The sequence below is a fragment of the Talpa europaea genome (assembly GCF_964194135.1).
Source record: "Talpa europaea genome assembly, chromosome: 12".
NCBI lineage: Eukaryota > Metazoa > Chordata > Mammalia > Eulipotyphla > Talpidae > Talpa > Talpa europaea.
In genome coordinates this window covers 71,779,864-71,901,759 of record NC_140079.1, presented here as the reverse complement: position 1 = coordinate 71,901,759, position 121,896 = coordinate 71,779,864, and the positions used below count along the sequence as shown (strand labels likewise).

At 47.1% G+C, this 121,896-nt stretch overlaps 3 protein-coding genes across 3 annotated transcripts; all 3 read left to right on the top strand.

The window, feature by feature from the left end:
- Nucleotides 1–10,389: 10,389 nt before the first annotated feature.
- EIF3B (eukaryotic translation initiation factor 3 subunit B) lies at nucleotides 10,390–34,873 on the top strand (the record flags this gene model as incomplete). Its single annotated transcript, XM_084250481.1, is given in 18 exon segments — nucleotides 10,390–10,807; nucleotides 14,507–14,699; nucleotides 17,651–17,770; nucleotides 18,095–18,152; nucleotides 18,342–18,470; nucleotides 19,208–19,365; nucleotides 22,073–22,204; nucleotides 22,295–22,361; nucleotides 23,317–23,363; nucleotides 24,448–24,658; nucleotides 26,240–26,323; nucleotides 27,394–27,514; nucleotides 29,796–29,874; nucleotides 30,682–30,820; nucleotides 33,064–33,189; nucleotides 33,832–33,909; nucleotides 34,306–34,414; nucleotides 34,676–34,873. Coding segments are annotated over 18 exon segments (2,373 nt in total). The 3' UTR covers nucleotides 34,780–34,873.
- Nucleotides 34,874–38,324: 3,451 nt separating this feature from the next.
- LOC311181685 (kinesin-like protein KIF19) lies at nucleotides 38,325–75,410 on the top strand (the record flags this gene model as incomplete). Its single annotated transcript, XM_084250127.1, has 20 exons — nucleotides 38,325–38,411; nucleotides 39,298–39,378; nucleotides 43,536–43,646; nucleotides 45,168–45,255; nucleotides 46,196–46,332; nucleotides 46,526–46,651; nucleotides 47,692–47,886; nucleotides 49,927–50,079; nucleotides 50,591–50,713; nucleotides 52,871–53,021; nucleotides 54,278–54,455; nucleotides 55,796–55,970; nucleotides 57,445–57,715; nucleotides 59,508–59,629; nucleotides 64,328–64,452; nucleotides 65,765–65,873; nucleotides 66,559–66,942; nucleotides 68,816–68,969; nucleotides 74,549–74,656; nucleotides 75,310–75,410. The coding sequence occupies 20 exons, from the start codon at nucleotides 38,325–38,327 to the stop codon at nucleotides 75,408–75,410; spliced, it is 2,979 nt and encodes a 992-aa protein (XP_084106253.1).
- Nucleotides 75,411–106,937: 31,527 nt separating this feature from the next.
- On the top strand, nucleotides 106,938–108,658 carry CHST12 (carbohydrate sulfotransferase 12; the record flags this gene model as incomplete). The annotated part of the gene is made up of 1 exon (XM_084248881.1): nucleotides 106,938–108,658. One exon carries the CDS (start codon nucleotides 106,938–106,940, stop codon nucleotides 108,195–108,197), a length of 1,260 nt encoding a protein of 419 aa, XP_084105007.1. The 3' UTR covers nucleotides 108,198–108,658.
- Between the last annotated feature and the right edge of the window lie 13,238 nt (nucleotides 108,659–121,896).

Here is a 121,896-nt window from a genome sequence, read left to right as displayed (position 1 = left end):
CACTCATCCCTCATCCACACCCACTCACTGGAAATCCTGGTCTTGAGCAGAGTGGCCTCCATGACAGTGGTAACTGGTGACGGCTGTAGTGCCTACATCCGCATCTGGGGGCAGTAGGCGTGGGCCTCCACCAGTGTCCAGGGCTGCTATCAGTGGTGCCAAGCAGGGGCTTGACCTCTGAACTCAGCAACAGGGCAGTGTTGGCTTTCCCAACAGCCCTCAGCAAGATCTGTACATTTCTGTCTTCACAACTTTGAACCTGATTCCCAGCGTCCTGGAGATCTCAGGTGCTTTTAATAATCTCATGTTCTGTTTAAATAAAAAACCTGCTTACATCAGGGAAATGCAAATTCAAATGAGATAGATACCCTTTCATATCATTGAGATGAGGAGAAACAAATGTTCCTGCACTGCAGGATGGCGTGTCAATTGTAAGGATGCTTTGGAGGACAATTTGTTAATGTCTACTAAATTAGAATGCAGATGTCTAATAAATTAGAATGCAGATACCTATGACCCAGAAATCCCACTCTAAGTCATATTCTCTAAACGACAGCTCCTGAAGACAAATAAAAGATTCTTCATTGGAGCACTATTTATAACACCAAAAAAAAAAAAAAACCCACCCCAAAACGACCTACTTTGATGTCAATGTGGAATGAATAATAAATTGCAGTATATTCATATAGCATATGAATTAGAACAGCATGCACCAAAAATGGAGAGATGTTGAAAACATCATCTTGGGGTAAAAAATGACATTGCGGAAGGATGCTATTTGTGTTACTTATGTACTTTAAAAGACATAACACAGGGCCTCCCCGGTGACTCAGTCGTTGAGCGCTGGGTTGTGAAGCTGCCCGTGGCCTCTGTGGTGCCGGTTCGATCCCCGGCTGCTCCCCGGCCACCGGAGAAGGGTCCCACATGGCGTGCTTCTGACTATACCCAGTGCATGTATAAACAAACAAACAAATAAATATATAAAACATGCCTCTATAAAAAAAATAAAAATAAAAGACATAACACATAAGCACAAGTGAGGACAGGTAAAACTGAGGCATATCTGTATCAGATAGGTGCGATGTATCAACGCCATCCTCCCCACTGTGACTAAATATGGTTTCACATCATAGAAGACAACTAGTGTGAACCTACAATTAAATCAATGGCAATGTCATTAAAAATGCCAAACATTGTTTCTATTATAACTATATGAAAGCTTCTTCTTAGAGGGGTGAAAATGGAATTAGGAGAGATAGAAAGGGACTTAGCATCTTTTCTTCCCTTTGAAAGAAAATCTGAGGCAAATATGGCAAAATGTTAAAAAGTTAAAATGTGGGGCCTCCCTGGTGGCACAAGGGGTTAAACACCGCACTATGAAGCAATCTAAAGCCTCTGAAACACAAGTTCGATCCCCAGCCGGCCAGGGAGCAACCCACATGGTGAAGGAGATCTCTCCTGTCTCACCTGCTGCTCCCCTCAGCAGTGTATTTCAGTCAGTCTGCCTGTTCTTTTCTCCACTCTCTCTGGTGAATCCTCTCATCCGCCGCATCTCTGGCCTGTGCCCCAGCTCTTGTATGCATAAATAATCTTTAAAAAATAATAATAAATAAAAATTTTAAATGTGGATATAGGTGAATGGATGTTTATACACTGCTCTGTGCTTTTCATTGCAATTTTAAAATGCCACAGGATGAAAGGAGATATATCTATAAAATGTTTAAGGCAGAGCCTGGCTTATAGAAATGGCTCAATGAACCTTAACATTGAAGGTGCGTGCTATTAGCCAACAAGGGTGAGTCTTGCAGCATGCACAGAAATAGATTTACCTACAACTCGTTCCCACATTCTCTCCTGAAGAATACACACATCACAAAATTCACTTCTAATTCTTTTTTTTGAAAAGATTTATTTATTTATGCTTACAAGAACTGGAGTACAGGCCAGAGGTGTGGGGGGTGGGGGTGAGAGGATTCACCAGAGAGAGAGAGTGGGGAGCAGAACAGGCAGATTGACTGAAACACACTGCTGAGAGGAGCAGCGGGCGAGACAGGAGAGGTCTGCTGCACTTGTGGATCAGCTCCCTGGCCAGGGATCGAACTCATGCTGCAGTGGCTATGGATAACCTCATAGTGCTGCGACTTAACCCCTTGCACCACCAGGGAGGCCCCCACTTTCTAATTCTTATCACCCCCTTCACAAAGGATTGCAGTGAAGTCATTAGCCTCTAAATCATGGAAATAGCTGAACATGGTGGAGTGAGTCTAGTCTGAGGCCTTGCCACTGGCAGGAAGGCCCTACAACAGAAGGGATACAGCAGTCCCTTCCTTATAGGGCTGTCCCAAGGACTGAGTGGGTTAAGACCTGTGCAGGCTTAAAATAGCACAACAGCGAGGGTCCAGTCACTGCTGGGCACAGCCAGAACCACAAAGAAACACTCCCCATTGTTGGCTAGAAAAAATAATCACTGCTGTGTGGTGGGAAGGAAAAATTTATTTTCAGGGGGTTAACCTGGAAGAAAGTAAGTACCTCAGTAGGAAGACTATCCTCGCCAGGTGCTTTCCTTGACCCCCTAAAGTAAAATCCAGCTTATTTATATACTATCGGGACAGGAAGGATATTCTCAGCAGAAAAAAACTTATATTAAAGCAGGTATATTAGAGTAACAAAGCATTCATTTGCCTAGGCATAGGATAATTTTCTAGCACCCAGCAGAATAGAATATGTGACCTAAACAAATGGGATCATTATCTCTATGGCAGATGCAATCAGTGTGTGAGGAGGACAAGAACTCAAGATAAATTTTTATGAGGAAATGTCTTTGTTTCAGATATGTGGGCCAGCCTCTTCAGAGGGTCCAGGCTCATACCTCAAGTTTGTGCTGCCTGCTGGCAGGCTAACATTGTAAGGTGCTTTCACAATGATCTCCTTGATATTCTGACTCAAACTTCTATAGTTTTTTTTCCCTCTGTCACCAAATGAAGATGATTTTCTTCCACAAAACCTTCAAGGACCCCGTGATCTTGTTTCAAAGTCATTATTACTGACTCACATTAAAGTTAGGCAGCGGGTTCAGAGGAGGTAATACCTTACCTAAGGTGCTCCAGAGTTGAACAAGGACTGTCTCACTCCTGAGCCTTCATGTGAGGTACGTGAACACCCAAGGACAGACAATCAAATTCACCCTTGGTCAAAGGAGGAAGGTGAATTTGGTTAAGAGAGAAGAAAAGGTTTGGATGATTGGGGGTTATATTTCATCCTTTGAGTCTATCCATCCCTCCTTCTCACTCCTGTCCCTGCTTCTGTGATACCCTGAGAAACTCACCTGAGGGAAAAATTGCTTCCCCAACCTATGACTACATTAGAAAATAAGAACGGAAGGAGTAAGGAAGGCAACACACTTCGTTACCTGGAATGGGTGGGTTGAGACTGCCACCTGTAGGTGAGCTGTTTCTTAATTCCTTCTACAATTCCTAACATCCAGAGGGGAGCCCTGAAAACCACCTCCACTACCTGGCACTGCCCACACATAAGACCAAGCCTTTGTCAAGATTAGTTTCCAGCTCAAGGTCACCCAGGAATCTTCTGCTGGCAACAAGATGACTATCAGAACTGACAGTTTAATATTTTTTCCTTTTAAAACAATTTTACTGTGGTGAAGTACATCAACATAAAATTTACCATTTTTAAAAAGATTTATTTATTTATTTATACATTCACTGGGTCCAGTCAGAAGCGCAGGAGGGTGAGAGAATTCACCAGAGCCGAGCGGAGAGCAGGACAGGCAGATGGGCCGAAATACACTGCTGAGGGGAGCAGCGGGCATGGCAGGAGAGGTCTGTGTGCCATGTGGGACCCTCACCGGGGATCGAACCGGTGCTGCAGAGGCTGCAGGCAGCTTTGCAGCCCAGCGCCCAACCGCTGCACCACCAGGGGAGGCCCAAATTTACCATTTTAACTACTTTCAAGTATGCAGTTCAGTGGCGTTAAGCACATTCACATTGGTATGTGACTATGCAATCATCACCACCATCCATCCACAGAACTTTCTTATCTTCCCAAACTGAAAGTCTGCCACTACTAAACACTTACTCCCCATCTTTTCCCCCAGACCCTGGCACCCTCCATCTGCTCTACTCTCTATGATTTTGACACCACCAGGAACCTCATATAAATGGACTCATCCATATTTTTTCTTCTGAGTCTGGCTTATTTCACTAAGCATAATGTCCTTTAGGTTCATCTATATTATAGCATGTGCCAGAATTTCCTTCCTATTTAAGCCTGAACAATAGGAATAATATTCCATCCCAGTCCTCTAGTCCTTATTTTGTGAGTGGTTTTTTTTTTTTTTGCATGAACCAATAAGGGATCTTGTTAAATGCTTTTTCTGCATCTATTGATTATATGATTTTTCTTCTGCTGATTTTAGTCTGTTGATTTGATGGATTATCATTGCTTTTCAAAATTTTTTTTAAAGATTTATTTATTATTTACTTATTTATACAAGCACTGGGTAAGTCAGAAGCGCGGGAGGGTGAGAGAATTCACCAGAGCCAGAGCGGGGAGCAGAGCAGGCAGAAGGACCGAAGTACACTGCTGAGGGGAGCAGCCGGGGATCAAACTGGCACTGCAGAGGTTGCTGGCAGCTTTGCAACCCAGCGCTCAACCGCTGCGCCACCGGGGAGGCCCGCTTTTCAAATTTTGACACAGTTTGCATACCTGGGGAAAAAAATCTCACTTGGTCATAACATAATCCTTTTATGTATTACTAGATTTGTTAATATTTTTGTAGAGGATTTTTGCACCTATGGTCATGAAATACTGATCTGTAGTTTTCTTGTAAAGTTTATCTGGCATTGATGTTAGGAAAGTGTTGGTCTCATAGAATGAATTAGGAAGTATTTTCTCTGCTATTTTTTTCAAGATTTATTTATTTATGCATACAAGAAATGGGGTACAGGTCAGAGGTGTGTGTGTGTGGGTGAGAGGATTCACCAGAGACAGAGTGGAGAACAGAACAGGCAGATTGACTGAAATATACTGTCGAGAGGAGCAGCAGGTGAGTCAGGGGAGGTCTGCTGCGCCATGTGGGTTGCTCCCTGGCCAGCCGGGGATTGAATTTGTGCTTCAGTGGCTGCGGATAGCTTCATAGGCTGCGTCTTAACCCCTTGTACCACTAAAGAGGCACATTTACTCCGCTATTTATGGGAGAAATTATAGCAAATTGATATCATTTCTTTCTTAAATGTTTGGTAGAATTCACCAGTGAAACCATCCCAGTGCTTTCACTTTTTGAAGATTACTTATTATTGATTTAATTAGTTTAATAGCTAATGACCATTCAGATTATTTTTTCTTATGTTAATGTTTTTTAATTGGCTCAACTTAGTCATCAAATTGTGGGCATAGAGTTGTTTGTAATATTCCTTTATGAATATTTTATTGTCCATAGTATCAGTGTTGATGTCCTTTATTTCATTTCTAATATTAGTAATTTGTGCTGTCTCTTTTATTCTTAGGTAGCATGGCTAAGGTTTATCAATTCTGTCGCTCTTTATAAAGAACCATATTTTATTTTCATTGACTTTCTCTATTGGTTTACCTTAATTTTGATCTCTATTCTACTTTTATTGTTTCTTTTCTTTGCAGATGGTAGGCTTATATTGTTCTTCTTTCCTGAGGTGGAAATTTAGGTTATTGATTTCAAGTTTATCTTCTTTTCCAACACATTTAATTCTATAAATGCTCTTTGAAATGCTGCTTTTACCACAGGCTACAAATTTTGATAAGTTGTATTTTTCATTTAATTCAAAATACTTAAAAATTTCTTTTGTGTTTTTGACTTGTGTTATCTAAAGTGTGCTGCTTGTTCTCCAAGTACTTCGGGATTTTCCTGCTATCTTTCTGTCATATCTCTGTGGTCTGACGGTGGGTTTTATGTATGATTTTTATTATTTTTGTATTTGTTAACAACATTTTTATTAATTCAGCACATAGTCTGTTTTGATAAATGTTCCTTGTGAGCCAGAGACCAATGTATATTTTGTCATTGTTTTGTACCAATTAGATCCAGTTGACTGATGGTGCTATTTAGTAACTACAATCCTTACTGATTTTCTACCTCCAGGTCTGTCAATCACTGATGGATGGATGTTAACATTTCCAGCTCCACTAGTGAATTTGTCTATTTCTTCTTGTAGTTTTGTCAGTTTCTGTCTCACCTATTTTTGATATACTGCTATTGGGTGCCTACATATTAAGGATTGTTATGTACTTTTAAAAACTATTTTCTCATATGCAATATCCATTTTTATCCTTGATTTCCCTTGTTCTGAAATCTAATTTGTCTGAGTTACTGAGCTACCCCAGTTTTGAAAAAAATATTTTTATAAGACTTTATTTTTAGAGCAGCTTTAGTTTTACAGCAAAGCTAAGTGGGAAGTATGGGGATTTCCTATATATTTTGTCTTCAAGTTATTTTACTTGTGTTAACCTAGCACATCTTTCTCCATCCCTTCACTTTTAACTTAACTATTTTTAAATTTACTATTTTATTTAAGTATACAGTTCAGAGGCATTGAAACATTCATGTTGTTTTTTAAAAAAAATTTTCTCCATAATTTATAATAAGATAATCACTGTCAAACATAAATTTTGATAATTTGCTTCAAGTCTTCTTGATTAATTCCTTTTCCTTCCAAAATGTTGTCTGCAATATGTAAAGCAATGGAGAATTTTTGGTGGAAAGCCCTCAAATATTTGGAAATTAGCAACATACTTGAAAGTAATTCATGGGTCCAAGAAGAAATCATAATGCCAAGTAGTAAATACTTTCAACAGAAAATACAACATAATGTGTGGGTTGTACTTAATGTGGTGCTTAGAGGGAAAATTACAGTCTTCAGTTCAGATTGTGTCATCTTGACCCTCCCATTACCAGTCCCTATCAGTCTCTCACCACTGGTCTCAGGACTATTGCTTAGATGATTATTTCCTAAGAACTAAAACATTGCTTTTTTTTTTTTTTTTTTTAATTATTATATATATATATTTTTTTTTTTTTTAGAGACGGGGTCTCGCTATGTTGCCCAGGCTGGAGTGCAGTGGCTATTCACAGGCGCGATCCCACTACTGATCAGCACGGGAGTTTTGACCTGCTCCGTTTCCGACCTGGGCCGGTTCACCCCTCCTTAGGCAATCTGGTGGTCCCCCGCTCCCGGGAGGTCACCATATTGATGCCGAACTTAGTGCGGACACCCGATCGGCATAGCGCACTGCAGCCCAGAACTCCTGGGCTCAAGCGATCCTCCAGCCTCAGCCTCCCGAGTAGCTGGGACTACAGGCGCGCGCCACCACGCCCGGCTAAAACATTGCTTTTTTATGTTTACTAGTTAGAATTCTTCCAGAAGGAAGAACTCCCACTCATCAACTATTCTGTTACTCTGACACGTAAGTAAAATAAGGAAGGTAAGATTAATTACTTGAACTGTCAACTTGTTTTCAGAAAAATGAGGCAATGCTCCAGCAAAGTTCAGCAGGGCTGGGTTTTTTATTTTTTAGATTTATTTATCTATACAAGAACCGGGAGGGTGAGAGGTTTCACCAGAGACAGAGCAGGGAACAGAACAGGCAGACTGACCGAGGTACACTGCCGAGGGGAGCAGCGGGCGAGACAGGAGAGGTCTGCTGCGCCATGTGGGACCCTCTCAGGCCGGCCGGGATTGAACCAGGCTGCGGACAGCTTCACAGTGGGGCACTCAACCACCTGAGCCACCAGGGAGGCCCCATTTGAAGTCTTGTCTGGGACTGAGGGATCTGTTTCTGTCCATGAGTTTGGCAACTGCCACTGAGGCTGACTGGGTACTAAGTCCCTCCACAGTGGGGCCCCTCCACAGACTGTTTGAAAGTCCTCATGACATGACAGCTTCTTTCAGTGTTGGTGATGTGGGGAAAGGAGAGAGTGAGTGAGAAATAGAGGGAAAGCAAAGATGGGAAAGAAAAGGTGCGGGTAGCTAGAACAAGGTGGAAACTTAACATTTTTAGGACCTAGACTTGGAAGTCACATAATGTCATTTCTGCACACTTAAAGGGAAAAAGGGTTGGCTTCTTTTAAAAGGAGTGTCAAAAAATTTATGACCCTATCAAAAAAGGCACTTTTTTACCCTTGCTTCTGTGATGCTATGATCCATGAACTTTTCCCTGTTGCACTGTAATCCCAAAATAGCACGTATCATATCCTTGATTCAGGCTATATCCCCGACACAGAACTTCTCCCAGTTTAAACATCAATTTAGGGCTTCTTAGATTTCTGAGAGTGACTGAACTACTGATGGTCTTGGTGCCTCTGTAGAACAGAGATATAGTTTTAGAATATATATATATATATATTTTTTGCATCATCAGCATAATCAAACTATGTTAAAGGATATAAGTCCTTCCCTGTGCGACAGGAATGGGTGGCCACTCTGTAACACAAGCATGCCACAGGACTGGTCCCTGTCTAAGAAGCATCTGGCTGCCAAATTAAGGTCAGCTGTTTTCGAGCTTTCCTGTGAATATTTCCTTCTAGTTCAGTGATTTGTCACCCTTAGCACTTTCTAGAAGAAAAAGGCTGGCAGAGCCCAATGGTCTATGAAACTAGAAATTAGAAGGATAATTTTGTTTTTGTTTTTTTTCAATATTTACTTTTTATTTATTTATGCATAAAAGACTGGGATATAGGCCAGAGGTGCTGGAGGGTGAGAGGATTCACCAGAGACAGAGTGGGGAGCAGAATAGGCGGATTGACTGAAATACACTGCTGAGGGGAGCAGTGGGTGAGACAGGAGAGGTCTGCTGTGCCATGTGAGTAGCTCCCTGGTTGGGGAGTAGTGAACTCATGCCACAGTGACTGGTGATAGCTAGATCGCGCTGAGACTTTAATCCCTGCACCACCAGGGAGGTTGCTAGAACTCTAGTTTAAATTAGTTTGCCTTTATGGAGATGGTCCACAGCCCACCCATATAAAATGCGTTTTCCTTTATTTTTAGATGGGGAAAGCGAGGCAGACAGGTTAAATAACCTGCAGAAAATAACACAGCGGAAAGAAAGACAGGGAAGATTGAAATTTATTAGGCAACTGAAGAACTGTGGATTTTCTTCCCATTCATCTGGGGTATAATACACATAACATTAAATTTACTATTTTAGCCATTTTTTAGTGTGCAGCTCAGTGGTATTAAGCACATTCACACTGCCGTCCACCTCCAGAACATTCTCTTATTTCCCAAACCGAAACTCTGTTCCCATTAAACCTCAACTCCCTAAATCGCCCTACCCCGGGCCTCATCCTTGTCCAGCAGCCACTCGGCTCTTTTTAGGGTATTTCCACAATTCAAATTAATTCGCATTTTAGCAGCTGCCCTGGAGCCTGGCAGAAACCAAAACACAAGATACACATACAGAACAGCCTTCACCACCTGAGCCAAGCCCAGCCAGCCCGGCTCAACCTCACCGGGCCCTACGGCCCCGCCCAGCACCGGCCCCGCCCCTGCCCCGCCCCTTCCACGTGACCCACACGAGCCCGCCTCCAGCCCACGTGACCCGCGCTGGCTCCCGCTCGGAGGGCGGTGGCTTCTACGGGCCGAACCACGATAACCATCAGAATGGGGGGAGGTGGAATGACGTCCGCTGCGGTGGGCTAGGGCGTAAGTGCTTTAAGCAACACACTAAGTTTTGTATGACGCAGGCAGTTGCGTGTCTAGTAGTGGCGGTCATCTCTGGCTCTCCAGGAATTCCTTTTCTATTTTGGAATCGTCCATTCTTTTGCCCAGTCAGTAGACGAGTCTAAAAACCGAGAAGTGAAAGGGGGAGTTTAGTCATGCCAGATAAACGTTGGAAAAAGGCTAAGCTATCACAACCACACCAGTTTGTTGGACTCCAATTTTTCCCCCAATATGAAATTTTCAGTTAAATTAGGTTTTCATGCAATGCGGCAGCCAGGAGTGATGTCTGCTCCCCCCCTGTCGCGTCACTAATAGTTTGGTCCTTTCCCGCAGCGCCCGACGGGAGAAGGAAGGGAGTGGCTGCCATGTTGGGCGAGACCACTCGCCAGCACAAGTAGGGGGCCCGGAACCCCCAATCAGTTTATAGCTTGACCCAGGCCGCCGTGGTGACTGCAGTGGAGCACGTGCTTGTTTGGGGGCGATCGCGGTAATCTGGGTAGACCCTTTCCGTCCCCTGAGCTCGCGGGCCCGCGCTGGGAGGCGTCAGGGCGTGGGCGTCCCCCCCTCCCCCAGCCCTAGCGGCGCCGGGTCTGCGCGCACGTGGCCCGGCGGCAGGCGCCGCGCGGTGCGGCCTGGGAGAGTCGGAAGCGCGGCAGTGCGGCGAGGCGGCAGCGGCGGGCCCATGCAGGACGCGGAGAACGTGGCGGGGCCCGAGGCGGCCGAGGATCCGGCCGAGCCCGAGCAGCAGCCGGCTGCCGAGCCGCCGCTAGGGGAGGAGCCCCTGCGGCCGCCGGGGCCCGGCGCGGAGGAGGCGGTGGGCGGCGAGGACGCGGCGGAGGCCGATCCCCGGCCCGACGTCCCGGTGGACGGGCCGACGGCCGAGGGCGAGGAGAGCGCGGCGGGTGCGGACGACCGTCCCGCGTCCCCTCCGTCTGAGGAACCCACCGCCGTCGCCTCGGCCGCGGAGGACGCCCCGGGGGAGCAGGCCCGGGACGCGGCGGCCGAGGCCCGTTCCGAGGGGGCAGGCGGGGAAGACGGCGACGCGGAGGAGCCTTCCTTCAGCGACCCCGAGGACTTCGTGGACGACGTGAGCGAGGAAGGTGAGGCGCGGGCCGTCGGCGCGAGGGCCCCGGGCTCTGCCAGTCAGCGGCCCCCTGCCCCGTCGGGGCTCCCGCGCGCAGGGGAGGGCTTCGTGGGAGCTTGGCGCCTCCGCTTTTCTTTGCTGTTTGCAAAAGTGGGGGCTGGGAGGAACTAGCTTGGGGAGCCGGCTGTCAGCTCCCGAACCTGTGCCTTGCAGGCTGGTGACGCAGCCGGCGCGCTGGGGGCCGCGGTGGTGTGCGCGGCGGCGAGGCTGCCGGGGCAGAGCCCCGCGGGCACCGCACGTGCCGGGGGACAGGCTGCCGTCCTCAGGGTTGGGTCAGCCCCCAGGCCAGGGAAGGAGTCGGTGCCCGCTCGGTAGGGGCGGTGAGGACGCTGGCTTTTTAGAGTGGGAACGGCCTGTCGTGCAGAGCTGGGTGCTTGGGCCCCACAGAAGCTTCTGCCTGCAGAATTCTTCAGTAGGACAGTGTCAAGCCGGCCCCCAAATCCGTGTTTGGTTCTCTCTTCAGCCGACCAGACCTTCGTTCTGTTGGCAAGTTGCTCAGGTTTTGGTATTGTTGATTCTACCTTGACTTGCCTTCTTTTCCTTCTGTATTAACAGGCATGTCTGAGAAATTCTGTATCCAAAAGTGACCTCCGGTGAGGGCTGTCTGAAGTGTTTCCGTTGGTTTCTGTTTCGTGTTTATCTGTTCTGAGTCTGCCAGCTGGGAGCACACGAGCGGCTTTCTCTGTGTGTTGACTGTTACAGTAAGATGGGAAAATAGAATGTTATTAAAATAGCAAGGGCTACATCAAAAAATAAGAAATTGTCATATTAAGTAAGGTTGTTTTTAGATGTGTGATTTCATTGAGATTGAGTCAGCATGAAGATTCTTCTTCAGGTGAAAAAGTTTAGAGAATCAGTAGGGTTGTCAACTTGTAATTTGAGTGCAATTTTAAAGTACTTATTGTCATTGTGTCATTTTTATTACATAAAAGACATTTTAGTGTGTAAGGGTGGAAAGAGTCTACAAGCTAGTGAAGACTTGGAAGTTGCTGATTAGTCAAAGCCTCTTTCTGTGAGAAAATGTGTTCCTTCTGGTGTAGGTAGACTCCTTCACAGGGAGGCAGTGTTCACTGGACCCCACCAGACACTGTTCTTTTTATCACATAAACCAATAAAGCCCTTGAATTTTAACTCTGCTATCGAATTTTTTTTTTTTTAAAAAAGCATCATTTGAGCCCACCTAATTCACACCATATTTTCAGATTGTGAATTATATGCAGAATTGAGTGTGTGCGTGTCAGAGGGTGCTAAAGCGAGCACAGGGCAGCCAGGTTGAGTGCCTTGGGGAGCCTTGTGGTCCTGATATATTTCCAGAGTAACCAGTTAGGCTCCTGGTCTTAAGGAACTACCACCAAACAGGCTGTCAGTGTTCGTGGATCAGGTCACTTGGTTGTGGTCAGTACCTCAAGCGTGTTCTGTTCATGAAAAGAACTGTTTGTAGTAAATCAGAGAAGATGCAGATGGTACCGGTTCTTTTGAAAATGGACTGAGGCTCAGGAAGAACCCTCTTCTAGGGGCCAATTCTTGGATGCAAATTATTAATGTGTCTTAATCTTTATCCTTTCTCTGCCTACAGTGCTTAGCTAAACAATCAGTGATAAAAGTTATAACTCTAAATGATTTTTTTTTAGGTCATTAAATATTTATCTTTTAATTTGCTGTCTAGTTTTGAGAATTGCCTTTTCTTCTGGAGCCAGATGGGGAGTCTGGGAGTGGCACACATGCTGTGGTAGTGATGAATGAAATGTGTTGTGTGTTTACTATAGTTACTCCTTCATTGCATATGGGCAGATTTTTACAAAGTAGACACTTACAAGATTGTGGGAAGAGGCTGAACTTTTTATTATAAATCTTGTAAATTCAGAGCTGGCTTAACAGGCCATTTAATTGTATGGGTAGTGATCTTTAAAAAGAACTCAGGCATTTATGCCTCCAGTCTTTATAGGGAAAGCATCTCACATTTGCTTGCTCTCATCTTTCCCTTTTTTTCTCTTTGTATGGTCTCAATTTAAGCTTCTTTAACACTTAAGTGATCATTCTCTTTTCAAGGAAGCATCTTTAATATTCATAAATGCGTTGATAGCAGTTCGTGACACAACTGTCTCTTGAAATTAAAGGAGTTTGCTTTTTTCAAAGACCTTTTTGCCTTCCAAACTTCCTATTATGGAAAATTTCAAACACTGAAGTGGAGAATTCACCTTAACTTTTTTTTTTTTTTAAAGATTTATTTATTTATTTATACAAGCACTGGGTACAGTCAGAAGCGCGGGAGGGTGAGGGAATTCACCAGAGCCAGAGCGGGGAGCAGAGCAGGCAGAGGACCGAAGTACACTGCTGAGGGGAGCAGCGGGCGGCAGGAGAGGTCTGCGTGCCACATGGGACCCTCCTTCGGTGGCCGGGGAGCAGCTGGGAATCGAACCAGCATTGCAGAGGCTGCGGGCAGCTTTGCAACCCAGTGCTCAACCGCTTCACCACCAGGGAGGCCCCACCATAACTTTTGAGAATGAACCATAGCTAAGAATATTTTCTGATGTGTTCCTGCTTTGCATATTGATATTCTTACGAATACAATACAAGGAGTGATAATTAGATTTTTGAACAAGTAGATAGAAGAGTAACATGCCATTCTTTAGTTACCTGTTTGGAAATAACTTTGTGTTCTCATTTTGTCTGTATGGGTTCAGTTTCATATAACCAGTGTGCTTTGATGACAGTTTTAAAGATCTGTTTGTTATAGCTTGTAATCCAGTGCCTGTAATTTATAGAATCTGTACAAACCTAACTAATTGGGTTTGTACAGAGTTTAGATTGAAAAGGTAAGACCTTTCATTTGGTATGCCATTTGACCCCCAAGTGCTTATCTCCCGCAGCTGATCAGGCATTTCTCTTGGTGATTTTTTCTTATTTTAGCTGACCATTTGCTGGACATGAAGGAATTCTAAGAAATTTAAGTACTTAAAATTTAGGGTCTATGGTCTTGATTTAAAAGCAGGTGACATCACATTTTGAATTTTGTAGTTTGAAAGTAAAAGTTAACCCATACTGCTGTTTCAAGCACTGTCCTAAGCATTTACGAATTTAACATCTAAATGATGTCTCCAACAACTCTGTGAGGCGTTTCATTGACTTGGCGCCATCAGTTATAAGAGACGTTATATTTGCATGTTCATGAACTTGTATATTCTCTGAACTCATTTAAATGCCAGTCTTAGCCCCAGGTTCTCTTCACGTGGTGGATATTTGTTACGAGGTGGATATTTGAATAATGGGCTTGTTTTGTTTCAGAAGAAGAAGGTGTCTGGTGGTGGGTTGGGGAGGCATACCCCCAACCCAAGTTGTTTTTTTCCTGATTCTTGGTGATAGGCAATCTTTTTTTTTTTTCATCATTATTAAAGTCTTTTTAAAAAATTCACTTAAGATCTTTCATTTTTAGATATCAGTTCACATATCTTGACTGTCAAAAGCAGTATGAAGAGATAAAATCTTCTTTTATTCTATCATGTTTACATTTTGAGTCAAGCTAGGACTGATTTGTTCACAGTGAAAGCATTTAGATTATTCTTTTTGTTTCTTGGAAATTCGTTCAATGTGTTAAGGTAATGTCTTAATGTTTTGCTTGGTCAGAAGTCATTTGACACATCTTTCATTCATACAGAATTATTGGGAGATGTACTGAAAGATCGGCCACAGGAAGCAGATGGAATCGATTCAGTGATCGTGGTGGACAATGTTCCTCAAGTGGGACCTGATCGGTTGGAGAAACTAAAAAATGTCATTCATAAAATATTTTCCAAGTTTGGGAAAATCATTAATGATTTTTATCCAGAGGAAGACGGGAAGACAAAAGGGTAAGTAATGCCCTCTCATTGAAGTGTTGTTGGCCTTTTTCCTTGGTGTATGTGACACCCCTGGTAATCTGGTTGCCAGAGTTCACAGGGACACAGCACATGCCTTGATGTAGCCACTCGCCTCAGGCATTATGCGGGCCATCCTTAGCTACCATCCCTGTGGAGCAATGATACGGTCTTGGGGTTATCATATTGAGAGAAGGAAATCTAAGTTTGGTTGTTATATTAAGATACTACCAGTTGGCTACTAAATTGTTAAGAAATCAGAGTTAGATATTTAAGTCTTTTGCTATCAGAACAGTAATTGACACAAGATAAATCCTGAGTAGAGGGACCTACTTATTTGAAAACTGGCAGAATTTAGGAAAATTTTACATACGGCTTTTTATTGATTCTAAGATACATTTACCTTTTTTTTAGATTTATTTTTTATACAAGAGCTGGGGTACATTCCAGAGGCACGGGAGGGTGAGAGGATTCACCAGAGACAGAGCGGGGAGTAGAACAGGCAGATGACCGTAATACACTGTTGAGGGGAGCAGCTAGCCCAACCGAGAGGTCTGCCATGCCATGTGGGAATCTCCCTAGCCAGCTGGGAATCAAACCCACTCTACACATGCTGCGGACAGCTTCACAGTGCTGTGTCACTGGGGAGGCCCTACATTTACTTTTTTATGCTTTAACATGTGAAATGGTTTAGGTGAAAGCAACTTTTTTAGTATTACCTAACTTAATGCGTCTTTTTAAAATAGTGGCAAAAAGTATGTATCCTGAAATCTGCTTTTTCAATTCAGTATTCTTTGTTGATTGATAAAATTCTAATTCCTTTATTTTAAATGCTGTGGTAGTCTATTACATACAGCAGTTTATCTGTTTTTCATCTATTAACATTCAGTATTTTGGAATTAAAAACAATATAGTACCTACTCACTTGCAAGCTAGTGGGAGAGACTCGTTATTGTACATACCTGGGAATGGAATTCTGGAGCTCTGTGAAATGCCTGTCATTGTATTGCCACTCAGCAATGTCAGGTTGTGCTCTCCAGGGTGCTTGTGGGTTTATACTCTAGCTGGAAGTTTGGGAGCCTGTTGTTGCTCCACGTCTTGTCAAACTTCATCTATTGAAGTTTCTCGTATGTAGCATCCATTAAGAGTATAAGCAAGGGCCTCCCTCCCAGGTGGCGCAGGGGTTAAAGTCTCAGCACTATCAAGCTATTGCCAGCCACTGTGGTATTAGATTGATATCCGGCCAGGGAGCTAACCCACATGGCGCAGCAGACCTCTCCTGTCTCACCCACTGCTCCCCTCAACAGTGTATTTCAGTAGGTCTGCCTGTTCTCCCCACTCTGTTTCTGGTGAATCCTCTTACCCCCTGCATCTCTGGCCTACACCCCAGCATTTGTGTGCATAAATAAATAAAAATAAATCTTAAAAAAAAAAAGTACAAGCAAAATTGTCTTTTTATAGACAGGAGTAGGATGATTTTTTAAAGCAGATTTTGGGAACTACCTATAATAGTTCAGTTTCTGAAACGATTATGAAATCCATGTAATGTTTCTGATGCATTCTGTTTCTAGAACTAAGTGGAAAGATGGCCTCCTTTGACCAGCAATTGCTTATATTGTGTTTTTTATTATAATGAAACATCCTCTGAGAATCTTTGCAGTTTTGCCTGTAATGGGTAATGTTAGACTACACATTTTAGAACAGTTCTGTTGAGATTACTGACTGCCGCAGACCAGCTTTCGGCAAAATGTCGTGTCTGGAGTCCCTGAAAGGATGAGATGGACTAGGAGAAACGTTAAGGGCTGAGGGGAAGGGGATGAGGTAGTGAGGAGACACCGACACTCGATGAGGTGCTAGTATCTTCTACTGAGGGACTCAGCAGGTCTGTCTATTCATTTTTTGCAAGCAGTGAGATGACATCATCATATGCATAGACGCAAAGCAGAAACAATCAGTGTATTCTTTCCCATAGACTTTTGGCTACTACGTGCTCTCAGCAAGAAGGCAACCTTCAAGGTTAATAGATAAGAAACTAAGCCTTACGCTAAAACTCATTATTTCAGCTAGACAATTACCTAAGACAGTTGATAGCCGCCAGTACACCCCTATCAGCTAAAGCCTAAGCATCCAAAGACTCTTCTATTCATATGGCCTTCAGCCAGAGACCAGCTGCTTCTCAGCTATCAGAACTTTTTCTGCCTAGAAACTCCTTAACACAATTAACTTCATTTAAAAACGTTCTTAAGAAATGTCAAAAAAAAAAAGCAAAAGAAGGACTTAACGATAATCGTCTTGGATTGCTTGTCAGGCATGTTCATGTTTAACAAACTCTTTCCCATTGTCAGGCAGGCCAAATTTACAGTGTTTAATTTTTAAGCAGGTAATTCTCCGTGCCATGTGCTTATAATATTCTTATACTTTATTGCCCAATGTGTTTTCTGAGTTTTTTCTTATATGGCCAAGAACAAAAAACAAAGGGATGTTAAATCTTCAGCCCCACGGTGTGAGGCTCTTTGGATATCTTCAGCCCCATGGTGTGAAGCCCTTTTCTTAGCTGCTTGCAAGTGTCTTACCTGGCTGGGGCAGCAAGGCTCCCTGCAGCAACTGACGTATAATAGACTTGTATAATTTAAAAAAATACAATTTTGTAAATTTTGATAGATATGTCCTTAAAACTGTTAAACAGTGAAGATGAGCATTTTGAATGATCAGCTTTTCTGTAGTTTATGATTCTGAAGTTCAGAGATTTTGGCTCTTTCATTAGGATTTCATTTTTGTGTAGGGAACTACTTTGCTGGTAATTGAGTAATTGAGATATACATGGCAGTATGGTGGGTTTCAGAAGCTTCCAGTGTTTACAGCTTGTGTAGAGAGGACTGGGTGTTTTGAGCATGACCAGCTTAATCCTAAAGTCTGCATTTGTGCAAATCATTCTCCCATTTCAGGTACATCTTCCTGGAATATGCGTCTCCCGCGCATGCCTTGGATGCAGTGAAGAATGCTGATGGTTACAAGCTTGACAAGCAGCACACATTCCGGGTCAACCTTTTCACTGACTTTGACAAGTGAGTTCAGACTTGTGCTTTGATAACCTGGAGACTCCTATGATTGGAAAGGCTCAGTATTTGTGGGGTAAGATGTGATGAGTGGCTTTCCAGGTAGTCTTTTTTGGTCAGACCACTGTAGGACCATTCTATGTCCCTGTCCCCTCATATTCCCAACTGTGGCACACCTCTCTTAACAACGTCCCCTCCCATTTATCCTGTGTCTTTTGCCCCCTCTGGGGGAGGGCACAGCACTGCCTGTAGTTGAGGACTGCAGGGTAGTAAGCACCTGTTCACTAACCATTACAACAGTGTGCCACTAAACCCATTTGTTCTCTCTTCCAGGTATATGACGATCAGTGATGAGTGGGATATTCCTGAGAAACAGCCTTTCAAAGATTTGGTATGTTGTGTGAAGTCTATACAAATAATTAGAAACGCTGGGTAATCTCTTGGCTGGAGGTGAACAATCCTCCAGGAGTTAGAGGTGCCAATTGAATTCGTTACAACTGTAAGCAGTAAATTAGGAGTCAGTTTTCTCTAGTTAAAATTAATGAAATGTCTTCTCTCTTGCCTTTGGTTCTTTTTCCAGGGAAACTTGCGTTACTGGCTTGAAGAGGCAGAATGCAGAGATCAGTACAGTGTGATCTTTGAGAGCGGGGACCGCACGTCCATATTCTGGAATGATGTGAAAGACCCTGTTTCAATTGAAGAGAGAGCGGTGGGTGTCTACTGCTTGTGGAGGTTCACTTCTCTGTCCTTGACCAAAGGGATTTGGGGTGCAGGAGCAGGTGAAGTGACATGTTCTTGATTACATCTGAGAACTTCTTTTATTCTTCCAGTTTTGAAATTAGTTCTATGAGTAGATTTTTTGTGTTTCTCAACTAAGAGCATAAAGATGATCTCACTCGTAGTAGGAATTTAGAAAACCTAAATAAGGGACCAGGAAAAAACCTAGTTCTAGTAAAGTGAAAATCAAAATCAACAAGCAGTTATAAACCAGAGACACACTGCGGGACGAGGGAATAGGTGGGAATTGTATGGGAACTATAACCAAGATGAAAATGCATACATTGTGCAAAAATGAAAAATGATGTAAAAATGTATAAAATAAAATATATATTTAAAAATATATATAAATATATATATTTTTTAAAATATATATTTAAAATATATTTAAAAATATATATAATATATATAACATATATATAACATATATATTTAAAATATATTTTTAAAAAATATATATTTAAAAAATATATATTTAAAATGTATAAATAAAAATATATTTTATATATATATTTAAAAAATAAAATATATATTTAAAAATATATTTAAAAAATACATAAATTAAGAAAAAAAGCATAAGAAGCAAATTTCTTATTTGCTTTTAAAGGACTCTTTGCCTTGGTTTTCTTGTGGTGTGTTAGTGTTGGCACTGACTTTTTTCCCCCACAGAGATGGACAGAGACATATGTGCGTTGGTCGCCTAAGGGTACCTACCTGGCTACTTTTCATCAACGAGGCATTGCTCTTTGGGGAGGAGAGAAATTCAAACAAATTCAGAGATTCAGCCACCAAGGGGTTCAGCTTATTGACTTCTCACCTTGTGAAAGGTAAGCTGTTAGAAAAATGCACATGAGCTCTGTTCTTTCTACCTCCTGCTAACCTTCTACAGATAATTTTAAAACCTTTTTATTTTGAAGTCATTGCAAATTTAATGGAATAGTCACAGGAAGAGTACAAAACACTTCTAGTTAACATTTTGTTGCTTTATCAGTGTCTTTCTCCAGATACACAAACTTGATTTTCCTCCTGAGCCATTAAGTAGTAAGTGAAATATGATGACCCTTCAGCTCACATGTGTATTTCTGAGAAACAGGAAATTGTCTTCTATAACCATAGTGTAGTTATTAATTTCTGAGCATTTAATGTTTACTTATTTAATGTATTTCCACATTCCAGTTAGTTATTTGCTTCTGTAATGTTATTTTAAAAACTTTTTCCCTTCAGTTCAAGGGTCTGGCCTCAAGTCATGTATTTTGCAGATGTAATTTTCCTGTGAGTGAATTTTTCTCATTTGTTAGATTTCCATGGAGCAAAGGTTTTATCTGAGGAGCCTGGGGGAGCACTGCTCTGGCCACACGGGGTCCTTCCTGTCTCCTGTCAGTGCCCATGTCAGTGTAGGACTTGACGCTCCTGCTTTCCGCATTGCTAGTGCTTTCTGACTTTCTGTGGATGCGGTCTGCAGCAGCTCAGCATCTTGCCTTGTGACCTGGGTTCCTTGTGAGACTAGATGAAGCCCTTGTGCCACACGGCTCTTGGTACTGCACCTTTTCTTTCAAATTTGTAGTATAAAATTTTTCTAGCACATGAAAAACTAAAGAGAATTGTAGGTAGTAACATCCATATGCCAGTCACTGTTTAGCTTGCTATAGTGGCTTCAGAAGTTTTTGAGTAAGTTGAAGTCGGTGGTACAAAAGTAAAGTATGCATGGCTACAGAAAAGCCGTGCCTTGGCAGTCATATTCCCACATGTAACAGGGATAGCAGTTTAATACTACCTAATACCGATAGGTATGTCCCCCTTTCATCCCTGAATAGCCTTTATTTATAGGCAGTTCTGATCTGGATCCAGTAGGGTGTTCATGTTGTGTTTGATCCTGGTGCCTGTTAAATCTTTTTTTATCTTAGTGAACACATCCTTCCCTGTTCATTTATTTCGATGTTGACTTGTTCAGAATACCAGACTGGGTGGCTTGGTCTGCTTCAGGATTGGTCTGCTTACTTAAACTTCAGGGTTGGTCTGCTTGCTTAAAAATAAAACACATTTCTATGATCTTGTACTCTAGCTGATGAGTATTTAATTTTGATAAAGTGACTCTTAAGTTTTCTTTAATGCACAACCACTTTTTGTGCTTGGTGCAAAATAATTGATACTGCTCATTCCAGCAGTATCTGCACTAGATTCCTGATCTCTGTGCCAGTGACTTGCAGGCTTCAGAGGTTGCTTCTTCATTTCCTAGGAGCCTTTCTCAGTCCTTCAGGAAGTTAGTTCCACATGCATGCTCACAGATATTGTTTATGTTGTAAAACATGACTATGTTAAGTTGTAGTGTATCAGCTTACACATTGCTCACTCAGGAGCAGAGACTGGACTGTCTCTTACTCACTGTTGTATCCCTGGCATGTTGCAAAGCACCTAATGTGTGACATGCTTGAATGAATGTATGAGTGAATGAACACTTTGTATAACAGTGTGAAAAAACTTTTTTTCATACACACACACACACACACACACGATTTATTTTTATATATGCACACAAGAACTGCAGTTTAGGCCAGAGGAGGGGTGAGGAGGAGGATTCATCAGAGGCAGAATGGGGAGCAGTACAGGTGACTCTACTGAAATACACTGCTGAGGGGAGCAGTGGGTGAGACAGGAGAGGTCTGCTGCACCATATGGGTTAGCTCCCTGGCTGGGGATCGAACTCATGGAGCAATGGCTGGCAATAGCTTGATAGCCCTGAGACTTTAACCCCTGTGCCACAGGGAGGCCTGAAAAAACTTTTTCAATTAAGTGCTGTAGTTCAAGGGTAGTTTCATTGTGTCCTTTCCAGGTGTATAGCATAGGTCCAAATAGGGAATTTTATGTTGTGGGGGGAGATGATGCCTCATTTTTAATCTAGCAAATCAGTATGGTAACCTCATGAGAAAAAGATGTACTCAAGGAAGCCCTGTCAAGAAGCTGCTTGTGTTGTGCTTGCTTCTGCATTTTCTACATCCACTGTTACAAGAGAGCAGTCTGGTTTGGATAGTTGTCCTTTATATACCCAAGTGTAGACAAGCTAACAGTTAGAGTGGTTGCTGGGGGAAACTGGCATAGAAGTGCCTTGTCAGTCAGCGTTGTTTTTGAATTGCATGTGGCCATCGGTTCTGTTTATCTGCCATCTGAATTAAACATCATAGAGCTGATGTAAGAGAATTCCTCACCGCTGCTTCCACTAGAGCCCATGAGCAGACTTGTTTGCAATCTGTTGGATTTGTTCTTGTCCTGATTTTAGTGGTGAGGCTTTGGAGTGCCCTGGTACTATGGAAGTGGTTCCTTTCCATTTTGGTGGGATCTCTGGAATGGAACTGTGCTGATGGGAGAGTGTGCCAGGGAAGCCTGGGAATTTGGTTGTATGAGTCTTCGCTGCTTGTTCTGGCCTCACTTGTGATTGCAGGAACCTTTGTACAACATGGGTTCAAGTACTCGTTATAGCCACATAGTAGATAGATGGAGGTGGGAAGGAAATCCTAACTATTGTTCCTATTGTTCCAGATATCTGGTGACTTTTAGCCCTCTGATGGACACACAGGATGACCCGCAGGCCATCATCATCTGGGACATTCTGACCGGACAGAAGAAGAGAGGTTTTCACTGTGAAAGCTCAGCCCATTGGCCTATTTTTAAGTAAGTGGACAGGTGATAGCTAGTGATGACCTCTTTGTAGTTGCTGCCGCCCCCCCCCCATAGCCTTGCACTTCTTTTTTTCTGTCCTAGGTGGAGTCATGATGGCAAATTCTTCGCCAGAATGACAATGGACACACTCAGTATCTATGAAACTCCGGTAAGTCATTTAATTACCTGAACTTTTTTATTTAAGATTCATTTATTTATGCATGCAAGAACTGGGGTAAGCCAGAGGTGTGGGGGCTGAGAGGATTCACCAGAGAGAGTGGGGAGCAGAACAGGTAGATCTAGTGAAATACACTGCTGAGGGGAGCAGTGGGTGAGGCAGGAGAGATCTGCTGTGCCTTGTGAGTTGCTCCCTGACCAGCTGGGGATCAAACTCAACTCATATTGCAGTGGCTGGCGATAGCTTGATAGTGCTATCTTTTAACCCCTGCACCACCAGGGAGGCCCTTTCTTGAATATTTTCTGATTGGAACTACTTGAAGATGGAGTGCTTTCCTTAATTTGTAGTATTTTTAAGGAAGAAGGGCTTTATACATGCCAAGTGAAGGCATAGGATATTGGATTTTGATCTTTTTCAGTCCCCTTCGCTGCTGCTGTGAATCAAGGATGGGAGAAAATGAAATGATCTCAGTAGTGTATTCTTTTTTTTTTTTTTTTTTTTAAGATTTATTTATTTATTTATACAAGCACTGGGTACAGTCAGAAGCGCGGGAGGGTGAGAGAATTTACCAGAGCCAGAGCGGGGAGCAGAGCAGTCAGAAGGACCGAAGTATGCTGCTGAGGGGAGCAGTGGGCAGCAGGAGAGGTCTGCGCGCCATGTGGGACCCTCCTCCGGTGGCCGGGGAGCAGCCGGGGATCGAACTGGCACTGCAGAGGCTGCGGGCAGCTTCGCAACCCAGCGCTCAGCCGCTGCGCCACCTGGGAGGTCCAGTAGTGTATTCTTAACTGCTATAGGTATATTGTTACATTGTTCATCTCAGCAGCTTTGCTTATGCTGCTCTCTGGCAAGCTCACATCAGAATCTCTCTCTTTTTTTTTTTTGTCAAAAGTGTATGCATTATGGAGACTTTGCCCTGATTTAACTTGACTTTTTTCCTACCCTACAGTCTATGGGTCTTTTGGACAAGAAGAGCTTGAAGATATCTGGCATAAAGTAAGTGACCATTCCCATCAAGTCAGTGAGTAAGCAGTTGTTAAAGTCAGGAAACACTTGTCCTTATAGAACTTGTCCTTCTAGAAACACAGGACTGTGCATAGACCTGCGTCCACCTCTCACTTGGCAGTTTGTTAGCAGGTTTCCACTCCCAGCCCTCACCCTCATGTTTCCCCTTCTTGCACATAAGACATCTTGATGGCTGTGGAGTGTTGGGCTTCTTTCCTCTCATAATCTCTGTCTTGGAACCAGAGACTTGGGGTGCAGTCTTTGAGGAAGAGGGGGCTCTACTTGGTTGAGAGGTCATCTGTGAGATAGGGTGCAGATCGCCATTAGTGAATTGCAGCTCATCTTCACTGGCAAGGAGTAGACATTTTGTTTGACATCTCAGAGTTAGTTATTCTTTTCCCAGGAAAGTGTCAGTAGAGCAGGGACATTCACGTTTCTTATTCCTGTTTAGTTTTATATTCTTGGAGAAAATTGGCTTATAATTAAAATTAAGGTCAGGGATTGATTCTTTATAAACTCAGGTAAAGATGGTGTTTATATATCTGAGCAGGTGAATTTTTCACTCAGCATCGACCTTTTAGGGTAATTTACAGTAGAGGAAATTGCCCTAACTCTTATTAATTCTCTTCCTTCTTAATCTTTTTGTTTGGGGCTTTTACCCTTCTTGTATCTTAATGAGTTCATCAATCATATAACTGGGTTATCAGCCTAAAAAATACTTTATTTGGCTTATAGCATCAGGATGTGGTGGTCAGGATGTGGAGTATCAGAACCTGGTGTGAGTCCTGACTGGTCTGCTGGGTGACTGGGTGGCATCGTGAGCCCCTCTCACAGAGTAAATATTTTATCATGATGGGTGTAATTTTAATCATATCAAATACTCCTATGTCTTTACCAGCACTGCGTTTCAGGTCTAGGAAAGGGCCCCTGTGGCGAGAGCTCAGTACTCTGCTACTGCTGTTTTTGGTATAAATACACCAGAGTGGACCTCTGATTTAGCTCTTGGGCCTAACTACAATCCTTTTATCATCACTTTGCCATTCCTGTATAACATTTGATTTTCTTTGTTCTACAGAGACTTCTCTTGGTCTCCTGGTGGAAACATAATAGCCTTTTGGGTGCCTGAAGACAAAGATATTCCAGCCAGGGTAACCCTGATGCAGCTTCCCACGAGACAAGAGATCAGAGTTAGGAATCTTTTTAATGTTGTGGATTGCAAACTACATTGGCAAAAAAATGGAGATTACTTGTGTGTTAAAGTAGATAGGACGCCAAAAGGTACCCAGGTGAGTGGATGCCAGTGGGCACAGGCCATTCTTTCTACGTTGTTCCTACTCAGTCTGCATTTGGAACCTGGTGTAATGAGTTTTGTGGTTCCAATTTATGGGTTATTTTCAGATTCACCTGATACCAAAAGTAGTTAGCTGGCATGTCATAACTGAGAGCTCTTGTCACATTCTAACTGAGGAGTATAGTTTTTGAATGAAATTTTTGGAGTGAGTAATACTTTGGCATAGTTGGAGTTAACAAGGGATATAGTAGAATCTCCTCCAGACACTAGCTTTTCTTTTGGCAGTTAAAATGAATGTTTTCTTTTTAATCTTTTTTCTAAACATAATAAATAACATGTTTAACAGCTCTGTACTCATATTTTTTGTTATCATTTAATATTTATTGCTCCCTCCCAAAAATGCCCGATTTTTCCTTCTAATAAAAATAAGTATTCCTTTTCCCTTTACAAAAGGACATTCTAGAGACATAATTTATGTGCCATAAAATTCACCCCTTTACAATTTACAGTTCGGTGACATTTTAGCACATTTACAAGTTTGGGCAACCATCATCATTATCTTTTTTTTTTTTTTTAAAGATTTATTTATTTATGCATACAAGAGCTGGGATACAGTCCAGAGATGGGTGGGGGGGTGAGAGGATTCATCAGAGACAGAGAGGGGAACAGAACAGGCAGACAGACTGAAACCACTGCTGAGGGGAGCAGTGGCCGAGACAGGAGAGGTCTGCTTCGCCATGTGGGTTTCTCTCTGGCCGGCTGGGGATCAAACTTGTGCTGCAGAGGCTGTGGACTGCTTCATAGTGCAGTGCTTAACCCCTTGCACCACCAGGGAGGCCCCATCATCACTATCTTAATTCCAGAACATTTTACCACTCCATAAAGGGTCCCATACCCATTATTCCCCATGCTCCACAGTCCCCTAAAACCCTTGTTCCCAACATCCACTAATGCGTTTTGTCTCTGCATTTCCTATTCTGGATATGTTGTATGAATGGAGTCATATAGTATGCGACTTCGTACCTGCTTCCTTCACTGAGGATCGTTTTTAAGGTGTATCTAGGATGTGGCTAGTGTCAGTGCCTCATTCTCTATGGCTGAGTAAATTCCATTGTGTGATAGTATGACTGTGCTGATCCATTCATCTTAATGTTTTCATCCAGTACTGAGTCCTGCTTTTACACAGTGTATCTACATGTTCATACTTTTCCTTGACAATCAGTCCCTGGTGCTGGACCTTTAGAGCACACTGCAGAAGTTTTGCAGAAAAGCTGTAGTGTGGATCCTTGAAACTATTTGTACTTATGAGTATTAACTGTAGGGCTGTTCTTTGAAAAAGATTCTGGACCAGAGAGAGTATCCAGTTCCTTCCCACAGAGCCTGCAGATTTCTACCTTTGTCAGCATAAGGGATTCTTGTTTTATCATGATGGGTTTATTTTAATCACAGCAAATACTCCTAAGTCTTTACCAAGTGTATAAATGTAATCTTTTATCAAATCCTTGGGTGTCCTTTATGACTTTGTGTTTTCAGTTTCCAGAATGTCACTCTTCCCCCCCCTTTTTTTTTTTAACAGGGTGTTGTCACAAATTTTGAAATTTTCCGAATGAGGGAAAAACAGGTACCTGTCGATGTTGTCGAAATGAAAGGCAAGTTCTGTTGTAGTCTTGGGAGTGCAGATGCTTGTTATGTGCCGAGTGCTATGTTTGAGCTTTAGAACGTTAGTGTGAATTGATTGCTTAGAGACTGAACTCTCCCACTGAATAGTTAGCTGCTTCACATTGCAAACGTGACTCAGTTCAGAATTTTCTTCTGTCCTCTACAACTTGTCTGAAGCTTGCCAACAACTAAGTGAAGACACCCCATTCTTTTTCACACCACTGTGACCAACTTGTATAGCAGAGGGGAAAAGGTGCAAAGAACAGGTTTTCATTAGGCAGTCAATGTCAGGCAGCAGCAGAGCTTTTCATTTTTATCTACTAAAGCTTCAATTTCATAGATCCTTTTTTGTTTTGGATCATTAAACTCTTCAGATGCTGTGTTTCTGTTTTTAGATGGGAAATTTCACTTTTATTTATTTTTTTTAAAGATTTATGCATATAAAAACAGGGTGTAGGCCAGACGTGGGGGGTGGTGGTGAGAGGATTCACCAGAGGCAGAGTGGGGAACAGAACAGGCAGATTTACTGAAATACACTGCTGGGGGGGAGTAGTGGGCGAGACAGGAGAGGTCTGCTGCACTATTCCCTGGCCGGGGATCGAATGCAGGTTGCAGTGGCTGACGATAGCTTCATAGTGCTGACACTTAACTCCTTGCGCCACCAGGGAGGCCCTTATCTTTTATTTTAGTGTGACTTTATTTTTCTGGGAGGAGGCAGGTACAGAGATGGGAAAATGCAAACATGGCCACCTTCCTAGTGGCAATAAAATTCTATTGTAGGTACAGTGGTGAATGTTAGAAAGGGTTATCTGGGGCCATGCCTCATTAGTATCACCTCATGACCACTAAGGCACATAACTCATTTCATCTCTCAGGCATGACTTAACTGCGCCACTTTGGTACTCTGTGTAGTGTGCATCTTTGTTCCTGTACCTGCTTTATGACATTTAAATGAATTTCAGAATTTGGGACATTTCTCCGGTAGAATAATGACAGTTATACCTAGTCAGGGATGTTGTTTCTTTAAGTGACAAAAGAGAGAGGCTCATCCTTTTTTTCTTGATCATAGAAACCATCATAGCTTTTGCTTGGGAACCAAATGGGAGTAAGTTTGCTGTTCTGCACGGGGAGGCCCCTCGGATATCAGTTTCTTTCTACCACGTGAAAAACAACGGGAAGATTGAGCTCATCAGTAAGTAACCGCACCCCACCTTGGGTAGATGGACGCACATGATAGAATCTAGCCATGGGCAGCTGCTTGGGCCTGAGCATGCATCTGGCTATGTCCATGTGAATGGTATGTTTCCAGTGAATGACAGTGATGATAACGCTGGAAGGCGCGCTTTATAGCCACAGGAACATTCACATTTCTGGACCTGTGCTCTCTACCCCTCCTTTGGGATGATGAAGTCTTGTCTCTTCTTCTTACGACTATTGCTGTTCTTTCTCTCTGGTCTCGGGGGGCCACGTGCCTGTCTCTTGGTCCGGATTCTTTGGTTCCCACCCTCGTTCTGCTCTGCTTGCAAGGGCCCTGTCCTTTGCAGTGTTGGCAGCACTAAACTGCTCCTAGTCCAGATGGGCCTGCTCCTTTCCCCAATGTATACTGTGCTTACTTATCCTGTGTGGTCAGTGCTTATCAGCACATGGATGTCCTCAGTGAACATGGTGCTGGATGCCGTTGCTGATTGCTTCATAGCATCTCTTCCATGTGGTGGCAGAAGTGGTAGGGACCGCTTGTGTCCCCCAGAGACGTGGCTGCACTCTAGCCAGACGTATCCTGGCTGCTTTGCATTGCCTTTTTACCGTGATGATAGTGTGCTAATCCCTGTGTCTTAGAGCAGCTTGTGCCCCAGGAATGGCTTGTACAGAAAGAGTTCTGTAAACAGTGTAAGTTGCCACTTCTTGACATGTGTAGTAATTTAGTGATAGAATCAGTTGACTGTCACAGAACTGATTGCATCTTTTTTTTTTTAAAGATTTATTTATTTATTTATCTATTTATTTATCTATCTATTTATTTATTTATTTATGCAAGCACTGGGTACAGTCAGAGGCACGGGAGGGCGAGAGAATTCACCAGAGCCAGAGCAGGGAGCAGAGCAGGCAGAAGGACTGAAGTACACCGCTGAGGGGAGCAGCGGGCGCAGCAGGAGAGGTCTGCGCGCCATGTGGGACCCTCCTCTGGTGGCCGGGGAGCAGCCGGGGATCGAACCGGCACCACAGAGGCTGCGGGCAGCTTCGCAACCCAGCGCTCAACCGCTGCGCCACCGGAGAGGCCCTGATTGTATCATGTTTTTGATATAAAAGTGACAGAGACATCTGTAGACTCTCAGAAGACTTTAAGTCACATCTTGTTATAAAATAGATTTTGAAACAGCAAGTAAAAATGCCTTTCACCTCCTGAGTGGTTTGCATTGGACACCTTTCTTGAGGAGTCAGTGTAATTCCCTTGTGCCCACGTCGCAGCGGTTAGTGTTTCAGGAAACTTGGTCAAATAAGTTTTCTTTTGTTTGCTCTAAGAATCCTACTCCCACAAGGTGGTAAGGCCTTTATCATGTCCTCTTTCTTTCTGCGCCACTCACATTTCTTTAAATCAATTATGGATAGAAGGAATGTGCCCCAGATGTTACTTCGGTGCATTCTCTTGAGTGAAGAGACCCTGAGTCGCTGCACAGGGGCCTGTCAGGGAGTAAGCAATTAAGAGTATTTGCAGAGATGATGGGTTTAAGTTTCTATGGACATACAGTTTAGGGAGATGCTTAGCTCAACTAAAAGAATGGATTTTAGGGTTTGTTTTTTGTTATACCTTTGAGAATCTTATGGAGGCTGGGTTTCTTCCCTGGTTGAAATTGCATGTTTATTTTAAGTGGATCTTTTTTCTTTTTTAAGATTTATTTTTGTTTATTTATGCAAAGAAGAACTGGGGTGTAGGACAGGTGTGGGGGTGGGGTGAGCGGATTCATCAGAGACAGAATGGGCAGCAAAACAGGCAGATCTACTGAAATACACTGCTGAGGGGAGCAGCCAGCAAGACAGGAGAGGTCTGCTGCGCCATGTGGGTCAACTCCAGACCAGGGATCAAACTCATGCTGGATTGCTTCATAGTGCTGAAACTTAACCCCTTGGACCACTAGGGAGGCCCCTGTAAGTATTCTTTTATCCAATTAATTCGTGATGTGTAGATGGTTTCATATATGAAACATTAAAATCAGTATTGTAGCTTTAGACTTCCTTGGCCCCCTCATTTTTAAGTGTAGGCTATTACTGAAGGTGTATTTAAATGATAGATGTCCTGAAACAGTGGTCACAGGTACAGATAGGTCTGGAATATAGAGTTCTGGCTGTAGGTTTATTGTTACCAGAGATACACAATGAGGGCAGGGTGAGCCCATAGCCATGTCCTTCAGTCTGGTCTGCACCTTGACTGTTGAAGCTTTACAAAGATTTTTAATAGGTCCTTTCTTTCCTTTCAGAAATGTTTGATAAACAGCAGGCAAACACCATCTTTTGGAGTCCCCAGGGGCAGTTTGTGGTGTTGGCTGGTCTAAGGAGGTAGGTGCCTGCCTTCTACTCAGTGTGAGAGGCCCTAACCTTTGAGCCTTGTGTCTCCTGTCTGGGTTCTGAATGTTGACTGTAGTGCTCCAGTCCTTGAGTACTTGGGAGAGGGCCTTTACTGTGGAAGTGTCTTAACCAGTTTCCAGATATGGCACATATCAACCTGTGGTGTCTCCATCCTGCTCCCCAGACTTGACCAAGGCCAAGCAGGTTAAAACAGGCAACATATAGATGCTTTCAGTGCTGTCTTGAAGACACAACTATGTGTTGTAATTCCTTTCTAAGCAAGTGCTCTTGCTGGCCATCAATTAGCCTAATGTGGGAAGACTAATAGGCCTGCCCTGTCCGTCCTCAGGTGGCTGGTATAATCCAGAGAACATACAAACTCACCTTTCCCATATTCCCTGCTTAGTTGCTGTTCCAACAAAATGTATAGAAATCTTGAAAATTTTGCTGCAGTATCTTGGTTCTGCATTAGAGCACCCTCAGTTGCTTATTTCTCCTTCACGAAGGCCCCACTTATTGAAATTTTGGGGGCTTAGCCTCAGATAATCTTTCCTCTGAACATAGCAATAGCAGACAGCTATGCTCGCCACGTGCACTTCATGGATTTTAATTCACAACATCCTTGGGAGATGGGTGATATTTATGTGTTATAACCACAGTAACAAAGCTGTGGTTAGGGGACACTTGAGGCTCCTGATCCATGTGCTGAGCCCTACCCCTTAATGAGTGGGAATGCCAGAAAAGCTTCTGCAGAAATTGAGTTTCTTACTTAGATTGACTCTGCCTGTTTCTCCTCAGCATGAACGGTGCCTTGGCATTTGTGGACACGTCAGACTGTACAGTCATGAACATTGCAGAACACTACATGGCCTCTGATGTTGAATGGGATCCTACTGGGCGCTATGTTGTCACCTCTGTGTCCTGGTGGAGCCATAAGGTATGCAGACCCATGTAAACTAAAACCTCTGTGCAGTGTGAAACCAGGCCGTACCAGGCAGGCAGATGACGTTTTACTTCAGGAAGAGTGCCAAGCATGGTATTAACCTCTTCCCTCCCAATCCTTAAGGAGTGGGCATTGCTGTTAACTTGTTAGTTGGTTGATATTTTCTGCCCAGCCAGCCGATCACCTGAGACTGCCAGCCTTTTCTATAAATAGGTTGCATTCCTTGATTTCTCTCTCATCATTTGTCAGCTGCCCCACCTGCCACCTGTTCTAGTTAGACCAGCCTGCCATCCTCTGGTGCAGTAGCCAGAAAAATTTTTAAAGTGAAAATCAATCTGCGTTCCCAGTCTGCAAAGTGCTACTGCGGTTTAAAATGAACCGAATTGCTTACTGTGGCCTGGAAATAGAATGAGGATACATCCTGGTTTCTACATGTTTTTCCAGTGTCATCATTTTCCTTTTAAAAGCTTCACGGTGTGGATAATAATTACCTGGTTGCCAGCCTGTATAGCTCTTTGTGGTACAGCCTTTGCTGGCTCTGATTGTATCTCCTGCTTGTCTGTTCCCTGGGTGGAGGCCACACTGACCTTGAGTTCCCATGCTTGCCCCTGCCTCTTGGCTTCTGTGTTCTTCCGCCACCTGAAATATAGTTCCCATGTGTTTGGGGTCTCCTGTCTCAGGTGTCCCTAAGCTCATATCTATAGCGGCTCCCCACCAGGGCAGCCGCTGTATCATCTCTAATTTTTCATGGAGCTCAGGATGATATGAATTCATTTTAGGTAATTGAGTGCATTGTCTCCTTTTCCTGCTGGAATAGAACACTGTGAGGGCGAACACCTTTTTTCTTGCTCTGATTTGAGCGCTGCCTGGCATTGTCATGGTACAGTCAGGTTTTGCTGATTGAATGAATTGGCATGCAAGACTCTGTTTGCTATTCATGTATTTACTTTGAAATGATCATCACCGCTCTCTTGCGCAGTAGACTTCAGAGTGTGTCAGTGGACCACAGAGGATTCTGGAATTGCAGAGGGAGGTTTGGGCAGGCACATGTCTGGTACCCAGTAGTGAGGGAGCTTCTTTTTCTGTGACCTGTGAACTCACAGGAAGTGCACGAAAAATGTATTTGTGCAAGTTTTTTTCTCAGGCCAGAATCCATTTTTCTCTTTAGCATCTGAAAAAAGAACTTGAAAAAATTCAGAAATTCTGTCCTCTGTGGGGATGTACATAGTGTCTGCAGGCCACTGTTTTTTTCCAGCATTATTTGTAAACCTCACTACTCCCAGAGTGATGGAGAAGTTTGCTCTGGGGATTTCTTTCTATATTGAATTACATTAATTGATTGAGGTATTGACAGGTGAACCTGCTCATGCATGTAAAGCGCCAGTGAGGTCAAATTAAGGTAATTCTCTTTTACAAAATAATGAACTTGGGCCTCCCTGGTGGTGCAACAGGTGAAGACACAGCCTATGAAGCTGTCTGCACATGAATTCGATCCCCGGCCAGGGAGCTACCCACATGGTGCAGCAGACCTCTCCTGTCTCGCCCACTACTCCCCTCAGCAGTGTATTTCAGTCAGTCTGCCTGTTCTGTTTCCTACTCTGTCTGTGGTGAATCCTCTCACCCCCCCACCTCTGGCTTACACCCCAGTTCTTGTATGCATAAATAAATAAATATTAAAAAAAAAAGAACTTGCAGAAACACGGTCTTAAAAATAGCACTGGAAATGTCAGTATTTAATCTTGATTGTGTCTGTATCCTAATTTGTTCAAATATTGCCTCAGTGAAACTCACCTTGGAACTCTCTTTTGGACTGACCACTCTGTTAAATTGCTGCTCTGCACAGCCTTCACTGGAGAGTGAAACCAGGCCTCTCTTTCTTTATTGAGAAAGTCTCAAACAGTTGAGCGACAGTGTGTGCTGATGTAATTCTTTATCACAGACCAGTAGTGAAAAGGCCTGTGTTTTGTTTGCAATTTCTGTGTGCTGCGCTTTACTATGTAACTCTCCACAATCTCCTATTTGCTGTCTTCTCTGCTGAGTGGGAGTTTAACAAAGGCAGAAACTTGTTTTTGCTCACCCACGTCTTCCAAATGCCCATGACTTTGTCTGACTCTCAAGCATTTGTTAATAAATCAAGTAGTTTTGTTGATTCTGTTGACATTAGAGACTCTTAGATTCTCTGCATCTCTTGTGAAACTTGCCGGGGTGAGCAGCTCAGTGTGACCTGGCTCTTTTAGGTGGACAATGCTTACTGGTTGTGGACTTTCCAAGGACGCCTTCTGCAAAAGAATAACAAGGATCGCTTTTGCCAGCTGCTGTGGAGACCTCGGCCCCCAACACTCCTGAGCCAGGATCAGATAAAGGTCTGGTGACCCAACCAGGTTAAGTAAGGGTGTGGAGTGATTGAGGAACTTAGAGGAAAGTTGTTCTTTTTCCCTGTTATTTTTAAGGTAATAATAAGTGAGTAATCAAAACATTGCATGTACAGAGGACCCTGTGAAGAGAGATGCAAAAATAATAAGAACATCTGTCAGTGCCTTGACTCATTTCAAATCCTTTTTTATAGTCAAGTGTTATTTGACAGTATTACCTTTTGGTTGTAGTATCTGACTCATTGTTAGACTCTGCTAGCTAGTAGGTACAATTTTCCCTCACGTAGGCAGACAGGGAAATTCAAGTATAACTCTGTAAGAGTGACAGTAGGATTAAAAAAGAGAACAGTAAGGAAGTTTGTGTGAACTGGAGGTACTATGAAAAAGTCCTGGTGGCATTAGAAGAGATAGCGTGGGATTTATATAACTGGTGAAATACGCAGGTGGTATTAAGGCAAAGCTGAGAGGAGAGTAAATCTGAGGAAGGCAAGCCGGTCTTACTGAGTGAAGTGCAGGCAGCACTGGTGCTAGAGAGCTCCTGGAGGCCGTCGTCTCACATTAGCAACTTTGAAGATTGTGTTTGTGGTTCTTGCTTTGGATGTTTAAATCCTGAGTGACTTGTCTTTGTTTCAGCAAATTAAAAAAGATCTGAAGAAATACTCCAAGATCTTTGAGCAGAAGGATCGTTTGAGCCAATCCAAAGCCTCAAAGGTCAGCCTCTGAGATAGCCCAAGATGGCCCCCATCCCTTGATGGACAGAGAGGAGCCAGTGCTGGCTGTGGGAAGGCAGGGCCGGGCGGGAACTGTCCCTTAGGGACAACTGCTTGGGGCAGCATTATGCCAGACCTGACTGTAAACTTGGTGGCTGGCTTTTTAGATATCCGGGTGGGCGTGGGATAGTACAGTAATCCAGAAAGGTTGGTGGGTGGAGTAGGGCTATGTGTGATATTGGAAGAAAAGTGAAAACCAACATATTCCACCATTCCTGTTTTCATTCTCTAAATAGTAGTTCTCACCTCGCCTAGTGATTGGCGTTCCTTTGGTTAAGCAAAAACATCATGGAAAGTTAAGTAATGGCTCTGCAACTTCCCCCAACTCTCTACATAGGAATTGGTTGAGAGAAGACGAACCATGATGGAAGATTTCCGAAAATACCGGAAAATGGCCCAAGAACTCTATATGGAGCAGAAAAACGAACGTCTGGAGTTGCGAGGAGGTAACTTGATCAGCTGCAGATAGATTATTTTAATATTTGCTGAAATATTTCTCTTTTTGCATCTGTGTTAATTTCCTAGGTTTCTTAGTAAACAACAGGTGTTTGTTGAAAGATTCTTACAAAGAACTGAGTCTCCCCCTGCCTGCAGGTTCAAGTCCACATTCCTTGTGTTTGCACACAGCCTCTTGGCTGGTTTGGTGTGTGATCTCCTGAAGCTCCCTCATCTGCACCCTGCATAGCCCTTCCCCTCTGTCTTCTCAGGTGTGGACACGGATGAGCTGGACAGCAACGTCGATGACTGGGAGGAGGAGACCATTGAGTTTTTTGTCACTGAAGAAATCATTCCTCTTGGGAATCAGGAGTGATCCGAGAGCACTGTGGTAAGACCCCAGATAGGAATAGCTAGTAGTCTGTTGGTTATTTTTTCTTTTTTGTTCTGTTACATTCGCAAGTTAGAAAATATCTTAAGGTATCTTAAATGAACATCCTGTTTCATGTAGTCACAGTTAAAAGCTTTGCTCTTGAATTGTGGTCAGGTGCTGTTCTCTTGAGTGTTGGGGGCGAACTCTTTATCTGAAGGCTTTGCAGGGAGTGCTCCTTCAGAGCAGGGTTTGGCTGTGGCTGGACAGGCCAGGGCAGATTCTGGTGGTTGACATGTCTGGGGGAGAGTGAGGCTGTACTGCAGCATCTGCAGGTGTCCTTGCTAGAAGACCTCGGTATGTCCCACAGAAAGGTGGGCATTGCTAAATAACAACGGTGCCCAGATCTAGCAGGTCCAGTCTAGATCTGCTAGGTTACATGACAGGTGAACAGTTGTTCTTTTGTTGCAGCGTTGCTGAATCGTGTGCCAGAACCAAGGTCATCCTTTTGCAGAAAGCCTGCACGACTCTGAATTTACCTGTGCGCTCTTGCTCTGGACTGTGACCACTCCTGAGATTCTCCATCTCCACACACTGCTGTGCCTTTTGACCCCTGGTATCTACAGTGGGGGTGGTGTTAAGGCACTGCTTTAAAACTTTTCTTGTTTGAGTTTTTTAATTCAGCACCACCAGTATTAGACTTCTTTGTGCAGTGCTGCGGTGGGCACCTTTCCCTGCTGCTATTGGTGGGATTCTGAGGTGCACCATCAGGGGGAGTGGCTTCCCTTTGCGGACTCACTGTTCCTTGGGCAGGGGCGAGTGTAGGAGTGTCCCAAACACCAGAGGGGAGCAGGCGCCACTCAGAGGGCTGTGTGCCCCACCATTCAGGTTGTGGCAGGTTCTCTCAACAGGCTGAACGTGGAAATAAAGCAAACCTGTATGAAAAAGCTGTCTTTCTCCTCTCTTTAAACATAGATAGTGGCCTTGAATTTGGTGCCTCTTGCCTCCTCCCCTGGCAGCACTCCTGGGCACCCAACATTCACCTGCCTTAGGCACACATAACAAGGAGGGAACATACAGCCTCCTGGTTTTCTGCGTTTTCAGCTGAGCTTTCTAAAGTGACGTGTTCGTCCAGGAGGCCCAGGAAACAACTGAGCAGTCTTTCTGTTTGTTTTCTGTGCTTGTCATTTTTCTGGATGAGAAAAAAATCCTTTAGACTTTTCCTTGGAGTTCTGCAAGTGTGAAGACTTACACTGAGATTTGTTTTAGCCAGTTGGTCCTCTTTCCATATTTACTACTTTTCCCCCACTGAGAAGGGAGTGAAATCCATGTGATACCAATCCAATTTTGTCTGCCAGGTCTAGATGACCGTTGGTGCCTTGTGAAGTTGGAGTTTCTTTCTCCTCTTTTACCTGCTGGGACCTGAAGCTTAGTTTAAAAAAACAGCAAAGCGCAGAACAACCACACTTTGAAATCAGACATCCACAAACCTAGAGACATCTCAGAATCGGAGGCTGACTGCCCTTGCTACGAGGCAGCGGTGCTGTGTGATCCTCGGCTGTGTGGTCGCGTGGCCAGCCTGGGAGTTGGCCTCAAGGTGGTCCCCTGGGTGAGAGGGCGGTGTTCAGCCTTGGCCCGTCCTGTCTGCTTTCTCTGCAGTTCCATCATTGTTGCATCTTGTCACGTAAGTGTCTTCATGCCTTCTGTGCACGTATTTACAGTAATTCGTTTCTGTTTTTTAAACCTCAGCGTGCCACAATCTAGGATTTTTTTTTTTCCATTTCATGCCAGTAAGAAGAAATAAGGTGCACCATTCTAAATATTTAACAGCTTTCAGAAAATTAACTTTTCACTGTTTTAAACTTGCTAGTTGTAATTGTTTTACACAATTTGTAAATAAAAGAATTTCTGAAACATTGGTGTTTGCTTTAACTTTTCTGCTGTAGAAATGAAATTTCCCAGGCCTGCCTTTTGTAGGGAACTTTTCTAACCTGTCCTAGGGGTGGGGTGAGGGGGCTTGAGGGAGGAGGTGGGCAGAGGATCCTCATGTTCTGGCTTGGGGCCATTGGATGGTGCTGGCTGCCCATGTGGGCCAGGTCTTCATGGAGTCTCCAGAGGCAGTGGAGATGTGAGAAGGCTTGCTGTACATAGGAACTTTTTGACCTGGGCTCTCCAGAAGGTTCCCAATGATCATGCTGAGCCAGAAGGGGACACAGGTAGCAGGGGATACTCTCCCTGTCCTTTCTTGAGTCATGCGTGAGGGCATCCTGGAACCCAGCACTGACTCCTAAAGACGACCACGGGCATGTCAAATGTGACCAAACTTACCTAGTGGGGTCACTGCTTTTAGGCCTCACCAAGTTGGGGAAACTTGGGGAACTGAACAGGTCATTTAACCTCCAGTCTTTCAACCTCGCTGGTGGGGATGGGGCTCTGGTCTTTCTAGTTGGGTTTTCAGACCTGAACATAGGTCTGATCTCAGGTTTGTATAAAAACAAGCCGTGTGCTGTGTTGGCACCAACCCTGGCTCCCAACAGGAAAGGTGCCGCCATCTGGGTCGCTCTGCGACCTAGAGGTTCAGCTTGCCTTAGTTGTGAGGTTCACGATGCAGTGACTTCCCTGGAGACCACAGTGGAAAAGTGGGTGCGGCATTTAATCAGTAAATAGGGCTGGTTTATCCTGTGGCCTTGAGTGCCATGTGCAGGCTGACAGCGTGGGAAAGGGACTAAAATCCAGCTTCCTTTAGCAGAAAATCTAAGGTGGTTTCAAGGTTGCTTTTTTTTTTTAAAAAAAAGATTTATCTATCTATACATACATACAAGCACCGGGTACAGTCAGAAGCGCGGAAGGGTGAGAGAATTCACCAGAGCCAGAGCGGGGAGCAGAGCAGGCAGCAGGACCGAGTACACTGCTGAGGGGAGCAGCGGGCAGCAGGAGAGGTCTGCGCGCCATGTGGGACCCTCCTCCGGTGGCCGGGGAGCAGCCAGGGATCAAACCGGCGATGCAGAGGCTGCGGGCAGCTTCGCAACCCAGCGCTCAACTGCTGCGCCACGGGGGAGGCCCCTCAAGGTTGCTTTTGAGATTACTCTGAGTAAGCATTCACAGCTGACTTAGTTTCAATGTTGGAAAAGCACCAAGACCACCCCTGACCTGCCCCGAGGACCTTTGGAGGGGCCGCAGGGGTATCTCAGGCCTTTCTGTGACTCCCAGAAAACCTGAAAGAGGACCCCATTCTGCAAAAAAGATGTAGCTCATCTGTTCCAGCATCTGCACAGAGACCAGGTAGTGGGGTGGAAACGCTGGATTGCCATGACAGTAGATTTGCAAGCCTGGGTCAGCATGTGGGTGGTTTCTGTCCCCACTAGGCCCTGGCCTCCCAGCTGCTTGGGGCCCACCGAACAACAAAGCACTCAGGTAGTCCCTGCGTCCTGAGACAACTGGCTGGGCTCCTGGGAACCTGCTGATGTCACCTGGGTAGGGCGGGGCGGGACTGACGCAGGAACAGGTCTCACTTCTGCCAGGAGAGCAGGGAGTGTCCTCTGGCCAGCCGCATGCCCTCCTGCCCCACCATCGGCCCCTCCCCGGCCCGGGGCAGCCCGGCCATGAGGGAGATGGAGCCCAAGGACCAGCAGCTCATGGTGAGCACCCTCCTTGTGTCCCCTGACAGCCTAGGGCTGCTCCTCAGAGTCTGCCCCTCCCTCTTCCTTGCTCCTTCAGAGCCCGCCTGTCAGCTCAGTCAGCTCTGACTTCCAGGACTGCGCCTGTGCTCCTAAGCTAGGGGTTCCTCCTACCTGCTTTCCCAAGGACCAGGCTCCTGCCCACACATCCCTTCACCGCTGCTCTGAACCCTGGCTCAGGAGCAGGCCACAACCCCAAATCGGGTGAGGTAGTCACCTTTCTGCCTGGCCTAATCCATCTGCTGGGTGACTGGGAACCTCAGCCCCTCAACTATTGGTTAGTGGCGTTCAGGGGCCTCAAGCCTGCAGGCAGGTTATCCAGGGGCTGGTTGAGGCTGCCCCCAGGGAGCATCACAGCCGTGAGGAGGACCTTCCCCATATCACAGATGGAAAGTAGAGACCTAGCAAGCTTATGCTGGCTTATTGGGGGGTTGAAGTAAATTCAAGACTTAGGGGTCAATGTGATTCCAGAGGTCCAGCTGGAGAACCCCCTTAGGAAGGGTTGCCAGGGCTGCGGAGAATGTGAAGAAAATGCAGTAGTAACTGGTGAGGTGGTAAGACCTCTTAGCAACTATGAGACCTTGGGCAGCTTGTTCTGTGCCTCAGTCTCTCCATCTGAGACGAATGGGGTCACTGTCATCGCAGCACTCTTCTCCAAGGGTTACTGTGTGGCATGAGCAAGCTCATGCTGCATGTCAGCTCCTGGTGGGGGGCTGGGGCTCAGTAACCGTAACTACTTCACTGAGAAGTATGATGTCCACAGGCCAGTGAGGGCAAGGAGGGAGAGTTTGGGGGTTCCTGATGTACTGGAGGAACTGTGAGCAGTTACCAGGTGTCCTGCCCACAGGTAGCCCTTCGGATCCGCCCACTCAATGACACAGAACTGGAGGAAGGCGCCACTGTCATTGCCCACAAAATGGGGGACCAGGTAAGACTGAGCACAGAGGGTGTGTCCACAGGGTTGCAGTGCTAACCCTTCCAGACTCCACCTGCTTCTCTCATTCCTTCACTCATTCTTTCATTCAAATGTCAATGTCAGTTGGTACTGTGACCAGGCACTGTTCCAGGCACTGTTCCAGCTGTGAGTGAGACAAGCACCCATCTCACCAAACTAACTTTCTAGTCAGGTATTAGGGGGGTGGGGTGTCAGACAATAAGTAGAGAAATGTATCATGCGGGGGAGAAATGTATCATGTATCATCTCTCAATGTTATGAGAGAGAAAGCAGAGCAGAGGTGCTCTGGAAAGTCTGGGGAGAGAGCAGAGTAGCCCTAGAGGAAGCGGGAGGGCAGAGGTCTCAGGGGTAGGTGATCTGGTCAGAGGGTTAGCCAGATCTAAGGCAGGAGTGGCCTTGGTGCCTCATGGACCAGCCAGTGGGAGCCTAGTGAGCAGGTGGAGGCAGGAGGGACCCAGAGCAGATTTAGGTCTGGGTCTAGAGCAGTAGTTTTGTAAAGGGCTCCAGGGGATTGTAGGCATGGCAGGGCAGGGCTGGGGATGGGCACGCTGCCACATTGCCAGGGATTACTACTCCTTAGAAACAGACTTAGTTTAAAAATGTGGGTGTCCATGGTAGTCACAGAACAAATGCCAAATTTGGGGTGAAACCAGACTGTCAAGTGAGTTGGGTTTTCCCACTTGTCGATAGCAAGGCAACTTTCCTGAGGAGCTGAGGGGCAGGCAGCTCAAGGAGAGTGTTTGCTCGTCCAGGGAAAGGGTCCAAGCTGGCAGGGAGCCCCGATTACCCTGTGGTGGTGGTAGGGAGAGGGGTGGGAGGCCCCGTCCTGATCTGGCAGGGGAAGAGCTGGGGTCGAAGCTTCAGGAAGATGAATGAGCAGAAAGAGTAAGGTGTGTGCTTTGCAGGAGGGGAGCTGGGAGAGAGGCCCGCAGCGTTAATGCTGAGCTAAGAGGTGACTACAACCAAGTAAGACAAGACGGTGTTAAAAAAAGAAACAAAACCCAAAAACAAAAACCCCAACTCTTTAAAAAAATAAGATGATTATAATAGTGATCTGGAAATTCTTAGACCCGAGTGATCATGAAATCACAAGCTATGGTAATGTACAAAATGGGGTTAACGTAGTTTCTGACTTACAGTAATATTTTTAAACATTAGATTTTTATAAAATGATGTCTTTCAGATATGTATCTTCTTTTCTGAAAGGTTTTATTTCTCCTGTTTCATTTGATTCCAAGGCACTGATCTAATTACATTTATGGTGTAACTGCACTGGCAGGCTGGGGCCTGGGAGCTAAATCCTCAAGAAATTGCAGAAAACTGACAAAGATTCAGGACACTTAAGTGCCCGTGGTATTCAGAGATAGAGTGAAGCTAAAGGGATTGGGGTGGGCAAGGCAGGGCGATGACAACTGCTTCATAATTACTGATCCAAATAACAGCAGAGGGAGAAGGAAGCAGCCCTTTAATGACTTTTAGGGCAATAATAGTAATTTTGTGGAGTTAATTGCAGCTCTCAAAATAGTATCTTGAGTCCCCAGATCTTGGCTCCTGTGCATTGTAGGGACTAGAGGACCTTCCCCAGGGAGCTCCTCAGCCACCCTGGGTGACCTCTGGATTTCAGCCACCCCCATGTATGACTTGGAACTCCCCTCTTTGTCTTACCTCCTGCCATTTGCTGACCACACACCTGGAAGTGGCCAACTCACCTCTGAAAACAGTCACCTTGGTGGGTAATATGCTGGCACCAGTCTTGGGCAGCTTGTGGGCCTCTGAGGCTGTGCAGAGCCTCCTTACATTCAGGATGCCTTTCTCAGAGTGAGAATTTCTCCCAAATTCATAACTAGGACATTTCTGATTTCATGGGGCAAAGATTTGGATTGGTTGGCGGGGAGGGGGGCACTAAAATGAAACAAGTGTGTCATGAAGATGGAAAACATTTTAGCAACTTAGAACTTTAATGAGTTGGCCCACTTTTTAAAATTTGAGATGAAATTCACGTAACATAAAACCAACCATTTTAAGAATGAATTTGATGGCATTTAAGCACATTCACCACCTCTCCCTAGTCCCCAAACACTTCCAGCAGCCCGAGAAGAAACCCTGCACGCCCTGGCAGTACCTCCCCCTTCCCTCACGCCCTTCTCCCCACACCCACCAATCAGCATCCTGTGTCTGGATTACCTATTCTGGACATTTCTCATAAATGGAATCATACAGGATGTGGTCTTTTGCATCTGATTTCTTGCACCCAGCAAGGGGTTTTGAGGTTCATCCATGTTGTAGCCTGCTCACTCTTTTAACTTTTTCTCTTGATGGAACTTCAAACTAATCAAAACCGTACAAGAACCCTCTGAACAGTCCCCCTAATCTCTGCACGCAGGTTCCCAAATGTCAACATTTTGCCACCTTTGTCTTATTCTTCTCTCTTTCTGTACCTCATCCTTTCTCCTCTGGAGCATTTGAGAGTAAATGGTGGACATAGTACCCCTCCACACCCAAATATGTCAGTGTGCATGTCTTAAAAACAAGAACATTCTATGACCACAGTATAGTAACCCAAGCCAATAGATAAATATTGATAAAGTATCACTTAATCGACAAGATGCATTCATGTTTTTCTCAGTAGCGAACAAACAAACAAACAAAAAAGATATTTTTCTGGTCCAAGACCCAAAGCAGCTGATATTTTTTGAATGTGTGTTCAAGGCTGTGCATGCTACCCATCTACCCTCCCCACCCTGGGTTCCGTCACCACGTCCACTGGACAGATGAGAACACTCAGGTGCACAGGGATGAGGGAGCTGGTTTTGAAGTCTTCCTCCAACTAGTGATGGTTGATGCCCGGGACTGGAAACCAGGTGGTGGCCTTCTGGAGCCTGAGTTCTTGCCTGTCAGACCCACTGCCCAGCTCAAGCTGGGCTTGAGCTCAGGCCTGGCCCACTGGGAGCACTCGTTGTGGAAACTGCGTGAAGGGGCTGCCTCCCCTACCCCGGGCCCCCCTTTCTTGAGATCCTCTCCATCATAATAAGAGAAGGGAAGGATCAAGGAAAGGAGAGTTAGTTAATGACATGGAAAAAGTGCTGTTCAGAGCCAGGACAGCTGGAGCTGCTTCCAGTCCTCCTGATCCCCCAAGAAACTCTGGGGAGCCCTCTTTTCTGGCACCTCAGTTTCCAAATCTATAGACCAAGAGTGGGCTCAGATGCAGAGATCTGAGATCCATCCAGTCCTGCCCCCTAAGACTCTGTGGCTCTTGCCCAGTACCTGGCCCTGAAGGCCTGGTGGCGCAGCCCAGCACCCCAAGTCCCCACCAGCCCAAGTGCGTCTTGCCAGAGTAAACAGAGCCTGATCGGTCTCTAATTGCCCTACCCCCTCTAATTCCCTGGGAAAGACTTTTTTGAACCTCTGGTCCCCAGAGGCCCTAATATACCTTGCTTCATAATTATGTATTTCTGTGAGATAGGAGCTGGCCTCCAGGGAGGGGGCGCCCAAGCTCAGAGAAACAAAGAGCAGGGAGGAGAGCCTGGGCAGATTTTTGCCTCCTCCAGCACCTGCAGTGCCCCATCCCTCCTCTCCTGGCCTCTGAGTGGTACAGCCCTCTGGGTAAAAGAGGTAAAAGAGGTGAGAATGGTTGTACTCAAGGTTGTGATGAGCACAACAGTGAGAGCAGTCTCAGGACTCTACAGTTTGTACGGCTTCCCTCCCTCCTTCCATTAGTTCATCACGGGCATCCCTGCAGAACATGGGAGGTGCTCTTCTCAGAGCCCTCTGTGCCCAGAGCCTCTGTGCCCTTTAGTGGCTCTGCCTGTGCCAGGCTGGCTTGGTCTGTTCCACATTGACTGGGTACTAGTGTGTAAGTGCTGGGACGTAGAGCCCAGAAGTCCTGGGGGACTTAGAGTAGTGGTTTTGGGGCTGCAGTAGCTGGGAGACTCTGTCCCCTTAGAAAGCAGAGAGGGTGCCTGGGGCAGAGTCCCTCAAGTTTCCCTCTGGCTCCCCATCCTGGACTCAGAGCAAGCTCCTGGAATTTGTTGAGGGGGGGGGTACCAGTCCTGGGGTTCTTCTGGGGTCATAGGGCCTGTCCTGATTCTGTGGACAGAATCTCCCCCCACCATGCTTCTCATTGCTCCTAGATGGTGGTTCTCATGGACCCTGAAGAGGACCCTGAGGACACGCTGCGCACACACCGGTCCCGGGAAAAGACCTTCATCTTTGACACTGTTTTTGACCAGCATGCGTCACAGGTGCCCCCACTCTCCAGTGCCTCACTGGGTCAGGCTGGTCGTGTCCTCATGAAACTCTGGAGCCCCTTGGGAGGACTTGGTAGTTGGTTGGTCTCATCCATGACTTCTTATAGGGGTTGAAACTTGGGTCATGCCAGGAACAAGTAGCAGGGGGCCCCTTCCATGGTTGTGGTGGGTCCAGACTTTACACATATTTTTATCCATCCATCCATCCATCCATCCATCCATCCATCCATCCATCCATCCATCTATCCATCCAGTCATTTGTCCATCCATCCATCCATCCAAACACACATACATACATACATATATACGTACATACAAACATACATCATTCCATCCTCTCATCCATCCAACTATTTATCTATCCCTCATCCATCAATTCACTCATCCATGCAGCTACTCATCCATTCACCCACCCACCCACGCACATATCCATTTATCTATCTGCCACGTTCTGTCTGCCTTGTGACTATAACACACTCCTTCCCACAGGGTTCATGTTCCAGTGAGGGAGACAGCAATAGCAAGTAGAAACGATGGGTAGTAAGTTTGTTGTGGAGACCAGGGAGGCATATACAGGAGTGAGTGAAGGCTGTTTTGAGGAGACCTGAAGGATTAGAGCAAGGAAGAAGGTCCTGGAGGAGGCTTTAGCATGCCCATTTCACAGACATAGAGCCTCAGGTCCATGAGGTCACATGGTGAGGCCAGAGCTAGGTGTCTGGATTCAGGATCAGGCCATATTCCCACCAGGACCTTTCTCAAGCTGTCCAATGTTACCTGATCCTCACCTGTGAGGGGATGTTATAGAGCAACCCCGATATCGAATGGGTTGCCTGGCTGTGGGTCCTCACCTGCGCGCTTAAAAGGGACTTATTAATACTCCACTACAGGCACACACAAAAGGTTAATAAGAGGTTTATTTACAAGGGAAAAGGAAATAAGGAAAATGTACAACTCAGGGAGAAAATAGGGAAATAAAGTCTTTAATGCGTCCTACCCGATCCACTGACCTGGAAACCCAAAAAGCACTCTCAGAGCTGGCAGGACGGACGCTGCGAGCTGGCGGAGAGCCAAAATGGGGGACCCCCTCCAAAGCCCACGTGTCTGGCTTTATACCAACCTGGCTGCTTAACCCCACCCTCAGGTCCCAGCCACCTTCCCTTTGGTGGTGATGGGATTTGGAGTTCCCAGTGTCTTTGGCTTTGGCCTAGGGTGGGGGTGGAGTCCACAAAGGCTTTATGGAACTAGCTTTAGGACATCCTTTTCCCCCCTAACAGGGAGCCTTATCACCCCACATTACCCAGGGGAGTCTAGGACTCAGGGTGACATGACACATAGTGTGAGGTGCTCACTCCTGAGTCCAGCAAGCAGAATTTGAACCCAGGCCTCCTGATGCCCCTGTTCTGGCCCAGAGGGAATAGGTCATTTGCAGAAGCCACACAATTGTCTCTCGAAACAGCCACGTGCCCGTCTCAACTGGGTGTCCACTTGACTCTCTGTCCTTCTGTCTGTTCATAGGAAGAAGTGTATTGTGCTACCACCCAACACTTAGTGGAAGGCGTCGTTTCTGGATATAATGCTACAGTGTTTGCCTATGGCCCCTCAGGTAGGCCAAGGGCAATGTTCCAAGTGAACTGGGATTGTGGCAGCTTAACTCTTGCTAACAGCACAAAACACCGACACTCTGCTGGCTTTGTGCTGGTCTCGCTGCATCCATGGGCTTCTTTTGTTCTTGTAGCAACCCTGAAAGAGAGACAGAGGGATCCCTTTTCCACAGACCTGCCCCAGAGAGGTACAGTGACTTCTCCTAGGTTACACAGCTTGTAGGAGTGGATCTGGAATTCAATCCAAGACTACACTTTGCTGCCTATGAGAACTCATAGATTTCTTCTGCAATTACTAGCTGGACTCAACAAACATTCCCAAAGCTAAGCTCCCTCTCTCATCCCGAAGGCCAAAATCACAGAGGGTCAGAGCTAGACAACCCCCACACATCCTATCACCACATAAAGGGAGAATCTGAGGCCCTGGGATGCACATTGCCCAACTTTACAGCTTGTTTATTCCATCCACCATTCATCCATTCAACAAGTGCTAGCAAGCCACCTGCTGGTGCCAAGCTCCAGAGAAGGAAGGCAGCAACCTGATTCTGTCTACCTGGGGCCAATAGGTAGGGAACAGTGAATGTCCCTGACAAAGAGACACTCCTCAAGAAATTCAAATGTTAATTCTCTGGAACCGCCCCCCCCCCCAAACATCTTGAGAATTTGGAGGAAAGAACAGACACCTCTCTGTCTCCCTACTCTAATATGCATCTGCATTGTCGCCTCCATTTCCTCTGTGTCCAGGTTTTCTTCCAGAGCCACCATCACACTATTTAGACACTTTTCTCCCTTATTTCCAAAATGGAAAGTGAGCATGTCGAATGGCCAGGGTTGGTTTGCACAATAAAGGCAGCAGGTGTGAATAAGCCCTCTGTGGTGATGCATCCAGGTGGGTTCTGGACCCCCTGAGTCCCTGTCTGGGTGGGTGTCCTCCCTTCTCAGGTGCAGGGAAGACCTACACCATGCTGGGCATGGATGCGGAGCCTGGCATCTACCTTCAGACACTCACTGACCTCTTCCGGGCCATCGAGGAGACCCGGGACAACATAGACTACAGCGTTTCCATGTCCTACCTCGAGGTGAGCCTGCCCACCCACCTCAGTTGCCTTGTCTGTAAAATGGGCATGAGTGTGTGTGTGAAACCCTCTGTGTTTCCATAAAATGCCCACTGGCTTTGCGGAAATCCTCAGTTCTCAGGCTTCTGCTGTATAGGTCCTTGTGCTGTTTTTGCACCAAAGCCACTCTGTTTCCAGCTTCTCTGTCTCATCCCAGATTTATAACGAAGTGATCCGGGATCTCCTGAACCCGTCCTCGGGGTTCCTGGAACTAAGGGAAGATTCTAAGGGCAGCATCCAGATTGCAGGCATCACGGAAGTCTCCACCTCAAATGCCCAGGAGGTGAGAGTCATGGGGGCCTATGGAGGAACATGGGGCTCAGCCAGGCTGGCCACACTCACCAGTGCATAAGGTGTGCCTTGTTTAAGTTTGCAGAGTAGAGCTGGACACACAGCTTCAAAGTTGTTTCTAAGCAGCTGGGCTTGAGCTAAGGGAACTGCAGACATTGGTAACATAGCTTCACACTCCTCGCCTGTGTTCAGGGCAGACATCACTAATAGATCACAGGCTCTTCCCTCTCAGTACAGATGCAGGCTGGAAATCCTTTCTACACATGCTCCTGCAGTCGCAACCAACCAGAGCCGACTTTGAGCTTGAAATCCAATTGCCATTCCTGATTCTTAGTATTGAAGTATTGTTTTTGTAATGAAAGCAAGTTGTAAACATTTTTACAGCTCTCTATCTTTCAGTCTACCTGAGTCTCTTTCTACACCAATCCAGCCTCCACATTGTCCTGGGGGTGAGCCTCTCACCTCTCAGAAACCTTCAATGGCTCCTTATTGTCTCAGAATCAGCACAGATTCTTTGGCCCCCAGGGCCAAGATGACTGTATACTCCAGCCCCATTTTCTCCTAATATGAGCCCAGCACCCAGTAGATGCTCAGCAGAGGCTTGTTGGCCTGGTTCCACAATTGTTTGAAGGAGCACGGGCTTCAGATCACTAGCCAACCCTAGCCAAATCACATGACTGCCTGGACTTCTGTATCGAAAAGCATTTCTGAGGCTGCTCCCACCTCTGTGGGGAAGAGACAAGCAATTCAGTGGTAATGCCTGCCACAGTAGGGAAGGGGCAGTGTGGTACAAGTGCCAGCCTCCTGCCCCTCCTGCTGGATTAGTTGGCTCAATTCATCACTTTATGTCACAAACCAGAAATCACTTCTACTGGATGCGGGTCTGCCTGCTGCACCCCAACCATAGGAACCAGTGAACAGTTGCCCAAAGGAGTTTAGGGGGCCCTTCCTCATGCCTAGGTCATTCTGCGGGGGAGCAGAAGGCCACTTGGGGTCCCTTCATTGCGTTTGTGCTTTCACATCTGTCTGCAGATCATGCAGCTCCTTACCAAAGGAAATCGGCAGCGCACACAGGAGCCGACGGCCACCAACAAGACATCATCACGCTCGCATGCTGTGCTGCAGGTCACCGTGCGCCAGCGAAGCCGAGGCACAGATTTGGCGGAGGAAGTGCACGTCGGGAGGCTCTTCATGGTGGACCTGGCAGGCTCAGAGCGGGCATCCCAGGTTCCTCCTTGCACCCTCCCTGTCCCTCTCATGGGCATCACAATTACTCACCTGAGCCCATCTGCCCTCTGGTCTGTGAGCAGGACCCTGTGTGCCCTTGCTCAAATGTCTTCAGCACCCAAAACAGCGCCAGGCCCAATGTGTGTTGAGTGAATCATTCTCAATAGACATTGAGTGGCAAAGCCCACTGAGCCTAGACGGCCTCTTGGGTAACTGCTCTTCTGGGCATTGCAGACACAAAGCCCCAGGGTTGGTAGGAGGTGGCGTGTGGGGATATATGGGGCTAAGTCTTTATTTTGGTTTTCTATGGGAGAGTAGGCTTAGGATAGCTGGTCTGGTACTTAGCCCTGGGACTTCAGGGCAAGGGGACAGGGGCCCTGTGTGTGAGAGTCCGAGAAAGGAGTAGATGGAGATGTGGGTTCTGAGCTGGCTGGTTTCCATTTGAAAGGTGTGCTCACAAGTGAGTTGTTTGCTATTTTTAGGACTTGACTAACGCTGGGAGAGATAGTCTCTCCAAGGTCATTAGGGCTGCAGATGTCAAAGTATCAGAACTCAGAAAATAAAAGTCATGGCTGACACACACCAACAGAGTTGGGCAGGTCGCTTCATAGTGATGAAGCGAGTGTGATGGAAGGAATAGCTCTGGGGCCCTGAGCAAGACCTGGAATTCTGGCCTGTGGTAGCTGGACTGGGTTGGGCTCAACAGGTAGGTGGAGTCCGGCCTCCCCCAGGACTCAGCTCTGGAGGGGACACCAGGCAGGGGTCCCCACAACCCTGTGAGTTTGGAAGATACTGGAAGTGGCGATTTAGGCTGGGAGACAAGTTCAAGATAAGTAGAATATTCTCGAACCAAGCTCCCTGTTGCCTTCAAAACCCACACTTCTTTTTTTAAGATTTATTTATTTATACTAGAACTGGGGTACAGGCCAGAGATGTTGGGGGTGAGAGGACTCACCAGAGACAGAGCAGGGAACAGAACAGGCAGACTGATGAAATACATTGCTGAGGGGAGCAGCGGGCGAGATAGGAGAGGTCTGCTGCGCCATGTGGGACCCTTGCCGGCCGGCCAGGATCAAACCTGCACTGCAGAGGCTGCAGAGAGCTTCACAGCGCAGCACTCAACCGCCTGTGCCACCAGGGAGGCCTCCAAAACCCACACTTTTAAAGAGAAAAATGTTAGTTTCCTTTCTGGTTTCAAATGTAATAGAGCTGCACTGCAGAAATAGAGGGGACTGTGGAAAAGCACAGGAAGATGGTTACACTTAGAAGTCACCTTCCCCCTGGGAGTGTGGAGCTTGTCCTCCCAGGCTCCTTGTCCATCTGTGTATCCAACCTGCACACAGCCACTGAGCCTGATATGGGTCAGGTGCCTGCCAGTGTCCTGGGCCCTTTGTCAACCAGAGTGACGGGTCCCACATGGAGTTATGTTCTGGGGGGAGGGGAACAGGTGGAAAAGCATTGAATGTATATAGGAGCAAGATAATTGCCAAGAGAGTGAAATGATTGGAAGGAATTTAATAGGGTAATGTGGGAAGAGCAATAGGCGGTGGGGTAGGGGGCGCTGCAGTCTGCCTTTTGGAGAGTGAGATTGGGGCCTGCTCTCTGAGGAGGGGTGCTGAGTTGAGACTGAAAGTGAGAGAGTTTCAATGTGGAGGGACTTTCTGGATAAAACACACACTTTCCTATTACTAAAAATGTAATTTATTTATTTAGAGGTTGTCCAAACAGACATCCCTCTAGCCTATGTCTATTTCATGTAATCATAAACATCTTTTCAACATCCATAGATAGTGCTACCTCATTCCTTTTCATGGCTGTGTAGTGCTCCACTGTAGCACTATGTCCTATGTCACTGACATGAGTCCAGAGGTTCCAAGAATCTAACAGAGCTTGCAGAGCCTCAGTTCCTAAGCCCTAGCCGTATGTGTGTGAGGTTATTGCATCCCTCTAGCCCACAGTTCCCTCCCCTGGGTTCTGGAGTTGGGGAGATGGTGGGTGGAAAAGGATCATCTCCCAGTAGCTTAACCTCTCCCTGCTCAGACCCAGAACCGAGGCAAAAGGATGAAGGAGGGTGCTCACATCAACCGCTCCCTGCTGGCGCTGGGCAACTGTATCAATGCTCTCAGTGAGAAGGGTGGCAGCCGTGCGCAGTATGTGAACTTCCGGGACAGCAAACTCACTCGCCTGCTGAAGGTAAGAGCTGCAGATCTTGGGGGAAGTAGGTTGCAGCAGCTGCCAGCATCTTTCATGGCTAAGGGCCCTTTTGGGAACCCCTAAAGGCAGGGGACACCATAGAAACCATCTCTAATCACTGCCTGACTCCCCCCTCCACCCCTCTGTTCCAACTTGTGCTTGCATACTCCAAGGGTCAGGGGGCTTACCACCTTACTGATGCTGTCCTATCACAGATGGTTTTACTGTACATAAATTACTCTTTATAATGAGCTGAATGTGGTTACCTCTATTCCATAACAAGGATATAAGTAAATAAGAGGCAAAGCAATAAATAAATGTCACTGTAAATTCAGCCCCATTGTCTAATCTGGTGGGCCTGGAAGGGATCTGATCACTGGCACCTTGGTCTCAGCATCAATTGGGGTTTGGAGCAGGAAACTCAGAAGGGCCTGGGACAGGTGGGTCAGAGCCACTGGACAGGTTGGGGCCCCATTTCCATGACCCCTAGCTTATGTCTTCCACTGAGCAGGATGCTCTGGGAGGGAACAGCCGGACAGTGATGATCGCCCACATCAGCCCAGCCAGCACGTACTTCGAGGAGTCACGGACCACTCTGCTATATGCCTACAGGGCCAAGAACATCAAGACAAGGGTAAGCCCTTGCTCTCTGCCTCCACCTGCTCCTTGGACTCTCACACAGCACTCTCTGCTGGGGCACTTGGGCAGGAGCCTTCCTGTCTTCCAGCTCTGGTGGCTCCTGCCATTCCTTGGCTCGTGGCCGCCTGGATCTCTCTTTGTCACAGTCTTCACAGGGCTTCTCCCTTCTCTTCTCTTCTAAGGGCAATACGGACAATAGGGAGGTTTTGTTATTCAATTTGATAGCCTGAGGTCCTGAAGCATAAAGATACAAAGCAACTTCTCAAATCTTCCACAACTAGAACAGAACCAACTGGGGCCCAGAGAGCCTGGCTCCAGATTCCATACCTTAAACCACTGTGCTCTTCTGTCTCCTTGGCTGTTCTCAGTTTGAAGCATCCATCTCTTAAGGATGCATGAGACTTCAGTGAGATAATGCATGGAGGTCACTTAGTACATGCAGGGCTGGAGGTCAGCCTGTGATGGGTGTTATTTTATTATACTCATCATTTTTCGACAAGCATGTGATGAGATCACCCCAATGCCAAGGTGAACTAGATGTTGTGATAAGAGCAAACCAGAGAGATTTTATTCTCAATGACCCTGACCTTAGTGATGGGTGGAGAGAGACAGATATTAAACTCACATAGATATCCTTTCAAATCATAAAAGTGGGCCTCCCTAGTGGCGCAAGGGGTTAAGCACCACATTATGAAGCAATCCGAAGCATCTGCAGCACGAGTTCAGTCCCCGGCTGGCCAGGGAGCAACCCACATGGCGCACCCCCCTGCACCTCTGGCCTGCACCCCAGCTCTTATATGAATAAATAAATAAATCTTTAGAAAACAAAAACAAACAAACAAAAATCATAAAAAGTGCTCTAACTCAGAGCCACAGGGTGTTACAAGAAAGAGTGACAGAGCAGGCTGAATTGAGAGGGGACTTTCCTAAGGGGGCATGGGTTAGTCCAGGTGGAGCCCTGAATGATGAAGAACATGTGATATACAGATGAAGAGCAATTGAAGTCACCTCTGCTTGTGCCCTGCAGCCAGCCATTTTACCCTCCAAATCCACCAGAGGGAAATGTGGGCCCACACACCCAAGGAAGTTGTATCAGTGGGAGGCTCCAAAGAGCCCATCAAAGAGGATGGGACAAGCAGACGGCTGTCCCTCTCATGGGCTGCCCTGCAGCTGTTTGAACAGGCTCCCCTGTCCAGCTGACAACTGCCCTCTAAGACGCAGTGGATGAGAAAAGCTAGTTAGAGAATAGCAGTTACCATTCAACATCATTTATATAAATTCAAAACCTACACCCAAAGTGCTGTCCCTATCTGTCTAGATACTACATATAGACATATAGAACTGTACAGAGAAAGATCTGGAAGCACACACCAGGATGGTTGCCTGTTGGTTTATTTTTAAATCTTGATGGATTGTTTGAATTTTTTTTATTATGGTGAGATGTACATAAGATGAAAGTTACCATCTCAGCTCTGTTAAGTATGCAGGTCACTGGCATTAAGAACATTCACTTTGCTGTGCAAACATTACCTTCCTCCACCTCCAGGAATTTCTCATCTTCCCAACCTGAAACTCTGGACCCATTCAACTCTGACTTCTCATTGCCCTCTCCAGCCCCTGTAATAGGCTTCTGCTCCCTGCAAGGATGTGGTGGAATCCCTTTCCAACCGACTTACTTTGCTCAGCACAGTGTCCTTAGTCATGTTTTATGTGACAGGACAGGACCTGCTTTTAAGACTGAATTGTACTGATTTGAATTTTTTTTTTAAGATTTATTTATTTATTATTTATACAAGCACTGGGTACAGTCAGAAGCGCGGGAGGGTGAGAGAATTCACCAGAGCCAGAGCGGGGAGCAGAGCAGGCAGAAGGACCGAAGTACACTGCTGAGGGGAGCAGCGGGCGGCAGGAGAGGTCTGAGCGCCATGCGGGACCCTCCTCCGGTGGCCGCGGAGCAGCCGGGGATTGAACTGGCGCTGCAGAGGCTGCGGGGCAGCTTCGCAGCCCAGCGCTCAACCACTGCGCACCGGGGAGGCCCTGATTTGAATTTTTATGACAGAAATGTGTTTGTAGTTTTGGGGTAAGTGCATTGCCACTTCCTGGGGTGCCCTGACCAGCTCTGACTTTGGCCCCTGTGGTCCTACCCCACCAGGTCAAGCGCAACCTGCTGAGCGTGTCCTACCACATTGCGCAGTACACGGACGTCATCTCGGACCTGCGCAGGGAGATCGAGCACCTCAAATCCAAGATTGAGAAGCAGGAAAAGGAGAAGAAAAGTAGTCCCGGTGCCCAGAATACACAAGGTAGAGCTGAGGCAGGCCGGGGCCTCTTTCCACTTTGCTGCCCCCTCTCCCCACCAGGGCTTGGAGGCTCTCCATCGTGACCAGCCCCAGACCTGCCCTGTCCTCACTCCTGGGCCCTCCAGGAGTTTGGTGACCCTGCCCCTTTCTTACTGTGGGGTAAGCACCTGAGCTCAGCTTTCATTTCCTCACTGTACAGTATGTGTGTATGTGTGAACTATGTCCTCTGCTTTCTTTAAATTTCTTTCTTTTTTACTTTTCTTCTTACTATCCTACTTTTTTTGGTTTGTTTTTCCTTCCTCCCAAACCAGATATATTAAAAAAAAAACAACAACTTTATTTTAGAATAATTTTAGATCTACAAAATGATACAAAGAGTGCAGACTTTGCATTTTCTGCTAACATTTGCATCTAGTTCTTTAAAAACTTTTGATTGAGGTAAAACTCACATAGCATAAAACTTACCACCTTGAAGCAAATAATTCAGTGGCATCTTGCATATTGTGATGTGTAGCCACCTCTACCCAGAACCAAAACATTTCATCACTCCCAAGTCAAGCCCTATACCCATCAGGCAATTTCTCTCCACTCCTCCCTTCCCCCGACTCAGTTTTTTTTTTAAAGATTTATTTATTTATGCATACAAGAGCTGGGGTTCAGGCCAGAGGTGTGGGGGTTAAGAGGATTTACCAGAGACAGAGTGGGGAACAGAACAGGCAGACTGACTGAAATATACTGCTGAGGGGAACAGTGGGCGAGACAGGAGAGATCTGCTGCGCCATGTGGGTTGCTCCCTGGCCAGCTGGGGATTGAACTCATACTGCAAAGGCTGCAGACATCTTCACAGGCTGTGACTTAACCCCTTGCGCCACCAGGGAGGTCCCTATCAGTTTTATTCAGGCTCCTTTTGGGATTAGACCACATTGTAACTTTACATAAAATTAACCACTAATTTATACCCACCTTCCCATACATTCATTCATCCATACCTTGACCCACCTACCTATCCGCCTACTATGTATTCATGCCTCAAGCCATCACCTACCATTCATCCATCATCCATCCATCTATCATCCATCCATCCATCCTTCATCCATCCATCCGTCCATCCATCCATCCATCCATCCATCCATCCATCCATCCACACTTGTTCATTAGATGCCCCCTTGGGCCAGACTCTCTTTGATGGGCAATATGAAGTTCAGCCATGGCTTAGGTGGCACTGCTCCTGATACAGCTGGCTCTCTTTGTGCTCCTAGTTACTATTCCCCCACACAACGCAGAGGAGGACAGCCACCTGCAGATGAACAAGATCCGGGCACAGCTCATTGGAGCCTTCAAGGAGCAGCTGGAGATGCGGCGCAGCCTGGTGGAGCTGGAGAACACTAACATTGAGCTGCACATCGACACATCCCGTCACCTGCTGACCATTGCGGAGTGAGTGTCTCTGCCTCTGGGCATCACCAAAGGCCCCGGCACTCTCCATCCAACAGGGCAGAGAAGCCAGCAAGGATAAGAGAGGGCCACTGATGAGAGCTCTTTTTTCTTTTTTCTTTGCTATCTCTACTGCCTGCAGGTTCCCAGGGGGCACCCTTTCTTCATAAGCAGGACTCGTGATCTGATCTTTCTCTTGTTCTCCTGCCCTTATAGCTAAACTGGGCTGGGAGGAGAAGGCTTACAGGCTCCAATGAGCTTTCTCTCAGAGGGGGGTATCCTTCGCCAGGTCTGAATCAATGCTACTTGAGAGAAGGTGATACTGAGGCTCAGAGGGGCCATAGGCTTGCTCAAGGTTGTGCATTCCCTGGGCATTCTCTCTGCGCCTGCTGTGAGTAGACTGCCCATATACGTGGGCATTGCTCATGCAAGTTCTCATTTGGACCTAATGCACTTGAAAGTGAGAGGAGGTGCCATTAGCAGTCACACAGGGACAACAGTGCTGCCTGGGAAGGCCCTGGACAAATTAGGACAGGTGGACTCCCTCCTATGGGTAGCTTAAACTTAGTGCTATAATTCCAGTTTGTTTTTCTCCAACCCTAGCCACGTTCCTCTTCTACCTTTTTTTCTTTCTGCCTTTTTGTTTATTTCTTAAAGTTATACAAAAAGCACGATACTTACATTGGAGGAATTCCCAGTAAGAGGAGGTGCTCTTACCACCATTCACCTCCCAGACTGGTTTTGGCCCAATCTGAAACCGGGATGTTTTGGTTCATCCTCTCAGAGTCCCTGGAGTGTGCACTGTTACCATCCAGGTTTCACAGTCCAGGAGAGTAGTTGGGGTGGGCACGTTTACATAGGAGGGTGCCCAAGGTCACTGGAAGATCTTAGGAGGTCCTGTGCTTGGAGGGGCGTGGGCTAGTTGCAAAGTCCTGCACCTAATCCCTCAGCGATCCTACCACAAAATGTTTATTGCTTCTTTCTTTCCTTTCAGCTTTTGCTCATGCTCTTTTTCATAAATATAGAAGAGCTCACACATCTGACCCAATTCTGCCCCATTTTTTTAAAATTGCATTACTTTTTATTGAGGTAATGTTGGTTTACAAACTGTCTATGATTTAGGGGTATAGGATCACACCTCTTCAGGTGTAAGTTGTGACCACACAATAGCACCACCAAAACACCCATAATCCCCCACCCTAGTCCATTGTCTGCCCCATATTCCATGCCCAGGCAAGCCAATAGGTCAGCCAGAACCCGCTGAGTCTCCAGGACAAGAGGTGCCAGGACTGCAGCCCTGTAAGAGGCTTGTATGACCCCTGACCCCTCTATTGTGGCTACAGCTGGGAGCGGGAGAAGACCCACCAGGTACACAGGATGCCCGAGAAGGATGAGGAGACGGCAGAGGCTGACGTGGATGGGGAGGAGGGAGAGTCCACAGAGCCACACGAGGTGGTGCTGGCCAGAGAGGAGGTCAACATGCTTCTGGCTGAGCAGCGGAAGACCCTGGCCCTCAAGGTGGGAGAGAAAACCACATGCCCACTGCTGAGGCAGTCACAACGAGGCCCTAGCATCTGTCAGGACTCTCAGGGCCCTTACAACCCTCCCATGGACAGGCCAGTCATGACTTTTCATGGATGGATAAAATGGAGAGGGATGAGATAAATGGTCCAAATTTTAGAGAGCAGGAGCAGCAGAGCTGGGATCGGACCCGGGTCTGACACCAAAGTTCATGTCCCTTGGTATAGAGGTTATAGCCACTCGGGGTGTATGTGTGTGTGAGCCACACAGGGCAGGAGGCCCCTGGGGACAGAGAGGCCCGTGGCCATGAAGTGGGGCACGGATGGTCTCCCTGCCACTTGGGGTAGCCAAGCTTCTAACAAGTCCCTTGGCACAGACAAGCACTTTACACTTTATGAAGTGCTTTCTCTCCGTTGATATCTCGCAAGCCTTCCCCTGAGTATGGGCTGGTCACGTCACAGGAGGTCCAGGGACATGGTCAGAGGAAGCCAGGATCTGAGGTTCCTCCCTAGAGAATGACGTCTTCTCTCCTTTTTGCTTTCTGAGAAGAGCTAGATATTTATATGAACTCTTTCTATCATAGCTAGTCATCTAATAGCCTCACTTCAGGAAAATTTCAGAACTGGCGCTTGATGAAGGATTTGGGGAAAATGCCAGTGACGTTGGTTTCTATTCTACCCATTAGTCAAATGTCTGCGGGTATATTTTCAGGCCTCTAGAGAAAACGACTAGTGAAGTCATGTTGCTGAAAGCAGGAGGCATTTATTTCACTTAAAAGCTCTCCAGCCAAACCAAGAGCCTCTTAATATTACTACATCTGCCTGTAGCAATTTGCAGATTACTCCATCTCACTTTAAAAGTCCTCCACTCTTTAAAAGTAAGAGAAATAAATGCCTTTGTCTTGAACTGATAATGTATATTGGCAACGAGCATGACCTTGGGGGGACAAATGTAGATGCTGAGATGCAAAGTAGCCCATACATTATGACTCCATTAATTAAACAAGTAATTAATCAATTACTTAATAAAAAATAAATCAATGTTTTAAGTGTCCAGCTCAATGCTAGACTGGAGGAACATAAAGATGAGCCAGGTGCTCTCTGTGGCTGAAGCTCACCATCTTCTAGGGAGAGGCACAAACGCAGTTCTCTAGCCCAGTATAGAGGCTGGGTAACAGCCAGAGATGGGATGTTGGGGAGCCAGCAGAGGGAGCTGTTGGCCCAGCTGGGGAATCAGGAGGACTTCAGAGAGGAGGTGAAGAGCAGAATCTTTCTGGGCCAGCAGGCCCCAAACGTCAAAACATCAGAACGTGACAGATAAAAGACATGATTAATGTGAGGGGGCAGCCACAGTCCTCAGTTGACCCCTGGTGGGCTTTCCAGAGTGTGGCTTGTAACCCTGAGCCCATTAGAACGAATATCATGACCACTGGCGCCCTGGCCCATGCCCTGAACTCCTGTTCTTTCTCCAGGCTGGGCTGGAGCAGCGCCTGGCCAACGCCAAGAGGAAGGCGTCGCAGATGGAGAAACTGCTCCCCAAGCAGGCCATTAATGAGGACCAGAGGGAGGTGCTCCGGCTGCTGTGCAGGGCCCATGAACTGGAGGTGGAGAGCACGGAGCTTCAGGCCCACAACCTGCGCAGGAAGAACCTGCTGTGCCAGAAGGACTTCGTGATTCAGCGCTATCACCAGCACAGGTTGCTCTGTGAGCAGATCATCCAAGACCAGCAGCAGCTGATCCAGGGTGAGGCAGCCCCAGCACCCAGCTCGGGGGAGCTGATTTTTTATTTTTTATTTTATTTTATTTTATTTTTTATCTTTTTTTTTTTTTTATAGAGGCATGCTTTATTTATTTGTTTGCTGGTTTGTTTGTTTGTTTGTTTTTACATGCACTGGGTACAGTCAGAAGCGCGGGAGGGTGAGAGAATTCACCAGAGCCAGAGCGGGGAGCAGAGCAGGCAGAAGGACCGAAGTACACTGCTGAGGGGAGCAGCGGGCGGCAGGAGAGGTCTGCGCGCCATGTGGGACCCTCCTCTGGTGGCCGGGGAGCAGCCAGGGATCGAACCGGCGCCGCAGAGGCCGCGCGCAGTTTCGCAACCCAGCGCTCAACCGCTGCGCCACCGGGGAGGCCCAAGGGAGCTGATTTTTTATTATTGTCATTTTCTGGAAAGAGTAGACCACGCCCAGGTTAAAAAACCCCATTGTTATCCAAATAGGGTCCTAGGAAACTCAGTCTCCCTCCCACTCCAACCCTGTCTCGGTCCACTGTCTTTGTGACCTGTGCATTCCCCCCAGTGGAGCTGTGCAATGTATATTCATGTAAACACACTTTTACACAAACAGGAGTGCCCTGCAGCATGCTTTACTTTGCCATCTCTAGGGCCTCCCCGGTGGCGCAGCGGTTGAGCGCTGGGTTGCGAAGCTGCCCGCGGCCTCTGCGGCGCCGGTTCGATCCCTGGCTGCTCCCCGGCCACCAGAGGAGGGTCCCACATGGCGCGCAGACCTCTCCTGCCGCCCGCTGCTCCCCTCAGCAGTGTACTTCGGTCCTTCTGCCTGCTCTGCTCCCCGCTCTGGCTCTGGTGAATTCTCTCACCCTCCCGCGCTTCTGACTGTACCCAGTGCATGTATAAACAAAACAAACAAACAAGCCAGCAAACAAATAAATAAAGCATGCCTCTATTAAAAAAAATAAATAAATAAATAAATAAAAAATACTTTGCCATCTCTATTGGTGAGTGTTTGGATATCGGTAGCCTGATTCTACAACCAACCCTCCTGGCTTCTTCTTTAGGGTTCTGGCTGTTTTAAAATTTCTTACTTGAACATTTTTTTTTGATGTGAAATTTATATAAAATTTATGTAAAATCCACCTTTGTAGCACATACAACTCAGTAGTGCTTAGCCCAGTTCAGCGTGGTGCAGCCGTCACCTCTATTCAGCTCCCATGTCCACTAGTCCATGAGACGCCCCTGCGTCTGTTTTCTATTTCCATGGACTGGCCTGCTCTGGACACTTTGTGTAAATGCAATTAGCAGCCGTAACCTTTCGTGTCTGGGTTCTTTGGCCCTGTTGCGGCATGCAGCAGACCTCTGTTCCTGCTTAAGACTGGCTACTGTCCTTGACCTAGCACATTCTCTGTGTGTGTGTCCATCTGCCGATGGGCACTTGTCTCTTTCATTGTAGTGCTGAGGATAGTACTGCTGTGAACTTGGTGTGCCAGTTTTTGTTTGTACACCTGTTTTCCATTCTTTTGGGCATACACTTAGGAGTGGCTCTTTAATTTTTAACTTAAATTTTATTTGAACTTTAGAATTGTTAGTTTCCCTATTTTATGATTAAAGGACAATGTATGAACACAGTAGAAACATTTTACAATAGAGAAAAACATAAAGAAGACATACGGAATCCCAGCCCACTCTCTAGAAAAAACCCTCTCCTGTCAGCTTGCTGTATGTATCAGTACCTGCAAAATCCACCTCCTGTCTTTTTAACAAGGAACAGATGTTTCCCTGACCTCTGCTTTCCCTCGTCCTCAGATGCTGGCATCTCACTGCCAGAGGCCCTGGACAAGCGGTACTGCCTGTACTCCCGGGAGCTGGGAGAGGGCACACTGAACCGCCTGCTGCTGCTGCACTCGGTCATGTCCAGTTCCCTGCGGGTGAGTTGCCCTGAGGCTCGGCAGTGATCAACAGACCTCCTGATTGCTAGACCTGGTGAGGGGACTGGTCCTAAAACAGAAAGGAAACTCAGACACCTCCATGAGCAGAGTTGTCAAGGGACAGACACCTGTAGTGTGGATGGGGCTGTTGGACTGGGCCGGGTTCAGGAGAGGCGAGTCCTGCCTGGGCCCTGAGGTCTGGGGAGGAAGTGTTCCTGGGGTGGGCCTGTGTGGATGGGAAGGCCCATGAGAATGAAACCTGGGAAGTGTGAGGTGGGCCTTGTGGCTTCCATGACCCTGGAGAGGTATCTTCTTTTAGGCACATGGTCTCAGACCTTTCCCTTGGGATTGTCAGCTTGCAAGAGCAGCCTTGGGCCTCCTGCATAGAGTGGTGTCTCGTGTGAATTCGAGGGACTCCCTAGGGGAGAAGATGGGGCGAGGGGCCTGCATTTGTTAGTTAGACCACAGTCCTACTTGTGCGCTTGGCTCTGCCTGGTTCCTGGTCCACAGTCCTCTGCTTTACCTTCACAGGGGGAAAAAAGGAGAAACTTCCAGGCTTCAGCAAGAGTAGGGGAGGAGTAGTTGCCCAGAAGTGGGCACAAGAGAGGAGGACCAGGGATCTGACTGCCTCTAAAGCTGTTCCCTAGTCCCTAGTAGTGGAGGACATTGTACCTTGAGGTGGTGCCTTGTGTGTGGAGATAGTTCTTGGTTTCTGCTGCTCCTGGCAGGGACTGGCTTTTTGGGCCTGCTGGTTCAGTGACCATTCACACATCTGGAATCGGGCTTGCTGAACATTGTGGCTATGTGACTCCTCCCATTCTCACACAGTGTTTTATACCCATCTCTTTTCTGTGTTACGTGTCAGCCTCCCCAAGACCAGCCTTAGGTTCATCTCACTAGGACTCAAAGAAAAGCTGTCACTCTGCGGTGATGGTTTACTACCATGAAAATATGCAGATTTGGGCCTCCCTGGTGGCACAGGCGGTTGTGCACCGCACTGTGAAGCTGTCCGCAGCCTCTGCAGTGCAGGTTCGATCCCGGCCAGCCAGTGAGAATCCCATGTGGCACAGCAGACCTCTCTCCTGTCTCGCCCGCTGCTCCCCTCAGCAGTGTGTTTTGTCGGTCTGCCTGTTCTGTTCCCAGCTCTGTCTCTGGTGAATCCTCTCCTCCTGTACCTCTGGCCTATACCCTGGTTCTTGTATAAATAAATAAATCTTTAAAAAAAGAAAAAGAGAAAGAAAACATGCAGATTAAAGCTAGCAAAAGTGAAAGGCACCACAAGGGTGGTGTCCAGAAGACACCAGGAGTGAGCTTACATCTGTCCCTGCTCAGTGCAGTTGCACAAGTGGTATTTTATTCTGGCAAAGGTGTGACAGCAAACTCAGAGCATTGCTGACCAGGAAGCTCACCATGCTTGGTATCCAGAGGTGTTTTTAGGGAGGGGGCTTGGGTCACACGGGCCTGGAGTGTCTATGGGGCAGCCTCATTCACCCAATCTCCAGGAGTCAAGCTGATACCACATGCCCAAGACTCTCACAATAAGTCACGCTATCAGCATAAACAGAGACTCTTATCAGGAAAGATATCTTAAGGGTTCAGAAGTCACCCCCGGGGACTGGTCAAGGGCCACAGCTTTCTTTGGTGTATGCAGGGTTGGAACACCCCAGACCTGCTGAGTCAGCCCTTCCACTGAGCAGAAGAGGTTTATTAGTGCTCCAAAGGGGTGGAAAGGAAATGTGGCCTACAGTTCATCATCTCACCAGGAAGCCCTGGCCCCCTGTTTGTGAACAGTTAGGTGGTTTCCAGCCTGTTGCTGCTTCAAACCATGTAATAGTCACTATATTTTTAAAAACTGTTATTTTTTTATTTTTTTATTTTTATTTATTTGTTTTTTAAATTTTATTTTTATATTCCCCATACAATTGCAACCCCCTTATTTTGACCTCAATTCCTTCTTTCCCCCCACCCCATAATAGTGTGTCTCTGGTTCATGGTTGTTTGTTGATTTTGATTTTTTCTTTCTTATAGTTATTCTTTTTCCTGGTCCCTTATTTAAGTTTTCTAGATTCCTGCTATGAGTGAGACCATCCGGTATTTTTCTTTTTCTTTCTGGCTTATTTCGCTGAGCATGATCCCTTCCAGCTCCATCCATGTTGCTGCAAATTGCATGTGTTTGTCTTTTTTGAAGGCTGAGTAATATTCCGTTGTGTATATGTACCACATTTTGATCTAGTCATCTATTTTTGGGCATTTGGGTTGTTTCCAAAGCTTAGCTATTGTAAATTGTGCTGCTGTAAACATAGGGGTGAAGGTGCTCTTTGGAATTGATGTTTCTGTGTCCTTTGGGTAAATACCTAGGAGTGGAATTGCTGGATCATATGGAAGCTCTATCTTTAGTAGGTTGAGGAATTTCCACACAGCTCTCCATAGTGGTTGGACCAGTTTGCACTCCCACCAACAGTGCAGGAGAGTTCCTTTTTCTCCACATCCTCGCCAACATTTGTTGTTGCTAGTTTTTTTTAATATGTGCCATTCTCACTGGTGTAAGATGGTATCTCATTGTAGTTTTGATTTGCATTTCCCTGATGACAAGTGATGTTGAACCTTTTTTCATATGCCTGTTGGCCATTTGTATTTCCTCTTTGGAGAAGTTTTTTAGCTCTTCTGCCCATTTTTTGACTGGATTATTTTCTTTGTTTTTGTTGAGTCTCATCAGCTCTTTGTAGATTTTTGTGATCAGTCCTTTATCATTAGTGTTGTATGCAAAAATGTTCTCCCAGTTGGTGGGGTTTCTCTTTGTTTTGGTTATTGTCTCTTTTGCTGTGCAGAAGCTCTTTAATTTGATGTAGTCCCAGCTGTTTATCTTTGCCTTCACTATCACTGCTTTGGGTGATGTGTCTGTAAAGATGTCTTTGTGGTGCATGTCATTAAAAACTGTTATTTTGAAATAACCTTTGAATTATAGAAAAGTCACAACTTCCCCAATGGCAACACTTTCATTACCCTTGTGCAATTCTGACACCAGGAGCTTTTCCCACTAATATCAGGATTCTGTTTCTCCTGGAGCTTTGGGATGACTCAGTACCTACTTCATAGGGCTTGGAGAAATGTTGATATCCAGACATGTTGATGTGTTCAAAAAAAGGTCATTATTCTTTTACCAGCCACCTAAGGCCTTCACCTACTTTACCTCCAGCAGCTTCTGGATCATAGTCCAGCCATCTGGGTGACCTGCTTCATATTTGAGGCAGGATGACCCACCTAACATTGAGAGGAGGAGAAGAACCTGTATTTACCACGACCCCTCTCTGCAACTGTACCTAGATCAGCACCTGAAATGGGCAACAGGCCCTAAGATACAAGACTGAGTGCCTGAGTGAAGTCCCTCATCACTGGACCTGCTCACACAGGAAAGCTCTGGCAGAGTTGGTGCCCACCCAGGAAACTCTGGTGTGCGGGTTTGGGTCCGAGGAGAAATGCTTGGGTCTGTGGGGGATGGGTGACCCCACCGGTTACCTCTTTCCTCTGACCCTCCAAAGAGCTGAGCTGTTTTAAATCAATATTTAGAGACTATTGGCTTGAAGGATGACAACTTGTTCCACCGACCATGGGTCCAGAAGGCCTGGCCTGGCCTCGTTGTGACCACTCACGGCACTGGGAGGTGTCCCTGCAGGACTCCCCCCTCCCCATTCTTTTTTACTGTTGTAAAATACACATGACATATAACTTACCATTGAGGGCCTCCCCGGTGGTGCAGTGGTTGAGCGCCTGGTTGCTAAGCTGCCTGCAGCCTCTGCAGCGCTGGTTTAATCCCCAGCCACTGGGTGAGGGTCCCACATGGTGCACAGACCTCTCCTGCCGCGCCCGCTGCTTCCCTCAGCAGTGTACTTCATCAGTCTGCCTGTTCTGCTCTCTGCTCTGGCTCTGGTGAATTCTCTCACCCTCCCATGCTTCTGACTGTATCCAGTGCTTGTATTAAAAATAATAATAATAAAAAAAACTTACCATTTAACCATTTCAAAGTATATTGGATAGCGGGATTAATTACTTTGACACTGATGTACAGCCATCAACATCCATCTCCAGAACTTGTCCATCTTCTCACCTGAAAACTCTGTCCCCACTAAACACTAACCCCTCATTCTCCTGCCCCAGCCTCTGGGCCCCACCATCTTGGACCTCCTGGGACCTCACATAAGTGGAATCACACAGCATTTGTCCTTTTGTGTCTGGCTTAGATCAATCAGCATATGTCCTTAAGGTCATCTGTGTGTGGTGTGTGACTTGACTTCTTATTTTATCATTCCATTTGCCACTAGTGAACACTTGGGGTGTTTCCACCTCTTGACTATTATGATTAATACTTTCATTGGGCATCTACTAAGCCGTGGTCTCTCTAGAGCCTATGAAAAAGATCCTCTGTCTAACTTTCTGAGGACAGGAAGCCTTTTCAGGGTAATCTAACGAGCATCTTCTTTTGCACATGTGCCCTCGCACATGTGCCTCCCTTCTGTCTCTGTGATAGGGAGGCATGGCCAGAAGAGCTAACAAGCTGACCTGTGACCTCCCCACTGGGTGTTTTTCTTCCCATGTGGCTGCCAGAGGACAGGGACCTTCCATGGTCCCTCACAGTCCTTGGCTTGAAGACACAACTGCAGGTGTCTGTGGCACCTCACTCAGCTCTCTATCTGGTTCCAGGATGGCTCTGTTCTGAACATCTCTCCTCCTCCTGAGGAGACCAACCGAGACCAGCCTGATGACAGGAAGGACCTCCCATGGGGTGCCCAGTTTGAGCTGCCGCCCATTCTCCTGGAGACTGACAGGTAAATGGCTTCCACATCCCACTGAGCCCTTGTTTCCCAGAGGGGTGATGAGGCTGAGGGGTCAGTGGACAGTGTCATTGGACAGGGTCTGCTGGTATAACTGCCATCTGACCCTGGTCGAACCAGGGGCTGCTTCCTCTTGTGAAAGGCACTTTATCTCCCTTCCTTTGTCTATGCTCTCCCTCTGACTGCAGTGCTTTTCCTCTAGCACTTGACCTCATTTTTTGGGTGTTGGCATAGATGTTCCTGAATGTTCTATTTCCACCCCCGCTGATCTAATACCAACTGAGTGTACTGCTATTCAGTTCTGGCAGTAACCACCCAGAGCTGGCTTCAGATGCCTCCAGTTAAGGCTCCATTTGCCACAAGACTGCCCCCACATCCCATGCCAGCTGCAAATGAAGTCCCTGGTTCATTTGTGAAGTCTGTCTAGTCGGTTGTGACTTTGGGGGATTCCCATGATCCTCTCAGGTTTGGTAATCTACTAGAATGACTCAGAACTCACTGACAATGCTCTATTTCAGTCTCCCTTTACTATAGAGGATGTGCATTGGGGAAGGTCTGGTAGGACAAGGATTCAAAGCTTCCACGCCCTCTCCTGGTAGAATCAGGGCCATAGGGCCCATATATCTGTTTTTTTTTTTTTTTTTTTCTTCAGGATTTATTACTCAGGTACAATTGATGAGGTCCTTGGCCACAAGAATGACCTCAACTTCAGCCCCATCCCCACTCCCTCCTAACAAAGTTCTGCTTGGTTGGTCTTTCCGGTGAGCTATTCAAGGGTCACCAGGAGCCACCTCATTAGCATAACAAAGACACCCCATCACTCAGAAATTCCAATGGTTTTTGAAGGTCAGTGCCAGACCTGGGGACAGAGAGCAGACATATTTTTCTTACGGCCTGGCCCCCTCTCCAAGAAGGCTGTTCTGACTGTCCTGTCTGAGGAAGTCTCTCTCCGTTTCTTCGTGGCCTATACCATGCAGACCGCATAACTGCGTGCTTGTTGCATCTGTATCACTGTTCCCTGCATCCTCCCACTTTAGATTATCGGGAGAGTGGAGCAGGGCCACTTCTGCAATGATCTGAGGCCACCCTTGTCTCGGTACAGGACTGGCTATCGTGGGGGCCTGCATGCGTTGCTGGATGAATGACAATGAGTGAACGAGGCCATGGTGGCCCCAAACCACAGCAGCATGCAGAGGCCCTGGCCTGGCTGTGGGGGTTCAGCCTCTGGATTTCATTTGGCTGACAACGCTAAGGACATACAGACCGCGGCAGGTGACTCTGCTGATGCTCTGTGTTTCATCCACAGTGATGGTTACAAGTCATCGAAAGTCACACCATCAAAAAAACTGGGAAAGCAAGATTCTCTTCTACCTCCGTCATCTGTCCGAATCCTGCTGACATCTCCAGTTCATGAGGTTAGCGTGTGTGGTGCTGACTGGGGCCCTGGGCTCTGGAGAGAGGCCTCCTCTTCTCCACTGGGGTTGTTAGGGCCTCCATCAGAACTGCTCTGGGCCAAGGGTGGGGGGAGAGAAGCTTTGGGAAGGAGGACTCCCCTTAAGTAGCCATCACAATGGTAGCTTACTGAGCCCAGCATGGAGTTAATTAAGTGTTTCAGTTTCCGGTGCTAATTTTCTTGGGCCACAGTGGCAAAGCACCACCAGGTGGCTGAAAGCACAGGCATGTATTCTTTCCCAGCAAGGCTAGATGTCCTAGATCAAGGTGCAGGCAGGGTTACCCTCTTTTTGAAGGCCCGGGGAAAATCCTTCATCTCTCCCAGCTCCCGGTGGCCCCTTGGCTTTCATTTCTTGCCTTGTAGCTGCCTTGCTCCATCTCTGCCTCTGTTGTCACCTGGTCTCTCCCTGTGTGTCTCTGTTCTCTTGTTATGAGGACACTTGTCATTGGATTGAGGGCCCAATGTCAGGGTGCAATTTAGCCCCAGGCCAAGGACTGACTTCTTCACATGCTCTTCCTTGGCTCTTGTTCCCATTATTCTTTCCCCAAATAAGCTATTTGCCTTGAGCCATATCCAGGTCTGCTTTGGGGACCCACCCTGGGACCATGGGTATGGCTCAGTGACATCCTGTTGCTGGTTTTCTACAGAAGTCGAGCTCCCTGAGTGTGAAGAATTTGGTTACCAAGCTGTACTCCCCAGTCAGCCTGGAGCTGGCTGCCCCAAAGATGGCGACGGAGGCCAGCAGCCTGGTGCTGAGTGCCCAGGCCCTCAAAGAGATGGCCGTGAGCACCAAGAGCATCTCTCTCATTGCGGCCACCCGGCGCTCCAAGGCCCAGGACCGTGAGGGCAGCAGCCGCCGCTCCTCTTTCCACCTTCCAGAGGAGGACTCCAGGGACCCCAAGTCTTGTGCCACCCCAGATTCCATCCCAGCAGACAGGAAGTGGCCCCACAGTAGCCCCAGCCGGGACCGCTCTCTGGAGAGGAAGGCCAGGAAGAAGCAGTCACCCTCCCTCCCCTGGAATGTGCAACAGGTGGGTAGACAATGGCCAGGGTGCGCCTCACCCCATCTCAGGGGCCCAGCCAGAAGGGCAGCGTGTTGTGCCGAGGACCAGCCTCGGTGAAGTAATGATGAGAACTTGGGGGCCCTAGATGCAAAGGACATGAGAAGACCAGGGCCCCCACACCGCACCTTCACTGTTGCCATTTCCAATCTGAAGCCACATGCAGACGTATTGTATGTGGTTATCTATTTTTTTCTAAAAAAATAACATTATTAATATCATTAATTTATGAAAAATAACATTATTCATACATTTTTCATGTGTCTTTAAAGTACTTGTATCTTAACTTGAAAAAGTACGTTATCTGCTTGTAAAACACGGTAATTGAATGATAATCATGGGAGTGGTGAGTTGTTAAGAACCAGCCACCACCAGGTGTTTTTTCTGTTGAGTTTGGCACGGGGCCTGGTACACACGGGCCCTCTATCATTATCTGTAGGGCAATGACCTGCCGCATACAATTCCACTCATGCCTACTTTGTGGTTTTCTATTCCTGCTAAGTGGTCATTGAGGTTGCCTTCCATTTTTTTACTAACACACAAAATGCTTCATGACCAACATGAATAGTATTTTTCATTTTGAATGACTTTCTTGGGATACTGGACAATGCTGATCTGTGGAAAAGTCTCAGTGAAATAGGATCAAGCAAAAATCAGAGCACACAACAGTGTTAAACTGATTACAACTCTGTGAGATTATGTTTGCTTAGTGGGTGGGGCGGGTCTTACACAGGTTTATTTATTTCCCGTGAACCCTTGGTTAAATAAACTGGAGTGAGGGTGAGAAGGCCACTCCCTGGGTGGGTTGTCTAGTGGCTGGGTGTCTGGTGGATCTGCCTCTGCTGTCCAGCATTCTTGCCCTGGGGACACATAGTGGAAGGTTGCTGAGTCCAGTGACTTGTTCAGTAGAAATAAAGGTAGGACAGGGCCTTCCTGGTGGCCTAGGGGTTAAGTCTCAGCGCTATCACCTCTATGACCTGAGTTCAATCCCTGGCTAGGGAACTAAACCACATCTGGTGGAGCAGACTGCTCCTGTCTCACCCACTGCTGCACTTAGCAGTATATTTCAGGACATCTGCCCATTCTGCTCCCCACTATGTCTCTGGTGAACCCTCTAACCCACTGTACCTCTGGCCTACACCCCAGTTTCAACTTAAAAATGAAAAAAAAAATAAATGTAGGACAATAACAGGGAGTAGTTGAAGTGGGGGAGAAAGAAAGGATATTATAAGATCTGTGGTCCACAAGCTGGGACCCAGGAGCACTAATGGTAGAAGTTCTAGTCCAAAGGCAGGAAAAAGTCAATGATCCAGCTCAAGGCAGTCACACAGGAAGAGTCTCTCTTAGGTGAGTCAGCCCTTTTGTTCAGTTCAAGACTTCTACTGATTGGATGAGGCCCACCCACATTAAGGAAGGGAATCTGCTCTACTCAGTATTTCTACTTAAATGTTAGACTCTTCTGAAGCACCCTCAAAGACATACCCAGAATAATGTTTGACCAAATATCTGGGTACCCGTGACCCCGTGAAGTTATTAACCCAAAAAATTAGCTATCAAGTGGGTTTAGATGAGAACCCCCTCCATGGTAGGGTCAGGGGTGAGAAGGGAAAAGGTGGGGACAAACAGCCATGAGAGATCATTTGTGTATTCATCCTTGGGGGTGAAGGAGAAGGTTCTCAATGACTCTGCCCATTATATTCATTGAGGTACCCTGCATGTCCATGGTGGTCTGCACAGGCTGGGCATTAATGAATGCATGGCTTCAGCTCAAAATGACCTTAGCATTTCACCCCTTCACTCCCCACTCCCCACACCCTGCCCTGCTGTATGTTTTTCCCTGCAGGTCACGGAGAAACTTCAGCCCCCCTCCGTAGAATACTTGTGTGAGAGTCAGCCACCCCCTGCACTCGCTCAACTGTCAAAGCCATCGGGAAAGAGCTTTTTCCCTGCTGTCCCTGCAGCTTCCAAGACAAAACCCAGCCTCAGTTTCCACGCAGGTACAGTACATCACAATCTTAAGATGGCCTCTCCTCCTGAATGTAAATCTTCAGAAAGTGGGGACCATGGGGCTGTTAGCAGTTGGCTGCTCTGGGGTATGAGTGAGTTTTATGTTTTTTAGGACAGTGAGTGAGCCAAGGCCATTGTCTTTGTGCAAAGAAGTATTTCCCAAGGTTCTTAGTTTTGCTTCTGGCCTACCTCCAGTAGGCTGCCTTTATTTGGCCTGAACCCTTGGCTCCTAAGTCTTCCCTCAATTTAGGTTTGAACCCTCGCTCCTGTCATGGTTGGCATTACAAAGAATATATGTTGTGAAGATTTTGGAATGTAAATAAAATAAAAAATAAGAAAAAAAAAATCACTGTTCATCCACTACCCAGAAAGATGACAATAAGATGACTTCCCTGCTTGGCTGAAAGGTGATGTGGGCTTTGGCCTCTATTATGGATATTAGAGTTGTTTCTGATTTATGTCTGTTGTTAAAGCAGTTTGGTGGATGTCAGTGCTCAAAGGGCACCTCCACACTGTTACTATCCTTCAATAAGTGAAGGACAGAAGTGGAGACCTAGCGTTTTGAAAGGTCTGGGCAGTTTGATGTCTCCATGGCCAGTCCTTGCAGTGGATGTGAGAGCATTGGGATATACCACTGGCTATGTAACATCAGCTCACATTTATTGAGCACTTACTATGTGCCAGACAGCATGTCCTCACCAAGGACATGAGGCAAGAAATAACTGTCATCTTTATTACACTGAAGAGGAAATTGAGGCATAGAGAGGTTAAGGGACTTGCTCCAGGTCACACAGCTTGGAGGGCAGAGTTGGGATCTGAAGCAAGGGAAGCTGGCTCTGGGTCCCTAGCTCTTAATCATATATCCACACACCCTTTTATTTCTTGTTGTAGTAGAGTGCTTGATCGATAGTTCAAGGACAGAGGAAGCAGGTTACACATCTACATTCAGTCTTGCTGATGAGTGTGCACCTTGGCACAAACTGATTCATAGCCACCATTTCAAAGGCTTTTCAGAAATCTTTGATCTTGGCGGAATTCTGTGATTTGTCAACTGGCTATTATAATTGCTGGGAACAGGCAGTTCTGTAATAACACTTAAAAAAAAAAACTTAAAACACTTTTAATAAAACAAAGTATTCTTTATCCTTATGTCATTTTCTGCTTTCAAAAATTTCTATTTATTTGTTTTTATTCTGTTTATATAGCTCATAAAACAATAAAAATCACAGAAACTACGGAGCAGTTAGGAGAGGAAACTTTGAAGTGCATGGGGGCTGGGTTGACTCTCAACACCTCTCCTCCCAGCTGGCAGGCAGGTGCCGTAAATGCTGATCTCCATTTCTTCACCTGGAGGAAGTGCTAAAGATGCACCTATGGGGGGTGGGTGGGCATGAATGCCTGTGAACTAGCAGGTGTCGTGAAGCCTGAGTGAGTATAGTAGATGACTTAGCCAGAAGGTTCTAGTCTCCTGTGATCATACTCTGTTTAACCCCAAGCACAGAAGTTGATGTTTCTATCTCCTTTAGGGAGAGGTCCCCTGGAAAGCAAAATCTGCTTTTTTTCAGAGGCCCCCTGAAAGCAAAATCTGCTTTCCCTCATGTTTTATTATGAAACTCCCAATCTATATAGAAAAGAACAGCATATACCTCTGAGGCAGCCTTCAACATGGACCAAAACCCAGTCACTTGGGTTTTAGTGGTCTTTCGCACATTTTCCTTCATTTACTTGTTTGCTTTCCTGGAGAAGTTTCAAAAAAATCCCAGCTCACATTATTTCACCCATAGACATGTCAAAAGCTCTAACTGATAACAGATATTATATGTCACAGCTAATTAAGAGCTAAGAATTAAGAGTAATTCTCTAATATCATTTAATGCCTAGTCATGTACAATAGAAATCAGTCTTTTTCAAATCGAAAAGAGTGGACTATAACTGAATTGGTAAGAAAGGGGTACCTATCTTTGTTGGAACCAAGCTGACTTTCTGGTCTACTGGGTGGTGCTGAGACCTTTCTTGATGCTCTAAGGAAAAACTGAACCCTCATCTCTCATTTGTGTCTCTGGAGAGTCCTTGTGGGGTGCAGAGATTCTTACTCTACAATTATATGTCCCTGGTGAAAAAGTCAGAGCATATTAGAGGTGATGGTCCTTTGAGATCTGTAGCCCAATTGGTTCAGATCAGTAAACTGAGGCATAGAGAGTAGAAGAGATATCTCTAGGGTCACATAACATGTTGATGGCACAGCCAGGGCTGGCACCCCTATGTTCCCCACCCTGTGCTGGCTCTTCTGCTTGGAGAGCACACATCTGTAATTGGCAGATATGCAGTAATACCTGCAGGTGTTGCTACAGGAACTGTGCTGCCACTTTTCGGTGGGAACGCAATTACAGCAATCGCGGAGCAGGTTTGCAAGGCAAGACTGCTACTTCAGCAGAAGTTCTTGTGTCATTTATTGAAATCATACAGGCTTGTAAAGGCTGATCATGCGACAGTGGTATGAGGGATAGTGTCTGGAGGGTGGGTTTGGAACTGGGGACAAGGTATTACCAGGAACAGAGAAGGGGACATCATGACCATTTGTCAAGAGCCATTTGTGTCAGCAAAGCATTTGATGTTCTCACAGGCAGAGTTATCCCAAGACCACCATGGAGATAGTCACGTGATCAGGTCATCAGTGGCCTACGTGTCCTGGGGCCTGCCTTGTGATACGGGCTATACTCTTCTAGGTAGTCAAGGAATGCTCTGCTGTGATTTGCAGATAGCAAATAGGTCACAGTTGCCCGTGAGTGGCCAGCTAGTAGCCAGCTCATAGGAACCCACATGCAGGTAGCTGGGTAGGGGCCTGTGCAGATCTGTACTGAAAATGAACCTTCCCAGTGAGTCTGCAGAACACACACTACAGTGTTTGCAGAGGCTTGAAACTCTGTGGGGAAGAGTCCCTGGGCAGAGTCCTGATATGATTGCTTGATGGCAGTACAGGGTAGTGGTATTGCTGGGTCTCCCAGCATGCCCTGCTGTGTACTGCCTCTGGGTGTGCAGTTACAGCCAGGCCCTGGGTACATCTGAGAGGAAGGAAGATCAGCACTGACCAGGCCAGTGGAGACGAGAAAAGAATAAACTCATTTATCTTCACAACATCCCTCTTAAATAGGTGTCCATTTCAGAATCTGATAAGCAAGGCGAAGGGAGGTAATGGAGCTCACCAGGGACACACAGATCTGTGGGTGGCAATGCAGGTCTGCTGACCCTTCTGTCTCCAGGGGTTCCTGCGCTTTTGCCCTCGTTCCCATCCTAGGTGGTGTGGGAGCTAGACCCTCCCTAAAACTATCTCCCAGGTCAGTTTGGAAGATTGAAACTTATTCTAAAGGTTTTCTAAAAGGCCGTTGAATTCCTCTAAATGAGGAACTCTTCCACCTTAATTAAGGGCTCCTTGACTAATATCCAGAACAGCTTAACATGTATATAGCTAAAGCAGAGATTGCAAACTGACCATTTATAGACCACATCCAGCCTGAGCTCAGGGTTGGGGATGGGGAAGCTGTCTACTTGCCCAGAGAACAGTTGAAAATAATATGAAAAGTCAGAATGCACATAAAATGCAAAAATCTAGCAGTTCTTGCAAGAGGAAGCTGTGGAGAGAGACAGCTGCCCCCTTCTGACTTCAATCCTGACATGCTATCAGCCTTTCCCAGTGAGCTCTTCACCTCAGACACATCCCCCTGAAGGGACTGTCCAAGGAACTTGTGTGCTTGTTCCTTGTCCTCCTCCCCTGCTGCCGCAGAGGCTGTGTGCAGGGACATCTGTTAGTGTCGTTCCCTGCTATGGGTCCAGGTCAAGTCCTGGCTCAATAAGCAGCGGTCAGTGGGTGGAGGGCTGAATGCCGCCCCCCCGCCCCCCATCTCTGAGGTCAAGGGTTCTGCTGAGCTTGCTGGGTCTCCTGGCCTCCTCCCCTCTCACCTCTTTTTTTGTTTCCTGCCTGGACCATGTGCACATCTGATTTTGTGGGCCTTGGAATGCTTTAGTCCAAAGTTCAGGCTCGTAAATTTTAGGTAAACCCCACATAACAAAACTCATTATTTTAATGTGTACAATATAGGGGCATTTAGTAATCTCATAATTTTGTGCATCCACCACCACTATTTAGTTCTAGAGCACTTCATTACCCCCAGAGGAAACCCTGAACCCATTAAGTAGTAACTTCCTACTGTTTTTTCCCCTGGCTATTGGCATTCACTAATCCACACCGGGTCTTTGGATTTACCTATCCTGGTCATTTCATATACGTGGAATCATGCAATATATGGTTTGGGGGCTTGTTTCTTTCTCTTAGCATAGTGTTTTCAATGCTTGTTTAAGTTGACGCACAAATCAGAACTTTATGAATTTTTGTGATTGAGTAATATTCCAGTGTATGCATGGACAACATCGTGTTTATTCATCCATCCGTTGATGGACACTTGAGTTGTTTCCACCTCTTGGCCATCATGAGTGGTGCTGTTATTACTGTCTGTGCACAAGTTTTAGTTTAGGTATCTGTTTTCAATTTTTTGAGGTGTGTACCTAAGAGTGGCAACTGGATCACAAGGTAATCCTGTTTAACTTTTTGAAAAATTGCCAAACTGTCTTTCAGAGTGCTTGCCCCATTTCACATTCCACCAGTGGGGCCTGAGGCTAAAGTCCTTGTAGTACTTGTTAATTTTTTGTGACTCTCTCATTTGAAAGAAACGGAAACTGAGGCTCAAAGAGAGGAAGTGACCCACAGAGGGTCAGATGAAAAGGCAGTTGCAGACATGAGACGAAAACCCTGACTTCTCAACTCCCATTCACTCACGGATGTCCTCAGCGAGAAGTTATTGAGCCCTGTTTAAGTGTCAAGCACTCTGCTGGACCCTGGGGAGACAGTGCACAAAATATAGCCCTTCCTCTTGTGGAGCTGGCTTTGATTTAGGGGAGACAGACATTTCAATACAAATGTGTTAGTGATGCCGGTGTTGGAAAGAGAATAAAGAAAATGAGGAGGGTAGAGGGGAAGGATGGTATGGCTTTAGCTCCAGAGGTCTGGGGCCTCTAGGGAGTGACAAATTGCTTCTTTGTTGAGCAGAGAACTGAGGATGTGGGTGCCTAACCCCTCTCTGACAGAGATACCCACTTCTCTCTCTGCCATACCTCCCCTTACTTCCTTTCCTGTTTGATGATGAGGTCTGATTAGCTTTCCTCAGTTCATTAGACACTGATGACCTAGGAAATCCCTTGTATTGCCCTGTGATGGTCAACTGAGAACAAAGAGAGAACAGAAGAAAAGGAAGAACAAAGTTGTTGGAGAAGGGACAAAAGCACCAAAAGCCAGCAGAATGTGAAAGCTCCAGAAAAACCAGAGCTCAGGAGTTCATCTTAAAAAAAAATCCCTTCTCAGTGCTGTGAGGTGACTGGAGCAAGGTGACTGGAGCTGGCACATAGCATGTGCGCAACATGTTTCATCTATTCATCTCTGTTTAGTTTAGTCCTGGAATTCACTGGGTGATCCCTAAAAATATAATAATATTCTCTTATCTCTGGTGTCACTGTTTAGACGAGAACACGCTTCATGTGCCAGAGGTCAGCTTCACCTTCCCCAGCGCTATGTGGCAGAGCAGCACAGGCCCCAGCCGGGCGCCCCTCCTGCCCCGGGACATCCGAGGTCAGTGCCTGCTTCCCTCCCTTCCCAGGCATCCGGATTTGTACGCTGACCTCCATGCAGAGAAGTCAGAGGGTGGCATACCTGACTGCCTCACACATGACAGCTCACCAGGGCTCCCTCCTCTGTCGGGAGGTAACTTTAACCCGTTCTCTCATGGAACTGTTTCAGAAAAGGTTAAGAACTTCTCATTAAGGGTTCTTGGGGAAAGGGTGTCAAAGTGTTTACTAGTCCTGACCTTGGGGCTGGAAGCTCCCAACCCGGAGCAGCCTGAGTAATAGCCAGTCGTCCATTGCTGGCTTTAACGTGTCCTTAAATGTGAGGGAAGGGACATGTTCCCCAAGGATTCGTGTGTCCAGCATGGTGGAGACAATGGCTGGGGATAGGCCTGAATACTACTACTAGAGTAGCAGAGGCCAAGACTTGGAAGTGAGGCCTACTTTGGGAGGTGAAGTCCCTGATCCCAGGAAGGTGGTCTGGGGCATGGGCAGGGCTGAAGGAAGGAGAGGACCCATGTGGGCTTTGAGCTGTATGGCCAGTGACTTAGGCCAGGGATGGGGCATCCATATGGGAGGCAGCCAAGGAAACCCGGCTGGGACGCTGGCTTTGCTGGCATTTACCTTGCCCATTGGCTAAAGTCTTTCCATCCCTTCCAGGGTCAACAGACAGTGGAGGCCGACGTCACAGCCCACTGCCCCCCAGCAACCCCCGCAAGCACCACAGTGGCAGTGCCAAGAGGACAAGAAGAGCCAAATGACATGGTGGTGGCAGAACAGGATGCAGGAGAGTGACCTGGAGGCTCATCCCAGCCCTGAGGTCTCTCTGCACTGAAGCTGGATTTGAGAGGGGCCCTGGTAGGGACACTTAGAGGGGCAGCCCTTTGCACTGGCTCTGGTGTCTCCCTCCTCATGCCCATTGGAAGGAGGCCTTCCTGGGCGAGAGAGCCCTTCCTGGGACTCCTCTTGGGGAGCCTTGGACCTCCGGCTAATGCGAATCAAGACAGAATTGTCAAGGTCCATGAAGCCAGCCCTGGAACCTGGAACCCAGATGTCGAAGTTCCAGTCACATTAGGATTGTATAAGTTTCAGCCATTTTCTCATTGAGATAGAAGACAAATGTTTAGAAAAGCTCTGAGCACCATCCTGTGGAGAGCTGGGCCATCACCTTGTCTGCTGTGGGCATTTGCTATAGTTTCAAATCACCACCCTTATACCCTGATTTCAGGGAACCCCTCATTTGGAAACTGTAGGGACCAGTGATACCTCCCTTGGGGCAGGAACCACCGGGTGGGGAGCAGAGACAAGCTCTGTGGATTTGGGGAGCCAGCACAGCCATGCTGGGAGGTAGAGGTGTGTTGAGGTTTGAGGCCTGAGTGGAACCAAACCACATGCTGGGCACTGCAGCCTGGCCTCACACTCGCTACACTGCCTGCTGTCAAGGAAGATGTGCTAGAGGCTTTACCCAAGCCATGTTGTCCTTCCTGGGTTTTCTTGAGAAGTGTGCGGAGTGGGGAGGCGGCTCCCATTTACATTTGGGGTTTTGCTGCTGCTTTGCTGGAGGTCTGCTGTGGGTACCATCCAGTGCTATTGTGGGGCCTCTTTGAAATCTCTCTGAATTCTGCCCTGGACATTTCTACAGGCCCTCCTGGCCCCAGAGTACTCCCTGCCTCTGCTCCTGCCCTGTATCCCTGGGTCGTGGCAGGAAGAGGGGAGACTGCCCTGGAGCTGGCCACTCATTTGGTACACTGAGACCTCTGATGCTTTCTCATTTCCAGCCTGGACTCCATCCTGAGAATGAGGCTACTTACATTGGCAGGGGGTCCAAGACGGGGAGCAGTGGCTTGTGGTCTAGTGTGGTTCAGTGGCAGGACATGAGCTCCAGGATCAAATAGCCTGAGCCTGCCTGCCTCTCTCGTGGGCCTCAGTGTCTTTACCTGTTGAAATGGAGACAATGACCTCAGGAGCAGGAAAGGCGAAGATTCATACAGGAGAGATGTTCAGTATGGTGCTGGCACACAGTGAGACACCACTATGGGATTTCCATGTGGGGGCCTCAGTTTCCCTTTGTGCAAACTGCGTAATCTATTGCCACAGTCTCTGATGAGAAGTTTTTAAATGTGAAATATGATTATAAAAAATATGAACAAAGGGCCTCCCCGGTGGCGCAGCGGTTGAGCGCTGGGTTGCGAAGATGCCCACAGCCTCTGCAGCTCAGGTTCGATCCCCAGCTGCTCCCCGAACACCGGAGGAGGGTCCCGCATGGCGCACAGACCTCTCCTGCCGCCTGCTGCTCCCCTCAGCAGTGTGCTTCGGTCCTTCTGCCTGCTCTGCTCCCCGCTCTGGCTCTGGTGAATTCTCTCACCCTCCCGTGCTTCTGACTGTACCCAGTGCTTGTATAAATAAATAAATAAATCTTAAAAAAAAAATATGAACAAAGAAATGCAGTGGGCTCGTGCAGTTGTGGAACATTCACCTGTGAATTCTTTCCCCTTCTCATCCCGACTAGAGCCCCATTTCAACAGCAGTCAGAAGGAAGTGGGCAAGTGTTTAGCTTTGACATTCAGAAACCACAGGCCCAGGTGTAAGACTGAAGAGGAAGAGATGACCCCACCCTTACTGGATGAAGATGCTGATGTTGATAGGGGTGGGTGTAGGGAGGAGGTAGGGAGAGATTTGGGGATGCACATATGGGGGGACTTTGACCTTTGGCTTAAATTCCAGGGGAACATGTTTTAGCGAACCTGGGTAGGACAGAAATTGCTGGTTGCCCCCTTATATATGCTCTCTTTCTTCCATAATATTAGAACCTCCATTTTTTAGTTGGCTCCCAAAATAAAGACTATATTTCTCAGCCTTTTTGCAGCTGTGTGTGACCATGTGACTAAGTGCTGGCCAATGGAATATATCCCAGAAAAGACTGCTTTCAGGCATCTTTATCTTAAAGGACAAGAAACACATATCTCAAGTCTATTTTCTTTTTTGTGTCCTCATCCTGCTGTTTGGAATTTGGATGTGATGGCTGGAACTCTAGCTATCATCTTGGGGTCATGAGGGCAAATGCCATGCCTTGGAAAGGAAGGATTTGATTGCTGAGAAAAACATGCCTCTCAACAGCGATATGTCTGACCTCCAGACTTTAACTTGAGAGAGAAGTAAACTTCTACCCAAAGCCACTGTAGTTTGGTGAATCTCATTCTGACTGATACGTGAGGGGAAGCCCAGGTTAACAAATAGAAGTCTCTGGTAGTTTGTGGAGTGACATTAGAGAGGTAGTGATGGCAGCATAGTGGGATAAGGCACGGAGGTCAGAAATAACCCGTAAAAGTTTCTCCTGAGGTGGTATGAGCACACAGCAGAAGCTTCTGATCTGATTGTTGAAAATGGATGTTTGCAGATGTAATTCATTAAGATTAAATGTAATTTAATGAATTAAATGTAATTTAATTTATATAATTCATTATGTAATTCTTAATGTAATTCATTAAGATTAAATCACCCTGGATTTAGGGTGTGTCGCAAATCCAGTGACAAGCATCTTCATAAGAGGTGAGAAACGGAGAGAAAAAGACCATGTGACAATGGAGGCAGGGCCCGGGAGTGATGTGTTTACATTCCAAGGATGCTGGAACCACCAGAGCTGGAATACACCAGGAAAGACCCTCCCTAGCACCTTCAGAGGGAACTTGGGCCCGGGAACATCTTGATTTCAGACTTTTGTCTGCAGAACTGAGAATGAGGAAATGCTTGTTGTCTTGTGTCACTTGTTACAGCAGCAGCGGAAACCCAGCACTGTCTGGATGAGGCACCTGCATCCTGGACAAAGGTGGGCAGGGGTCAGGAAGGGCAGACCTGCTCACTTGGGCCTGCCCAGCCAGGTCTCTCTCTCAGCATCCCCGCTGCTTGGACTAGGCCGCAGGAACCCCAGGTTCTGGCCAGTTATCTGAAGCCTTTCTCTTGCACTGAGGAGCAGCCCAGAGGAGCTGGGGATTTTATCCCTACCCCAGGGTCAGAGAGACTAGCCCCAGATCTGACAGACAATCCCAAGGGGGTGTAACAGTCTGTCAGAAGCCCCTGAAGGACTGAGGCCCAGCTGTCCCTGAGAGGCACCTGCCGGTGTGTCAGACCCTCAGGCTTTCACTCTTTCCATCTCACACCTCACTGTGCAGCCCTAATAAACTGCCTGCATTCTGTCTCAGTGTCAGCTTTGGGGGAGCCAAACTGAGATGGGAGGGCTTCTCATAGGACCTCACGCTCCTGCACCATCTGCTCCAGAGGGAGAGCAGAGGCCTTTATGCTGACTGATACATAGGTTCTGGGAGGCTGGCTGCCTGCAGGACTTTTCTCAAGAACTTGATGCTCTGGGCAGAAATGGAACTTGTAACTTATTTTTTTTTTAAAGATTTATTTATTTATACAAGCACTGGGTACAGTCAGAAGCACGGGAGGGTGAGAGAATTCACCAGAGCCAGAGCGGGGAACAGAACAGGCAGACTGACGAAGTACACTGCTGAGGGGAGCAGCGGGTGCAGCAGGAGAGGTCTGTGTGCCATGTGGGACCCTTGCTGGTGGCTGGGGATTGAACCAGCGCTGCAGAGTCTGCGGACAGCTTTGCAGCTCAGCACTCAACCGCTGTGCCACCAGGGGAGGCCCAAACTTGTGACTTTTATTCACAGGCCAGAAGTGGCTCAAGTACTAGTCAGCAGGACGCTCACCGTTGGGCAAAATCAAGTGGAATGTCTGTGTTTTTTCCCAAATGGAAACAGAAGATGAGCCGGAAGCACGGAACCTGGATTCACAAAGATGCAGTGATGCTTTCTCACTGTCGTAGCAAGGACCATGTGATCCCTTTTCTTAGCTCGGCCTGTTCTCAGTCACCTATAGGTGCAAAGGCAGTGGGGAGCTTGTACATTGATAAGACTGAGGAAGTGCAGTCACACCTGAGGGTCAGAGTCCCTACCTGCAGGGTGACCCCCAGGCAGCCTGTGGCCACTCGTGTCCGGGGCTGGATTTCTCTGAGTGGGAGAAGCTTTGCTGACAGGTTGTGATGAACAGGGACACAGCTCCTCAGGCCACCAGGGAAAAAACTGGCAGGGACATACTTGGAACTGGGATGAGCCCCCTGCCTTCTCTGCCTCTATGTCCTTTTGCCACGGGTCTTGGGGTAGCAGGAAAGGAGGGTGGTTTTTGTGAGGTGTGCGAGTGTCCTGAGGCTGCTGTAACAAGGCCCTACAGGCTGGGTGACTTAGAACGACAGACACGTTTAGCTTCACAGTTCGGGAGAAGTCTGAGACCAAGCTGTTGACAGGCTTTGCTCTGGCTGAGGGTCACTGGGGAGGGTCCGCTGGGTGCTTCTCTCATCTTCTGGTGAGTCGTTGGCTTGTGGGGGTGTAACTCTTGTCTTCCCGGAGGGTTCTCCCTGTGTGGGGCATTCTTTTGATAAGGAAACCTGTCACACTGGATTAGGGGCCTCCCTACTCCAGGGTGATGTCATCTTAATAATTACATCTGTGACAGCCCCGTTTCCAAATGAGGTCACATTCCGAGGTTCTGAGGAGTAAAGAGGACCCGTGGGCCACCGCTGTATACAGATGTTTGCTGGGACCACTCTGGGCGCTGGATTCATTGCAGAGTGGCATGTAATTAGCTGCATGAAATGTATTATTTGTTTTTCATTTTCCTAAGTATACACAAGGGGATATGCTATTTTTAAATGCCTAGTAAGTGTCTTAATAAAGTTTTTCCTACTATCCTTTTAAATGTGCTTTTGTAAACTATTTGTAGAATGACTACATATATACGTTTATTTTAAAAAGGATTTATTCTTGGCTTTGAAATGCAATTATAACTAGATATGAAAACATGACATTATATATAAATGAAGACATACTCAGACCTGATGGAAGAGTGTCTCCATGCTACCAGCTCCTAGTTAGAATGACTTCCTCTCTTTTTTCTATTAAACATGAGAAAGTAACAAATGACAGTATCTCCAATTGAATCATTATTTTCTGCCTTGGTGGTTGGAGAAAACGAGGCTTGAAAGGGACTCCTTGCTTAGGACTATGATAGGGATAAAAATAAAACAGAATCTGGGTCAATTTGAAAGAACGATTTCTCTGGAATTATGACCTAGATGATCATTTTGTTAAATAAATAACCAAAATTAGCTCTATAAAATCTGCTTGTGAAAAAATAAAGAAAAGTCTGCTTTTAATTGAAAGCATTTGAATTTTTTTTAAAAGATTTATTTATTTTTATACAAGAACCGGGGTACAGGCCAGATGTGTGGGAGGGTGAGAGGATTCACCAGAGACAGAGCAGGAAACAGAAAAGGCAGACTGACGAAATACACTGCTGAGGGGAGCAGTGGGCATGACAGGAGAGGTCTTCTGCGCCATGTGGGACCCTCGCCGGCCAGCTGGGATCGAACCGGTGCTGCGGAGGCTGCGGACAGCTTCACAGCCCTGCACTCAACCGCCTGTGCCAACAAGGGAGGCCCGAAAGTATTTGAATTTTTAATTGAAATAATTGAATTTCAGAGATCACATGGGAATCCTAAAATAGAAGTCACATGGAGAGTTCTATCGTCAGTTGACTGAAGGATGAACTGGTCAAAAGAAAGCACCGTGCTATTCACTCACGCTGACTTTTGAGCAGGATAGAGCCTTGGTGGGACCACACAGGCATTAAGGGAACCTGCTTTCTAGTAGTTACTCTAAAAAACCCTAAAATAGGAACTAAACTAAATGCTTGTGTGCATTCAAATAGCTGAACTTAGAAACCTTGATTCATTTAATATGGACACAATCTGAAAGAAAACAGTATTGCCATTTCATTTGAATATTTGTAAAATTCGTAGTGATCAAATCCAGAAATGGAGATTTAAAGGAGATTGTTTACTTGTGTAGTTAATAAAATATAGTCATTTTAAAGATATAGAACCAAAATAAAAGCATAGCAGTCTGGAAGCAGGAAAAGAGTTTTCCTATGGTGTAAAAACACTTAGGTTAATTTGGAAAGATTATGGGTTTCTTTTTCCATTTTACAAATACTGATGTGCAGTTTGAAAATATGTGTATTTAAATAAGTCCACTGGAGCTTCGTGGTAGATGGTGGCTATGATTCTTCCTGGTAGAGAGCTGGTTCAAGCTGACTTAAAAGTTGCAAATATGTCTCTCCCTCAATGGGTGCAAAACCTGGGCTGAGATGCACACGTTTTGCTCTTTTGGTTGAAGTGGTGGCATCAAATTGTCTTCCACTGGCCCACCCAGAGCCTCCTTTTCTCTTGGGAGGAGGTCCTGGGTGTCGGGGTCCCTGGGCAGCAGGCTTTGTGGGCGCAGTTGCCTCGGCTGCATGGCTGAACCCTGCTCCCTTGGCTTGTGTTAATTTCGAGTTTCAATTTCCACCTGTGCAAAGGTGGAAACCTGGGCTGATGGCACCCACCTGCCTCCCCTTAGAGGGCAACATTGAAGGTGAGTTTTGTGGCTCTGTAATCTGGGAGAGCTGCTGTCTATGCTCGAGCTACATGCAGGGCAAATCAGGCAAGCTCAACATTATCCTTGACAGCACCACCCTCTTAAATCACCTACAAGGCACAGCGTTCACTTTTTTGAAAGGCCAGCATTTAAGGGCATGCAGGAAACTCAAGACACCCTCACCTAGACAAGGAAGATGGCCAAAGAAGGCTCCAGGAAAAAGTATAGGTGTTCAACGACTTTCAGGGGAGTCGCAGGTGCCATGGGGGAACTGGCACGCTAAAGGAGGACTGTGAAAACTTATGAATGGCCCCCACCTAATTGTAGCATGGACCCTGTCCTGTGACCTCAGCTGGGCTCCTAGCATCTTGTACCAGATAGAAGTGCAGAGTACAGACAAGGTGTCCACTGGAAACATACCATGTTTGTTACTTGGCTTGTGCTGAGGCTTCCTTGCAAGAGGAGAGGGAACATTTGGGGACAGATTCAAGAATCCACTCAGAGATGGGTGAGGACGGAAACCCCCCTGGAAAATGGTGGGGGGAACTAGCAGGGCTTTCCTGAGGCATAAAGGGGCACAAGGGGCAGCCTCTGGAGGGAGCACCTGACTTGGAAGTGTGCAAGCAGGGTGAGTCCCCTTGCTAAGAGCATCGTATAGGCCATTAGGTGGCAGGAGGTTTCACTATGTCTCGGGTTCCTTCCTGAGAATGGGTCCTTGGGATGTTGCACAGATGGGTCCGTGTGTGGATCATCCAGGCTCAGATACAACTTGGCCAATGCTCTTGGACCCCTTTAATCCAGGGCCCAGTCTGCCTCACCTACCCCCTTCCGAGTCCCCCAGTTATCTCCCTTTGGGAATTCCTGCTGCCTCCAGAATGAAATGTCACCTTGGTGACATCTGACTCCTACTGGCTGTGACAGTGGCCAGGAGGGTCAAGCAGTGGAGAAGTTTTGCCAGGACTGGGCTGGGGGTGAAGTGTGAGGATGTGGCTTGGTGGACCCCTAGGGTGATGGTACCCATTTACCTCACTTCTGATGCTCATAGCTCCAGCAGTATCCTTTCCTCTAAGGTGCAAGATGCAAACATCCAACTGTCTCCTTGACAACTGCCTCAGGTTCTGCACGCACAATATCAAGTTCATAAAGTGTGTTCCCCCAAATTGTACTGTGGGGTTTCCTATCTCTCACGGTGGCACTGCCACTTAGTCAAATGTCCCTCTAGTGGGACATTACCTTTGACTTCCCACCCCCTCTTCCTCCATCAGTCAATACATCCATTTTATGAGTCCTTTCCCAAATCACTCAATTCAAATCTCTTCCCCCTTCTCCTTCCTCCCACTTAGCAGCTCTCCCTGCAGAAATGCTGTTAGGGGCCAGACTTTGCACACACTATCTCTTTCAAAATGCACAACCACCGAGGGGGTAGGCTTACTATTTCAAGCATGATACAGATAATAAAACTGAAGCTCAGACCTGCCAAAGCCAGACAGCTGTGGGGTAATTGCCCCAGTGTCCAGCCAGTTCCCCTCTCTCTATTACCCCACACCAATCTGCAAGACTAGAACAGAAATACTGCAGCGAGACTGGTTGGGTGCCAGTGTGTGAGCTCAGGATGCTCAGGAGGGGCCTTCTGTCCAGTCTCTTAGGTTTCCAAATCACTACAGAGAAGGCAAGTTGAATTTGTAATTACCATGCCTCTTCTTTGTTTTTCTTGTCCTATTGCTGCTCAATTGGCTCTATTGTCCAGAGGTAACCAGAACCTCTCAGCTGCCTCAGTGAATGTGGCAGCTGACACTTCCTGACCAAGCCACAGTTACTTCTAGCTTTATTCTGTTGCAACACTGGTTATGAAACCAGAAATCGTTGTAATTGACAGGCAACAATCGCAATAACTCAAAGTGAAACAGACTCTGAGCCAGGTTGTGCTCAGCTCCTGCCACAGCCTCTGTACAGGGGCCCAGCACTCTGAGGGGGGCCACAGCCCATGATACACTGTAGGGAAAGAGTCCATGGGGTTCGCCTGCTAGAAGAAGCTCAGGGTCTAAAGAGGAAGAGATAGAAGTCACAGTGGGGGTCATGTCCACGGCAGAGCTAGCCTGTTCATGGCCCCCTCAGAGCAAATGCTTTCCAAGTTGAGGAGGTCACTGGGGTGCAGTGTAACTGGTTCTGCAGTCAAAACCTGGATTCTGGTCTTGACTGCCATGTACAGCTGTGTGTCTTTGGGTAGTTGGTCACCTTCTTGAACTTCTGCTACCTTAATCTGTAAATGAGGAATTAATAAATAGCTATTTCAGAGAGGGTAAATGAAATGTAGGTGCTTGCTAATGTAAGAAGTAGATTTTTTAAAAAGTTGATAATGATGGGCCGCCCTGGTGGCGCAAGGGTTAAAGTCTCAGCGCCATCAAGCTATTGCCAGTCATTGGGGCTTAAGTTTGATTCCCAGCCAGGGAGCTAACCCACATGGTGCAGCAGACCTCTCCTGTCTCACCCGCTGCTCCCCTCAGCAGTGTATTTCAGTCCATCTGCCTGTTCTGCTCCCCGATCTGTCTCTGGTGAATCCTCTCACCCTCACATCTTGGTTTACACCCCAGTTCTTGTATGCATAAATAAATAAAAATAAATCTTAAAAAAATTGATACTGACATAACATAAAATCAACCATTTTAAAGCAAACAATTCATTGGCGTTTACCACACTTATAATATTGTGCAACCACAATCTCTATCTGGTTCTTAAACACTGCATTGCCCCAAAAGGGTACCCGACTCCTTTATAAAACTCCTTACACCCCCACCCCTACACACACACACACACACACACACACATACACACACACACACACACATGAGGGAAGGGATGGTCTTCATGTTAGCAGCAGGTCCTGTCAGCTGAGACCCTCACCTTTCTTTCTGAGCATGAGTCCTGGTACACACCAATGACATTAAAGCTTTGTTCAAATCCCCAAAAAGGCTTTTGCCAGCATGAGATTCTGGCTCCTGGGCACCTGAATCTCTAATTCAAACAAACCTTTACCAGCTTCCCCTGGAACTGGGCCTGGGGAACTCATGGAGAAACTCTTTAAAAATTTACAACATGCTTTATCTGGCAGAGGGTCAGAGAAATCTTGCTGTAATTAAACGTTTAAAATTTTATTTCCTGTGTCCTCTTATTGGCCAGGAAACCTTGTCAAGGAGGCACCCATTACCTACTCTGGAGGCCAACACTCTGGGACAGTTTGGAAATTGCTGGTCTAGTGGAAACATTTAGCTAAGCACCTTTGAATACAGGTCCTCTGGGTAAATGATTTCACTTGATCTTCATTATGCACTCCTTCTTGGTAATTGGTAAAATCTCAACTGAGTAAATTACATTTAAAAAGGTCATTAAAATGGAGGTATAATTTATATGTGACAAAAGTTTTCCTTTTAAGGGTACAGTTTTATGAGTTTTGAGAAACACATATAGTCATGTAACTGCTACCACAATCAGGATAAGGTAAGGAATAGTTCCATCACCCCATAATTTCCTTATGCCCCCTGGTGACCCCTCTCCTAACCCCAATTCTTAGAAAGCACCTGTTGTGACAGTTTTGCCCTTTTCTGAAGGTCATCTAAATGAAAGCACATAGTATGTGTTGTTCTGAGATTGGCCTCTTTTTACTCAGTCTGATGCATCTGAATTTCCTCTATGGTGTTGAGTGTATTGATAGGCTTATTATTATTACTGTTGTTGTTGTTGAATAGTACATAGGGGTGAATCACAGTTTGCCCAATCATTTTCTGGTTGAAAGAGTTTTGGATTGTGTTCAGTTTTGAGCAACTCTGAATAAAGCCACTAAAAACACTCATATTTGGGTTTTTGTGCAAATATTCTCTTAGGTAAATACCCAGGAATGGGTTTTCTGGGTTGTATAGGAGGCTTATATTTAACTTTTTAAGAAATTCCCAAGCTATTTATAATAGTCAAGTCATGGAAACAGCCTTAGTGCCCAAGGACAGCGGATTAGGGAGATGTGTTATAAATACACAATTGGAATACTACTCAATTGTAAAATAAAGAGATAAACTCTTGCCATTTGGATGGAACTGGAGGTAGTTATATTAAGTAAGATAAATCAGAAGGAGAAAGACAAATAACAGATGGTTTCACTTATATGCAGAATATAGAGAAACAAAACGAAGGGTCAGACAGACTCAAGTCAGTAACAAACCTCAAAATCTGACTGGTGAATTGAGGCTATCAGAGAGGGAGAAAAAGGGGGTAAGTATATGGAGTGGGGCCCAACAGACTATGATGGAGGACTAGGGTCGCCTTGGTGGTGGGTGTGGTGTGGTGACACATAACTGAAGAGGGGTGATCCTATACCTCCGAATCATTTGCAGTGTGTAAACCAATGTTACCTCAAAAAAAAAAAAAAAAAAGAAACATTAGGAGGACAAAAGGATTGTGACTTTTTTGTGTGCCTGTCAACAACAAAGCGGAGGGGGGGAGGTTGGTTGTTCTGCCTTAATCAGCACTTTGTATTATCAGTTTTCAAAATTCAACACTTCTAATAGATACGTAATAGGAAATAACATTTCAGACTGTGTAATTTTTGATAAAGACTGCGATGGGCTAAAATGTGTCCTCCTCAATTAAAATGAAAAAAATCTATTTAGTCCTAACCCTCCAGGACCTTAGAATGTGATTTTATTTGGAAATAGGGATTTTTTTAAAGATTTATTTTTATTTATACAAGAACTGGGGCATAAGGCCAGAGGTGTGGGGGATGAGAGGATTCACCAGAGACAGATCAGGGAGCAGAACAGGCAGTTGGCCCGAAATACACTGCTGACGGGAGCAGCGGGCGAGACAGGAGAGGTCTGCTGCGCCATGTGGGTCACTTCTGGCTGGAGATGGAACTCACTTGTTGCAGTGGCTGCAGACACCTTCACATCGCTGCGCTCAACCCGCTGCACCACCCAGGAGGCGGAAATAGGGATCTTTACATAAGAAATGAAGTTAAAATGAGGTCATTAGCATGGGCCCTCATCCATATGATGATGTCCTTATAGGAAAGGGAAAATTTGGACACACACAGAAGAAAGTTAATGTGAAGAGAAGTAATGTGGGAGATAACAGGCATTAACAAGTCAAGGATAGAGGCCTGGAATAGAGCCTCTCACCTCCCTCAAAAGGAACCAGCCCTGCCAACACACTTCACCTCAGACATGTGAGAACTGTAAGAGGATACAGACACTGAGAGGATGCATTTCTGTAGTCTAAGCCACAGTTTGCGATGGCACTAGCATATGGACACAATACAAAGCAACACAGGTGAAATGTCTCAAGTTTGGAATCCTACTAACAAAATGACATACCCATTGCCAACCACCCATGTAAAGAATATAACGAGTATCTTTGCATCTCCCTGAGTGTTACTGCCCTTTGCCATCACTTTCTCGCCTGCTTGAGGAGACCCTTCCAGACAGGTGAGTGAATGGGAATTGGGGACATGGAGGCCTTGGAAAGAGATCACCATTTTGAGAAGTTTAGCTGAGAAGGTGCTAGCTGGAGACAGGAGTGGGGTAAGGGGAGAGGCCTCCAGTGTCTGAACCACAGGGAGGCTCTATGGACAGGAGCCTTCCTAGGTGTGTCTCCCTGTTAGACTAGAAGCCCCTGGAGGGCAGGGCTTTCCTGTCTCCTCCACTCCAGGACCCTGCAGGAGGGACCTCACCCTGACTGGCTGCTGGGAAAGGAGTGAATGAAGGACGGCTTCTCTCAGAAGGGAGCCCCTCTCTGCATTGGAGGCACCACATAAAATATCATTGATTGTATGGTTCTGTGGATGGGAAGTGGGGGTGGTTGCGCAACAGCATGAATGTACTTAAAGCCACATAACTGTACACTTAAGAATGGCTAAGACAGCAAACTTTATGTTCTGTATTTTACCACAATCAAAAAATCCCACTGACATAAAGAACAGCGATCACGGGCCTCCCTGGTGGCACGGGCGGTTGAGCACCGCACTGTGAAGCTGTCCACAGCCTCTGCAGCGCGGGGTCTAGCCCGGCCCGCCCGCGAGATACCCACATGGCGCGGCAGACCTCTCCTGCCTCACCCGCTGCTCCCCTCAGCAGTGTATTTCGTCAGTCTGCCTGTTCTGTTCCCCGCTCTGACTCTGGTGAATCCTCTGTCTCCGGTGAATCCCGCACATCTGGCCTGTACCCCAGTTCTTATGAACAAATAAATCTTTAAAAACACGAAAAGAACAGCGATCAGGAGTGCTTACTAGGCACTGAGGTTTCATGAAACGCTTTACACCCATCATCACCTTCGGGTCTCACAAACTCCCTGTAAGGGGATGCGCGACCCTATTTAAAGGACCAGATGATGTTAAGTCATGGCCCCAGGCCACACAGCGGATCCAAAGCCCCGGCTGGGAAGCATCGCGATCCTCGGCTTGCACTCCTTCAGGTAGATATAAAAGCTGGTCAGCGGGGTCGGAATGACAGGAACGTCTCGCCGGCCCTCGGATAGCCCGACCGCCCCCGCGGGAGCGCGGCGGGAGCGCGGCGGGAGCGCGCCCGGAGCGCGCCCGGAGCGGCGCGCGCGGGGCCCGCTGGAGGCGGAGTCAGCACCGCGCCCTCGGAACACGATTGGCTTTGGGGCAGGGGGCGGGGCTCCAGGAGAGCGAGGGGAGGGGCCGGTTTCTGGCCGTAAATACGGCGCCACATGGCACTGACTAGGGAGGGCGGGGTGTGGGTGGGGTGGGAGGGCGCAGGCGCATTAAGGGTGGGCAACCCCTCAGCATCCTCGGCCTCCCCCGGCAGCCGCGACTTCTCGCGAGAAGAGCAGCAGGAGGCGGGGCTCCGGCGGCGGGGGCGGGGCTCCGGCGGCGGGGCGGCCTCGGGAGGGTCCGCGGGTCCCGAGGCGGCGACGGCGGCGGAGTGAGGTGAGGGGTGCGGGGTGAGGGGCGCAAGGCCAGGGGCGCGAGGCCAGGGGCGCGGCTGCAGGCCTGGGTCCCGTGCAGTCGGGCGGGGGTCCTGGCGGCGGGAGTCGCGGCGGCGATGGTCCAGGCAGGCGGGGAGGTGTCCCCTCACCCCTCCTGGACAGGTCCCCCGTGCGACCCGGGCCGAGCCCCGCGATCGGCCGCTGTGTGACCTTGGCCCGACTCGCACCCTCTCTGAGCCCCGCTCTGCGGGGCGGTGGTCTCCTCTTCAGGCTGCCGGGAAAGCCCGGGGGGTGCGGGGGCGCCCACTGCTGCACCCCAGGTCCGTGAGTGGCCGCGAGTGGTCACGCTGCAGGCGGGACCCGCACTGGAGACTGTCGCACGGGCTGTGCTGGAGGACTGGCGGCGGGGGTGGCTGCCCTCTCTTTACGCCTGCCTGTCACTTCCCTTCTTTGGCTACTCAGATTCTGGAAGGAAAATCAATAATTGTTCAGAGACGACAGAGATGCCGCAGTGCTCCAGAGAGCCCTTTCATAGAGCCTCCCTGGCTGGGGACCGCAGGGTGGGACGCTGGGGCACTGATTCCCAGCTCCTTGAGGAGGGCGTCCCTGCCTTCCAGTTCCAGAGACCACCAGGTGTTGGGCATTTCCCTGCAGCCTCAAGTTGGTTTCCCCTGCCCCTGACCACAGACCACTAACTGTGGACCCCAGCAGATACAGGCAGGTCATGGCAAGCATCACTCAAATGACCCCTTGCTCCAGAAACAGCAGTTCCGCCTCTTCAGCGAAAGGAAGCCATGCATTAGTCACTAACAGTAGGTCTTATATCTTCTGTTTGGGCTCCTAGCCACCACGACATCGCTGGCAAACCATTGGCTCGAGCGGAGGTCTCCTCTGGCGCAGAGCACAACAAGCCATAGTGTTTCTGTGATTATTAAATTATTTATTTTATAATTTGATGCCAGAGAGACTCAGGATACCCAGGATGAATGAGAATGTGAATGTAGGAGGAGTGGATGCAAGAGCATCTTTAAAGGTACTGTCCCCTAAAGTGTGGGTTCAGGCTGAGAGTGGCTGGGGATACCTCAGCTGGTCAGTACTTGCCCCAGTTTAGCTCCTCTCTGTAAACATCTGGTGTTGGGAATGTGAGTCAGGACTGTGGCTGGGCAAAAAGGGGAGAAAACTGGAATATTAAGAAATCATTAGTGACAGCTGCTCTGCTGTGAATTAAGAGAATGCTTTCATGGAACTGAATAGATACTTAAATTCTTGCAAATTAGTTTATAGGACTTTGGGGTGATGCTTTCAGACCAGCAGTATGGTTCACTGTCCCTGTGTGCCTCATTGTGTGCCTCTTTCATCAATTCAGCAAACACTGAGCTTCTAATCATTTGCAAAATGCCAAGTTGGGCTCACTGCTGGCAATATGGTTTGCCTGACTATTCTACATGTATTGGAGCTGTTTTCAAAGTGTGAAGAAGGGATAACTGAGGTTATTTTTGGGTGTTGAACCGGTTTCCCCAATAGAGATGACATATGAATTGAACTTTGTAGGATGAGTGAGGATTGGGAAGAACATTCCTGGTGGGGGAGACAGCAGGGTGTGGAGGTACGGAAGTGAATGGGACTTGGGGCAGTATGCCTTTATACTCGTTGTGGGGGTGTGTGTTGAGGACTGGGGTGGAAGTTAAGCCAGAAGGAGGTTTCTGACTGTGAAGGATCTTGAGGGCAGGGAGTCTGGATTCTTGTCCCTTTGCTGAGTGATCAAGCTTTGGGGTGCATTGTAATAGATCTGTGTTTCAGAAAGTAACACTAGTGAGGATATGGTGGATGAATCTGGGGTATGGGAAATTGGGTAAAGTTGTAGGGGTTTGGGTCTAGGATAGTGGTTGAGAAGGTGGAAAGGGGCATTAAGGTGGAAGAAACCACAGAGCAGTAGATGTGGGTGAAAGAGAAGGGGGAAAAGTATTTCAGAGAGGATGGGATGTAGTAAGCCTTGCTGCGTAGGGGGAGAGAGGTGCATTGCTTTGCAGAACCAGGATTTCTTGCTTGGGAAACCAAAGATGGAGCTGGTACCTGTGATGTGGCTACTAGAGTGGATTTGAGAGGGTGAGGCAGAAATGCATTTGATTTTTAGATTTTAGGTATTTGTGGGCCATGGTGGTTGAGATGTGAGCTTTAGAGAAAGAGTACGTTCAAGGACAGAATTGGGGATGCCAGTGTGAAAGTGCTAGATGGTGGGAGAGAAGTATATATCTGGCTGCTGTTGGGCATGTAATTCATTGCCCTTACTGCACCTTCACCAAGGCCAGCGGGTGACTCTCTTCTAGAGAGGTCCCCAGGCTCAGTGCCATTTGTGGAAAAGAGACTGGTTATTAATACTACTGAGACAAATACACAAATAGTTATAATTTAAAAAACACATCTTTCATTTGGATTTTTAAATTGTTGTCCTTTTCTCTTCAGAGAGTGGCAGTTAGCTTCACACCTACTTAGTGGGTCTGTGGCCACAGCCAGGGCTGGTGGTTCTCATCACTTGCCAGCAGATGTGTGCCTATTGATAGCTCATACACTAACTCAGTGTTTCCTGCTGTTAATCAAGGAGGTGGCTTCTGAAACTGTTCAGAGAACTTTAAAAGTATTTCAGAGAGGATGGGATGTAGTAAGCCTTGCTGTGTAGGGGGAGAGAGGTGCATTGCTTTGCAGAACATAAGGGGATGGAGCCACAGGGGCCGGTCTGGCTCCCAGAACACTACCAGCTGGCATTTTCCCTTCAGGCAGGAGGATAGACATATCTTTGGGAAATGTGAGTGATCCAAGAGAAAGAACCTAAAAATACTGACATCAGGGGTACCCAGGAAGGAGGCCCAGCTGATCCCGCACTAATGAAGCTCAGAATTAACAATTCACAGCTTCCAAGTTCTTTTAATCCCCCATATTTTAAATAGGAACAGATGACCAAGGACATGTGAAGAAACCTGATTTGGAAGATAGAGACCTTAACACACCCGTGAAGGCATTAATGAGTGTGTCTTAAAAAGCACACTGGCACTAATTTACACCATGCATGCCTACTAGAAAGCATGTTATGAAATTACAGAATTCTGGGACAAAGGTGATGGTGCTAGTCCCTAGAAAGAATGAAAATGGGCCACCAACAGGGCTGTACAGAATGAAGCAGAATGGCTTGGGGGCTTGTCTGTAGCAGCATGAGAAGCTGGATCAGAGAACATGGCTTTCAAAATTTTAAAGGAAAATATTTCCACCCTGAACTGCACACTCAGGCAAGAGAGGTAGGATAGAGGGGTTTTCAGACATTCTCCAAAAACATACCTCTCATGTACTTTAAGGAAGTGAATGGGAGGCATGTCCACCCCAAATGGGGTGGTAAATGTAAGGGACAGAGCTGGAGTGTGCAGGGGTTTCCTCAGAAGAGATGTGAGAAGAATTCTCCGGGTGAGATGGGGAAGCCAGAGTGTCAGCTGGACACTGGGCTTGAAGAGCAGACATTGACATCTCATGATGTGAGCTGGCCAGAGGCTCCTTGGAGAGAGTTTTGGGGAAGATAAAATTGACAGGGCACCTGATGCGCCTGAACATCTGGAGAGGAGATTTAGATGGCTGGCAGAGTTGGGGCTGGATTAGTGATAAGTACATAGAAAACAAAGCAATGAAAACACAAGACTGTTATTAGTTCCAAGGAAAATAAACCGTTGTGTGGGAAAAGAAAAATAATTATGGTGTACTGCAAAGCTCTGCTGTGAATAGCCTTTTGCACAATGATAATAATTTTTGTAAACATCGAATATTCTCTAATTGAAATGATGATATGCCCATATGGAGAAGGTGTGGGAGGAGAAGGGCATCGTATGAAAGAGACTTCATTCTACCTGCCCCTGTGGGAGTCAGAGGCTATGTCCTAAAAGGAACCATCCGATTCTGCTCCCAGGGGCTGTTAGTTAAGGTGGGATGTCAGCAAGGAAGAGATCCAGCTAAGGGGCCTCCCTGGTGGTACAAGGGGTTAAGACACAACCTATGAAGCTGTCAGCAGCCACTGCAGCACAAGTTCGATCCCCAACCAGGGAGGAGACCCACATGGCGCAGCAGACCTCTCCTGACTCGCCCTGCTGCTCCCCTCAGCAGTGTATTTCGGTCAGTCTGCTTATTCTGTTCCCCACTCTGTCTCTGGTGGGTCCTCTCACCCTCCGCACCTCTGGCCTGTACCCTAGTTCTTTTATGCATAAATAGATAAATCTTTTTTTTTAAAAAAGTGATCTAGCTAAAAAGCATGAGGGAGAAGAATGGAGCTGGGTAATGGAAAGAGAGCCAAGGAGCTGCCTTTTTTGGTAACAGCCTACTGAGAACAATGGGCCCTTTAACATATATACAAAACATGGATAAAAACAAAGTCACAATAAACACCCTAGTCTCATGAAAGAAGAGACCCTAATGGTGCCTGATTTGTCCCTGGCTGGATCATTCACCAAGCCCAGAGACTTAATTGTTCCTGTTTCCTCTTGGTTACTGTCATTGTTCTCTGTATCCTGTCTCCCGGGCTCTGGTCACATAACAGATTTGGTGCTCTCTGTGGTTATTTTTTTTTAAATTTTATCTTTTAACTTGCTATAAAGGGATTTTTAAACATAGCCAAAAGTAGAGACCATAGTATTATGAACCCTTCTTTACCTGTCACCCAGTTTCAGAAAATATGAAATCAAATCAGTTCTATTTGTTTGTTGGCATACTGGTTCTTTTTTGAGTACCTACAGTATGACAGGTGCTATTCTAAGCCTTGAAGTTACAGCTGTCACAAACAGGTATAGAACCTCCCTTCCGAAACTTACATTTTTGTGCAGATAGACAATGAGCAGATAAACTGGTGACTATATAAGGAATGGAGGCCGGGTGGGGAGGGTGGGGAAGCTCTTGCTGGGGAGGGGAGCTTTGAATAGAGAGCAGAAGGAAGTGTAGGATTGAACCACAGGATTGGGGGTGGTGGTGAGCAGTTCTGCTGAGGACTGTGAAGGCAGCCCTGCAGGGGCCCCTCGCCCTTGTGCTTGATGAAGAGCAAGGAGGCCACTGTGGCTGGATGGGATTAGTTGTGGGGGAAGGGAGCAGCAGAAGAGATGAGAGTGTGGGACCCTTGTCCTGTAGGGCTTTCGAGGCCATTGTAAGGACTGGCTCTGGGAAGCATTGCCCTCTGACTTGTAGTAATAACTGAGACTACCAGGCTGAAAATGGATCATGTGGGCCCCAGGGCAGAAGCAGGGAGATGGGCCACAGGTACCCCAGTGGTACAGACGAGATGAGAGCTGAAGGGGTCCTGGGCATGGGTGGCACAGGAGCCAAGAAAGAGGAGCGTCTGGGAGTCTGGGTGTTTTGAAGTTAATACCCAACAGATTCTTAAAATATTCTGGAGGAAATTTATTATTTATTTTCCCTTGAAATAATTTCTATGAAGCACTCTATGAAGTGCTCTAATTCTTTTTTTTCCCCAAGATTTTTTTATTTATGCATATAAGAGCTGGGGTGTAGGCCAGAGGTGTGGGGGTGAGACGACTCACCAGAGGAGCAGAACAGGCAGATCTATTGAAATACACTGCTGAGGGGAGCAGCAGGTGAGACAGGAGAGGTCTGCTGCGCCATGTGGGTCAGCTCCCTGGCTGGGGATCCAACTTATGCTGCAGGGGCTGCCAATAGCTTCATAGTGCTGAGACTTAACCCCTTGCGCCACCAGGGAGGCCCTGAAGTGCTCTAATTGTTATAAGTGAGTTATCTTTTGATTCCAGAGTCAAAAATCATGCAGCAAATATTTGATTGAGTCTTATAAGGAATATAGATATATTAATCATGGTCCCTGTCCTCTAAGAACTTGAAATGCAGTTTGAGATTATGGGGCTGATCCCCTGTCTACCTGTGCAGTACGGATGAGGGCTGAGACACCAGGGACAGAGAGCAGTGTGAGTGGGTAGTGGCCTGTGCTCTGGGCCCAGCTCTGGGGAAGACACTTTACTTCAAGGCCTAATGTGGACTTTGTTCGGGTCTTCTGGGGTGAGTCTCAAGTTCTGTTCTCATCAATGTGACCACTTATCACTTGTTTTTATTTGGACACACTGTCAGATTTGGTTTGCGAGGTTAACTGAATGCAAATGCAATGATGTCATTAGTAAATAAACCCTGTGGTCTCAGGTGAAAATGTTTTACTGTGGGAGGTTATAATCCAGCACTGAAGCGTGAATTGCAGGGTGGATGGGGGTGGGGGGTGTGCAGAGAAGGAATGTTGAGACCACTAACAGAAACTCTGCAAATTTCTGTTGACTGCAGTAGTGGGAATTGCAGTGAAATGTTTGCCTTATATAGTGTTTGCAAAGCTGGAAAAGAACTAGGTAGTTTCTGGTCTTTTTTTACAGCAGCACAAATAAATAAAACTTGAAACATTCTTGAACTTCCTATTGAAGGTCATGTTACCGACTTGAGCACTTAGAAGCTTGGTTATTTTTACATGAAGAAACATAGATTCTCAAATGTAATAAAAATCTCAGTATCTAGTAAATACCAACCAATTCTGCATCATTAAATATGTACTGTAGAGGCAGGCAGCATACAGCAACTAGGCAGTGGGCTCTAGGATTATGTGCCAGTCCTGAACAGTTGCTACTGTGTAGATTTGGGCAAGTTGCTGAATTATTTTGCCCCAGTTTTATCACAGTTAATGTGAGGATAAATGCAAGCCATTAGGAATAGGGGGTGATCCCCAGGGAAAGGGGAGGTTCCAGGTTCTCTGCCCCACCTAAGGAAGGATGCAGCTGAGGAAGACAGCACTTTTGAAAGCATAGCTCACTATTATTGTAAAATCAATAGAAAACACATTCTTTGCAATAACTGGCTATTGATAGAAAACTTAAGTAATAATAAAAATAACCTATTTACATATTTACCCAAATGACACAGAAACATTAATTCAAAAGGCACCTGCACCCCTATGTTTATAGCAGCACTATTTACAATAGCTAAGCTATGGAAACAACCCAAATGCCCAAAAATAGATGACTGGATCAAGAAGATGTGGCACATATACACAATGGAATATTAATCAGCAATCAAAAAAAAATAAACTCATGCAATTTGCAGCAACATGGATGGAGCTAGAAGGGATCATGCTGAGGGAAATAAGCCAGAAAGAAAGAAAAATACCAGGGCCTCCCCAGTGGCGCAGCAGTTGAGCGCTGAGCTACAAAGCTGCCCGCAGCCTTTGCAGCACTGGTTCTATCCCTGGCCACTGGCGAGGGTCCCACATGGCGCACAGACCTCTCCTGCCGCGCCCGCTGCTCCCCTCAGCAGTGTGTTTCATCACTCTGCCTGTTCTGTTCCCTGCTCTGGCTCTGGTGAATTCTCTCACCCTCCCGCGCTTCTGACTGTACCCAGTGCTTGTATAAATAAATAAATCTTAAAAAGAAAAAAAAAATGGAAAGAAAAAGGAAAAATAACGGATGGTCTCACTCATAGCAGGAATTTAGAAAACGTAAATAAGGGACCAGGAAAAAAGACTAATTATATTAAAGTAAAAATCAAAATCAATAAGCAACTATAAACCAGAGACACACTACCAGGGGGAAGGGGGACAGGCAGAGGAAGGCTTAGGGTCTAAATAAGGGGGGGTGCATTTGTATGGGAAATATAACCAAAATGAAAATGCATGCATTGTGCAAAAATGAAAAATAATGTAAAAATTATATAAAATAAAATATTAAAAAAAAACCCTACCTACATGACACAAATACTTGAGGACCCGATGAAGACAGGAAGATAAAAGTCAGTGGTAATAGTTTAAAGAAAGTGATTTACTGTTTAACAAAAACACATGGCTTATATTTTCTCATTTCCTCACTGTTACTGTTTTTTAGAAGGAAGAATTGAAACTCAAACTTAATATGATGTCCCAGGCCACCAAACTGGCTGGACTTGGCTTCATTGCTCCCTTGCACTTCCTCCCTGTCTCTGTAGGGATTCTGAGCTAGTGAATCGGCAAGAGCTAGTTTCTGGTGTTCATGTTGAAAAGTTTAGCTTCTGGAGATTCATCTAATTAAGACCACTAACATTTTGTTGAACTCAAGTGTAGTGAGGTATAATTAACATGCAGTAAATTGCACATCTTAAGTGTTCCGTTCAATAGATGTGGGCAGACGTTCCCAGTTATGTCATTCCCACTACAATCTGGATTTCCATCCAGAGCTTCCTCCTTCCCCTTTACAGTCTATGATTTCTGTCAACTGTTTTTGCCTTTTTAAAAGTTCCTATGAGTGGATCCATGTGGTATGCACTTTAGTATCTGGGTTCTTTTGTTCAGTGCCATACCTGTGGAATTCATCCATATTGTTGCATGTATTAACACACGAATCAGTGGTTTATTCTTTTTTATTGCCAAGTGGTTTTCCATTGAATGAGTGTACCACCGTTTGTTTATTCATTCACTTGTTGATGGACGTCTGGGTTATTTGCAGTTTGTAGCTATTTTGAATAAAGCTGCTGTGAACATTTTGGAACAGATATTTGTGTGGATACTTATTTCTTTCATGGATCATGAAAGATCTAAAAGCCATCACCATACCTGAGGTCATCTAAGTTTTCTCTTATGCTATTTTCTAGGAGTTTTATAGTATTGCCTTTTGCACTTAAGTTTGTGATCCACTTTGAATTAATCTTTGTGAAGGGAGCAGGATCTGTGCCCAGATTCCTTTTTTTTTAAACACATCATTTACTGAACAGATCATCTTTGCTCCATTGTATGACCTTTGCTCTCCTGTAAAATATAGAGCAGTTGACTGTATATATGGGTTCTGTTTCTGGACTGTATGTCTGTTCCCATTGGTCTGTTTGTCTATTCTTTCACCAGTACCACACTGTCTTTTTTAAAATTTTTTTATTTATATATTTTTTGCATTGTTTTTCATTTTTGTGCACTGTTTGATTTCTCCTCTCAGGTGTAATCCCCATAAAATTACCACCGCCAAGATACCCTTGAACAGTCACAAAAGTCTCATGTGCGCTTCCCTCCCTTGTTTTGCTTCCTCCCCCTCCCACTCCCCTGACTAATGTCTCTGATTTATAGTTTACCTGCTAGTTTTATCTTTTTTTTTTCCTGATCCCTTGTATGGTTTCCTTATATTCCTCCTGTAAGTGGAACCATCTGATATTTTTCTTTTTACTTCTGACTTATTTCTTTTTTTTTTAATTTCAAAATATTTTATTTTTTAAAATAAATTTTATTTTTATATTCCCCATACAATTGCAACCCCCTTATTTTGACCCCAATCCCTACCTCCCATGGCCCCCTACCTCCCATAGAGTGTCTCTGGTTCATAGTTTTTTGTTGATTTTGATTTTCACTTTCTTGTTTATTCATTTTCCTGGTCCCTTATTTAAGTTTTCTAGATTCCTGCTATGAGTGAGACCATCCGATATTTTTCTTTTTCTTTTTGGCTTATTTCGCTGAGCATGATCCCTTCCAGCGCCATCCATGTTGCTGCAAATTGCCTGTATTTATCTTTTTTGAATGCTGAGTAATATTCGATGGTGTATATGTACCACATCTTCTTGATCCAGTCATCTATTTTTGGGCATTTGGGTTGTTTCCAAAGCTTAGCTATTGTAAATAGAGCGGCTATAAACATAGGGGTGCAGGTGCTCTTTGGAATTGATGTTTCTGTGTCCTTTGGGTAAATACCTAAGAGTGGAATTGCTGGATCATATGGAAGCTCTATGTTTAGTAGGTCCAGAAATCTCCACACAGTTCTCCATAGTGGTTGGACCAGTTTGCACTCCCACCAACAGTGCAGGAGAGTTCCTTTTTCTCCACATCCTCGCCAACATTTGTTGTTGCTAGTTTTTTTAATATGTGCCATTCTCACTGGTGTGAGGTGGTATCTCATTATAGTTTTGACTTGCATTTCCCTGATGACAAGTGATGTTGAACATTCTTTCATATGCCTGTTGGCCATTTGCATTTCCTCTTCAGAGAAGTTTCTTTTTAGCTCTTCTGCCCATTTTTGACAGGATTATTTTCTTTGTTGTTGTTGAGTTACTTCTGACTTATTTCACTGAGCATAATCCCTTCCAGTTCCATCCATGTTGCTGCAAATGGCATGAGTTTATCTTTTTTGATTGCTAAATAGTATTCCATTGTGTATATATACCACATTTTTCTGATACGATCATCTGTTTTGGGGCATTTAGATTGTTTCCATATTTTAGCTATTGTAAATAGTGCTGCAATAAACATAGGAGTGCAGGTTTCCTTTCAAATTAGTGTTTTGTGACCTTTGGGTAGATTCCTAGGAGTGGAATTGCTGGGTCATATGGTAGTTCCATTTTTAGTAGTCTGAGGGTCTGCCACACTGCATTCCATAGAGTACCACACTGTCTTGATTACTGTAGCTTTTATAGGTAGTATTGAAGTTGGGTAGCATTGTCCTTCGGTATTATATTGGCTATTTTGGGTCTCTTGCCTCTCATGTAAACTTCAGAATCAGTTTATTGATATCCAGTAATAAAGTAATTTATGGGATTTTGATTGGGATTGCATTGAATCTATAGGTCAAATTGGGGAGAATTGGTGTTTTGATAATAGTGAGTCTTTTGTGTGAACATGGACTATCTCTTCATTTATTTAGTTCCTTGATTTTATTTATCAGAGTTTTATAGTATTCCTTATGTAGATATTATGGATGTTTTGTCAGATCTATACCTAAGTATTTCATTTTCATAGCTGCTATTATATATAAATGGTATTGTTTTTAATTTCAAAATATACTTGTTCGTTGCTGATATATATGACTTTTGTATGTCAACCTTGTGTCCTTCAACCTTGCTGTAATCACTTGAGCCCTAAAATTTTTATAATTGAGAAATCACTGATAATCTAAGATTTGCGTATCATATTTTGAAGGTCATTTGAATGGTCTTAAAAATGGTCACTAAGCATTATTGTAGAATATTTTGTAGAACTTTCCAGAATCTGAAAAATTTGCTTGATTCTTTTGTTCTATCTGTTCTGACTTTTTTTTTTAAAGATTTATTTATTTATGCATACAAGAACTGGGGTACAGGCCAGAGGTGTGGGGAGGGGGGTGAGAGGATTCACCAGAGAGAGAGTGGGGAACATAACAGGCATATTGACTGAGAACACTGCTGAAGGGAGCAGCGAGTGAGACAGGAGAGGTCTGCTGTGCCATGTGGGTAGCTCCCTGGCCGCCTGGGGATCAAACTCATGCTGCAGAGGCTGCGATAGCTTCATTGTGCTGTGGTTAACCCCTTGCACCACCAAGAGGGCCCCTATTCTGGCTTTTTCAATGTCTTAGAATAAAACAAAGTCTGACCTCTATGCAGAAAAAGTTCATAGCAGTTTGATTCATAATAGCCAAAGAGTGGGTAATATCCCAAAGGTCCATCAGTTGGTAAATAGGTAAACAAGTCATGGCCTGTCCAAATAGAATAGTATTCAGCAGTAAAAGAAACTTATTACTGATAGCAGCAATAATCTGGAACAACCTTAAAATCATCTTGCTAAGTTTAGGACCCTGCATAAGCCTACATGCTGAATAATCCTACTTACATGACATTCTAGAAAAGCAGAAGTATAGCACAGAAAACAGATGGATGGTTGCCTGGAGCTGGGTGTGGGGAGGATGAGGGAACTTTTGGGGATGATGGAAATGTTCTGTATCTTAATTATAGTGTATCTTAATTGTAGTGTGCTTTTGCCAGAACTCACAAACCATGTGGTTAAAATGAGTGGGTTTTATTGTGTGTAAATCATACCTCAATAAACCTGATTAGAAAAAAGGAAAAAAAAAGGCAGATTTAACCAGGAAACATGACTTTATTAACAAATGGTACTGGAACGGCTGAATATCTGAAGGCAAAAAAATGAACCCCAACCCCTCTACATGGAATGCCTGTACTGAATAGTGGCTGAACTTCTCCATATTTGGTATATTAGTTTCCATTTCTTAGTGCATTAAGTCCTCACTTAATAGTTGTCCATAGTTTCTTGGCAACTGGGACTTTAAGTGAAACAACATATTTGTTTTTTTCTCATCAAGGTGGTAACAAACAGTATTGAAAGAAACTGTTACCTGAGGACCTGCTGTACTCTTCAGTTCTCACTGTTTTGATCACTTTTGTCTATAATCCATAGTAAGCAAATGCCCCTCCCTGCTGCATACACACTGTAGTCCAAATGACAAAGTAAATATATTAGTCAGGATTCTCCAGAGAAACAGAACCAATATGGTGTCTGTGCATATTTGTGTGTGTGTGTGTGTGTATGTATAGAGATTTGTTACGCAGAATTAAGTTACATGATTATGGAAGCTCAGCCCAACAGAGCTGATGTTATATTCCAATCCAAGTTGTAAGGCTTGAGAACCATCAGAACCAATCTGTAATTTCTAGCATGAATCTGAGTCTGAAGAGGCTGGTAATGTCCCAGCTTGAAGACAGGTAAAAGGAAGTTCTCTCTTCTCCACCTTCCTGTTCTGTTCAGGCCTTCAACAGATTGGAAGAGGCCCACTACCAAACTGGGGAGGACCATCTGTTTTACTCAGTCCACCATTAAATTCTTAAGCTCATCCAGAAACACCCTCACAGACATGCCCAGAGTAATGTCTAATCAAACATCTGGGCACCTGCGGCTGTCAGGTTCACACATGAAATTAACGAGTGAGCACCATTGCTTGATCTTTCTACAGCTGTCAGTTCTGCTGTAAAGATGTGGAAAAGACCTCGTTGTGGGTCCTATCACGGTTTGGCCCTGTGGTCCTCTCCTGCAGATCGGGATGACTGATGACGTGTCAGGCGACATGTACCTGCATGTGAGTGGTGCAGCCCCACGCTGTCTGCCGCAAACCACTCTGTCTTCCCCATCATTTTTGCCTGCTCTCGCGTGAAGTCTCCTTCAGCCCAGTGGCATTACTCGGGCCATCAGCACAAGGTTTTTGCCTCATGGGCTGCTGCATCTGCCCCTGGCATCATACCCTGCCAGTTGTGTGCGTGAAAAGCAATGTTTAACCACTCTATCTGGAGCTAAGAGAACTCTGCCTGGCCATCGTGGTTGGTTTATGCCTAACTGGATTCTTCTGTCACTTGTGTTTATGAGGGTATTTGACAAAGCCCTTGTAGAAAAGCTGCCCCAGGAGAGGAAGCTTCTGGTTGAACTCCGCTGTCAGTTCTCCCGCTGGAGGCTGAAACCTGAGGTTGCCAGGCAGCAGCCATAGTAAGTTGCTCAGGTGTGAAGCCTCTGCATGCTCTGCTTTTGCAAAACTTGTAGGACTTTGTATTGACTGCCGTTTGAAGTAGCAGGAAGTTTACATTGGGAAATAATGCTTTTCTTGTTTGAATGTGAAGTTTCCTTTTGAGATCAGTACATCACTCCCTGACATGCTTTAAAAAACAGTCAGGATCATGATTCACGTCTCAGCCTTGCTTCTTGCACTTGTCTGTCCACACTTGTGCTACTCGCATCCCCCGAAGACCCTAAAGTGTCACACAGATTGTCAGCTTGAGCTGCCTGGGTAATGGGTCACAAATTCCTAGACGTTCCACTCCCCATAAAAAAGTTAGATTTGTTGGCCATGCTGGCAGTTTCCCCCCCTCTTTTCTTCCTCTGCAATTCTAAGAAACTGAACTTAAGATCACGCATGTTTAAAGTAGCCACAGTGCTGTCCTTTCAAAGGAAATGGCTCTCAAGTCTAGTTAATACATTCAGCCCATCTTGTTTCCACAACTACCGTTTATGCGGCTTGTTTGAGGTTGGAAATGACAACACAAAGGACTGTCCTGGCACCTTGATGTTAAAAATGAACCGTAGCCTCAGCCTCATTGGTAACTGGCCTCGGCCAGGCGATGAGGCGCTCAATACCTTGACTTGAAAAGGCCTGGAAAGGGCTGCAACCGAAGCAAACCTGGTTCCCTGGCTGCACCCCAGAGCAGGACAGGCTTCCAGGACTGGTCTCCACACTGAATGAGCAGACTCACAGTGTTTTTATGCACCTCTCCACCACCCTCATTATACATGAAAAGAAATTTTCATGTTTGTCTAATAAAAACACTTTGGGCACAGCCAGCCTCTTGAACTTTTGTGTAAGGTTATAAAGGTAGGTTATGGCTCTGACAGTCGATTCTGATTTTAGCCTCCGCTGCTCTGTTTGCTCTTTCTTATATAACACCTCCTTTCTTTGCCCCCCTGCCTGCCTTTTGCTTCATTCATTCAACAATACCTCTTGGCAATTCCAAGTCGACTATTATTGCTCTAATTCATTCTTTTCTCCCCATTTTTTTATTATAGTAAAATACACATAATACAGTAACCATTTTTAAATGTACAATTCAGGGGTTTGTAAGTGCATTCACTTTGTTGTGCAGCCATCACGCCAATCATTTACAGAACTCTTTATTTTCCCTAACTGCGCGCTGTCCCCAGGAGATGGTAGTGCCCTCTTCCTCTGCGTGGAGTTCATGCTGAGTAAATGACCACATTATAACCTGGGAGTTTTCCCTGCAGCTCCCTGCTGCGGGAGGCCGCACTGTTCACACTGAAGGGCAGTCTGCATGATGCAAGTTATAAGTCTCAATATAAACCAGTTTAATCAACTTGCTAATTTTTTGTTCAAAACTTGCTGGTCTATTCTACTGATATGAAGGGCCCTGGCAGGACTTTTGGGACCTGCTGCTTCTCTAGGGTGAGGAAGGGGATGCACGTGGGCCCGAGTGGGGGCTCCTGGTTCTTCATCTTGAGTAATCAGCACTGACCAGTCACACTGAAGTCGGTCATGGACTAGGAACAAAACTTTGATGTGAAATGTATTAAAGACTACAGGATTGTGATTTGGCATGCTAATACCACCACATGAAGAACAAATTAGAGCAACTCTAATTAAAGATCTCTTATTAGAAGACATGCTTTCTTTGAACTTGAGAACCATATTCGGGACAGCTAGCAAATGTTTGATGAGTCCATCTCACCCCTGTCAGGGCACAGGCTGGGGGCCAGCACTTGCTGGGGAGCCTTGAGTGCCAGCCTCAACCCCACCTTGGTTCTGTCTCCAGCAGGGCTTGTTTTGCCTTAATCACTGCTCTCAGCTTCTTTTGGCTCCAGCACTAGAGCCTTTGTCTTGTGGGGTCCAATAAGCCTGCAAACCCTGGCCTAGGAGGGACAGAGACACAGAAGTTAGTGTCTGAACTTCCAAGGATCGAGGTCTTTCCATGTTCACCAGATTGAAGCTTGAATAGGAAGAAACTTGCACATGTGACTTCAGTCCCTGGGGAGAGCTGGGAAAATTTGGGTGTGCCTGTGTAAGTGTGATGTGTGATGTCCTGTCGTGACTGGCTCATAAATACTTCTTACATTGGCATGCCACTCAGCTTCAGAAAGGGAGGAACCGCTGTTGTGTACAACAGCATAGAGGAATCTCCAAGTAATTGTGATGAGTGGAAGATCACAGATCAAAGTAAGTACATGCCATGTATTCCATTTATGTAAAATTCTAGAAAGTGCAAACTAACATAGAGATAGAAAGCAGATCAGCAATTGCTGGAAGGAAGGACCAGGCTGGGGAAAGGTTTGTAGTGGCACGGGTCCCCTTGTGGAGTCGGGGAGATGCTCACAGTCTGCCTGTGGGGATGGGGGCCTGAGTGCACATACCTCAACTCAGCAAACCGGGCATGTTAAGTAAGTGCAGTATTTTGTGTATTATCTGTACCTCAGTAACACTGTTTTAGAAGAAAGAACATTTTTAACAGTAAGAAAGCTGAGGGAGTGGAGAGGAGGGGAACTGGATTTTTGTCAGATCTGAGGTCAGATGTTGATTTGACATCTCTGAGCCTCAGATTCCTCAACCCTGAGATGCTGAGGCTGCGCTGAGAATGTGTGTGGAGGGCACGTGTGGAAGTGAATGTGCGGCACATAGTAGTAGCTTCGGATAGCAACTGCCATTTGTGCTATTGTTATTATCCTAAAAATATGTCACCATATCTTTTCCTGGCAATTACACTGGAGTCTTAACTAAATTATCTGTAAAGAGAGGGGTTTTACAAAAGGTTGGCAGTGCTGTATTTGTTAATGTGCGCGTGTGGCCTCTCAGCTGAAACATTAGCTAAGTGCTGGGTCAGCAGCCCGGAAATGGTCTCATCTGCTTCTCACACTGCAGGTACTCAGAAGATTCTTGACCGTGGCCTTGGGTGTGACTCTGATTTCAAGACCACTTTGCTTATCAATGTTCATCTTTTAAAAAAAAAAAAAAAGATTATACAAGAACCAGGGTACAGGCCAGATATTTGGGAGGGTGAGAGGATTCACCAGAGACAGAGCGGGGGAACAGAACAGGCAGGCTGATGAAATACACTGCTGAGGAGAGCAGCGGGTGAGACAGGAGAGGTCTGCTGTGCCACGTGGGACCCTTGCAGGCCAGCTGGGAATGAACCAGCGCTGCAGAGGCTGTGGACAGCTTCATAGCACGGTGCTCAACCGGCTGCACCACCAGGGGAGGCCTTCAGTGTTCATCTTAAAGTGGGAAACTAATCCCTCAAATCATTTGATGTTTTATTTTTCCTGTTGTTGCTTTCTCAGCTGTCAGCAAACTTTTTTTTTAAACGTCATCTCAAAAAAATGTTCACTGTCATATCCTTAAGAAGGTGTGATCTTGAAAAACTTCATGACATGGGTACTTAGGATCTAATTTTAAAAACAAGTTATAAAAGTGTATAATTATAACTGTCCTCTGGTCTATAGCTGCTATAGCGTTGCCGTCCTCATTATTCACACCCAGACACCCAGAGGGAGCTGGTCACACCATCTGGCAGCTGTGTGCAAAGCACACTGTTTCACCTCTGTCAGCTACAGCTACATTAGCTCTTGTCTGGCCTGAATCTCTCCAGACACAAGGATTGGCCTCCCTGTTCCCCAAGAGCTGGCTGGGCCTGGTGGTCACCCCTACCCATGGACTGAGGACCCCTGCACTCACATTGGCATACTTCTGCTTGTTTTTGAAGATCAGGCAGCCCTTCCCCATCTTCAGTTGTAGAACTGCTGCTGCTGTTTGGCTCCTCCCCAGGGAGCACTAACAGTGCTAGAGCCCAGAGCCCTCGCGGGGGCCCCCTTTCAGCAGCTTGATGGGCCTCTACTCCCACTGACCTTGTGCTCAGCCCTGATAATGGTGTGGGCTCTGCCTCTCCACCCAGGGAGCAAGGGTGCATGGCCACACTGTGTCTTTACCCATATGCTGGGCCCAGGCTCTTGCAAGTTTACCCATAAGTGTAAGTTAGGGAGAGGTAAGTTAATATTTAAGTATATACAGCAAAAGGGTTTTTCTGGGTGTGGGTTTGTCTTTATCATTTTTAAACCGTAGCTTGTACTAAGCTTTAATATCCATCACCATTTGTTTGTTTGGACATCTTGCACTCTCTTCATTGTCCACACGTCTTCCCCAGAGCCCCATGTGCCTGGTCTGTTAGGCTCCCCACTTCTCACTGTCATGATAAGGGTCTCTGCCACCTCCTCAGTCATACTCATCCTTTCTGGCCCTTCTAGGCAGTATCAGGCACATCACTCAAAGTTCTGGGCTGCACAGCCCAGCAGAAAGACTTTCAAAGGGACTGGGGAGGAGTTGGGAGGGAAGAGGCAGGGACACCAAAGGAGACAGAGGATGCAGGACATCACAGCACATGGGTCAGTGCCCCTGCCGTGAGAGGAGCCTCAGTGGACCTGGGTCCTTAACTTGGTCTTTCATTGCCTTTCCAGGTTCCTGAGAGCCCACCATCCCATCTCTACATGAGGCTGAAGTGAGGGTGTCTAGGAGAAAGGGCTTTGCCCTGCCCAGGGCCAGAATGACCAAGCCCCGGCTCTTCCGCTTGTGGCTGGCCCTGGGGTCGGTCTTCATGATCCTGCTGATCATCGTATACTGGGACAACGTGGGCACTGCCCACTTCTACCTGCACACAGCGGTCTCCAGGCCGCACTCTCCAGGGCCCCTCCCCACCCCGGGGCAGGGGCCGGAGAAGGAGCTCTCAGCTGATGTGGACGAGTTTTTGGAGAAGCTCCTCAGTTCTGACACGAAGCAGAATGTCCTTTCCAGTAAAAAGACGGAGCAGCCGCCACCGCCCGTCTCCGGCAGACCCGTGCTGGGCAACATGGAGGAGAGCGTGCGGGGCTACGACTGGTCCACCCACGACGCCCAGCAGAACCCGGACCCCGTGGAGCGGCAGGCGGAGAGGAGGAGCGTGCTGCGGGAGTTCTGTGCCAACGCCAGCTTCGTGTTCCCGGCCAAGGAGCGCTCCTTCGATGACATTCCCAACTATGAGCTGAACCACCTCATCGTGGACGACCGCCACGGCGTCATCTACTGCTACGTGCCCAAGGTGGCCTGCACCAACTGGAAGCGCGTGATGATCGTGCTCAGCGAGAGCCTCCTGGACCAGGGCGTGCCCTACCGCGACCCCCTGGACATCCCACGGGAGTATGTGCACAACTCCAGCACGCACCTGACCTTCAACAAGTTCTGGCGCCGCTACGGGAAGTTCTCCCGCCACCTCATGAAGATCAAGCTCAAGAAGTACACCAAGTTCCTCTTCGTGCGGGACCCCTTCGTGCGCCTCATCTCGGCCTTCCGCAGCAAGTTTGAGCTGGAGAACGAAGAGTTCTACCGCAAGTTCGCCGTGCCCATGCTGCAGATGTACTCCAACCACACCAGCCTGCCCGCCTCGGTCAGCGAGGCGTTCAGCGCGGGCCTCAAGGTGTCCTTCTCCAACTTCATCCAGTACCTGCTGGACCCCCACACGGAGAAGCTGGGGCCCTTCAACGAGCACTGGCGGCAGGTGCACCGTCTCTGTCACCCCTGCCAGATCGACTATGACTTTGTGGGGAAGTTGGAGACGCTGGACCAGGACGCTGCCCAGCTGCTGCGGCTCCTCAAGGTGGACAAGAACCTACACTTCCCCCCCAGCTACCGGAACAGAACTGCCAGCAGCTGGGAGGAGGACTGGTTCGCCAAGATTCCCCTGGCCTGGAGGCAGCAGCTGTACAAACTCTATGAGGCAGATTTTGTTCTCTTTGGCTACCCTAAGCCTGAGAACCTGCTTAGAGACTAGAGGCCTTTAGGGGGACATCCTGGACACCAAAAAAAAAAACAAAACAAAAAACTGTGCTGATGTTGTGACTTCAAATGAAGGGTCTGCTGAGCCATGGCCATATTCCTGAGGGCGGAGTGACCAGTGGCCACACATATTTTCCTAGGACTTCGCTTCCTCCCCGGTTTGGCACTTTGCAGTTCCGCAGTGCTCCTGGAATTGGCCACACCCACACTCCAGTTTTTAAAATAATCTACGATTTTGCAATCTAGACTCATTGTTGACTCCACTGCCTCTATTCATTGAGTACGGTGTTAATATTGTTTTTTTAAGATTAATATATTTCAGATATTTAATATGGAAAGTGGCGAGGAGAATAATGGAGTAAAGAGTCGCATCTGCTCTGCCTGCCCTGGTGCTTATTCTGGTGGTGAGATCGCTGCAGGAGTGGTGATGGCTGACAGCCAGGCCCCAGAAACTCGACTCTAGGAAGGGAGATTTGAGGTTTTCCTGGGTTGTCTTCAGAAAAAAAAGGAGCATAAATTTGAAATCAGGCCTTACCTGTCTCTGTAAAAAGGTAGCAGACAAACCCTTCAAAAGTGAAAGCCCTTTATTGTGTGATAGAGCTGCAAAGGGAACATGGTTAAGCAAGGGTTTGGTATTTGAGATCCAGTCAGAGGAAAACTGTCCTTCCAGGTCACAGTTAGAGCAGCAGGGTTTTAACTCCAACTGTCCCCTTTCATTTTTAGATCAGGGCTGGGTGCAGGTAGGAATTCACCCTAGGGTCCGTTTCTCCAGCATCAGCAAGGTGAAGCCCAGAGTGATTGGGCTATGGCGTGGCTGCTTGGCCTCAGCTCCATGAGGATCCCCTTGAGGACGTGACTGCACCTGTCACCATTGTCTGTTCTAGTCTCGGGAGACTCTCTTTCAACATCTGGGTCACGTTCCTTTGCAGTTTTTGCTGTGAGTCTGTAATGGTGAGGAGTTGACAGTGATTGTGTGGTTTTTGGGTGTCATGTTTGACCTTGTCTTTTTTGTCTGTAGCGTTTGGTCAGCAGTGCCCACAGAGGTGTGGGCAGTACACTTAGAAAAGCTCCACTTGAGTCTGAGTGTGTGTGTCCCTGCTTTTCCTGGCTCAGAGGTGGTACTGAGACTCCCTTCCCAGACTTGAGACTCCCTGGTGTTAGAAACCATCTGCTTTCCTTTGTATGAAGCCCTCATTTTTATTTATTATTTATTTTTTAAAAAGATTTATTTATTTTTATACAAGAGCTGCGATACGGGCCAGAGGCACAGAGAGTGAGAGGATTAACCAGAGACAGAGCAGGGAGCAGAACAGGCAGACAACAGAAATACACTGCTGAGGGGAGTAGCGGGCACGACAGGAGAGGTCTGCCGCGCCATGTGGGATTCTCACCAGCTGACTGGGATCGAACCCACGCTGCAGAGGCTGCAAACAGCTTTACAGTGCTGTGCTCAACCTGCTGCGCCACCAGGGAGGCCCCCCTCATTTTTATAAAAACAAAACACAGCAAAGATACTAAACCCAAGGAGTCCAGTTTTAGAATAATTAGCTGCAGGACCACTGTCGTCTGGCTCTCTGCCTGGACACCTGTTCCCCCAGAAATTGTCTGTCACCTTGTACACCAGCTGGGCGTTAGATCACCAAGTGGACAAGGTGGCTCTGCCTTCTGGGAACTTCGTGATCTAATGTGTGAGAGAGCGGGACCCCGTCCTACACCAGTGCCTTCAAGGACAGTGTGTCAGGGGAGAGCATGAAGGCAGGCCTCCTGAGAAGGAAGTGGTCTTTGGGCTTGACCAGAAGGGTGGGTGAGGTTTTGTTGTTCAGGGTAGCGTGGGTAGCATCATGTATGGGGACGGTAGGTAATACCTGCTGGCATTTATTGCTCCTTTAATCTCCTCTCTGAGATTATTAGTGTCTTCTCTAGTGACACAGCAAGCAAAGACTAGGGAGAGGCAGGACCTGGAACTGGGCGCGACTGCAACCATGGTGGGTGCGCTTCATCCCCACCCACAGGGACCTGTCAGGTCGCAGGCTCTGAGAGGAGACGGGGTGTGGAGTCTGGCGCCTTGACAGGACAGGCCAGCAATTGAAATTTCACTTAAAAGGCAGCAGCGAGGTGTTGAGGTTTTGGGCTGGAGGAGTCTGGGTGCTTTGGAGTCTGTCTGATGTGGGTGTGTGGAGTGAAGGGACAGAGAAACCAGTCAGCAGGCAGCTGTAGGCACCCGCAGGGAAGGGGCCACACCCGGGATGTGGGGTGAAGAAGATGCGGCAGGGCCTGGTGACTGGAAGGGCAGGTCCACTCTGGGGAAGAGGTGCCACCTTTTCCTTCTGGCCTTTTCTCAGGTATGAGGAACGGGGCTGGGAATGCCAGAGATGGTCATTACTTAGCAATACGTTTCCCTGGGGGCAGGGTCAGCCAAGTGCTTGATTACAGGGAGGCTGCTTCATGCCTCTGCAGGGCAGGGTCTTCCCTGTGAAGGAAGAGAGAAGCAGGAAGAAATTAGGAAAATGTAGCAAAGACCTTTCTTCTGATCAGTAACTTTTTATAAACCACTCTGTGTGAAACACAGATTTGACCGGTGCCTTTGTCCTGCAAGTCACATGTCACAATGTTAGAAGTGAGTTGAGAGAATGTCTTGAGAAGAGCGCATGGAACAGTTTCATCTGCCTTACGGATACCTAACACTGTGGGTTTCACTCCTGTGTTATAATTTTGAGTAATGTATTCTTCCGAAAAAGCCATGATGTTTAAAGTAACCACCTCATGATTTCACAGTACCTCTTACCCCATTGGGGTGAGCCTGGCACTCCTTCTGTGGTGTTCAGACAGACCTCAGACACACCAGGCAGTGAGCAATTCAAGGACAAGACGCGTCTCATTTGTGGCTTTATCGCTGGGTCTTCTCAGTGTTTTCCTAGGTTGACTTCCCTGAGTGTCAGGGACACATTTGCAGGGCTGTTGGAGGGCTGTTGGAGGTCCAGGGGCTGGTTGGAGAAAATGCCAGGTGCATCCACACACCCACCCATGTGCCCTTGCCAGGTCCCAGCTGCTGCCTGAGGCTGAGGTCCAATGGCAGAGAAGGAAGACGGACTCGAGGGAGAGAGGGGAGTCTCCCTCAGCGCCTTCCTGGGCCGTGTGCCTGGGAACTCCTATTCCTCTCATTCTTTGCCCTTTGCCTAACCCACAGAACAATATCTTGTAGAGAAGTTGAGCTCTATATCGTTTTTTCTGCTAAGAAATACTATTAAAAGTTTTTAAATTGATATTGTACAGTTAGATAATTTAACCAAACAATTCCATGAACTTAACATTCTTGAACTGTTTGCCTCTGTCCTCCAAGTCTCATCAGTACATTTACCCCCAGTCCTAATGATGCTGTGGTTTGTGGCACAAAATGATGTGCCGGGTATCCTTCCTGCGCCTCCAGCATGGTGGCCAGCGTACTATGCCCATGTACAGTCAGGCAGCGGGGTGCGGGGGGCTCGCCCCACACCTGAACCGGGGCCAGGCCCCACCTGTCCTAGACTTGGGCCTCCAGCCTAGGGCGCTGTGCATCTTGTACCTCACCAGGTATTTGGCAGGGTTGTGGGGCATGTCTGGAGGGTGTGTGCATGTGTGTGGGGTGAGTGTGCATGTTATGCTGTCCTTCTTTACGCCTCTAATGTCTGCTATCCGTTTTCATGCGTTCATTCAGCATATTCGCATAACAGCTTCTAATGAATATGTAGGTAAGTTCTGCTCTATTGCTTTCATTATGTTTTGAAGGAATTTCCACTTTTGAAGAATTTTGAGTTTGATTTTTTTTTTAAAAAAGATTTATTTATTTATACAAGCACTGGGTACAGTCAGAAGTGAGGAGGGTGAGAGAATTCACCAGAGCCAGAGCGGGGAGCAGAGCAGGCAGAAGGACCGAAGGACACGGCTGAGGGGAGCAGCGGGCGGCAGGAGAGGTCTGAGCGCCATGTGGGACCCTCCTCCGGTGGCCGGGGAGAAGCCAGGGATCGAACCGGCGCTGCAGAGGCTGCGGGCAGCTTCGCAACCCAGCGCTCAACCGCTGCGCCACCGGGGAGGCCCTGAGTTTGATTTTTTGGCAAGGGTTGCGTTCTCACTCTCTCTTCCCAGAGAGATTAGTATGCATGTGTGCGCTTTGGCAATGGTTTGGTGAAGATGAGGCCATCAGAGGCGCTGCCCCCAGTCAGGATGGTCTGCCCTGCAAGGCTCTGCCCTCTCCCCTGAGGTGACAGGGAGGCCTCCCCCTGGGATGTGGGTGGACAGCAGTGACAGCCTGAGGGTGAGGGTGGTAGCTCTTTGAACACCACAAGACAGCAGCTGCGAGAACTAAGTGTCCAGCCTGCCTGCCCTCCATGACTCTGCTTATCAGGTCGGTGAACGAACAAAGAGTGATGCAGGCACAACCTCTTTCCAGGCTCTGACCAGAGATCTCATGATATTTGTCCTTTTGTGACAGGCTTATTTCACTCAGCAGAAGGCCTCAGGCTTCATGCGTGTGGTAGCAGGTGTTACGACGTCTTTCCTTTTTAAGGCTGAATAACACGCCTTTGTCTGGATGGATCATGTCTTTCTTATCTATTTATCTATCATGGGCACTTGGGTTTTGTACCTTTTGCTGTTGTGAACAGTTCTGCTGTGAACATGGATGTGCCAATATCCATTTGAGTTCTGGCTTTCCATTCTTGAAGGTATAGACTCAGAAGTGGAGTTGCTAGATCAGATGGTAAGCAATATTTAATTTTTGTTAAAGATTTATTTATATTTATACAAGAACCTGGGTACAGGCCAGATACGCGGGAGAGTGAGAGGATTCACTGGAGACAGTGCGGGGAACAGAACAGGCAGACTAAAGAAATACACTGCTGAAGGGAGCAGCAGGCGAGACAGGAGAGGTCCGCTTTGCCATGTGGGATTCTTGCCAGCCAGCTGGCTGGGATCGAACCCGCACTGCAGAAGCTGTGGACAGCCTCACAGTGCGGCGCTCAACCGCCTGTGTCACCAGAGAGGTCCAGACGACCTCTAATTTAATTTTTTTTAACTTCTTTTTTTTAAAAAGAACTGGGGTACAGGTCAGAGGCACGGGAGGGTGAGAGAATTCACCAGAGACAGAGTGGGGAGCAGAACAGAGCAGACAGAGCAGCGGGCGAGGCAGGAGAGGTCTGCACAACATGTGGGAATCTCCCTGGCTGGCCAGGAATTGAACTGGCGCTGCAAAGTCTGCAGACAGCTTCACAGCACAGCGCTCAACCCGCTGTGCCACCAGAGAGGCCCACTATATTTAATTTTTTACAGAACTGAATTGCAACTCTTTTTATTATCAAAAATGCTCACTGAAGATGACATATGAAAGCAGCATATAGTAGGGCTCCACGATTGACTATGCTTCCGGAAATTGCGTCGTTTCCCTGATGAAGGCAGAGCTGTACCTTGCTGGGCCAACCCTATATCTGCTGCCCCTGGTGGGGGTGGAATGGGAGGAGCAAGTCTTCCAGTGAAACCCCTTCTCAATCCCAGACCAGGGTGGTTTCTGGTGAGTCTCACCAGAAGTCTCATTTCTAACCCCCCAAACCACAGGCTGAAGGAAATAGAACCTCCCATTGGGGAGAAGCCACTCCTGACACAGGCTAGGAGACCTGTCCTGGGTGACCTGGCACCTGTGAGGGGTACCCTGGCGATCTCATGACAAAGTGGGATGCTCACTCTGCCTGGAGAGAAAACTGAGTCTAAACTCAAGCTAGATGAAAATGGTAAGAAAAGAGTGGGGTTCAGACCCTAGCATGGGCTGACCCTGAGCCAACCCAGACCTCCGTGCAGTCCCACATGTGATTCCATGTTGCCCCTCTGCTTCAGCACCAGGGTGGGGGACACTTAACCGTCAGGCCTGGCATGCAGTGGTGCTTAACTGGCTTGTCGGAGGAATGAAAACAGGAAAGATGAGAAATCCAGAAGTGACAGAGCTGAGTGGGGAGACAGGATGTCAAAGTGCTCGTGTCTGAATTAGCCCCTTCGCCCACCCTCATTCCGTGGTCACTTTGCACCCCTTCAACCAGCACTGAGGCTGGAACAGCCTCCACGGACACCAGAAGAGCTGCGGGTCAGGAGACACATCCTGATGTGTGTTTTGGAAAGGGGTTTTCAGTCCGCGGTCACCAAGGACAGCAGACTTGGGAGAGGTTGCTGGGCGGGGAGCTCGAGAGAGAAGTGTGTAGAGCAGAGGAGCCGGCACTCCTCGGGGCTCTGCAAGCCCCCATTGCCAGCTCAACATGTGTGCTGATGGAACAGCAAGCACGTCTGGGAGTCCCGCTCAAACCTCCAGCTTTTTCTCTAGGAAAATCTAGTGAAATTTGGCCTTTAGCTAAACTTTTATTTCCAAGCAGATTACAAAATATGAGAGTAAAGAACAATCTGGGTGAAACTGTTTTTGCCATTTTCAGTTCGTTTTCTTCCAGCGTGTCTTGCTTCCAATAGGTTTCCAGAATATTTCAGTTTCAAAACGTTGGAGCACAGATTCACAAAGTGAATTTTTAAGTGTCAGGTTTCAAAGTAGGTTGGCTTTGACAGTGGCCTGGGCTTCTAAAAAATTTGGTAGAAAAATGTTTTGGTTCTAAAATATTCCAAAAAGTGTTTCCCAGGGCACAGAGCTCCCACAGTGCTTTGAAGGGGCTAGGGCAGGGGTGTGTGAGGAGACTGCAGGGGGGCACCCCTGCCTGGGGAGGCTCTGTTTGCTCAGTGGAAGGGGTTCTGCACGCCCACCCTGACTGGTGTCTGGCTCCAGCGAATTTGTTTTGTCTCCAGTTGACCTCTGAGGACATTGTGCTGATGGGGGCTCATTTGTTTGTGGGGGGCTCTTTCTTTCTGACCTAAATCTGCATGCCTGCTTCCCTGTCCACAGAGGTCATACTCTAAGTAGAAAGCTGACTGAACTTTTTAAGGAAGGAGGGCTTATTTGGGAAAAAGCATACTCATACTCAAGAAACTTGTGGAAGTTTCTTGTAAAGTTGTGGGCAGTCCGTGGATTCTTTTGGGTTATTGGTCCCATTTTCCAGATGGGGAAATTGAGACCCATGAGGCCAAGGATGATCTGTGTTACTCAAGAAGCCAGGTATTCTAAGCCTAAGACTGTCTCTTCCCAAACCCTTCCTAGCACTGCTTAGGAGCACCACCCGCACTGAGGCCCTCCCAGCCCATGTGTGCAGAGACCGTCGTCTGTCCAGGCAGGCCGGGGTCTTTGGTGGCAGGCCCAGCCTTTGGAAGCGCCAACCCAGGAATAGACAGCAGTGGAAGGAAGGGCTAGGCCTGGCCCTGGGCTGCTTGGCCCTCAAACTGTTGACATGGAGAAGTGGGGAGATGTGGGGAAGGGCACAGAGCTGACAGTCAGCCGCATGTCCTCGGGGTGGAGTGATGTGGAGACTCAGTGTTGGCAGAGAGGCCCAGAGCAGAGGGAGGAGAGAGGAAAAATCAGGCTTAGGAAAAACATCGCAGCCCAGGGAGTGGCTGGGCATTAACCCCGTCACTCCCCGGGGCGGCAGCCCCACCCTGGTCGGCAGTCTGTCTTGGAGCCCAGAAAGTTTGCCTGAGATGTGCCAATTAATTTCAGGGCCATGTCCTGTCCAGCATAGCTCATGCCACCTGGGTGGCTGCCAAGGAGAGCTGGACTCGTCTGTGCTTGTTACCCGTATGATGAGGACGTCCAAGGCCTCCTGATTCCTCCAGAAGCCAGTGCTGAACCCCCCACCCCTTCCGCCACAGCAGATCTCAGGATGTTATCAGGAGTAAACAGTCAGTGTCCACCAGGAGGCTGGTGGCACCCAGCCGCATTCTCTGCATCCTCTATCCTATGGCCCTCAAGCCCACAGCTGATGAGACAGCAGGTAGCGGCAGCTTTTGCTCTCCATCCTGTCGTCCCCTCTCTGAGATGGGACTATTTCCATCCTGACAGACCCAGTTGGGGAAATCAAAACCCCAAGTTGGTGGTTACCTGGCCTGGAGATAAGGCTCGGTGAGGTGAGATGTAAGCCTTGAGTTATTTGCTTAGAGGGCCCAGAAACACCGAGACTGAGGTCTCTGAAGCTTCCAGGCCTTGGGGTATAGGCTGAGAATGAGTCAAGTGGTCCCCATGCAGGACAGGTTGCTTCTGGCCCCACCATGCTGTGGGATTGGGGTCCTGATGCTGGTCTCACCTCTCCAGGGGCCAGCAAGCTCCCAGGGCCTGGACAAGAGCTTCTTTACCTTTGGTCTCTGTTGGCGTCCTGGGCAGGCAGGCTGTCCGGATGAGCTGGAAGGACTGAATGTCATCCGAAAGCAGCTGGGCAGTGGGAAGGCGCTGCACCTTCCCTGGACATTGGTTTTTTTTTTTTTTTTTTAAAGATTTATTTATTTATTTATATAAGCACGGAGCACAGTCAGAAGCACGGGAGGGTGAGAGAACTCACCAGAGACAGAGCGGGGAACAGAACAGGCAGACTGACGAAATACACTGCTGAGGGGAGCAGCGGGCGGCAGGAGAGGTCTGCGCACCATGTGGGCCCCTCGCTGGTGGCCGGGGATCGAACCAGCACTGCAGAGGCTGCAGGCCGCTTTGCAGCCCAGCGCTCAACCGCTGCGCCAGCAGGGGAGGCCCCCTTCCCTGGACATTGGATATGGGCGCTGGTCACTTCCTTCCTGCTGTGTTGGGCCCACCTGGCCAGCTTCATGACTCTGTTGCCTGCCTAGCCCTTGATGGCATTTGGGTTGGTCACCCCTACAGCCCAGGATCCCCATTTTGGGGAAATGGAACTTGGCAGGGTCACTGAGAGGGGAGGTGTAGAGCCGGCTGGCTGCTTCCGGCCTGTTTGTGCCATGTTCCTACCCTCAAGTAACAGTGACCAGCCTGAAGCCTTTTGGCAGCCTTTTGGCAGCCTCCTTGGGCTCCTCCTGAACATGGTGAGGGCACCCAGGGTTCCAGAAGGCTAGAGGCAGAGGAAGGAGAAAGGCAACCTCCTGACGAGACACTTGCCACCTACCCCACTGCACCACAGGCCCTCATGACTCTGCTCTGTGTGCTCTACTGCTGGAGGCTGCTGTCCAGCCGGTGGGGGCCAAGCCCGGGCTCCGTTGGCTCTGGGCAAGGGTTGTGGCCTCCCCTTGGCCACATCTAATGCATTGTCCCCCAGGACAATTCTTTCAGGTCATGGGAGTCCTAACTGTGGGCTTTCTACAAACCCCAGCTTCTCACCTCCCCGTCCATGTGCAGTATGTTCAGACCCCTGAAGACTGCTGTCTATAGAGGCTTCCCTGGGTAAAGAAATCACGTTCCTTATGGGAAAGCTGGGCAGAGTGGCCACCCAACAGCCTCATCTCTTGCCCCAGCCGGCCACTGTCCTGCTGCTGCCCTGGGCGGAGGAGACCCCTCCCTCAGCCTCTGCCCCACTCCTAGAGAACTATGGGATCAGGAAGCAGGAGGTGCTGTTTGCAGAGATCGGAATTTCTCAGCTGGCGGAGATGCCCAGTTGCTCTGCTAGGCAGCACGTTCTGTCTTGTCCACACACCACCCTGTGTTATATCAGAGCTGGCCTCACATTTCCCCACTTCTCCCTAAGCTCTGTGCACCATGAGGGTGTGAAAACAACTGGACATGCGGCCTGGCACGTCTCCCTTGGCCACTGCCCAGCAGCCGCTCCAGGATCTCCGTCTGTCCCTGCAGGGGCTTTCCAAGGGTTTCTGTCCCTGAGAGCATTGTCCTGACCCCTTTGATTTGGGCCAAGTGTAAAGCCAGCCCTGCAGCCCTGGGAGTGGCCCCTGGCGAGTCCCGCACCCCAGGGTGGGGACAGGGCTGATGGCCCTTCTCTAGACCAGTAGGGACCCTGAGCCTCCCCTAAACTCTGCCCCCTAGTGCACAAGGGACTGTGACAAATGAGGCGCTCAGAGACAGGCTCCTTCTGGGGAGGAGGCAGGTGGCCAGGGAGTCCTGAGGGGCCCCCCTGTGGGCTGGGCCCGCCTGGCACCAGTGCCTCCCACCAGGGGGCAGCCTCAGCTCAGGCTAAGGCAGCCAGAGTCTCCTGCAGAGTCAGAACCACTGGAATCTTCTGGGAGAGATGGCCAAGAGCCTCACAAGATGGGAAGATCTGAAGTCCACTGAGTGGCCTTCTCAGTGGAGGTGTGGCTGGGAGGTGCCAGCCTAGAGATTCGGTTCTGGGGGGTGATCGGTCAGCACAAGAAGCTCAGAGTCCAGAATCCAGTGTCCCCACAAAAGGCAGGGGGCTGGTTGCCCAGTCCTTTTAACACAATGATGTCCCCCACCTTTTTTTAAAAATTGTATTATTTTATTAATTGAGGTATACCATCTTCACTGTGAATGCCCCCCAACCACCCACACCCAAAGCATGATACCCACAGGAGCTCCCCCAGGTCCACCCAGTCCATGTGGGGGTTCTCCAACCCTGCCCTCAGCAAGTTGGGGCTCATTCCCCAACCGCAGTCCACTACTGACCACTGTCTCTGATGGAGGTTGCTCCCACCATGGGTCCCTCTTGGGGGATTCAAATGTGTGGCTCAGCTTCCCACCAGCTTCCAAAACCTCTAGATGGGTCCCTAGGGCTCTATTCTGGAGGTAACCCCACGTGGTTCCTGAAGGTATGCATGTAGATGTGTCACAAGTATGCACAGTCTACCTGGGAGGGTCAGGAGCTGGACCAGCTCACCCTGGGCTGGGGGGGGGGCACTAGAGCCCCACCCTTCAGCCCACACTGTCCACTTGTAGTGGTCCCACAAGTCTGCCTGACATTCTCATCTCGATATTGCTTTTTCACATTCAGAGCAGCCACCTGCTGGAAGGCCCCTTTGGGGGTCCCTTGGGTAAAGCTGAGGGTCATTTTGTGGAGAACAAAGGCCTTTCTCAGCTTACTGGAGCAGGGTCCCACTGTACCTCAGAGCCATGGTCCCACATGAACTCATCAGTTCCACTCAAGAAAGGGCCTGATTCTGGAATGTTTTGTCTCTTTTCTTGAGGTTTTAGCTCCTGAAAACTCCTAGACTGTTTTGTTTTAACCAATGGCAAGTCCACTCCAAGTCCCAAATCCTACATAACATTAGGCCCTCACCTCCAGGCAGCCTTCCTTAACCACCTCCCTGCTTTTCTAAACATCTGCTACACTGGAACATGGAGCAGAGGCTCTCCCCGCCTCCACCAAAGATTACATTATGATTATCTCTGACAGACCATTTAAATATTAATACCAGTGTTTACCTTGTAATTGAGGCCTCATCTGTACAGTTAAGTGTGGAAATCTTAAGGGCACAACTCAGCTAATTTCACCATAAGCATATAAATTATGATCACCCAGGCCAAGGTACAGAACTTTTCCAGCCCCTGGGTGATGGGATGTCTCCACAGGAGTCTCCTGCCTTCATTTTCCTCCTCTCTGCCCAATTCACTCTGAATTGGTTCTGGTTCCAGGGCCTTCTTCCTTTGGCCTGGTGCAGATCAGAACGCTCTCCGTGTACAAACTTTCACTCTCTAGAGCTCACAGAGCCACTGAAGTCCCAGCTTGATGCTTAACCCCCTGCTCCCCACCAGTGGGGCCAACACCCTTTTGCAGCCCATCCCCAATGACCCCTCTGACACACTGCCCCCCTAGGCCCCGGTCTTGCCCGCTCCCCTCTCTGCCTCATTTCCCCATCATTGTCCCCTCGGCTTCCCTGACCAGAGTGCCATCACCAGTGTCCCCTTCCAAGGTCACACAGGGGCAGCTTGAAGGCTGAGCCCCCAGAGTAGGGCCAGGCCCTCCTGTGTGACCTGTCCCCATTCACTGTCAGCACTGCCCCTGCTCTATGCAACGTCCTTATTAATGTCCAGGGCAAAGTCAGGACTGGCTTGCTTACCTGTTGAAAGAACAAATGTGGGGAAATTTGAATCAGTTAAGCTTACAAACAACCAAATGAAATGAGAAAAAAATGAAAGAATTTTGACATCTGGGATAAAGATGGTGGATTGAGCATATACATCTGCTTTCTGTCCCTTCCAAAGCCTCACATAAGTGACAGAAATAAGATATTTTGAAAGGCTTTCTCCCCTTCTGCAAGAAGAAGGAGAACAGCAGAGGATGTGACAGCAACCAAATGTTAGCGCTGGAAGCAGATGACAAGTGGCGGATGACACAGTTGTCTGGAGAAATGCAAACCTCAAATGCCACGGGGATGCCAAGACCAGCCCGGCTTATGACCCCTCATCCCTGGGGCCTGAGATGAGCTGGTATCAGCGGGTGGGGCTGCCAGTCAGACCTAGATGCTCCCGACTCAGCCTCTGAGAATTAACTTGCTAGATGTCTCCCCTGGGGACCCCAGACCCCACTGCAGGCAGGGATTCTGTCCTGACAGCTGTTGGGAACAGACTTCCACATCATTCAGGAAACAGGAATCTTTCCTGGGAACTCTGACCAGCCCCAGAGGAGAGACCCAGGGACAGGACTCGAGGGAACTTCCGAACCTGGCTGCTCCATCATTTTGAAGCTCCATCTACAAGCACTTCCAGCCGTCTCGTAGCCTCCCAGACAATGGCTTCCTCCTTGCTCGCTCTTGGATCAGTCACTCCCTGGAAGCCAACCACCATATCAGGAGGACACTCAAGTGGCCCAAGAAAGGGTCCATTTGTGGAGGGACCCTTTCGTAGCCAGTACCAATATGCCAGGTGCCCTAGAAGAGACACAAGATGGCAGCCCACCACCATTTTGATTGCAATGTTATGAGCACTTCATAAGTGCTTGCTTTGCTGTTGTTTTAAGTTTTTATTTTGTTGTTTTAAGTTTTTATTTTGAAATAATTCTAGATTCACAGGAAGTTACACAAAATGTACAGAGAAGTTTTTTACCTCTCCCAGTAGTAAGAGCTTATGTAATAGTGTAATATCCAAGCCAGGAGATTGACATTAGTGCCATGTGCATGTTTAATTCTGTGTCATTTTAGATTCATAGAACCACCACTGCAACTGAGACACAAACCCACTCTATCACCACAAAGATCTGCCTCGTTCTCCCCTTTGCAGTCACACCCCCTTTCTTAGTCCGCCCTAGCCACCATTCAGCTGTCTTCCATCTCTATAATTTTGTCACTTTAAAAATGGTATATAAATGGCATTAATTCTCTGTAGCCTTTTGAAATTCGCCCTCTTTGTTTACCATCAGGCCATGAGATCCTTACAAGTCCCTGTGTGTATCAATGTGTCCATGTTGATTGCTAAGTAGTATTCCTTGGTGTGCTCAGCCATGGTGGTTATCAGAGTCTGTCCCTGTGTTTACTGTAGCTGTTCTAGGAGTGTGTCACACTGATCTTGGTTTGCATATTCCTAATGGCTATTGATGATGAACACCTTCCCCCTCTGCTGACTTGTTTTCTTAGTGAAATGTCTCCTCTTTAGTGAAATGTCTTTCACCCATTTTCTAAGTGCACTTTTTTTTTTTAAAGATTTATTTATTTATTTGTTTATTTATACAAGCACTGGGTACAGTCAGAAGCGCGGGAGGGTGAAAGAATTCACCAGAGCCAGAGCGGGGAGCAGAGCAGGCAGAAGGACCGAAGGACACTGCTGAGGGGAGCAGCAGGCGGCAGGAGAGGTCTGAGCGCCATGTGGGACTGGGGAGCAGCCGGGGAGCAGCCGGGGATCGAACTGGCGCTGCAGAGGCTGCGGGCAACTTCGCAACCCAGCACTC